At 36.6% G+C, this 144179-nt stretch overlaps 2 protein-coding genes and 1 non-coding gene across 3 annotated transcripts; all 3 read left to right on the top strand.

The window, feature by feature from the left end:
- Window positions 1-4221: 4221 nt before the first annotated feature.
- On the top strand, window positions 4222-4328 carry LOC121474408. The gene has a single exon (XR_005983397.1). It is a non-coding gene; the product is annotated as a U6 spliceosomal RNA (small nuclear RNA).
- Window positions 4329-29650: 25322 nt separating this feature from the next.
- LOC121474043 (splicing factor 3A subunit 2-like) lies at window positions 29651-30724 on the top strand. Its single transcript, XM_041726869.1, has one exon. It carries the CDS (start codon window positions 29651-29653, stop codon window positions 30722-30724), a length of 1074 nt encoding a protein of 357 aa, XP_041582803.1.
- A 21-nt stretch (window positions 30725-30745) lies between these two features.
- Window positions 30746-107893, top strand: GABRG1 (gamma-aminobutyric acid type A receptor subunit gamma1). The gene is made up of 9 exons (XM_041723894.1): window positions 30746-30927; window positions 45214-45362; window positions 63095-63162; window positions 82238-82458; window positions 83326-83408; window positions 86699-86836; window positions 86965-87117; window positions 92864-93075; window positions 103803-107893. Exons 1-9 carry the CDS (start codon window positions 30815-30817, stop codon window positions 104070-104072), a joined length of 1407 nt encoding a protein of 468 aa, XP_041579828.1. The 5' UTR covers window positions 30746-30814; the 3' UTR covers window positions 104073-107893.
- Window positions 107894-144179: the final 36286 nt, after the last annotated feature.

Genomic DNA, 144179 nt, shown 5'->3' with positions numbered 1-144179 from the left:
GGGCTCCCTGCAGGGAGCCTGCTTCTCCCTCTGCCTGGGTCTCTGCCTCTCTGTCTGTCTCTCATGAATAAATAAATAAAGTCTTAAAAAAAAAAGGAAAAGAATGAGAGAAAGAAAGGAAGGAAGGAAAAGAGGGAGAGAGAGAGAGAAAGGAGAATGTTTGCTTTTTGTCAGAGTAGACAACAAAGATGAAGTGGTAAGATTGCATTTGTTAGTGAGCAAATGGAGCCTCTGGGTTAACGAAACAATGGGTGATGTGGTTGTAACCTTAGGTACAAAAATAAAAATTGAAAAAGATGAGGAGAATTCATAAAATGTAAGAAACATAAACAGAATTTCAAGTCAAATTTTTGCCAGTGCGTGGGGAGCCAAAATTCACATTGGGGAGGAAGATGCCTTTCCCACTCTCTTGCACAAAGCTGGAGGCAGGGAACAGCAGGGTTAACTATTATAAAGTCCCAGATATCTTAGGAGCAGAAAAACAGTTTATTCTCTTCTCCAGGAATCTGGGAGGTCAGTAGAAAGAAGAGAGAAAATTCTCAGTTTACAAAGACTAACTACCCATTGCTTAACTCCTAGATGTTAAAAAGTAAGTTCTACAAATGATCACATACCCCCTTTCTGTTTCCAGATCACCTTAAGAAATAATACTTTCAGGGTAATTTCTTATAAAATATTTGATAGCAGAAAGAGCTAGTTTTGAGGCTTTTATAGAGATAACTAAAAAAAAAAATTTTTTTTTAAAAAGGCTAACTAAATGTAACCAAACAGTAAATGCTTCCAGAAAGGAATTATAAAGGAATTCTATCATTTTCCTTCTCCTGGCATTAACCAAGGACAAGGAGAGGATTCGACTCTGGTGAATCTTTGGGTTTGTCAGCTAAAGATCCAGATTCGGGGAAAACAAACGTGCTCCATTTTAGAGATGGTGCTCGGTCATGAAGGTGGAAGACTTGGAGTTCTGAGCCTTGAGGTTCTTGAGATCTGGCCCTTCTGAGCATGTGGAAGTCTAACTTTTGCCTCTGTGTCACCTCATCATGCCTGATTACATTTCTGTACCAAGCAGCAGTGCCCCCCTGTCCCCTGTCCTCCAATCCACCCAGTCCACAGGGTTCCTAAATTTTGGATTGCTAGTCTCATCGTTCAACCATAAAGACTCTTTCATGCCTGCACCCAATCTAGAGATGACGGCTTTGTGTCAAGCAACAGAGGTCTCTACTCAAGTGCCAAGTCTTGGAATGGAGGATTGATGGTGATCACTCAAATAACACTGCTCGCTGAGCTTCAGAACAACACGATTTTTTTTGCTTTCTTTTAGATGGAAAGAAGGGTGTGCTGCTCTGAAGGATCTCCACCTTTCCTATCATCATGGCTCATCTTCAATAAAATATATTAAAACCTAATAATAGTGTCAGCTGCGGGATTCATGTTTATGCCAATAATGTGTTAAAATCCCAAAGTAAATGGAGCTTTAAATAGTTACACTTGCCCTAAAAACATGGAGATAATCCAAGCCATCAAGAATACTGATCATCATAGCTGTATGAATAGTAGCTGGGAGGAGTTTGTTGAAGTTTCCATTCTTGCAAATGGTAGGTCAGCACTTAATAGAGTGTATGAAACACCGTATGGTGTGGAGAACACGGTCAGTGCCCCGATCCACCACGTTATTATTGCTCTTGGGACACAAATACCTGTATTTGGATCTTATTCTCTCAAATTCTCATTCTCTGTGTTCTCTCTTCCTCTCTCCCTCTCACATTTTTATAAACAGATCCTTGATGGAAAAACGTTTTTTTTTTTTTTTTTAATGCGGAGTATGTTTTTCAGTTGTGTGTGTATATATTTACATATGTATGCTATATGTTATAATTTTGTTTCATTTAATATACTATGTATGTGTCTATTTTTTATAATGTAAACACATTAGCAATTTTACGTGTTTTCAGAATTTTTATTTCTCAGCCTAAGCATCATAATTTCTGTGATCTTTCATGGGTCAATCCCAGGCACTGGTCTCACGTTAGTGGTTTGTTCTTTCTTTCTTTCTTTCTTTCTTTCTTTCTTTCTTTCTTTCTTTCTTTCTTTCTTCTTTCTTTCTCTTTCTTTTTGCAATTATTTTTCTTCATTTAAATTCAATTAGCCAACATAGCGTACATGCTTAGTTTCAGATGTAGTGAGCAATATATCCACAACAGCCAAACTGTGGAAAGAGCAGAGATGTCCATCGACGGATGAATGGATGTGATATATATATATATATATATATTCAGTGGAGTATTTCTCAGCCATCAGAAAGCAGGTTAGTGGTTCTTAGCCTCTAGATTGTCATTATCATGTTATCTCTCTTTGTGCTTGTACTTGCTCATCCTTAGCATTGGATCCTTCCCTTTGGTTTTAGGTCAATTTTTACTTCTGTTACACTAACGGGTCTGACATATTGACAAGATCTGTAAAAGGATGGCCATTTTCCCCTGTGTTCCATATAACCACTATTTATTTCAACTATATTAATTATACATAATACTTCCCTGAAACACGCAAGTGATTTTCTATTTAGAAAAAAAAAAGTGAATTTTGTTCACTCTATCATCTTTCTCTCTTTTTTTTTCCTCTTATGCTCAGCTTTAAGTTTGGCCTGATTTATTGTTCTGGGCATATTTAGCCCTTCCTCCACCCCACTGCCACTTCCGCCCGACTATCTCTCTGGTCAACACAGGTTGTCTGCCATTGCTTCTCTGTTTCTTAAAAATTTTTATAAAAAAAATTGCCCCTTATCCTTGATGCATGACATCTTGAAATAATTACCTGTAGCTTCCATGCTGGAACTATCTTACTAGAATTTCACCTGCAAAGAGTATTAACAAAGTTTCAAAAATTGTTGCCCATCTAAATTGTGAAACAGGATGTCTGCTATTGTTTTTAATTACATTGTCTACTTTTATCATTACCTTTCAATTTGAGAGTATTTCTATATATTTATAAACTAATTTTAGTAGTATTCACATTTTTATATTATAAAGATTTCCCATTCCAGAGTATAAAATATTCAAATTTATTCCAGTTGTCTTATATGTCCTTAAAGTGTCAGCAATGTCTTTATATGGACCCTACACATTTATAAATTTTATTCCTAGGTTTATTGTAAGTCTGTTGCTTTTTTTTCATTTAATTTCCTCTATGTTGCATAGAAAAGCTATCAATGTTTATGCATCATTATTTTGTCTGGTCACTTTAATACTTATGTATAATGTACTGATATATGCAATGAAATTTCTAGTTTATGAAGACAAAAGAGTGCTTGTTCTGGTAGATTTTACACATCAGGTTATAAGATGATTTAATGAGAGTTACAAATCTTCCTTTTCAATAGATATAATGTGTGTATGTCTTATCAAAATACCTCCAAGTTCCCTCAACTTCTCCGTGAATCTTACAGTTCTCTAAAAAACCAGAAAGTCAATTTAAAAAATACTTCTAGGATAGGACTGAATAATCATATCATTCTTATCTAGTCCTTGACCACAATTGAAAATGTATCTAATTTTACACCATTAAGTTTAAGTTTTTGATAGATTTCTGATAAATATTTTTTTATTAACTAAACAATTTACTTTTAAATCTAATGAATACTTTTTCAATATCAGATTAAATGGGATTTCTCAACTCTATTCAGGAAGGATAATTAGATTAACCTTCTTTTCATTCCTGCAATTAACCATATTGTCATAATACATGATTACTTTAATCATTTTGAGATTTTATGTCATCAACCATTTTAAAACATGGACTGTGATTGATAGCTTAATGTCTTTCATTATGCTTAAGAAGTAATTTAGATTTAAACACTGGTTTAACATTTTACATTGTAGCTAATGTTTATTGTATTCTATATCTATCTCTTTATTTAAATTGCTTTGTAAAAAGATCTGCCTTACATTTTCATGGAATTCTTTCAAAACTCTTTAAATGACAAACTGATGAACTAACAATTAATATTTGAAGAGTACTTTTTGACTGAAAATATGCTTCATCTTCCAAATTAAATTATTACTGGGAATATGGCTTTGAGTTGAAGATAAATTTCGTTCAGAAATTTAGACATTATTCTATTTCTAGTATGTAGTGTTGAATAAGAGAAATTTAATGCAAATTTTATTCTTATTCCTTTACAGCTAATATTTTCTTTCTCTCTTAAATCTCTTAAAAATCTTTCATCTTGTGCTCGCTTCGGCAGCACATATACTAAAATTGGAACGATACAGAGAAGATTAGCATGGCCCCTGCGCAAGGATGACACGCAAATTCGTGAAGCGTTCCATATTTTTTTTGAGAGATCGTTAATGCCCTTGAAGGGGTTTTGTGGGTGTGAAACAAATGGTGAGAATTTGAATTGGTCCCTCTTATTATAGTATTGAAATTAAGTCTACTTAATTTATCAAGTCATGTTCATGCCCTGATTTTATATACTTGTATCTATCAATAAACATTGTGATACTTGAAAAAAAAAAAAAATCTTTCATCTTAAGATTTCCATAATTTTACAAGTTTGTTAATAGGTCAGATTTAAAGGAAATCATGAAATAATGTTTCTCAGCATTTGATACATTCTTTGAATCTAAGGACTAGTTCTAAGGAAATTAACCCCTTAAAAATAAAAGAAGGGCAACAACAAACAAAATCAACAACAAAAGCAACCTACATTTCTCCTCTTCCATTTTCTTTATTCTCTTTTAAGGAAAGCACATTAGATAGGCCTCTATCACCTTCAGAGTAATGCTCTAGGTTCTGAAAGATTTCTTTGCTTTTTTCTTTCAGGTAATTCATTTTATTTTTAATCAAATCCATCCTTAAATATATCTTTATTTTTTTTCTATTTTTTTATTTTATTTTTTTATTTATTTATGATAGTCACAGAGAGAGAGAGAGAGAGGCAGAGACACAGGCAGAGGGAGAAGCAGGCTCCATGCACCGGGAGCCTGACGTGGGATTCGATCCCGGGTCTCCAGGATCGCGCCCTGGGCCAAAGGCAGGCGCCAAACCGCTGCGCCACCCAGGGATCCCTTAACTATATCTTTAAATTACAAGTGCACCATATTGTTTAATATTTTCTTCTTTAGCCCAGCTGCCTTTTTTTTCCCTGGATTTTTTTCCCCCAAAACTGCTCTGAGGGGCACCTGGGTAGCTTACTCTGTTAAGCTTCCAACTCTTGATTTTGACTCAGGTCGTGACCGCAGGGTGGTGAGATGAGGCCCTGCATCAGGCCCTTCACTCAGTGAGTCTGCTTGAGATTCTCTCTCTACCTCTCTCTCCACCTGCCCACCCACCCCTGGCTCATGAGCACATGTGGATTCTCTTTCTCTCTCTCTAAATAACTAACTAAATAAAAATCTTTTTTAAGGGGCAGCCCAGGTGGCTCAGCGGTTTAGCACTGCCTTCAGCCCAGGGCCTGATCCTGGAGACCCAGGATGGAGTCCCACGTCGGGCTCCCTGCATTGGGCCTGCTTCTCCCTCTGCTTGTGTCTCGGCCTCTCTCGCTCTCTCTCTGTGTCTCTCATGAATAAATAAATAAAATCTTAAAAAAAAATTGCTCTGAAAATTTCTAGTATTCAGGATTTTCTTTGACTCATTTTGTTTCTTCTGGGTTCAGTTATTTTGGTCACTCACTTTTGTCATTTACTTTGGGTCTATTAATTATCCTCAAAATTCTAGAAAATGTATTATGTTAAGGAAGGAAAATGTAGACTTATTTATATAGGTACTTAATGTAGGTTTCCATTCAGTTGGTATAGGTTGATTTCCCAAACAAGTCCCATCCCAGAATTGAGGCAGGGAGAAGGAGGTTGTCTTCATATTTTGTATGAGTAGGTAAAGTGTGACCTGGCAGGTTTCACTTAAGACTATAAGGGTGAAGCATAGAAAGTCTGGCTATGTGCCATTCTAATTGCCAAAATAAAGAGAATTTTATTCTTGAGATGTTGACTTTTTGAAGAGTCTCAAATTTCTAGGCTCTCATACTTTTCTCTTTTAGTTGCTTACTCTCATCTCTGTCAACACATACACTAATAACACTCGTTAGACAACCCTGATGTAATAAATATAACTTCGCATGAAGGTATATTATTCATTAAAGAGTAACTCTGAGAATTGACTGAAGAGTCCCTCTGGATCACTTCTTTCTTGATGCTAATTTTGGAATATCATGGAATTACAACCTTTGCAGTGGCTTTGTATTTTACACTGTGATGGGTTAGCTTCAATCTTGTCTCTTCACTATTATGATACTGAAGATATAGTATCCTAAATTTTTTTTTAATGCATGGCCTATTTATGGTGGGCATTTGTTTTCCAGGGCTATCAGGGGTTTTCAACAAAAAAAGACTTATGCCAATTCATGATATATAGACTTGGAGAAGACATATAAGCTTTCTTTTTTTTTTTTTTTCATATAAGCTTTCTTGATCCTCTGCTTTGATCCAATTTTTGAACCAAGTAATTTTGATTTATAAAATAATGCATAGCTTTAGCACTCGAAACTAGAATTTGGGGTAGATTGGCCTACTCAAAACACTATTCTCACCTTCTTCAAATGTGTTGAAACTATCTTTCCCAGTTTTCTAGGAGTTAGGACCTTGGATTTGATTTCAATTTTGCCAACCAGGTGAATTAGTGTGAGATTTGAATTTGCAAATGTGCTAAGTGGGGTAAGAGGTGTCCAGAAGATATCTATCTATCTATCTATCTATCTATCTATCTATCTATCTATCTAATTTTTGCTGGAGATTAGTGAAATGGCTCTGAATCCAACATTCTAGAGGGCAGTTCCTAATTGCTTGTTATAACTGCAAGCCAGTTGTTCTTGGAGCTTATAATTGCAGTGGTGGCTTTCTGATCTTACAATTTCCTGGTCATGTCAGAGGTTTAGGGAATTATTCCCAAGAGGCTTAGCCTGTGTCTGCTACCAAATTCCTTTCTGTTTAAGAACTTTATGAGTATTAAACAGTGTCAGACACAAGTTAAGCCATTAAAAACGCTTAGGTGTTAATTGAATTTTTGCTTTCTGCTTACTATATAGCTTCCATAAAAGCAAGGGCTGTGTTTAACTGAATCTTTTACTCTAACGTTCTCTTGCTGAATGTACAAGTTTAAAAAGATTGTATGAAACTTATTCAAAATAGTTAGGTTTAAGTTCTGCATCTGAAACATACAACAGAGATTTTATTCTATTTCCTTAGCAGTGAATAACTTCAGAAGAATGTTTATTTTCCATTTTCATAAAACTCAAATAGTACTTTTAAGTGTATTCATCAAGACATACTATTACTATAAAGAATAATAATAGAGAGGGACTACATATGTGTGATCACATTCAAGCCGAGATTACAAAGTAATTGTCAAGTAAAACACAACCTACACCATTTTTAAATAATGACAAACCTGTAGTAGCAATTTAAAAATCATTTTTCATTAATATGTTAAAGATATTTTTAGAGAAAATATTTACTATATAACTGTACACTCATTAAATTCATGAGTATGGCAATAAATTAATGAGATTAAGAAAATTGTCCTATAAAGTAGTTGAAGAGTAAACTGTGGAATTCAGAATGAACCGCACTTGAGAAAAGATCTTTAATATTAAATTAACTTTCTTGTTTTGTATACTTCTTTGGTAGCTACAAATCGGTTAGACATTTAAAAAGAAAGTATATTATAAGGAGTCACAAATTAGTTTAAAAATAAGTGAAGAAATATTTCATTTCTAACACCTTACTGATCATTTTGATGGTTTACCTAGGAAAGCCTGACACTCATCACAGAAAGACAGACATGCCAAGAACAGGGTATGGTGATGGTATGTATGTTAATTATAAAACTATTTTATTATGTTTTATATTAGTTTATTGAGGTTTTGTATTTATATTTTATTTATATTTAGCATGTTATACAATTTATTTTTATATTATATATTTATATTTTTTATTATTCACACGTTTTATAAACAATATTTTTTACCTACTCATTGCTTAACAATCATGTAGTAGAATGTAGTCTACTCTTTGAAATTCTCATTTAAGCGATTGATAAGGACTGTTGTTGTTGAATGGTACATGATAGGAACAAACAGTGATGAAAGAAGTAGGCAGGGCTCCATTACCTACACCCCTGCCAGTCCAATTCTACCTTTTTTGTGTATTGGGGTTTGTGGTAACTTTCTCTGAGAACAGGACTCTATAACTAAAAAACAAAACCAAAATATAAAATAAAAAGTAAACCAAATGTTTAAAAACAACTAATCTAGTTCAAGCTCTACAATGTCAGATAAAGGAACTTAAGCCGTAAAACACACTTAGATTAATGCCAAAATCACCCTCTAAGACCAATTCCTAATCTATGCTCCAATCCTCTTAATGCAATGACATATTTCTTCTCTTTATTTTAGTCTTTTTTCTATTCTACTTAATTCTTATTTCAATGAACCTATTATGCTCCTCCTGTAGTCCATACATATATTAAGCTCTAGAGACATGAAGATGGACAATACATGATTGCCCCCCCTCCAAAATCTGTTTATTTAGAAGACAAGCAGTAAATATAGATTTCTCAGAATGCACAAGTAAATGCTACTATGAGGGGCATCATACTCACATAAAATTAAAGCTTGTTATGGCAGAAATATTTGTGAAAGGATCTTCCTGATTTGGTTTGTTCTGGGAACCAAAATTTTAATTCTAACATTCAGAAAATATCCACACAGTTCATATATTTATATGAAACACTATTGAGGTGTTTTCATCTTTGTTTTAGCTCAGAAATTTTTAAGTTGACAAAAGAATTTATTAGGCATAACTGAGTCTACCTTCATTTATGAAAACCATATGGGATTTACTATAGTGTTATTATACACTATAGTGTATAATATTCCGAGTGAACTCGGAAGGAGAATGGTTTTTAAAATTGATTTCTATTTTCTCTGCAATAAGTAAACAGTAAATAACATTTACCCTTTTTTATAAAAAGAAAAAAAAAAAGCTGTCATCCAGTCTGTTGTTTTGTTTTTGTTTTTGTTTTCTGGCATTCCCCATGTTCTTCTCCACACCTTCCAGTCAATCCTAAAATCTTTATATTTCACTTCAAGACTGGTCACTAAAGTCTTTCCTCCCTGTCACTATAATGACGGATCTCTATCTCTGATCTGAATAATTGTGTCTCTTGAGTCTCCATTGAATCTTTTAGTTCCCAAAGGTATCAATGTTCTTCTATCTTCTAGCTAGAGATGGGCTGTGCGTTAAATCCCTTTGGCTGCAAGAGTTCCTCCGTTCAACATAAAACAAAGCTCCCATTTACACAGTGAATCACCATCAACAATGGCTTAGGACCTGACTTTTTAATCGTGTGCTAGTCAATGTCACATGTAATATATGAGGTGAAGCTCGGTGTGAGCTTAATTTATCAGAATTTGCTGCAGACTTCACTGGAAACTGTCCTACAAGGAAATATCATAACCATTACGGAACTCTTCTCTGCTTTGAGTTATATATAATACTAGCTTCAAATAGCTTTGAGATATTACCAAGCATATATTTTATTACCAGGCAGTGACTTAGAAATTCAGAGACCATGGCTCATGTTGCTTATATGAATGATTTTTATTTTCTAGTATTTCTCTGTAGTCACCTTTACTGCTTGTACTTCTACACCTGATAAATTATGCTCACCTCTGTAACATTGTGATTATTTAATCTTGTCTTTGAGTCAGCCTATGATCTCTTTAATGAGATGCTATAATAAAGACACTTGAGCTGATGTGGTGAGACTGATTTCTTCATTAGCAGATTCTGACATCTTGAATTTAATTTGCAATCATAAAGTACTGTCAAGGAACCCATGCATCTAATAAATTAGAGCAAACAAAGAAAACATTGAGAAGATTTTTTTTTGAGAAAATATCTTTAAATTTAAGTAAGAAACATAGTTTTAGTTATTTGGGGTATTCAAGTCCCAAGTTTCTCTGATGATTAAAGAAACCAATGCTTTTTTTTACCATTGGTATCTAATTTACAATTTCCTTCTTTGATGTTTTGCTGGCATCAAGTTACTTAAATGAAGCAAATATGCTCTTAGCTTTAAGCAGCTACTTAAAACCTTTTGAAGTATAGTAGAAAAACAGCAGGGTTCTGGAGTTAGGAAGATCTGAGATTTAAATACCAGCTCTGCCATTAAATAGCTGTGTCACCCTGGGCAAGTTATTTAGCTTCTCTGAGTTTCCTTTACTTTGTCTGCAAAATAAACATAATAATAATAAAGTGGAAGGTGTCTTCTGGAGATTAAATGAGATGAAAAATCTAGGTAAAGAGATTTAACACACATCCTACTAAAAAGTAATTGTTCCTTTAATAGCACCTGTGATTAATTTTATATATTGAGATAGTTTTTAATTTTAATAGATTATTTTGAGTATATGAATATTTTAGAATAATATCTAATTTCAACTAATTTTTATTTAAAATATTCTGGAAGCTTTCAATTAGTTTTTCTGGTACAGCTTTTGTTCTATGTCTCAATCTTCTTTCTCAGTCGTGGTATCTACTTCTTATCTTCAGATGAAAGATATTTGACTAGGAAGTCAAATCACCGAATGCTAAACCAGTATCCCAAAGTCCTGAGAACAGGACTTTATAACTAAAAACAAAAGAAACATACTGAGAAGATATGATAAACGATGCCATTTTTTATTACAATAAAGTGTTTTGTAAAACATTGTATACAATCTTTAAGCTGTGAGCTAATCTAAGAAAACAAACAAAATAAAACAACAAAATGAAGATGGAGATCTTATAGTTAATACTAAATATTAATGACCCTTCTAGGAAATTGAGAGAACACATGAGCCTTTGAGAATACCTCCAAGATAGGAACTTCAAGTCTCTGGAGTCAGTATTTTCATTTTCATTATTTTGAATCAAATGAAGTTGACTCTTGAACAGCATGGATTTGAATTGCATGGGTCCACTTATATGTGGATTTTTTTCAGTAAATACAGTACAATATCATAACATATTTTGTCTTCTTTATGATTCTCTTAACATTTTCTTAAGTTTATTTTGTTGCAAGAGTACAGTATATAATGCATATAACATGCAAAATATGTGTTAATTAACTACTTATGTTGTCAGTAACATCAGCTTCTAGTCAATAGTTGATTATTGGTATTTCATTTTTTGTGGAGTCAAAAGATCTACATGGATTTTTGACTTCACAAGGGTTGGTGGCCCTACCTCCCACATTTTCAAGAGTCAACTACAAATATTTTTTGGAATAAATTTTTGGAAACAGAATCTAATGGAATTTGTGTCTGTGTGTAAAACACATTGGTAAATCCTGCCACAAAGAAAACAAAGAGAAATAAAGAAAAATTAATGCAAATTGAATCATAAAATTAATCTCAAAACCCACAGCTATAAAACTTCTCAAGAAGTAATATGAGAAAACCTTTTTGACTTTTGATTAGGCAAAATGCTTTTAGACAGGACACACACAGCAGAAACCATAAAAGAAAACCAAACTGACAACTCCTCTTCATCAAACTTAAACATTTTGGGTCTTCAAAGAACTAAAAAAAAAAAATAAGTAAAAAGACAAACAAAGAACATGCTTGGAGAAAATATTCACAAATCGTATATAGGCACACCTCAGAGATATTGCAAGTTGGGTTCCATACCACCGCAATAAAGCAACTATCACAATAAAGTGAGTCGAATGAGTTTTTTGGTTTCCCGGTATATGTTTATACTATAGGGTAGTCTATTAAGTGTGCAATATCATCGTGTTTAAAAACACAATGTATATACCTTGATTTTAAAATGCTATCTTGCCAAAATACACTAATCATCATCTGAGCTTTCAGTGAGTTGTAACTTTTTTGCTGCTGGAGGGTCATGCCCCAGTGTTGATGGCTGCTGACATCACAGTGGTGATTGCTGTTGCTTAGGTGGCTGTGGCAATTTCTTAAAATAAGATAGAAATGGGGGGAAAATAGGACATCAAGGAAGGCTGTTATATCCAGTGGTTCTTTTGTGAATAATTTCTCTATAGCAGGCAATGCTGTTTGATAACACTTTACCTACAGTAGAACTTCTTTCAAAATTGGAATCCTCTCAAATCTTGTTACTTTTATCAACTAGTTTTATGTGATATTCTAATTGCTTCACTGTCCTTTTAACAGTCTTCACAGCATTTTCACCAGGAAAGAGAGAAACTGAAGCAGATGCTGTGCTGAGCACAGACCCTGATGCTGGCTCCATCTCAGGACCCTTGAGATCATGATCTGAGCCGAAATCAAGAGTTGAGTGCTTCATTGACTGAGCCACTCAGGCGCCACAGGAGTAGATTCCACCTTAAAAAAAAAATCACTTTCTTTGCTCATCCCTAAGAAGGAACTTCTCATCCATTAAAGTTTATCCACATCAGCTATAGCCTTAGAAAATATTTATTTCTTAAATGATAAGACTTTAAAGTTGAGATTACACTTTGAGCCATGGGATGCAGAATGGCTGTTGTGTTAGCAGGCACGAAAACAACATGCACCTTGTTGTACGTGTCCATCAGAGCTCCGGGGTGACTAGGTTCACTGTCAACAAGCAGGAATATATATATTTTTAGGGTATCGTTTTTAAGTAATCTCCACACCCAACTTGGGGCTTGACCTCACAACCCCCTGAGTCACATGCTCTATCAACTGAGCCATCCAGGCAACCTTGAGCAGTAATATTTGGAAAGAAAAAATTTTTTTTTTCCTGAGCCGTAGATCTCAACAGTGAGCTTAAAATATTCAGTAGACCATGTTGTAAACAGATGTGCTATCATCCAGGCTTTGTTGTTCCATTTACAGAGCACAAGATGAACAGACTTAGCATAATTCTTAAGGGCCCTAGAATTTTTGGAACAGTTAATGAGCCCTGGCTTTAACTTATAGTTACAGCTGCCTTAGGTCCCTAAGAGAAGAATCAGCCTATCCTTTGAATCTTTGAACCCAGCCATTGACTTTTCCTAACTCTGAAAGTTCTAGGTGGCATCTTCGCCCAACACAAGGCTATTTCATCTCTGTTGAAAAATCTGTTGTTCAGCGTAGCTACTTTCATGAACTATTTTAGCTAGATCTTCTGAACAACTTGCTGCAGCTTCTACATCAGCATTTGCTGCCCTACCTTGCACTTTTATGGTCTGGAGATGGCTTCTGAAACCTCAGGAACCAATATGAACTTGAACTTTTCTTCCGCAGCTTCCTCACCTCTCTCAGCCATCATAGAGTTGAGGAGTCAGGGCCACAGTCTAGATTAGCCTTTCGCTTCAGGGAATATTGTGGCTAGCGATCTTCTATTCAAACCACTCAAACTTTCTCTTTCTTATCATTCATGTATTCACTGGAATAGAACTTTTAATTTCCTTCAAGGATTTTTCCTTTTGCACGCACAACTTGGCTAACTGTTTGGCACAGGAGGCTTAGCTTCCCACCTATCTTGGCTTTCGACATGCCTTCTTCCCGAAGTTTAATCATTTGTAGCTTTTGCTTTAAAGTGAGAGACGTGTAGCTCTTTCTTTCGCATAAACACTTAGAGGCCATGGTAGGGTTATTGACTGGCCAATTATAATATTGCTGTGTCTCAGGGAACAGAGAGTCCCGAGGAGAAGAGAAAGGAAGGGGAATGGTTAGCTGGAGCAATCAGAACCCACACACCCACACATTTATCAATTAAATTTGCCATCTTATATGAGCATAGTAATGGGGCCTCAAAACAATTACAATGGTACATCACCACTGCGAACATAACAATAAAGAAAAAGTTTGAAATTTTGCAAACATTATCAAAATATGACAGAGAGGCATAAAGTGAACAAATGCTATTGAGAAAGTGGCACAAATGGACTGGCTTGATGTAGAGTTGCCGCAAAACTTTAATTTGTAAAAAAAAACCACAGTATCTATGAAGCACAATATGCCTATATCCATTAAAAGGCTTGTACGAACTCTCACATTATAAAAGAGATATAGATGGCAAACAAACACATTCAAGAAGTTCAGTGTCATTATTTATTGGGGAAATGCAAATGGGAACCTGAATGAGATTTCATCACACACATATTAGCACGGCTAAAAAAATGGCAATGCCTTGCCAACTGTTGATAAGGATGCAAAATCACCCATATACATTGCATTCAGGAAAGGAAAGCCATTTTGGAGAGCAATTTAGCACTTCATATATAACATATAAGATGCATATATTATGCATATAACATAATACTGATATAATAGGAAAATAATATAATAGAGATAATATAAATATTATAGAGTCATAATATAATATACAACCAGCAATCCCCTCCCAGGCATCTAGCTAAAAGAATGAAGATATATATCCAGAAAAAGACCTATATACAAATGTTTGTAGCAGCAACTATATGCCTGAAGAGAAATATGCATCACCTGGTGAATGACTACATAAATCTTGATACAGCCACACAATTATTGCTCAGCAATAAAGGAACATAATATTGATAACACTTCATAAAGCAAAATCTTAAATTTATTATGCAAAATAAAAGACACAGACCTACAAGATTGTACACTTTATGGTTCTGTTGATATTACATTCTGGAAAAGACAAAGTGTAGAGATAGAAATCAAGTCAATAATTCCATGGCGGAGCGTGACATGGACTAACTACAAAGGTGCGTGGGGAAACTTTGTGATAATGGAAATATTCTATATCTGTATAGCAGCAGGGGTTACGCCACTGTATACATTTACGAAAACCACCGAAATTCTCCCCCTAAACAGAAGATTGTACCTTTTGTAAATTACATTTCAATCAATAGCCATGTTTTAAGACAACTTGAATGATGTTCTTTAGGTTCATTTCCGCATCAAGGTTTTTCAAACCTTAATTCTATCATTCAGCATATTAGTAAACTTTCTCTCTTAGCTCATGTGTTTCACTGTCTTGCAAACAAAAGGCCTTTTAATCTCCCCTCAAGGTGACATTGATCAATTCAATCTATACTGTCCTTGTTTGGTTGACTAAACAGCTTTAAACCCGCAAAGACTACAGCTACCGGATGGATTGAAGTAATGAGGATTACAAAGACATCAAAATTATGACTTTCCACCCTATCCGCAGTGAGTTTTTGCAGTGCAGGCCACTGAACTATAGAAGAGGGTTGATGTTGATGAAATTATTTCCAAGTACCAATCTTTGTCTTGAATTCCTTTATGGGAAAAAACCCAAAACACCCAAAACTTCTATGGCTATTCCAAATCAACATGGATAAGTCTTTTTTTTTTTTTTTTTAAATTTTTTATTTATTTATGATAGTCACAGAGAGAGAGAGAGAGAGGCAGAGACACAGGCGGAGGGAGAAGCAGGCTCCATGCACCGGGAGCCTGATGTGGGATTCGATCCCGGGTCTCCAGGATCGCGCCCTGGGCCAAAGGCAGGCGCCAAACCGCTGCGCCACCCAGGGATCCCAACATGGATAAGTCTTACCCTCTGACTTTGTTTCTCGATCACACTGTATCCTTTTTATTCTAAGGGTATGTAAATTCATGGTAATTGCACTGCACATAAAATTTAAATGATAGTGGTAGTGGGCCTTGAGGAAAGACCAGCACACATGCAAATCAACAGCTATATGAGTACATTAGGGGAGTAACTCTTAACCTTTGAGGGATGGATATAAGGATCCCTGTAGGTAGCCACATATTTGCTGAATCAATGAGAATGAGATGGAACTTCTTTCCAGAAAAAAAAAAAAAAAGCATGTATATAATTTGTGTAAAAAGGAGTTCAAAGTCTGTCAATCCCATCCATTCTTTCATTATAAGGTCACCAAACCCTAAGAGAAGGATCACCATTATAATGACTATTTATAAATACTTGCTAAGTTCTCGGAACTGTTTTAACATTCTTAGGAAGCTGATAAATTTAGCAAAGCAGTAATTAGTATATTCAGTATATTTACTGAACAAATATGTATCGATTACATTTTGCCATCGTATAGGGTATTAGTGATTTATATGCAGATTCTCAGATCCTTTGCTTATGTATCTACTGAAAAGTTTCTTAAAAACTATAAATTTCAGGGATCCCTGGGTGGCGCAGCGGCTTAGCGCCTGCCTTTGGCCCAGGGCGCGATCCTGGAGACCCGGGATCAAATCCCACATCAGGCTCCCGGTGCATGGAGCCTGCTTCTCCCTCTGCCTGTGTCTCTGCCTCTCTCTCTCTCTCTGTGACTATCATAAATAAATAAAAATTAAAAAAAAAACCCTTTAAAAAAACTATAAATTTCAGAATTTCATCTACTGAAACTCTTAACTAGATTGTACAGGGTGGTGGAATTTCTATTTTTAAATGCTCCACTGGGTTCTCTGCTGAATAGGTAGGTTTGGAAATATGATTCAAAAATTAGTAAGTCCTGTGTTACTTTCCAATATTTATAAAGGCATGAGATTATCTAACATGTTCTTTAGGTTAAACTTCTTTTCAAAGAGAAAAAAACTGCTGGTGATAAATTTATTTCTAAAGACTGTGGCAGAAAATTCCATGCCTTCAAAACCATTTTAAACATTTTTTTCTGGGCAGAATAATTTATAGATGTCTTTAGCAATAAGGAAGAAACCATTATTAAGTGAAATATTGACTTTAGAGAACTAATAATGTAATAATAAAATAAAATGTAGTTTTTGGAGAATAACACACAGATGCTCATGATTTGTTTGATGGGAAAAATATCACAAATTCATACTATAAAGACCTCTAGGAATCAGCACTATTAATCAAATATTCAATATTGGGTAAATAAAATACCGTGCACATGCATTTTGTCATTTTTTCCTTCCTGTCTACTCTGCTTATAAAATATTTTAATATGCATTCATTCTATATTCATTGCCTCATAATCTGCTTCAGAGATTAACTGTCCATACTCCTGATCTATGTGACTACCCTGTATATCCTGACAAATATATTCCTCTTTTTACCCATGGAATCTGACACAATTTCCTTGATTAACTCTCAAGTCTTGTTTTGATCAACAAAAATGCGATATACAAAATTCCAAAGGGCTCAACTTGTACCAAATACTTGTACCATCTCTATTTCTTTTTTTTTATGATTTTATTTATTTATTCACGAGAGACACAGAGAGGCAGAGATGTTGAGCCACCCAGGCGTCCCACCGTCTCTATTTCTGATGACCAAGCTTTCCTCATATTAAACCTTACAAATCCTATTCTGTGCACCCAAGTCTGTAACTAGTCTTCAATTCTTGATTATATTTTTATAACTTAGATATTGTTCTCATTTTTATAGACTGACATACTGACTGACAGGTAATTCAAAAATCCACTCTTTTTCATTCAACAGTTACAGTGTGCCCACGATAGCCAGATATCAGGAACCCAAAGACAAAAAGCAGCGCCTCTGCCATAGAGAGTTTACCATTTAGTGACAAATGCCATAATATAAAATACAAACTGCTATAACTGGAATACAAATTCAGTGTAAAAGTACAGAAAAATAGGTGTAGATATCTGATGATGATTGCTGTGTCATGTGAGATCTGTCCATAAAGATTTTAATGTAAAAATACTCCAATACTGTGAATCAGCACATTAGACCTTATTCATTTTCAAATATTCTTGAAGACTTTGTAATTTGGACCTCTTTCAGATCACCTTTTACTTTTGCTAAAAATGAGTCAGTCTTCTGTAGAATTTTGTGGGTAGAACCAAAATGATTGTAGGTCATCAGGGATAGCAATTATGGAAGAAGTGAAACGATAGAAAGTGAAGAAAAACTGGAAACTGGGGTGTTTTTCACCACCTCCCATCCTGACAACTCAGCTTACTTGCAGAAGAAAATGGCATCCTTGGAAGGGTCCAATTTAATCAACCTCCTCCCAGGCAGCTAATTGATGTCTTTGGGGAATGGTACCATATTGGGAACTAAGTTTTAGTATCTGTTATTAAAGAGCTGTGATGTGGCACCTGGGTGGCTCGGTGGTTGAGTATCTGCCTTTGGCTCAGATCATGATCCTGGGGTCCTGGGATCGAGTCCTGCATCAGGTTCCCCACAGGGAGCCTTCTTCTCCCTCTGCCTGTGTCTCTGCCTCTCTCTTTGTATGTCTCTTACAATTAAATAAATAAAATATTTAAAGAAATAAAAAATAATAAATAAAAAATAAAAATCTGGGAAATTGTTTGGGCACCTGGGTGGCTCAGTTGGTCTGCCTTTGGCTCAGATCATGATCCCAGGATCCTGGGATCGATGGATCCCAACATCGGGCTCCCTGCTCAGTGGGGAGACTGCTTCTTCCTTCACCCCTCTCCTGCTCATGCTCACTCTCTCTCTCAAATAAATCCATAAGATCTTTTTTTTTTTTTTAAAGCTGGGAAATTGAAAGTCAAACTATATGTGTAGAGTCTATGTTGTTGATACTATGCGTAACATTCATCCCTCCTGCCATGTCCACTTCATGTAAGAGCACAGTCTGTAAGGACAAGGGCGGCTGGAGGAGGAGGCCAACTGGTAGTCATATAACACATCGTCTTGTCACATGATTACAAATATCTTATTCTGCTGAATCTACTCCTTGGAGAGCTCTCACAGGTGGATCAAAAAAAAATACCTAGGTATTCTGTGCTCATCCAGAGACATTTATCCATTATCTCTTTCCCTTTCTTCTTGTCACTATTCTCCCAATGTGTTCCTTCCAATCTCTGATCTTTAGTCACAACCTATTATTCAGTGTGGATCCTGCCTCTGACCATCTCTCATTGCAAGAAAAACAACAACAACAAAACAAACAAAACCCTCCTCTACGGAATAGATATGATACTCCCAAGGTCTGCCTACTGGGAGGACTTTTCTTCCCTACTTTATTTGGAGGCATCATGGAGTGAAACTGTAGAGCTGCACTACTTTGGGGTGGTTCTAGTCAATCCTACAGAGCCACTTACAAATTAAGCCTGATTCTTTTCCTTCCTCAGTTACTAGTCTAGGAAACTCCTAATGGGGTCCTAAGGATAATGACTGTGAGAGAGGATCAATGGAGCTGGAGAACAGGCCATAGGCATCAGAGTCATGTTCTCATGTGCCTTAACCTATCCTTCAGGCTTTGCTCAAGCCTAATCTCATGTGTCTTGCTTTCATTTGATGAGAGACTTCTGTCCATGCCCAACACCACCAACTCATGAAGGGTTGCTCAGGTTGTATAGTAATTTGGTGGCTCATGGAAAGTGTTCATTCTCTGCTACAGACCAGCAGCAATCCAGGATCTAGTTCTTAAAGGAAGATAGCAATCTGAAGAGAATGCCAGTGCTTTGCCCTAAAATCTTCAAAGTCTACTTTGTGACTCACCAATAGGAGTTTTCCCAGCAGTGCCATACGGTAGCACTGGCTGCTCCCATCATTTCAAACAACTACCCAAGTGGTAGAAGGGCTTATGAAATAATCTAAACTTGTTGCACAATCTTGCCTTTTCTAAGTCCTGATAAAAATAATTTAAAAAACCCTAATAAAGAATAGACTTTAAGGTCAGCAAATGGGTTGGAGGAATAAACCTGAATAAGGAACCTGTTGCCTCCAGAATCCAGACATTCTTAATAACAGAAAAGACCTAAAACAGCAAATTTCCTTTCACCCTCATGGGGAAATCTGAACATGTGCCCCTAGAAATTTCACCAGTGTGTAAGGCCCTAAATTTCTGTGGGATTCTTTACCATCTTTGGTTAGTGTATGTCCTATCAAAGTATTTAAAATAGTTCCTTCTTCTTTTTACAAGGTCCAATCACTATGGTGTTGTCAAAGTAATGGAACAGTATGATGCCTTCTATGATAGAAAAGCAACTGAAGTGCCTTTAGACTAGATGATATCCTCAGGACAGATATGGGAGTTAGCCCGAAGGTAACTCAGCAACGGTGCATTGCTGACCCTCTCAGCTTACATTCAACTTCTAACGGTTTTCACCAATAAAATATTTGTTACATACCGTGCACTAGGGGATCGTGGAAGCTCCAGCAATGAAAACACTTGATAGATATTTTATGATCCATCTGCCTTCAGCATAAGCCAACTAGACAAAGTGAATGTGTAGGTCATAAGAAGCACTACTCCTTCACCTTTTAAGTCGTGGTGTGGCAGAAATATGGTATTACATTTTGCTTATTATGTTGGTAGGTAAAGGTAGTTCTGTGGCTTTCATTCAGTCAAGGAACTACTCTGGGATCTGCCATTTGCTAAGTCTGTGCCTCACAACCATGCATTTTATAACTGGGATAAAATCACATGATGAGTTGAGGTGCACATAGGCCTGCTGTGGCAACCAACCCATACATCCAGTTACCTCTATATACATCTCCTATGGCTACTGGACTACAGGCACATTTGGGAGCTCCAGGAATTGCCATCAGTTAGAACCAGGGCTGTAGAGCCTCAGTCTGTATATTCAACGTCTACAATACGGAGTCACTCTGATAAATGCTGGCAGGGTTTCTTGGAGGAAGGAAGGCTAGGAAGTACATTTACAGAATAAATTTTTGTCTGTGTGGCCATAGCCTTTTTCAAAGGAATCCAATACCCCCTGGATTAAGAGACTCTGGATCCAGAAACTGTCTCAAGAGTAAAAATTGGTTGAGGGGCTTGGATTGTCTTGTAACAATTCAAATCCCATCTCTCTTCACCAGACCTAGTGTTTTTCTGACTATACAAATCAATGTGATTCCATAGACTAATCATCTGTTTTAGTTCTAAGGATACCATGATTAGTTGACTAACACCGAGGATCTCTGTAGGTCAAAATATGCTGAATACTGTGCTGTCTATAGTGTCCATTTCTGTAACCATGCCCACCTTAATTCTGGTTATTAAGTGCTGCCACTCAGCTCCTGCTATTCTGGGGTTTTATCATGCCAATTCAATATAGGGATTCCCTAGGATCCCATCATCCCCATTGGATTTTGGGAATCCAGGTTGATGGCACCATTTGCCACTGTCATCCCTGGCCTACAGGTAATAGTCATCCCAGAATTCTTCAAGGCTGCTGAAGCTTCCCTGAGGAATACATTAAGGTTAAGGAAGTGACCTTGGACAAATTTAAGTGCATAGATTAGAGTTGGTGAGTGGGACAAATCCAGGCTAACAACCATGTCTTCCTAAAACTTTGATACCTACTTTTCAGTATCACAAATGTTTTAACTTCATTATTTCTTACCTTTGGGTAAAGGTTTAATCAACCATTAAAGCAAACTCTTAGAAATATTCTTCACCTCTTGATTAAGCATATTGAATCCAAAATCTTTGCTTAGTACATATGCTCATTTAACACATTTTGACAACTCAGCATTATAATTCTTCCACCCTGATCCAACAGACTTAGAATTTATACTCAAAGGGCTCCCCAGATTTCTGTCAATCAAAATCATTCTTTTGGTGTGCATGGCACCTTGTCACACAGCTAAGAGGAGACTTGAAGACTATACATGGTTTCCCAGCATTTACCTGTAGTTGCTGTGTTCTTTGCTGGACCAAGGGCTACAGAGAGACAAAAGAAAGAGGAAATAAGCAAGGTGAAGGATCTCTGAACTTACAGGTGATAGCAAACTATATTATTCTTTAGCTGCTAGACAAACCACACAAACAGGCACATTATGGGCTATAAATTGCATGTTAAGGGAGTTAGGTATTGGATATGGCCCACTCAAAGATGCCCTGGGGCTACTATTTCAATGCCAGTCCTGCCAGCAAGGCACTTTTAAAATAAAATATATTAGACTATATGAGTAATTGATATAATAAAGCTCCATCAAGACCTTTTAGGCTTTTCATTAAATGTCAGGCTTTGATGAATCTCCAAGTGCTGGACCTTTTTCCTGTAAGTGTCTCATATCCTAAACAGAACTATAGTCCTTTGAAACATGGCTGCTTGAGGGTCATTCTTCAAAACTCTTTCCCACCTTTGACATTTTTATGGGCTGGTTCTTTAAAATAAAATATGAAAGGTTTTCACAATAATGATGCTCTAGTATGTAGTCACTAAAATAACAGTGTTGGTTAACCTGAGAGGAGAAAGGTATCTAGACAGACGTAGAGATGATTTCCTTTAAAGCTGAGATCGTGACTTATTTGGTCATCTAAAAAACAATATTACATAGCAGGTCAAAACATGGGCTATGGAATCTGAATCCCCAGATTCAAATCCCAGCTCTACACTTACTTGTAGTGTGATATGGGAAAGTAAATCTCTGCTCTTCAGTTTCACCATCTGTAAAATAAAGGAGTTATAATAGTAACTGTCTCCCAGGATTGTGGTGGGCTTTCTGTAAGTTAAGATATCTAAATAAATTAAGATCTCCAATGTTTAGAAAACTGTAGGACTATGTCATTGTTGGCTCTTGATATTATGTACCTCTTTGTCACACCTTCTTTAATTACTGTGATTTTATACTGATCATCAAAATATAATAATATCAACAACTAATACTTCTACATCATTTAATGGTTTACAAAGAATAATATTAAAGCTATTTTTTATCTTCATATCCGTTTTGGCAGGAGTAATTGTCATCTCTATTTTCTAATTGAGAAACCTGAGGTTACGGAGATAATTGAGAGATGTCATGGCTTGTTAAAATCACAAAAATAATTAGTGTAGACAGGCTTTACATTTATGTGACCTAATTCTACATTCCATCTTTTTCCAAATATAACTTAATTAGATGATTCATGATGCTTACGAGGGTTTCCTTATGTAATTCCAACTTCCTTGTTCTTGTAGTTTATTCCCTCATTCATTTATTCATTCAGGCAATGGCTATGATGGGGCAATATATCAGACACTGGGGATGGTGTGCAAAAAGAAGAAAATATACAATCTTTTGTTATCAAGAAGCGACAGCCTACATAAGAGACAAAAATTAAAGAAATGCCTATGAAAAATATGTTTAAGAATGAATACACATATAATTTATATTATGGAGAGCTCATTGAAATGCTAGCTTTATGAGAGCATGAAACTGTTCAGTTATGGTATCTTTAGTCTATAGAAGAAGGCTTGAAACTCTAGTGCTTAGTGACTATTTCTTAAATAAATCAGTGAACTATAAAATACAGCAAGTGGAACGAAGGAAGGAAAAGTACTGAGGAAGGAAAGGAAAGTACTAAGGGAAAGAAAAGAAAGGAAGGTACTCAGTGCTATTGGATGGCACAATGGAGGATTTAATTTAAATTGGGGATCTGGGCTTAATTGAAAATGTGCCAGTTAAGCTGAGACTGAAAAGAGGACAATAGCCAGATGAAAGGTGAAGGATGAATGACGTGATCCAGGTATGGGGAAATCACCTGCAAAGCCCATAGGTATCAATGAGTCATAACAATGAAGAAACTGAAGGAGGGTCATTCTGCCTGGAACATATTGAAGGAAGGAAAAGAGGTGCTAAGATGGAGGAGGGGAGAGAGGGAAGGGCCAGCGGTTAAAGGGTCTCAAAGACCATAATAATAACATCATAGTTTTGTCCTACAATAGGAAACCACTGAATGGTTTGCACAGGATGTAGTCAATTTTCCACTTGTTAAAAGACTATCTGGTAGTTATATCAAAAATAAATCAGATGTAGATATGGTTGGAAATGGAGGGTGTTGTAGTAGTCCAAGTAAAAGAGGATGGCTGCTTGGATTAATTGGCAGTAGAAATAGAAAGAAGTTGGAGAATTATAATAACAGGAGCAATAATGAAGGTGAACTGAGCACTTCATATGTGCCAGGCACTGTCCTAAGAGTTTTATATAAATTGACTAATTTAATCTTTACAGCATTCATATGGGAATTAGGGTATCAAAAAGTAAGTAAGCTTCTTCTTGTTTGTTAAAAGATTTTATTCATTTATTCATGAAAGACAGAGAGAGAGAGAGAGAGGCAGAGACACAGGCAGAGGGAGAAACAAGCTCCATGCAGGGAGCCCGATGTGGGACTCGATCCCGGGTCTCCAGGATCATGCCCTGGGCCGAAGGCAGGAGCTAAACCGCTGAGCCACCCAGGGATCCCCAAGCTTCTTATTTTTATACAATTAGTAGCAGACAATCTTAAGTTTGAACAAGGGCTGTCTTATTTATGAGACTGCAGTCACTGCAATCTATTTACACTGATACTAGAGATAAGATCTGGGAATACTGAAGAGTTCATGATAGATTAGATGACATGTATATCTAGAAAAACTGTGAGGTTTCTGGTTTGTCTAAGCTGGTATTAGTTGGACATATGTGTCTGAAGCCTGATAGAAACTCCAGACTTGCAATGTGATATGAAAGCATATATTTCCTTTTCTTTTTTTTAATTTTTAAAAGATTATTTATTTATTTATTTATTTATTTATTTGGGAAGGGGGCAGAGGGACAGGGAGAGAGAGCATCTTAAGCAGACTCCTCGTTGAGCACAAAGCCGGATAGGGGGCTCAATCTCACAACCCCGAGATGATGACCTGCGCTGAAATCAAGAGTCAGATGCTTAACCATCTTGAGAAATAGATGAGGTTGCCTAGCGTGAGAGTGTGATGCAAAAAGAAGTTGAAATGATATTTGAGCCGTGGCACATTGTTGGGGCCAGATAGAACAAACATGTAAAGAAGCTTAAAATGAATTAGCTAAAGGTGCATGAGAAAAACTAAGGAAGTATGGTATCATGACATGTAGGAGTGTTTTGAGAGAGAGGAAATGGTCAACTGGACCAAATGCAGATGAAAAGATTATACAAGGTGACCAGGCGAAAGTCTACTGGATTTAGCAACCTAGAGGCGTTGGTGTCATGGGGACAGAAACCAGACCATAGAATCTGGTGAGTGATGAATGGTGCAGAAAGTAGGGAAGGATGGGTACTGATGAGAGTAAGTGGGAAGCATGGAAGACAGAGTGGGGAATGAGGTTCATATGGTGTATATGCATATTTTAATGTTACACATGAACATATTTACATGTTGGATAATATGGAAGAAACAAGAGAAAGTAGAGATAACCAGCAGCAGAAAACCCTATTAATAAATTACAATACAGAACCAAGCAAAACAGTGGGATGGATTTAGGATCAGAAGGCATGGATCCTTTACCGTCTGCCACCAAGAGCAGCTTCTGGACTCCCCCTCTTGGCTGTGTTCTGGAGGCCACATAAAGGACTCAGGAGGTTGAACAGATTGACAAAGAGGGAGTCTGTGCCTTCAGCCTTGAAATCTCCCTGTGCTGGCCCTCTCTTCTGTTTAAATAATAATTTGATTACATAAATGAGTTAGTTAATTTCGATCATGTTGACCTGTAAACAGGAAAATTAATTAATTCCCATGGTCCCATGGGAAGGAATAAGTTAGACAACAAAAATCTAGATTTTGTCTACTTAGAGATGGATACTCGAGACTTATTCTGTTGAAGAGGGACCCCTTCATGGGATATAAAAAGATTAAAGCCATTAATGTGCTTATTTATTTGATTATATATTGAAACATATTTATTCTGCAGATATTTAATGAGCATCTATTACTCACTAGCCACTGCTTTGGACAAAGGGGTGATGAAAGTAACTGAAATCTCTGCCTTCGTGGTGCTAAACTCTAGGGAGAGAAAGGTAAATACACACATGCTATTATAATATTAAGTATACCCGTAATATGAGGTCTGATAAGCACTATGGCTCTTTAGTATATGATTTAAAGACACAAAGCCAACAGCGTGGGTTGGTTTGAGAGAGAGAGTTTCCAAAAGCGGTGATATAGTCTATGCTGCAAATATGAAGTGGTCGCTTCAAGGAGACAGAGAGGACTGTACGCAGCTATAATTTGGAACTGTTAAGTATAATGTGTGGTGACAGCAGGCTTTAACTGTCATGGCATGTCACCAGCAGTCTAGTGTGGAGGGAATAATCAATAAGGGTTTGGGGGGAAAACGAGCCCTAAACTGAGCCAGGAAGAAGAGAGTAGGCTCATGAAGAAGAGAAGAGGCCTCCTTGCGGAAGGGGAGCATCTGACAAGACGAACAAGTGTGATACTGAGCGGTAAGTTTAGGAACCTGTAGTAGTTTGTGGCCATCTGACGGAAGTGGGAAGTGCACTGGGACAACAAGTGTCCCCTGGCTCTGGAGAAGCCAGGCCTCATGATAATGTTGAGGGTGTGAGCAGCAGTGTCCCCCGTCCTCTCCATTCTCCCTTTTAGACTGTACCTACTAGAAAGAACTGCTTGGTGCCGGGTACTATACTCAGGGCTGGAGTAAATAAATTAGATTTGAAACCTACTTTCTTAAAAAAAAAAAAAAGATTTTATTTGATTTGAGAGAGAGAGAGAGCAAGGGGGAGGAGCAGAGGGAGAGGGAGAAGCTGGACGTGGGAGTCCTGAAGCCCAGGATCATGACCTGAGCTGAAGGCAGGAGCTTAACCGACTGAGCCCCCCAGGTGCCCTGAAACCTCGTTTCAGTGCATTAGCAGTAATGGAACTTTTTGAGTAATTTCTGATACACATGTACTGTTTTAAGTGATCTCCATGTATTAATAATCCATTTAATCCTTTGAGACAACTCTATGAGCTAAATAGAATTCTCCTCTCCTTTTTATAAGTGAAGAAACAGAGGGACAAAATTGTAAGTCTTGTTCCCCGTTGTAACCTTAATACCAGGCACAGCGTCCGACATCAGAATTTCTCAATACATATTTTTATTTTTATTTTTATTTTTATTTTTATTTTATTTATTTTATGTTTTTTCAAGATTTTATTTATTCATTCATGAGAGACACAGAGGGGGGGTAGACACAAGCAGAGAGAGAGACAGGCTCCGTGTGGGCCCGATTTGGGACTTGATCCTGGGACTCCGTGATCACACCCTGAACCAAGGTAGACGCTCAACTGCTGAGCCACCGAGGCGTCCCTCAATACATATTTTTAATGAATAAATTAATAATGGCCAGATGGATCATGTCGAAACCCTGCTTTGCTGGGACCAGGGTTGCACTGTCTCCCTCTGTATATTGTGAGATGATTACAGGACAATGGTTCTCAAGCTTTCTGATGCATGATTATTTCCAGAGGTTCTTGCTAAAAGTCTTAATTCATCAGGTCTGGAGAGAAGCTCAGGAATCTACATTTTAAAGGGATCTGAAAACCTGTATTCTAAGGTGATACCTGAACAAATTCTGGAAAACAGAAGTTTGCTGTGCACAATGAGTTGATAGTCATGGCAGCTAGGTACAAGATGAGTGGATGGTAGTGGCTCAGCCTATCAGAGGAAGGAGGAGGGGAATGGTGACTTCCAGGGCAGTGCAAGGAAATCGTCAGCTGGGGTGGGATGTGGTTTCCTAACTGTTCCAGTCAGCTGGGGTGGGATGTGGTTTCCTAACTGTTCCATCCATATCGCAGGGCTTCTCAGCTTCAGGATTAGTGACAATTTGAACTTTATACTTCTTGGTTGTAGGACAGCCTTCTTTTGAATTTTAGGATGAGTAGCAGCAACTCTGGACTGCACTCCTAGATGCCAATACCTTGCCCCCCACCCCAACAAGTCATGGCAACTGAAAATATCTGTGGATACCGATAATTGTCTCATGGGGTCAAATGCCTCCAGTTGGAAACGACCGTCACGGTGGACCACAGAGAGCTTTCTCCAGTCCCTTACATCGATTTCAGGCCCGCTAATGTGGAATCATGCGTGACACCTGGTCTGTTTTCTCTTGAGTGTTACTCTGTGAGACACTGTGTTTTGTTTGATGAGTAGAGTATACCCACTTGGCCTTTTCCAGGACTCACAATATGTGTCCACCACCTGCCCCCCGCCCCAATCTGGTTTATTAAATCAAATGAGACAGACTATCAGGGTCAAGGCCTGGCTGCATGGCTGATATCCAAAATAATTATTCCTTTCTTCGGGTTCCGGAGGGCTCAGATCCCCTTTACTCAGTTTACAGGGAATCATAATGAACTATGACAGCAGAATAGGAACAGTTTTCCAGAAGACATATAATATAAAAAGGAAAAACAGTCAAAGAGAAATAGTGTAATAAGATTGCTTGAAAGAAAAGAGTGAGCTAAGTTTGAAATATTTCAGCAAAAAAATTGTCAAAAATCTAGAGTTTGGAAAATCCAGGAAATTCCCCAGGCTGGAAATGACTCCATAGGAGTCATTTATCTTCTATAGGAGTAAAGGGGCAACATGTAATTACTCAAGGGCATATCCTTCACCTTTCCTCTCCATCAGTTTCTCTTAACTCTTCTCCAGCATCTTTCACTTACTTATGAGAACAATAAGGATGAAACCTTGTTAAGCATTTTTGATGGAAGAACGGTCGATTACCATTGCATAACCCTATGCGGTATCATATTCCCATTCCCATATACCGAAGTCTCGACTAACCGTAGCAGGATGCACGGAGTAAGCAGGCAGATAGTTGCTCTTCACTTCGTACGTGGAGTGAATTAATTCCTCGTTCACTGGCTAATCAGATGGGCGAATCAGTGTGGGCACCCAAGGGAATGTTAAAGAGCTTCCCAAAGCACATTCTTAATTAAAGCAGAAAGAGGATGTATCTTGCAAGAAGTTTCTGTGGCCAAGTTCAGCAAGGGTGGTGCCTGTGTTCTCCTCTAGGACTTTGATGGATTCTTGCCTCACGTTGAGATCTATCATCCGTGTTGAGTTGGTGGGAATGTGAACTGGTGCAGCCACCCTGGAAAACTGTGTGTGTGGGGGTGGTCCTCAAAGAGTTCAAAATAGAGCTGCCCTAGACCCAGCAATTGCACTGCTGGGGATTTACCCCAAAGATACAGATGCAGGGAAACGCCGGGACACCTGCACCCCAATGTTCATAGCAGCAATGTCCACAACAGCCAAACTGTGGAAGGAGCCTCGGTGTCCATCGACAGATGATGGATAGAGACGCTGTGGTCTGTGTACAGTGGGATATTCCTCAGCCATCAGAAAGGACCATCCCCACCCTTTGCTTCCAGGTGGATGGACCTGGAGGGTACTAGGCTGAGTGAAGTAAGTCAGTTGGAGAAGGACAAGCATTAAATGGTCTCATTCATTCGGGGAATGAATAAAATAGTGAATAGTGAATTTGTATATTCGGGGAATATAAAAAATAGTGAAAGGGAATAGAAGAAAGGTATTCAGACTTATGTTGACATCCACTTTCAGCTCCATTTGTCTGCCTCCTGATCCGTCACCGCGACACCTGGGTCCTGTGAGGCGAGTGCCAGCAGCTCCAGGCTCCGCTCGGTGGAAGAGGGTCGGGGCCAGGGGGAGAAGAGACGCACGGAGGTCAGGACTGTTTGCGGAGGAGGCGGAGGAGGTGATGGAGAAGCCTCCGGAGGCCCCGGCCCCTGGCGCCCCCGGATTCGCGGGGAGACGGGCACCTGGGGCAGCCCCGCCCCCCATCCGGCTCCGGTCCAGGTGGGTTGGGGGGGACGGGAGGCAGCCCAAGCCCCCCAAGTCCAGGTGGCCCTGGGGAGCAGAGCCTGGGCGGCACCCCCGACCCCGGGGCGATCCCCGCTCCCGCCGCGGTCCCCGCCGCCCGAGGGAGGCTTCTGGTTGCCATGGCAACTGCGCGCCGCGGAGCCGCTCAAGTTAGGGGGGGGATGCCCGGGGAGGGGGCGCTGGCTCCCGCGGCCCCGAGGACCCTCGTAACCCCGGAGTCTTGTCCGTGGCCCTGGAAGGCTCCCGAGCATCACCTGGCGCCCGGGGCGGGGGGGGGCTCCCCGGCCGCGCTCGCTCTCTCGCTCCCTCCAGTCCGACGGACGGACGCACCGACGGCCTCCCGGGCTCCCTGCGCGCGCACCGCGGAGAGGGAAGGCCGCGGCTCACGCAAACTAGCGGAACCCTCGGGCGCCCGGGGACCTCGGTCGGGCGCCGTCTGCGCGCCGCGGGCCGGGCCGGGGAGGCGGACCCGGAGTCGGAAGGCGGGGACGGGGGGGGGAGGGGAGGGGGAGGAGGGGGGAGGGGAGGAGGGAGCCGCTCGCACGCCGCGGCGAGGACGCTGCCGGGGACCCGGGGCGGTCTGCCTGCGGAGCCGCCGGGCCCCTACCCCGCGGGGCGGGGCCGCTACAGGAGACCCCGCCCCCCTGCGCTCCGGGCCGCCCCGCCCGCACCCCCGGAGGAGCCCGCCTGCACCCGCCTGCACCCGCCTGCACCCGCCTGCACCCGCCTGCACCCCGCCCGCATCCTCCCGGAGGAGCCCGCCTGCACCCGCCTGCACCCGCCTGCACCCGCCGGGAGGAGCCCGCCTGCACCCGCCTGCACCCACCCGGAGGAGCCGGTCCGCACCCCTCCGGCACCCTCCCAGAGAAGCCCGCACCCCACCTGCACCCCGCCCAGAGGAGCCCGCACCCCTCCCGCATCCTCCCGGAGGAGTCCACCTGCACCCGGCCCGCACCCCTCCAGCACTCGCCGGGAGGAGCCCGCCCGCACCCGCCCGCACCCCGCCCAGAGGAGCCCGCACCCCTCCTGCACCCGCCGGGAGGAGCCCGCCCGCACCCGCCCGCACCCTCCCGGAGGAGCCCACTTGCACCCGCCCGCACCCCGCCCGCACCCTCCCGGGGGAGCCCGCCCGCACCCGCCCGCACCCTCCCGGGGGAGCCCGCCCGCACCCGCCCGCACCCTCCTGGAGGAGCCGGTCCGCGCCCCGCCCGCACCCTCCGCACCCCGCGGGCTGACTGGCGGGCACCTGGCCGGGGCCCCTCCCGCCGCCGCTGCTCCCGCGGCTGCCCAGGTGCGAGGCGGGTCGGCGGAGAACCCGGCGGACGATGCCCCCGATGGGTCCCTGGAAAGCTCCCCCCTGCTCCCCTTCCCTCCTGGGGAGTCAGAGTAGAGTCGTGAGGCTGCTCTTCTTGCTCCTGACCCTGCATCTGGGCAACTGGTGAGTGGGTTCCTTACAGCTCTGCTTTGCGAGCAGCCCCTTTGCCCCCTCGTTTCTTTTTCTTTGAAAAAACAAAAAAAAATCGTTCTAAGTTAAGGCTTTTGCTTTGCTGGGGCACATCCTCTGATTTCCTGATAGAATGAAAGAGCCTGTGGGCGACAGCAACAGGCCCGCTCACTTTGGGATTTGTTTTATTTTGTTTAGTCTTGTGTGACTTGACACACTGGGAACCAGTAAAGCTTCAATTCCTGGGGGGGGAGGGGGGGTAAGGAATGATTTTGCTACTAAATGTAGTGAATAAATGTCATTGATGAACTTTCTGGATAATTCTGCATTTTAAAGAGAAAGTTATTTTAGAAACTTGTTACACAACATGATAGGTATGATGCTTTCCTATAAACTAATATTGCTTTTTCCCGTATCCTTTTTTTTTTTCTTTTCATTTTCTATTCTGGAAAAAAACAAAGTTACATATGGAGAGAGATTATAAATATGGCTTAAAAATCAAGTTTGAGAGTGTGCCATATTTAAGTTAGAGATAACCATGTATGTTTTATTGAGCTATCTGAATAATTTTTATTTTAATTGGTTGTCTACGGGGAAGTAAAACATTGTATGGATATGAATGTATGTGTGTGTGTGTGTGTGAGAGAGAGAGAGAGAGAGACAGAGAGAGACAGAGAAAGAGAGAGAGAGAGTGACAAAGAGAGAGACATTAGCAACCTTAAGCCTCCAACTCAACAGGAATAAGATTTGGGCTCCTTGGGATGTAGTATCTTCCAATAAAACTTTGAAATCATTCTGGCAGAAAAATAAAAAGCCCAGCTATTGCACCTGCATATAGGAGTAGTGGCTGAATGGAGTGAAAATATATTAAGACACAGACACTTTTAAGGTCACGCTATTCATATCATGTAACTGTGTTTCATATAATGCACATTTAACATTATATTCTTATGTGAGCCTGTTTAGGACTCAAGAGTAAAATGCAATCACTGTGCAAATGGAAACATGACTTTATAACCATTTGCATCATGACTAAAATAAATTATTTTGATGATTAATTTTACTATATGAGAGTGAATGTCTTTGTCCATTACCAGATGAGAACAACTAAAAAAAAAAAAAAAAAAAAAAAAGAACAACTATACTTTCTCTCCAAAAACAGAGAATGGATTAAGCTCCACTAAGCAATATCGGACTTGCCAGGAAATGTTTGACACACAGTGCTTTTTTTCTTTTTTTTTAAATATTACAGTTTTAGTTTATATACCCTTTCCCCTTAGAAACTTGAATTTGTTCTGCATGGGCACAAACATACTATCGACTAATTATTTCTTAGATGTAAGTTGTGTCATAATGGCTTTATTTCTTTGAATATATTGTAAAAGCATAGACGATATTTGGGAGACCATGTATCAGTGTTTTCATGCATCTTTATAATATTACAAGTGAATCTGTTCTCATAAGTAAAAACAGATTTACCCAGTGGTTTTCAGAAATAACAACCTGTATGCTCCTTTGCCATTATAAGTGCAAGTTTCCCTTGGAAACTAATAGGCAAGCTGATTACTGAAATATCAAAAAAAATAATAAATAAATAAAATCTTTGTTTAGTTTTAATGCATATCTTTTGTATTTGAACATATTTACATTATTATCTAATAATTGGCTCCAGCACTCTCTTCAAGCTGCTCAGAGTTAAAGAGTTATGTAGTATAGTTGACAGAGATGGGTTCTGGAAGTCTGGAGACGAGATCTGTATCAAGAGTCCTCAGCTTCTTTGAACAGTTTCTTCATCTAAGGAATGGACGGTAGTAAGAGATCATTTATTTCCACAATTTTCACATTCCATATGTTTAATATTTGAACCAAACATAAAACAGCTAAATATAGTTGCACTATTGGCTTTTCTTTGCAGTTTTCAAGAGTGAAATTCTAATTGGAATTCCATGTACTTTTTTTTTTTTTATCATATATAAGAGTGAGTGACAGGGAAATGTTATGCATTTAAAATAGACAAATAATTCATTTTATTGTAATAGTATAGATAATGTGGATTATTCCGGCCAATCAATAAAATAAGGTTAAAAAATAAAGCTGTATGTTGCCATTATAATTAGCTGTCAGGGCCTCCATAATGAGTTTATGTCTTCACTTGGAAGTAGCTACAGTTGTGGTGAAGTTTTCACCCCCTTACTATTCAGTCGGAGATAATTGGTATCAACATGTGTAAACCTTTTACATTCATATTTCCTTCTCCCTCTCTCCTTCTTTTGAGGGACCTTTCTTTTGAAACTAGTCACAACTGGTTCTGTTTATAAGAATTTAGTTGTCTTCTGCTGGTTTCTAAAATAAATCCTCAAAGTCATCTCTTTGGGAATTTACCGAACTGGAAGTTGTTATTTCTTATATTTAGCCAGAGACAATTTCTGTTTCCTCATTAGTTTCCATCAAATGCATACAGTAGAGACACTATTGATTTTTATATTGCTGAACTATGAAAGCCTATCCTATTGTTGTAACTAAAAGCTGTAGTCATGGTTCCTGTGTTTCGTTCTCTGTGAGGCTCTATGGCATCTTGACAAATTGGTTAAAATCCCTTAAGCTCGATTTGACTTATTTATAATGTGGAAAAAATCTGATTATAATCAGATTTTTAAGTAGAGTTGAAAAAGTGCTTGGAGGTATTAGTTGTTCTAAAAAGTAATTTGCGATACGCTTTGACTAAGAAGTTACATTTTGACAGAGCCCAAGGAAAATAACTTGTTTTGTTTTTTTCAAACAATTTCATGAGTCAGTAATCATACAATTTAGCAGTAGGTTGTCCAATTGAAAATATTCAAACACATTTGCTTTATAGAGTATATTATTCCCAAGTAATTTCAGTAATGTATTTTGTGGAGGTGGTAGTAAATTATTTTTCTTTAGGCATTTAGATTTTTGACTTAATTTTCTAATACAATACCGATGCAAACTTGAGGACAAAATTATTGAGTAATGATGTTCCATGATAATAAAATATTCAAAGAAGGGGCTGAGAGACAAAATGCTTTTGAAGCTACCATGCAAATACTGTAATAGATAAATCCCCTGTATACAGTCTTTTAGGCATATCCTCCTTCTATTTTGTTCCATTTTATATTATGAGACATGCTTTTGCCTAAGCAACAAAAGGAAATGTCTGACTTTTCGTTCAATCATTAAATAGGCTAATCTAATACTTTATAGTTATATAAAGGTGATTAAATTTTATCTAAGAAAATATTAATGAAGGCAGAGTTCCAAAAGAGAAGAGACAAGGGAGAGTGGGGGGTGGGGAAGCTCTTGAGATAGTATCAAAATATGATAAATAACTGCCACAAGGGAAAGAGGAAAGGTGGGCATAAATTAAATGTACGGGCCTCAGGAGAATAATTCACATATACACATGGTACCGATTGAGAATCCTGGACTTGGCCATTCGAATGTAAATTCTAGCTTTAGCTCCACCATTTCCCACTAGGGTGATTTCAGGAAAATCTTTGAAGCAGAGAGTCCTCATTTGTGAAAATGGAAATGGCATTCTCCTTTCCAGCTTGTTTCAAGACCAAGAGAGAAAATTTGTGCAAAGTACATAGAACTTAAAATTTTAACTGAGAAGATATAACAACAGATATTCGGAGAATTACAGTGATTCTAGTATTATTTATGCCGGGGGAAGTTGTCTCAAGTGCAGTAAAATCCTTGAACCCTTATGCATTATTAGGTTTGTTTTGGATTCCGGAGGGATCATTCATTCTTTTATCCAACAAACACTCCTGAATGCCTGTTCATGTGCTATACAGAGTGCAACACGCTGGGTTTACAGTGGCGAATAGTCTAGACAAGAGTACTACTACCTGCATGCAGTTTATACTCCGTGCTAAGGCCTAGATTTATGGTATTAATCAAATCAAAATATCTTGTAGTCACAATAAGGAAACAGACATTTAGAACTCCAAGGATGAACAGAAGAGTCTGCTGTTGGAAGAGATCTCAATCAAGGCAGGAGAATTAGAGAGCTGTGAGATTTCCCATCAGCAATAACCAGAAGACCATGGGGGAAATGTCTCCAAAATTCTAACGACAAACATTCAGGCTAGAATGTTATACTTAGCCAAATCACCAATCAAGTATGAAGAGAGAATAATGGTTAGATATTGTTCTTCTCCCCATTTTGCAGATGGGAACACTGGGGCACAGCCATTTTTAGGAACTCGCTAAACATCTTGCTGGTAAGTGCTGGATCCAAGACTGAAGCCCACGTGTTCTAGGCCCCGGAGCCTGCCTTCCTAACCACCACACTTCTCAGATTACAAATGCAATATAAGTCAAAGCAGTGAACATGACTATGGATGAATGGGGAAAAAAGAAAAAGAGGGATGGAAGCAATGAGGAAAAGAAAGGACAGACAATGCAACTGATAGAAGCACAGCAGGTATAAAAATCTCCTGGGTACCTATCACATAATCTGGAATATTCTGTGCAGCGCTAGATTAATTATTTTAGGAAAAACTTAAACAAAGTAGAGCCCTTGATCTGGAAAAAAACCACCATAGGATAAAGAGTTAAAAGCAAGATTCTGGAATTGAAATACTTTTTTTTTTTTTTTTGGAGGACTCAGATAGCAACTTATTTTTAAGGATGCTATATAAAATCATGGCTGAATGTATTACGCGTAGGTATAGCAGGCAAATCATAACCGAGTAGTGAAAGCTGCGTGAAGGGAGATTATTTTTCCACACAAAAGGCCTCTAACAAAATAATGGATGCCTTATCACTAGACTTCTTCAAGCAGAAGCTTGTTAGAGTTCTTGTACTCTGTGGGAGGCAGATGAAATTTATGTCTCTTTCTATTTTTAAATATCTCAGAATCTAATTCTATCTGCCCTGAAATAGTTTAACCAACTGAAGCCTCATGTTTCAGGAAATAGTCTTAGCTATTAATTCACTCAGTAAACATTTATTGAACATTAGCATCCATTCAACAAATATTTACTCGGTGCCTACTGTGTGTTAAGCAGAAGTTCTAGCAACTGGAGATGCAGTGTTCAGATGGAATCTTTGCCCTAATAGTGCTTCTATCCTGTATGTAGGGCATGTATGTAACAGAATATAGGCTAGATGCCCAGAGGCCAGAGGCCCTGTCCTCCGTGACCCCGAACTCTAATAGTTTATGTTGACAATAAAATGCTATATTTGTTATTCAGAACTCTAGATGACCTGTGATGTGGACATCAAGGAAGCTGGCATCAATTGCAACTCAACGTTCTCAGCTGTCGTGGGTATAAGTTTGGGTCAGTATGAGTGAAGAAGAGACATTACTAGTCGGTGGCCCGTGGTAGGGTGTCAGAGTTTAGTAGGCCTGTTGAAATTGAAAAATGGATTCCCGTGCCTTCTGGGAGATCCTTTCCTTTGGTCATCTAACGTGGGCCATTAAAATAGAAACATCCTGTCATAACCTGTATCATTCAGTTGAAGAGTGGACCTCTGAACTGCAGGAATCCTTTTCTCCCGGACACAATGTACTTGGAGATTTAAAATTTCTCCTTATTTTTAGACAGATGCATGGAGAACAAATGCATTTGAGTTACCCAGGAGTGAAGATTGTTGCTAGGCATGAAGGACAGAGAAGTAAAGTTGCGCCCCACCCTCCACCCTAACCTGCAGCTACACAGGCATATCAGAAAGTCTGTGCTTAGAATATAGTTAGCTTAATAAAAATAGTTTACTATTGGTGTGATCGGGGTGTGATTTGGCTTTCCAAGTAGTTTCAAGACTGCTAGAATCAAGGGTTATGGACAAGTTATTTGATATTTGAGTAGATCTCTAGGACTTACTTGTGGTCCCATAATTTGTCAATTGCTTAAATATAGGGACACCTCTCACCTCTCAGTCACCCTAGATATATAGATAATTATTGCAATAATCTTCCAACACATGAGAAAGTGTGTTTTGAGTAAAGATCATCTTTTTTCACAAAATCCCCATATTGACTAGAACAAAGTAACCATATTGGCTAGATTAAATTTAAGTGTTACTCAGACCTGTATGTTCTGTAAACTAATTTGTGGCTCCGTACAGGTGGTTTATGAGTGTATGTTTGTGTCTGTCATTTCCTTAGTAACAGTTCTTTCTGAAAAATGTGTAAGCTGTCACACCTGGAATGACTAGAAAGCTAATCTTGCTGTTCCTGTTCTATGCATTGGTAGTCTCTCCTTTTTAAGTGAATGGGTCTGAGGGGATCCTTATGTCAATGGAAATATTTTAATCTCTCATTTTGTGATCCCATGACTTGGGAAAAAAAGATATTATTTTCTGCATTCAGAAGAACTAATTGCCATTTCTTTTTTCCATCCAATTGTAGGATCTTTTAATATGTTTTCTTATTTAATAAGCCTCCACTTTGTAAAATTCTTAGCAGACTTAATAGAACTTATCTGATGCATCAGAGCATCAAAGTCTTAGAGAATGTGAACGTCATGAAGAATTATATTGTTTCTGAAGGACTGATTTATATTGTCAAGATCTATATATAAAAATTGGAACAATAGGGAATTTGGTGTTTATTTTAATATACTTTCAACTCAATGGTTATTTTTTAATAGACTTGATGGAAAGTATGGTTTATTTTCCCTCCTCTAAAAAATGTTTTCTTTTTATTCTGGCAGGAAAAATTTCATCTAACAGTTCTCTCCATAATTTGGTATCAACTCCCATATTGATGAATTTAACCTCTTACTATTCTATTTAGTTATTTAGTTGTGATGAATTTAACCTCTTACATCTGAACTATGGGATTCTGATTAAAATTTCATTAAATTTATAAGCTAATTTGGGGATAATATGTTAACAATGTTGTTTTATAGCCAAAATGCTTACTTTGCCTTTACTTTTTTTGTGTTTTTATATTATTCAGTATTTTTTTCACATAAGACTTATACCTTCCCTATTACATTTCTTCTTAATAATTTTATGAGTCATACCATTGTGAAAAAATATTCTATTCATTTTTATTTATGAGAGGCTAGTGCAGGTATCAGAAAGCTACTTTGTTTTTTTGTTTTGTTTTGTTTTGTTTTGTTTGTGTTTTTTTGTTTTGTTTTTTAAATTAATTTTACATTAGGCTAGCTACAATAATAAATTTTCCTATTAAGGCCAATAGCTCTAGTTTTTAGTTGTTTATTTTCTTGATTCACCGTAATTCTATATGCAAATAACAAGATGACTTCCAATATAGCTCTAATATTCTTTCCATTTGTTCACCGAATATTTTTATTGGACACCTACTAGGTGTTAGGCATTGAGCTATGTGCCAACGATACCACATTAAAAACCTTAACTTTTGCTTTCAAGGAGCTTAGAGAGGTCGTAAATAAATAAGGTAGTTAATTAAGATGCAATGTGATCGATTTTAAGGGGGAGTTAAGCCCTGGACATTTTGGAAACACATAGTAGAACACACTTACTTAGCATTCCAGGCTAAGCTCCTTTCTCTTTCCTCGTATTTCCTAAGTATTCTTCTCTGTGTGTTAAGTGATAGAGCCCATATTCCATTGTGCTAAAAAAATAAATAATCATAGAATTGAGTGGGCTATCATTTCACTTCTCTAAAATGCTGAAAGTTCAGATCTGTAACCCTGTCATGCTTTTATTTCTTTTCCTTCCCTACTAACTTTTACGAATAATAAAGATGACTCAGAGCTACAATTGTAGAAAGGAGCTCTGCACAAGAGAATTTAGCAGCTAGAATATAAAGGAAAATAGGAAAGCAGGAGAATTTGCTTTTTTATCTTTTACTTTTTCTTTTTCTCTTGATTTCAGATCTAAAATCAATAGCTGTATCTACTCTTTAAAAGCTAGCTCCTGTAGGTTTTGGTGTTAGGACATCTTCTACTCAAACATTAGAATGGGTATGTTTCTTTCGTGGAACATGTCACTCGACTTATGCTCTAGAAACATATCTGATGTTTATAAGGAAACACTAATCTGTCATGAGCAGCAGATCACAGATGAGGCCTGGCTTTGGAGTTGCATCTCCATTATCGAAACAGATTAATGGAAGAGTTTTCCCCAAGTGTCAGAACCAGGACATTTGCAGTCACCTTTATATGAACTATATACATGGTGACTATATAATTTATCATCCAAATTAGGCCATTTTGTGAGTGAAAGAGGATGCTATTATTATTCTAGGCCAACGGGTGTAAACCAAAGCCATCCTGGACAAACCCTGATGAATATTTAGCTTTTTTATGAAAGACAGTTTATATTAATTGACTGACTTGCTATAGCCCTATATTATTTTTCTCCAGCTACAAAAATGAATTCTCTTTATAATTGTATGGTATAACATACCTTGTTTTACCTAGCCCGTCTTAGTTATTATTAGTTCAAAACTTTTTCTCGTTTTATTAAGAACAGAAATTACACTCATCAAAGTACTTTTTCACATACAATCACTTATTATATAAAGAGATTTATTTGCATAATATATCAAAATAGCCTAGATAAAAAGAGACAAACCAATGCTGATGTAGGTGACTCAAAAATTTTCTTTAGTAAATAATTAGCTCTGTCAATTAAAAAATGTGAGCAACAGAGCCATGGAGAAGCAGATGCTGAGATGAGATTAGACATGTAAGAGATTTTTGAGAGAAATGCCTGCGTGAGATAAATGGGAAGAAGTAGAAGTAGGCTGGGAGGGGCCTCAGATAATATTAGAGGTCTGACACTTGTGAAAGTCGGTGGGGGTTGGGGTTTGGGGGAGAAGTTTGCGTCAGAAGAGTCTCAGACTGTACTACTAACAAAATTTTTAATAAAGTTTTGGCCGGGTCGGTGAGAGCTGCCCTTTAGAGGAGTCCCTAATCCTGCAGGAATGGGTCTGTACCAGGATTGCCACTGTGTTCAGTTATTGCTGAAAGTTGCCCACGTGAAAGTGTGGGTCTGGTGCAGATGCAGGTCTGGTCCGGGGGTGGGGGGTGGGGGGGCTCTGGCAGCTGGGGTCAGTCAACTACGTTCTTCCCAGGGAAGAACTGAGTAGCAAATTTTCAGGGCTGCCACTGGTGTTTTCTTGGCAGAGCACAAAGTTCTGCTTCTCTCTACAATTGGCTCTGTTTAATGATTTAATTTTATGATTAGAAATTGATTTCAAAACACTATCTGATTTATAGGAAAAGCCGGTTCATTTTTAGGTAGGCATTAATGACAAATTACCTCCTTTTCAATGTATTTAAAATTACAAAATTCTACAGAAAGACTGTAGCAGACTGCTAATAAACAAACAAAATTTAATTTTCTACAGCTCCACGAGGGTTGCATACTTAGTGTACTCATAATGCCGCCTTCCCATGAAATCTTCAGCCATTTTGATACATAAGTCTTGATAAAAACAAATTGTTATATGTTATTTTTCCTATAACATTAAAATAGGATGATGATTTTCTATTTTTTAATAGACTATTCACAAAATCAATCAAATGGCTACATCCGTTAACATCATAGGGTTATATAATTAATTACTTATACTCTTAGTGTTTAAGATTTGTGCTGTCATAGACAATAGTGTGATAAACATCTTTGGGTATGATGGTTTTCTATACCATTTGTTTAAGTAGTTTTCTCCTTTATTAGAAAACAAAGAGAGGGGCACCCGGGTGGCTCAGTTGGTGAAGCGTCTGCCTTCAGCTCATGTCATGATCCCAGGACCTGGGATCAAGTCCCACATCAGGCTCCCTGCCCAGCGGGGAGTCTGCTTCTCCCTCTTCTTGTCTCTTCCCCAGCTTGTATGTTCTGTTGTTCTCTTTCTCTCTCTCAAATAAATAAAGAAATCTTTAGAAAAAAAAAATAGATCATCTAGATTAGGAATACAACTTTGTATTTTCAGATGGTAGTACCTGATATTTCCTCTATAAAAAATTAAAGCATTGGACATGGAAGTTTAGCACACGTTAGAAAGTCTTTTTTATCAGAGAATGTGTGTGTGATTCCCTGAAATGATTATTCTAGCCTTTTGGAATTCGAGGATGGAGCCTAGCATCCTATCCATGCACAGTCCAAAGGTACTAATTGCCTACCATAACTGTTGCCACATTCTTATGAATTAGAAAACTCACAGCCCAACCACCCTGGATTTTTTAATAAAGATAAAATGAGATGATCCAATGGAAACTTCTAAAAAAATTTTTAAAAAAGAGAGACAGAAAACAATCTTCAAATTAAGTTAATCTTCCTGGTTCTATTATTTAATAGGGTGCATCCTGGAAATTCTATAAATCTATTTTTTTTCTCATCTGTAAAGCAGGAATATTAATATTTATTTCACAGGATTACTCTGGATCAAATGACATAAAATGTGGAAAGAACCTAGCGCAGAATTCCTGAAACATGGTGAGAACTTAATAGTGCACTATAGGCACTCAGTGGTTGATAATAACAATAAAAACATTAATCTTTAAAATAACAGCTACTAAAAGTTTATATTCAGGGGTCTAAATATATTTCCATTAATTATAAAACTATACTTATTCAACTTATTTCAAAGAAGTGCTGAGCCGGAGTCAAGAAAGTCTCCGTGTTCCCTGAGAAAATCATATTTCTTTCCCCAAAAATGAATGGTCACTCAAAGTATATAAACAGCACAAAAATCATTCAGCCTCTGAAGGATATGGAGACATCAGATAAACCATGTGAACTATTTTTAAAATTGTGACAAGTACTTTTTAATCACCAAAATAATAACCACTAAGATCTTAATATAATTAATGAATATTCTGAAAGTAATTTAGAAAGCTTGGAGGGAAGATGTAGAAAAATTAATTATAATGAAATTTCCTTTCTATTATTGCCAAAAATGAGGACAGTTAGGTTTGTGGTGGCGCTGAGATTCTCACATTACCTCTGAGCTAGCTGGGAAAAGGGGGACCTTACATCACTATGAGCATGTGCTTTTGGATTATCAGGATGTTGCTACTGTTAAAAAAATAGGAAAAAAAAAAAAGCTTATTATTTTTTTTCTGGAAACTTCCATTTGACTATAATCATCTTTTAAAGAAAGATCAACTGCTTATATGTGCAGTGGCCTGCCTCTAACCACCAGGTGTTTCATTCTATAAAACTGGAATATAAAGCTAAATGGACGCTCTAAAATCTGGGTTGTTGCCTATGGGTTAGCAATTCTAATTAGATAAGCTAACTTTCCTGGAGGACACGCCAGCAAGGATTCTTAATACTTCAGTATTTTTGGCGCCTTAGTTTATGAATGAATGGGTGTGTATGTGTATATTTTATTGAGAGGAAATAAGAAATTATCTTAAAGAAATCATATGACCGTACTTCAGTACTTTAGTAGTATATACTTTTTGAAGTTAAACACGGCAACACGATTAATGTAAATAAGCTCTTCATTAAAGACCTGTTAACTAAATGTACCATAGGGGTTCACATGAGAATTTAAGTTGTGTACTGTGTAGTGAGCTACCCCCAAATCTCAATGACTTACAAGACCAAATGTTTCTTTCTCTATCAGGCTACATGGCCATGATGGACATGGCCCTGTCCGTGTTGTCTTCACTCTGAGAGTGAAGTAATGGTGTAGCCCCTGGGTTTGGCTGGTCTTTGGGCAGAAGGACAAGAGAGATATGGTGAACTGTGCGCTGACATGAGATCTTCTTCTTGGTGGTGATGCGTGTCACATCTGCTCCATTAGCCAAAGCGAATCACAGGAATCACACAGGGCCACATCCGAGTTCAGTAGAACAGGGACCCATCATGCTCCTGCAAGGAAGGAGCATTTCGGGTCATGTGACCAAATTAGACATCAATGGAGTGAAAAGTATAATTCTGACAAGAAGGAGAGAAGAAATATTGAGAATAAAAGCCCGGACCATTATCTGTTGATAATAACTATCAATAGAATTGCTCCTGAGAAGAAATGAGGTAGAAGGTATTTTAAAGGTGATGTTTTAATTTATAATGCTAATTTGTACTCATTAAGGATAAAGAGGGTGGATGTTGACTAAGCTATGGTAATAATTTTGCTATATATATATATATATATATATCTCAAATCATTCTGTTGTACACGTTACATTTATGCTATAATATGTCAATTATATCTCAATAAAACTGGAAAATATTTTACAGATTGATTCATTTATTTGAGAGAGAGAAAGAGAGAGCACATGACTGCATGCAAGTGGAGGGAGGGGCAGAGGGAGAGGAAGAAAATCCATAAGCAGACTCCCCCGCTGAGCCGGGAGCGTGATGCAGGGCTCTGTCTCAGGACCCGGAGATCATGAGCTGAGCCAAAATCAAGAGTCGGCTGCTTAACTGACTGAGACACCCAGGGGCCCCTGAAAAAATATTTTAAAAAGGAGAAAAGGGTGAGGGCTGCAGTAGCTAAGATGTTTTAGGCCCAAAGCAAAAGAGATCTAAATGGATAGTGTAGAAAAATCAACTAAAGATATTGAATTACATTTGCATATTTACTGCTAGAGGGAACCCTGTCTCTGAAACATATGGAAATAACTGATGTACTTTTGGATTTGCCTGATTTCACCAACGTAAGTGTTTTAGTTTTTGGACCCTTTTTCACTGGAGGACTGAGTAGAGTAACACCTGGATGTTAGTCCAGGATATTCACACTCATTTGCCGATGGCCTTCTTTAAGAGTAACAAGGAGAAGTTTGTTACTTTTGATGAACTGTAGGTGAACATCTATTTTGCTGCATTTTCTAATTTTTTTTTTAATTTTTTATTTATTTATGATAGTCACAGAGAGAGAGAGAGAGAGAGAGAGGCAGAGACACAGGCGGAGGGAGAAGCAGGCTCCATGCACTGGGAGCCTGATGTGGGATTCGATCCCGGGTCTCCAGGATCGCGCCCTGGGCCAAAGGCAGGTGCCAAACCGCTGCGCCACCCAGGGATCCCTTTTGCTGCATTTTCTACCACAGTGCAGAGTTAAGCTGAATCCATATACTTGCTAAACCCGGGGGTATAATGAGAAGCATTAAGTGGAGAGTTAGGACTTGATTTTCAGTTTTGCTAATAAGTGAGTTTGTGCATTGGCTAATTCCCTACCGTCTCCAAGTTTTCTCATTTGCAAAATAGAGGTGATGGTGTTACTTGATTTTTAAAGTCTCACTTCTATTCATAAAACTTGATAGTCATGCCCCTCTCTGTATATGTGGCAGGTGAGCAACCCATTCGTTTTTATTTTTTTTTATTTAAAAAAATTTTTTTTTAAATTTTATTTATTTATGATAGGCACACAGTGAGAGAGAGAGAAGCAGAGACATAGGCAGAGGGAGAAGCAGGCTCCATGCACCGGGAGCCCGACGTGGGATTCGATCCCGGGTCTCCAGGATCGCGCCCCGGGCCAAAGGCAGGCGCCAAACCGCTGCGCCACCCAGGGATCCCACCCATTCGTTTTTTAATTTTTTTTTTAAATTTAAATTCAATTTGCCACCATATAGTATAGCCCCCAGTGCTCATCCCATCACGCGCTGTCCTCAGTGCCCATCACCCAGTTACCCCATCCGCCTTCACCTCCACTTCTGCAACCCTTTTTTTGTTTCCCAGAGTCAGGAGGCTCTCATGGTTTGTCTCCCTCTCTAATTTTCCCCATTCCATTCCCCTCCTTTACCTTATAATCCCTTTCACTATTTCTTATATTCTACATATGAGTTGAGCAACCCATTCATGATTTGATGACAAGACAATCTCTGACAAAGTTCTTGGAATATGATGCCTGGGTTCTTCTGAATTGGAAGGAAGAAGTGTAGATGTGTTCAATACTTTTTCCTTTATTCTTCTTGTCTACACATGCATTTTTAAATATCTCACTAGTTCTTACAACTTTTCCTGTATTTATTTACCTTTTAATTTTGTATTTTTGGGTGTGGTGGTTTAGAGTCACCCCACACAGTTGTGCAGATCGTGTACTGCACACATCTCGACCTCCATTCACATTTTTGGTGCCTAATTCCAATAGCCTTTAAGGACAACTGTGGTGGCCAAGATTCAATTTATTTCTTCAATATTATGTGTTACATTTGCTGTACTGCATTCCTAATTTTTGAGTATTATTATATCAAGATGATTCATGTGAAGAAAGCATGAGCCTTACTGAATGTAAAATGTCATTAATGCTTTTTCTCCTCTTACTACTTCCCAACAAAATGATAAGAATTACGATAAACTTCAGCTGTGTTTTTCAATACAGAATTTGGTTGAACTTTCTATCAATTTTTTTTAATTATTTAGTGTTGATAAAGTGGATGACGAAGATGATGAGGATTTAACAGTGAACAAAACTTGGGTCTTGGCACCAAAGATTCATGAAGGAGATATAACACAAATTCTCAACTCTTTGCTTCAAGGCTATGACAACAAACTTCGCCCAGATATAGGAGGTAAGTTTGAGTTATCTGTTTGGGGTTTCAGTGACTATGAAAATCTTATTTACTAATGTCATTTTAATCATATAGCTCATATTCCTTGAGTGTCTGATGTATGTCAGAGACAGCTAGTTTTGATGATTATTAGTTAAATTGGCCCTTGTTGTTAAATTGGCACTGGTCATAGTCTGATGTGGGAGGAAAGGCATATCATATAAATACTTTATATTTTTTTTATGTAATCATTTTGTAGCTGTTACAATAAAAGATTCAACAGCAAAGTTTTGTAAAATGGCTTGAAAAGCTGAGAGGAAAAAAAAAAGAGGAAAAAAAAAAAAAAAAAAAAGAAAAGCTGAGAGGTATTCCATAAAAGAGAATATTTGAAAGCTAAAGTAGGGTTCTAATTTTGTGCCAGCGCAGCACTGTTTTAATTAATTATAAGCCGGTTATAGTAGAGGTAATTCTACTTGTTTTTCTCGGTGCTTTGTATTTATGTATAATTTTTATAATAATTAACTTCTAAGTCACCCCCCATGACTTATTAAAAACAAACAAAAATTATAACCAGTCAACATTACTTTTTTCCAGTCAACATTTTCACTGAAATTGCTTTAAGTCTATGGTCAATATGGGGAAATTGAAATCATTGCCATATTGAATTTTTGCTATACTAAATTCATGAACATCATGTATTTCTCTATTTATATATATTTTTATTGTTTTCTGTGAAGAAGAGTTGAATATATTTTGCTCAATTTAATTTTATATATTTGGAATTTTTGTTGCCAATGTAAATGGATTTTTAAAAATTTATTTTCTAATTTTATATTAGCAGTATACAGAAGGAATAGTTACTTTGAATATTTATTTTGCCTACAGAAGCCTTGTGAAATTTATCAATTTGGCTTTGTCAATTTTCTCGGTTGAAAATTTTCTTCTTTTTAATTTTTTTGAAGATTTATTTATTTGAGAGAGAGAGAGAGAGACAGAGAGAAAGAGCGAGTGAGTGTACAAGGGGAGGGGCAAAGGGAGGGAGAGAGAGAGAAAATCCACAAGCAGCCTACCCCTGAGCATGGGAGCCAGGGCAAGGTGGGGGTGGTGGGGTTCAATCCCAGTACCCTTAGATCATGACTTGAGTGGAAACCAAGAGTTGGCCAGCCACTAACTAACTGAGCTTGCCCACAGGGCCCCCTAAATTTTCTTAAATTTAATTGTTTTACAACATTTGGTTTATTATGTTAATCTGATTTCCTCATATGCAATTTGGTGTTTTCTAAGACTGTTTTAATTATTTAATTTTAAGGTAAAACTTAGACTTCATAAAATAGTATCCATACGTGGAATTTCCATAAACCCTTTAACCTTAATGTTAACATTTTACATAACCATAGAAAACCTTACCTAAATCAAGAAAATAATAGTGATAGAATGCTAGTAACAAATCTACAAACCTTATTCAAATCATGGCCGGTGCCTCACTAATGTCTTTCCATCTGTTTCAGAACTCCAACCAAGATCATACATTGCATTTTGTTCGCATGTCTCCTTATTTTCCTCCAATTCAACGTAATTTCTATTTTCCTGTTTGTTCTATCAACTTGACAACTTTAAAGAGTACCGGGCAGTGGAATGTCTGTGTGTTTGTCTGGTATTTTCATTATTCCACTGAGTTCACACATTTTTGCGAAGAGTAACACAGTAGGGATGTTGTGCCCTTTCTGTGCGTTTTATCGGGAGGAACATGATGTTAGTATATCTCTTTGCTGGTGCTGTTAATTTTAATCACTTGGTTTAGTGTGGTTTCTTTTAGGTTTCTCCACTGTAAAGTTATTATTTTTCCCCTCCTGGATTAATACACGTGTTTTGAGGAGATACTGTCAGGGCGACAAACTATGCAAACATTTCTTAGCACATGTTTGTTTGTTGAGCTAGCATCCAGCAATTCTTCTCTGTAGCAGCATTCCTGTGCTGTTTGCCAAAAGGTGACTCATTCGACACATATTAATTGTAATCCTGCTCTAAGGAAGAGCAATAACTTACCTCCATTTATTTATCTACTCATTTATCCTCAGTGCAGACTTACACATATGTTTATTTTGTAGCTTATAACCCATTACTATCATTATTTATTTTGTTGTTCAAAATAAATTTGGCACTGGGGCTTCCTATATTTTGGCTTCTGGGTCCTTCCCTACGTCCCCATCATTTTCTGATCACATCCTTACAAAAAGTAAGATATTCCAGACTCTTCTTGATCCGAAACAATAAAATTCACCATTTCTCCAAGGTATTTAGACTTCAAGATCGGGGCACTGGGTATATTCATTAATATTGGGTGTTATTGCTTCTTAACCGTTTCAGTGAGCAGAAGTAGAAAACATACGTTATATAAACACACAGGCATCTAGAGTTTAATATCCCTTTTTAAATGTATCATAAACCATGAGTTCATACTGATAGTTCTGCTTCCAAACTAAACACAATGTAGTTCGTTCCATTTCCTCCTTCCTTATTTGTCATTTCTTTTTTTCTAACAGTCAGGTACCTGGCTCTGATTCACCCATAGTATGTTTTCTTATTTTTTAAAAAAATTGCAGCAAATACAAAATGTAGTTCTAAAACTTTAACATCATTTGTCTATGAAAACAAATTAACTAGAATAAAATACTGAAGTACAGTTATCTTCATCTTTAGCCTTACAGAATATAATTCAAATAATATTCAACAAAGTTACTTAGGTTCTTATCTTTCCTATTCTCTTCAATGGCTATTTTATTTATTTTAATACTGTTTGCCTCAAGTATTACTGATTATATTCCACTTTAAATGGAATCATCCATGTCTGCTTTTAGTACTTGCATTGTTTTATTTGTTTATATTTGATTCCTTAGACCACTTGGAGTTTATTGTATAGTATGAAGTATGAATCTCATTTTTCTCTTTACCAAATGGCTTTTCTGTTGGCTCATCATCGTTTCTGAAAGAAATCAATCTTTACTTCTGTTATTTGAGACACCCACTTTCTCATATATTACATTTTCTTGTGAACTTTGGTTATTTCTGATCTTTCTGTTCCATTCTGTCATCTGTTTTTTATTTATTTGTCACCACACTATAGTAATAGTAGAGATTCAATAAATAGTACATTGAGGCTGAAACATTTTGTGTTAATGTCTTGTAAGGTGAGTTCCACCTCATATTTTCATTTTGTTTTGTTTTTCCTTTCAGTTTTTCTGGCTACTTTTGCTGTTTCTTTCTTTTTCTTTTGTTTTGTTTTGTTTTTGTTTTGTATTTTGAGAGGGATAGAGGGGATCAGAGGGGTAGACAGAGGGGTAGACAGACGGAGAGAGAGAATTTTAAGCAGGTTTCCCACCTAGGGCCAAGCTCCAGGTGGAGCTCCATCTCAAGACCCTGAGATCATAACCTGAGCCAAAATCAAGAGCTGGATGCTTAACCAAAAGAGCCATCCAGGTGCCCTATTTTTGCATTTTAAAATACAATATATGGGCTTTATTATCAATAAATTTAGCCCGGTAAAAAACCCCTGCAAAACTTGTTTGTGTGTTTATTGGGATTATGTTAAATTTGTAAATTAACTTTGGGAGAACTAACATCTTCATAACACTGTGTCATCTAATAGGGGAACATTGGCTGTCTTTCCTATTCTTTATACTTATTTTATTATTTTTATTTTTTAAAGATTTTATTTTATTTATTCATGAGGGATACACAGAGAGAGAGGCAGGCACACAGGCAGAGAGAGAAGCAGGCTCCCTGCAGGGAGCCCCATGTGGGACTCGTTCCCAGGACTCCAGGATCACACCCTGGGCCGAAGGCAGGTGCTCAACCGCTGAGCCACCTGGGCATCCCTCTTCATATTTATTTTATAGTTTTCAGAAATATTTTAAAGATTTCCTCGTACAGATTTTTCGTTGTTTTAAAATTGAGTCCTAAGTATTTAATTTTTTCCCAGTTGTAAAGGGTATTTTTTCAACTATAATGTCCTCGACTGCTATTGGGTTTGTGTGTCAATGTTAATGATTTATGAATGCTTATATTATATCCTCCTACCCTCCTGCTGCTTACTGACTTTTTTTTTTTAGGGTTAAGCATTGTCTGACTTTTCAATATATACTATCCTATCATATATACAAACCTATTTTTTTCTTTACCAATTCACATGCAACTAATTGATATCTCTTATCTAATAGCATTCACTAATATCTCTAGTGTAATAGTGAGCAATAGTAGAAATTGTAACTTTGCCTTTTTCTAGATCTTGTTAGAAATGACTAATATTTTGGCATATAAAGATTCACATTAAGAAATTATCCCTCGGGGGGAAAAAAATAAATTATCCCTCAATTTTCTTGATTTTATTGTTGAATCAGGAATTGGAATTGAAATTTGTCAAAGGCTTTTTTAGCATTTCTGGAATTATGTTTTTTCCTCTGTAGATCCATTAATATGGTGTATAATATTAATTGAAACCATTTGCACCCTGAAATGAAGCCCCCTTGGCCATGATATAGTATATACTTAGTGAGATGTTGGATTCTATTTGCTAGTGTACTATTTAGTATTTTGCATTGGTATTCATGAATGATATTCATGTTTCACCTTATAGTTGAGACGTGTCTTCATCTTTTTTAGATATCCTTTTTATATTTGTTTCGTGATAGGGAGCTTTTCTTTATTCTCAAAGGTCTAGCAATTTATTTATTTATTTTTTTAAATTTATTTATTTATTTATTTATGATAGTCACAGAGAGAGAGATGGGCAGAGACACAGGGAGAGGGAGAAGCAGGCTCCATGCACCGGGAGCCTGACGTGGGACTCGATCCCGGGTCTCCAGGATCGCGCCCTGGGCCAAAGGCAGGCGCCAAACCGCTGCGCCACCCAGGGACCCCCAGTTCTAGCAATTTATAGAGCTTTAGTGACAACTGGCTTTTGAGATTTGATTGAATTCCATTGTAAAACCATCCAGGTCTCCCGTTTTGGGAATAATCACCTTGTTTTCCTATAGAAATTGGTCTTTTCATACTTTATATTCTGTCAGGATCAATTTTGTTGTTCTGTGTTTCTTTAAGAAAAAAATGTCCTTTTATCTTTGTTTTCAAATTTATTTGCAAAGAAGTTTTCAAAGTAGTCTCTTAAGATTTAAAAAAATGTCTCCCGTTTCAAACTTTACTTCTGCTTTTGTAATTTCTTACTTTATATTTTATATAATTACCCCCCTTTTTGGACAAGAAAATTGAAATAGTGTTTTCCTCTAATTTGCTAATGTCCGCCAAAGCCCAGGATCCATGAGTTCTATAGTTTTTGTATTAATTTCCTCAAAATTTCTACCTTGTCTTTATTACAGCCTTCATTGTATTTAATTTCATTTTACTTTTTCTTGTATTTCTAGTTTTTGAGCTGGGAATTTAATGATTTCTTTTCACTCTAAGTTTTTGGCCTGTTACTGACCGTGTTTCCTTGCTTCTTTTGTAGATTTTGCCTTATAAAAGTAGCTGCTTTGTTATTTGGTTTGTAAGTATTTTGTGTAATATCTTCATAATGACTTGTGGCTTTAAACATTAAAAAAGAGATCTTATTTGTCACATTTAGGGGCCCCTGGGGGGCTCAGTGGTTGAGCATCTGCCTTTGGCTTAGGTCATGACCCCAGGGTCCCAGGATCAGTCCCACATTGGGCTCTTCCTACAGGGAGCCTGCTCCTCCCTCTGCCTGTGTCTCTGCCCCTCTCTGTGTGTCTCTCATGAATAAATAAATACAATCTCAAAAAAAAAAGTAAAGCTTTTTGGCTTAAATTATGCTTCACCGAAAGTATGATTTCCTGTTGCTTCTATTATTTACATTTGTCTGGTATCTTTTTGCCTTCCCCATTAATTTTTGCCTTTGTGAATCACTTCATTTTATCTGGCCTCCTGTATGCAGCATATCATTAGGTCTTGCTTTGTGAGCTAAAATGAAAAGATCTTTTTCTTTTAATAGCAAATTAATTCTGCTTCATTTATGCGTATGACTGATGGGTTTGTTCTCAACACTTCCGTAATATTTTAGTTATATTTGCCATGTTTCTGTGTGAGATGTGGGTTATTTGCACTTTAACTGATAATACTTTTGGTTTAGTATTTTGGAAATTTTATGTTTTTGTTCTGGTTCGCCTTTGTATTTTTAACTTCCCTCATAGCATTAGTCCCTGTTTTTATTTTTATTTTTTTTTAACCTTTTGCTCCTGATTATCAGCTGTCACTGGTATCCTTGAAATCTCATCTACTATGCATAGAACAGTGAGCTTTTTCTATTTTCCTCTCCTTTGCCCTATGATTTTTAGTCCACCTATTTTTTGCTTTGCAAGAATTATAAGTTTTAAATTGGTTTCAGGCTCTTGTTTCAATCATTAGTGTTTAATCTGTCTTGACACATGGTAAAATACTTACCATCAGTATTTTTTTCTGAAGTTTTACCAGTCCTGTCTTACACTAGTAGCTTTTTCAAGTTTTTATATGTTGAAAACTTTTTTCCATTGACTTGATGCTTAAACAGATTGGCTGCATATGGCTTAGGCTTTCTTTCACTGTTTTCTATTTATCAGGCTATTTCCAAGTTGCTAGCTTTGTGTATCATTTCAGAGAAATCTGATGCTGAACCAATTCTTTTGGCCTCATAATTTATTTCATCTTTTCTTTTTTTTCCTGGAGGCCTTTTGAATTTTTCTTTCTTTCAGTTGAACATTCATACTAGGAATTATCTTACAGTTGTTCCTTTTGAGTAACTTTTCTTCTAGATAACCAATGTCCTTTAAGTCCTTTCTTTCTTTCTTTCTTTCTTTCTTTCTTTCTTTCTTTCTTTCTTTCTTTCTTCTTTCTTTCTTTCTTTTCTTTCTTCTTTCTTTTTCTTTCTTCTTTCTTTCTTTCTTCTTCTTTCTTTCTTCTTTCTTTCTTTCTTTCTTTCTTTCTTCTTTCTTTCTTCTTTCTTTCTTCTTTCTTTCTTTCTTCTTTCTTTCTTTCTTTCTTTCTTCTTTCTTTCTTTCTTTCTTTCTTTCTTCTTTCTTTCTTTCTTTCTTTCTTCCTTCCTCCCTCCCTCCCTTCCTTCCTTCCTTCCTTCCTTCCTTCCTTCCTTCCTTCCTTTTCTTTCTTTCTTTCTTTCTTTCTTTCTTTCTTTCTTTCTTTCTTTCTTTCTTTCTTCTTTCTTTCTTTCTTTCTTTTTCTTTCTTTCTTCTTTCTCTTTCTTCCCACTCTAGCATTGAATATTGGTTCTCTCCATTGTTTTAGGTTTCTTTCACATGGGTTTCAGTTACACCTATGCTAATCAATCATCCTCTGCCTGCCTTCTAATTGTCACTTTTTCTCTGAATTCTCTTTATCTCACTTATATTTTCTTGAATTTTTCCCTGCCTATTATTTTTTTAGTGTAATAATTCTTGATCACCCCATAATTTTGTCTTTCCCTTCTATTTCTTTTTTAAGTTCAATCAATTCTTTGGTCATTTCTTCCTGCTTGTTCTTTTCATGCGTGTGATGAGGGGAAGACAGTTCTTTACTTATTTTCTGAATTTCTGATTCAAGAGTTTTTTGCTTATCTTTAAATGGTTGAATACATTTGACTGTTTATTGTCTTACAACTTTTTTTTTTTGGTTAGTATTTTTTGAAGAGATTTTCCCTATTAATTTTTCCTAGGTTTTGATTTCTTATTTCTGCAACAGGTTTGTATGGATCTCTTCCTTTTTTTCCTACTATGTTTCTAGTTTGTGTTAAGATTCCTAATTCATTGATGTTCCTTTAGGTCCTTATAGCAAAGCTAAATAATTTAAATGAATTTGCACTGTAGGTGGTGCATATTTGTTTAATGCTAGGGGAGGGATTGTATGATTTACAATTCATTAGTTCTCTTTTTTGTAGGAACATGAAATTCCCCCCTTTGCTTCTCTTCCTGCTCATCACTCAATTTTTAAAGCCTACTTCTTTTTTCCTTTCTTGACATTTTTCCCCAGCCCAAAACTACTTATTTTGGAGACTGCTCTTTCACATCACATATACTGGTAGATCCCTTTCCTGTTGGTTCTTGTTCCTGTCATTGGACACATTTTAAAATATTTGAGATTAATTGCACCCTTATTCTCTCTAGTTGTCTTTTTATATCTACTTTTGGTAACTTACTCTCTTCTCCTGTTTATCTTAGTCTGCTTTCCTTACCACAAATTATTGCATTAGAACAGAGATGAGAAAGAGCTTGAGAGATTTTTTTTTTTTTTTAACCAGGACTTGGTGGTTTTTGGTTTTATCTTTTACAGTTGTTTTAGAATTTGAGCATTCTTTGTCTTCAAGTTATGCTGAGGCCACAGTTTTTGTGCACTTGTATTTTCCCTTTTTGTTACTCTATTTATTTTTGGAGGAAATATTAGAATAGGAAGACATAAGAGATTAATACAAATTTTCTCTAAACTTTGCTTTCGCCTTTCAGTTTATTCCTTTATAATTACTTCTTGGTAATAATGCTTAGTTTAAAAAACTGAATTGTGTTCTGGATATATTTTTGTTACTATTACCTAACTTAATTCCATTTTTCTCCAAGAACACTTGATTTTAGCCAAAAGACCGAGAAGCGATTTTCTCCAAGAACTATTCTCATCAAGTTTATTATTCTTGTTGCTCAAATAATCTATATATCACTTTTTTGTGGGTTTTTAAAATTGTTTTTGTATTAAAAACTATCTAACTGAAACCATTAATTTTTGTATTTCTCTTAAGTTCACTCCGTTTTTGCTTTACGCATAATGAAATTATTTTAGGTATATACAAATTTAGGGTTTTTATGACATTTTATTGAACAGAAGTTTTATATTTGGATTTCATTTCCTTTATTATTAAGTATGACAATCTTTTTTTTAAAGTAAAGTGGTTAGTGCAGATAAATTTAAGATAATTATTGTATATATTATTTTAAATCTACTGCTTGTATATTTGTTTTGTTTTTCTAATCTGCTTAATCTGCTCTACACAGATTTTATTTTTCCTCTATTCTTTCCCTCATTTGATTCATCACATAGTTATAGTTTTATTTTCTCTTTATCTTATCTTACTACGTATAAAATTATTTATCATTTTTAGTGATTAAAATATATATTCTTACTTTATTGGATTTAATTATAAGCCAATAACTTTATCAAGCACACAATTCAAGGACATTTCAGGCCATTTACCACAGAAACTCTAGTACTTTTTAGATATTATATCCATGTATTTTTATTCTGTATTTTGAAATACCAAAATTATTTTATTTTGAAGATATTTAATTACTTATTTTGAGCGAGAGAGCACAATCGGCGGGGGGGGGGGGGGGGGGGCTGCAGAAGAAGAGGGAGAGGGAGAGGAAGAAGCAGGCTTCCCACGGGGTGCTCATGACCTGAGCTGAAGGCAGATGCTTAACCAAGGGAGCCACTCAGGCACCTCATGAATTCCGAAATTAAAGTGTTTAAAAGCAATTAACATTTACCAAGAAATGACTCCATGTGTTCTTCTTCCTTTCTTCATATTTGCTTTCGTTTAGGAAAATACTTCTTGCAGTATTTCTCTTGGTGTAAGTCTCAAAGCAAAAAATTAATTCAGTTTTTATTGAAAATAGTTTTGTTTTACCTTCATTGGAATGGTATTTTCAATGAATGTTAAATCCAGGATAGTTGCTGTTTCCTTTCCAAACTTTATAAGCCTTCACTCCATTTTCTTCTTGATGTTTTTCTTCTTGAAAAACACTTTTCAACAACAATGTTCCTGTTTTAAAAATAAACTATTTTTTTTTGTCTCTCTAGGTTTTCTTTGTCTTTGGTTTTCTGCAGTTTTATATAAGGTGTTTTTGGTATTTCAGAGTTGGCAGGACTTCTTGAATCTATTTGTTGGAATCTTTGATTGTTTTTGGAAAGTTCTTGGCCAATATTTCTTCTATCTTAATTTCTCTGTGAATCCGATTGCCGATGTTTGCCATTTTCTCTACATCCAGTATGTCTCATATCTATACACTTTTATACAATTTTCATTGTTTCTTTCTGTGTTTCATTCTATTTTTTATTATTGACACCTTTTATAATTATAATTCTTACTAGTAGTAAGAATTCTTAATAATTTTTACTTGTAGTATTTGCATCTGACTTTTAATGTATTTTAAGAATTTTATCAAATTTGCATTATTTTAATCTATTTTCTTATACTTATTAACTGTAATTATTTTAAAGCCTGATAATCACACAATCTTGATCACTTGGGTGACTTTTTAAAAATTTTATTTTTTTAAAAAAAGATTTTATTTATTTATTTGAGAGAGAAGCAGAGAAAGCATGAGGGAAGTGAAGGGCAGAGAGAGAAGCAGATTCCCCGCTGAGCAGGAAGCCTGATATGGGGCTCGATCCCAGGACCCTGGGATCATGAGCTGAGATGAAGGAAGACGCTAAACCGACTGAGCCACCCAGTCACCCCCAAAATTTCTTTTTCATTTTATCTCTTAGTTTAAGGTGATTTGCCTCTGTTTCATTTATTGTATGTTAATTTTTTTTTATTGAATGCTGGTAGAGTGTATTAAAAATAATGGAAATTTAGATGATGTTATTTCTTTCCAGAGAGGATTTTAATTCAGTTTTGGTAGTCAAGTAAGGAAAATCTCCTTCATTTGGCCCAAAGTGGTATATTTCTTCTTGTGAAACTTTGTTTTTTCAGGACATAACTATTTGAAGTCTCTCACTGACAGCCTGAGGTTTATACTAGAGATCCCTTTCCTTCATGGCCCCAGAGATGGTGGAAATAGCTGAAATCCTTATTATGTCAGATAGTTAGCAGCTGATTTATACTTGGTTTCTTAGCATCACACTGTACACATGTACAATTTAGGAATTAATAAATACCTTGAGGGGAAATTACATGTAGAATGTCTGATTAAATTCTCTGTTGTTCATTTTAATGTAGGGAAGTCTTGACTGTCTTGACAGCCCTTAACTCCAGTTTTTCCCAATGAGACAGATGCAAATTCTAAGACACTGTCCTTTTTCAATCACCATTTCTATGCAGTAATACAGCAAATGCACCAAACAGGAAAAGTGGCCAGAATAACGCAGAGCTTACAAATACTCCATTTACATTCTTTCCAGGAAATTGTTGCATTCAATCTTGATTTTGCTAGCTGCTGTGTGATTCTTCCAATAATTTTAAAAAATTTTATATAAATCATACAGTCATGTTTATTGAGATGGGTAATTTGTTACCATTACTTATAAGAAGCAGAAATCTGTACTTCCATTTTACTCATCATACTTCACATTAGTTGATACTCAGTTTTCTTCTTATAAATAAGTTCCCTGAAAGTAGATATCACCATATCCCTAAAACAATGCCTGAAGCATAAACTTAAGATTTCATTTACTGTTTGCTGAATGAATATTTGCTGAATGAAAGCCAGTGTGTATAATCTTTTTTATTCCGTGTGTAGGTTCTACTTCATCAATTTAGCATTTAAGGTACATTATTTCAGAGCAAGATATGGACCTTCAAAATCCATGTACACCTGTGACATCATCATTTTGTTTAATAATGTAAATTAAATATGCCCTAAGAACCATGCTAATCATACCACGCATATTAGCAATTTATCTGACACCTCAGAGTATGCATAATCAATGTCTTACTTGTTGAGGTGATCTTTGCAGACATTCCTTTCTGTCCAAAATTTCATTAGTGTCTTCAGTCTTCACTAATGCTATGAAAATTTACACACAATCAACTTACTGAGGACTTCTAAACTTAATGGCAAATTAACATTAAAAGGTTGCATAATTCTAGAAAGTTTTCAAGAATTGAGAAACTTTCTCAATTACTCTATGTTGAATCTTCTTTTTTTCATTTCTTAACATCTTTTTGGGTAGACTCTATGGCTTTCCAGGCAGTTTTAGTGATTCAAATAGCTTGATCTAATATAAGAATTAATATCTGAACCAACTAGGGGTGGTAGAAGGGGAAGTGGGCGGGGGGTGGGGGTGACTGGGTGATGGGCACTGAGGGGGGCACTTGATGGGATGAGCACTGGGTGTTATTCTATATGTTGGCAAATTGAACACCAATAAAAATAAATTTATAAAAAAATTAATATCTGAACAGAATTAATGCTATCACTCTCCTAGGACATGGAGTAGACAAGTTCCACTATAGAGGGACTTGGTGGGGTGAGGAAGGGAGGTGTGATCTGCTCTTCTATTCCATCTGTTTAACTCTTCTAGGTTCCTCATGATAGGAACATGCAGGAGATACGAAGAGATGGTCTTTGTGTTCATTTAATTAGGTGCCTTTGAAACCTTTGTCTTACTAGTTTTCACTTCATTTCCAACACACATCAACTGGCCCTTGATATACTTTGAGAGGCAGTTGTATAAATAACAATTTTTATGGGTAGGAGGGTGGGATTAGTTTTTGTTGTTTGTTCCTAGGCAGCATTTTATACTGTTTACTTACTTGACATGGAAAATCTAGATGGTTCTATCTTCCACCCACCTTAGCTCCTTTCATCTACAAGATACATGCTGCCAGTGTACCACTTTCTTAGGTTAAAAAAACAAACAAACAAAAACAACAACAACAACAACAAAAACAAACAAAACTAGTGAGATCCTTCTAGCCTGTCGATTTACTTTGATTTGAATTATATCTACAAGAAATTAAAATATTCAAGACACACTACTAAAGTGTAGGTAGGCAGATGCTCCACTGCTTCTCTTTCTTTAGATTCTATCATTTTCTTCTAGCTTCCCTTCCCCCAGATCAGATATAGGAGCAGGAACAGGTTGCTGAATCTGCTGCCTAAAGAGATGTTTAACTATAGAATGAGAGCCCCATCTTCCATTTTCCGAAGAAGACATTTGCAATGCTTAAAAATATATATACTTAATTAAATATATGTATAACTTAAGTTATATTATATTAAAATAAATAATTAAATATACATTAAAATGTCATATATATGTGTATTGAGTTCTTGAAATTGGTTATTGGCTACTGAATACTTGAAATATAGTTAGTATGGCTAAGAGAATACATTTTAATTTTAAATAAATTAATTTTTATTTAAATTTAAGTAGGCATATGTATCATGCATAGTAGCATTTTGTCTGTTCATCTCAGAGCATATGTAATAAATGACTTAATTGTTGAAGTGCTTTTTGTAGGCATTTTTTTTCTAACCAAAGTTTGCGTTAGTATCGTTTCTGGCTTCTGTGTTGGTATCTATTGGCTAAAGTATTAGACTGTACTTAAGAACTTATTTATCCATAGGTACTTTTTCATCCGTATTTATCCAAATATCTACATATCCATATGTAAACCTGCAGAAGGAGATGGTGATTGTTAGTTGACATTTCTTTGTTAGGAAAGCCTGGAAAGAAGTATTTGGATCCAAATGTGATATCTTTGGGTTAAGAACCCCTCCTGTCCATTCTAGGGCAAGAAAAACCTATTAGTTATGGTTCCTTCAAGGTCTGTGTATTATAATGGTAATATCTAAGTCAGTGGAGCTATTTTTTAATGCCTATTTTATTACAACAGAAAAGACTATTAAACATATGTTCTGGGATTAAACATTTTAAATGGCCTGAGTTATTTTTTTAAAAAATATTTTATTTACTTATTTGACACACACAGAGAGAGAGAGAGAGAGAGAGAGAGCACAGGCAAGTGGAGTGGCAGGCAGAAGGAGAGGGAGAAGCAGACCCCCTGCTGAGCAGCGAGCCAGGTGAAGGTCAATCCCAGGACATGGGCTGTTTTGGGATTCCGAGATGTGATCCCAAGTGTCAGCCAAATGCAGACACTTAACTGACTGAGCCAGTTAGGCATCCCAACCTGAGTTAATTTTTAATTAAACTTAATTAACTAATTAATCTGAATTAATATACAAAAGTGACTCAGAAGCTACATAATCTGCTAAAGATATTTTAGAGTAATTTGAACGTCATCTAAGAGAGCATGGTTGAAAACAAGAAGAAATTTTTTTTTAATTGTGTTTTATTTTATATCTTCTGATTAAAAACTGATTACCCATTTCTACAGTTGACTGCCTTCAGTTTTGCCATAGCCACGTGGAAGCTGAGTATGGAAACTTCATTGATCTCACTGCTTTCTTCTTTTTAAATTCTCTTTTTTTCTTTTTTTTTTTTTTTTTTTTGCTTCCTCTTACTCTTCTCTTCATTTTCTTTAGGTTGCTTGGAATGTCCATTCTTTCTTATATTTACTCCCACTGAGAGTTTATCTTATATTCTGCTGAGATACTTAAAGCAAAGTATTTAGAATCACAGTGCAGAAAGAGGCCTTGCAGAAATAATCCAGTATCCTCTCCACCTGCATTTCATCTATCAAAGATGTAATTTGCTCTGGTAGTACACTTTTTCCATCATTGTTATACTGTCTATAAAAAAAGGTGATCTTTCATCTCCAAGTATGTTGAAGAATTAAACATAATCTGTGCCCACTTCTGAAGGTCACTTAATGAGACTGGAATGACAATTTGCTTCTGGTTTCTTTTTAAATTTTTGAATGGAAATCTGATGTTTCCTTTTTTTAAATATCACTAAAATCTTGCAATTGAACAAACTTTATGCTGAGAAAATCATAGAGCTAAGAAAGTATACTTACTCTACCAAGAAGCCTATATTATAAGTGATTTCACACACAAGTATCGTTCAGAGTATGAATCAGTAAAGGTGGCAATGAGTCTTTATTAAAGAACGATGACAGTTTTCTGTTGTATTCCTCTTTACAGTCTATTTTGAAGCATATAATCTCTAGCTGGAGTCTTAAAATTAATCTGAAATATTTTCGTTCACTTTCAGAATTATTTTTCCTCATGTTTTGGGGCTGAAGTTTAAAGAACTAGATGAAATAGCAGCAGCCTAAAGTTATAAAATAGGGAATATAATAACTAAGAAAATGCTCATGGTTTGCAAATATATATTTATGGAGTTATTTATTGGATATTTTTATCAATAGCCATGTTCTACACTGTACTCACTAATGTGATTCTTTTGGCCTATCTCAAATGAACTTGGTTTCTGTTGCTCACGAAATATTTCAGTGTGGCTCACACCCTTATATTAAGAGTTAATGCTTTTCTAGTATATAATTGTTTCATGATTGGTTAAGGAAGTATTAATATCAAGAAACCAGGAGAGGGACGTCTGGGTGGCTCAGTGGTTGAACGTCTGCCTTCGGCTTAGGGCGTGACCCCGGGGTCCTGGGATCGAGTCCTTCATAGAGCTCCCCGCAGGGAGTCTGCTTGTCCCTCTTCCTGTGTCTCTACCTCTCTGCATCTCTCATGAATAAATAAATAAAATATTTAAAAAAAGAAACCAGGAGAGATCACTTATATCTAAAACTTTTATAGCATAAATGTGAAAAGTATTTCCTATTAAAAAATGCCCCCAAGAATCATTTATTTTTCGCCCTTACTATCATACAATAAAGATGTTCAGTGTTTGTTGATTTATCAGATGAACTGAAAAAAAATCTAATTAAATAAGTCTAGTACGTTCCACTTAATTGCTTATAACTAGCAATAAATATACTTACAAATGGAACTAAGAAACCTAATGTTTTTTTATTAATTGGCTTTCATAAAATCTATTCTATAAATCTAGCAAAAACTAGCTTAATTATATGATATTTATTGGCTTCAATTCATAGTCAGAAATAAATGGCAAACACTTAAACCAAATCATCTCCGAAGTCATCAGCCTAAGTTAAATTATAAAGCCTTCTATAAATCATATGACTTGCTTTTATTTAAGAAATCTAATTGTTGGCTAGCAGATTGAATTACATTGTCATGTATCATTTAGGTCTAGAGACCAGAACTTCTGCATACTAAACTATTTTTGACAAATCTCATTTATTTTTCTAGCTAAGAAACTATATATACCATGTAATAAAATCTTTACTTGAGGAAAACCAAACTATGTAAATGTTACCATGTTTTCCCAAGTGTAGTTTGTTTTTTAATTGCAAGGGGAAAAATTAAATATTGTTTTGAAATTATATAAGCACTATTTTTCAAAATGCCTCCAGTTTTCCATTGAAGTCTTGCTAGCATGGGCAATCTGCCAGGTTGGATGGTTTCAGGACAGGGGACTTGGGACTGGATAGAGACTGACAGCCAGGCTCAGCTATGGTTAGAGAGGGAGATGTGTCCTGCTAGTCAAACATTGTGTCTGAATTTTAACAATGATAAATATTAGGCCAGAAACGGGAAATTAGATAAAAATTTAAAAGGAGACCTGGGTAAATATTACTAAACATGTCACTTTAGTATTGAAGCTTCCAATCCACAAGGAGGTTTTTCTGCTTTATTTTGTTTGCTCCATCTATCTCTATATCAATCTCGTGAGATATATGATAGGCTTTCTTCTTGATTTTCTTCTTGTCTATTTTGTGAACCCTTTACGTTCACTCCTCAACAAGTATTTGCTAAATCAATAAATGAACCCTTTTATATGATATTTGGTGAGACGGGGGGAATGAAAGAAACTACGTGAAAATATTTTTCATAGCAAACAAAAAATCACAATCCAATATGGAAGTATTGCTGTTATTCGTTAATCACGTCACTGGATAAACATTTAAAAGGCTGACCTGCACTGTACCTTTTGATGGACTATAAAATACTGATACACAGTATATACCGTTTAAGACTAACTGGGAAGACAAAACTGGTTGTGTACAAAACACAATAGATGAAATCCATAGTGAAATCTATATAATATACTCTGTGAAATTGAGATAAAAATACACCTAACTCTGGAGCCAACATGCACAACCTAAAGGAATGCTGTTAACAAGGGAGAAAGAGGTAAGAACAAATATTTATGAGGCTCCTCGTAAGAATCAGACCTGAATGTAGACGCTTTACAGATTTTCTCCTTTAATCCTCACAATCATGCTTCAAGCCCCATTTTCTGCTGGAACATGCTTCTACTGGCTCACAGTAGCTGCTTATTAAATACCATCCCAACTCTACATTCAGTGACTTCACATCTGAATCCTGAAATCAGCCACTGTGGGGATATTTACCGATGGATATCAGCAAAAGTTACAAATCAGGGCTTCCCCCACCCCCAGCCATGGGAACAAGGCTGTTCAACAGTTACTAGCACACTACTGATAACACATTAAGTAGGATCGCTTAATATTTAGGTTCTAATATCCATTCAAATTCTATCAAAATTCAGAGAGCAAATTAGCAATTTTATTGAATTAACTTCTTAATTTTAATGAAAGATTTAGATGTTTGTAACATTTTTAGGTTGTACATTAAAATGTTTTTAGGAGTGTCTGGGTGACTTGGTTAAGCATCTGACTCTGGTCATGATCTCAGGATCCTGGAATTGAGCCCTGTGTCAGGCTCCATGCTCAGTGCAGAGTCTGTTTCTCCTTCTCCCTCTGCCCTTCCCCCTGCTTATGCTCTCTCTCCCTCTAAAATAAAAGAAAATTTTAAAAATCTTAAAAAAAATGTTTCAGTTAAAAATGTTAATTTTTACAAATATGATTGATTTATAAACTGGAAAGATGTGTTTTTGTTATCGGTGCTTTTTCATTTCCTAATGAGAAATATTTTATTCTTTAGATGCTAAATGTTATTATTTATGAAGATTTATTTAAAGCTAAGACTGATTTAACACAACCTCTGATCTGATCTTTGACCATTCTTTGTGTTGATATTTTACAGTGAGGCCCACGGTAATTGAAACTGATGTTTACGTAAACAGCATTGGACCAGTTGATCCCATAAATATGGTGAGTAAAGAATATTAAAAATAATTGAATGCCATAGGGTTCTTGAGTATATCTCTCAATAATAATAAAATGGATATGTGATGAATTCTGATAGCTCATCCTGAGAGAGTTCAGGGCAACTGTGAAATGACTGTGTGCCAGCTTCAGGCCCTAGAACTAAATAATATCTCATATCTAAGAACGTGTAGCCTCTTAGTCCAATGTGCTGTGCTTGGTGGGAACTATGATAGGGGATGAAAAATTATCACTTGATCCATCGAGAGTAGATCCCTGGAGAAATCTAGAAAAAGATCACCAGAAGGACTGAGGAGAAAATAGAGAAGAAAAGTGGACTTATTGGTGGGGTGGGCGGGGCTGGGGGCATGTACGGAGTCATGGAGAAACACAACAACCTGAAAAGATCCGGGGAACTTCCCATAGTTTGATAACACTGGCACATAAAGTGCAAGTAAGGAAGTGAGGCTGACAGAAAGGTTACGTCCTTATTCTCAGCCGTAATAGGAAGCTGTGTGTTGTACGGATTGAATCCCCTTGGATCAGAGAAATAAATGACTGGAAGCTTTTCATCAGTTGGGCACCATAGGTGGATGTATATTTTTAATAGATCACTCTTCCAACAGTGTAGAAGATGGACAAGACCAGTAAAGAGGGTTAGAGACACCAGTTAAGAGGTTGCTGTAGTCTGAGCAATAGGTCTTCTATTCTGAGGTGATCCAGAATTCATATTCTGAGGTACTGGGGTTTAGGGCTTCAACATAGGAATTTTAGGGGGACACTATTCAGCCCATAACACCGTCTAAAGATAATTTTCAGAACTTTGCTGATTTTTTCTCTCTTCATTTATTCATTAGCACAACAGTCAGATCACCCTTTATTATAGACGCTTTTTTTTTTTTTTTAATCTGACTGAATAGCCCTCATGCCTAACAATTGCCTGTGTCTGCTGATTCCGGCAGTATTACTGTCAGCCTCAGCCTCTCTCTTACTTGATATGATGTTCACATGATTGTCATTAAGTTTCACAGCTGCCTGCATTGACTACTGTACTGACAGCTTTTTGGCCACACCATAACTGACATCTTTGTCTCCTTATTGCAAATGAATATGAATTGGCCCTGGAAATAAGTTGAACGAGAGAATCTGAAATGAGGAGCTCTCAGGAGACAGAGCTGTAGCAGATATTTGTCAGAAATTAGCTAAACTTCTTAGAGATGGGTACAACAATCTTAAAGTGAAGAGAAGAAAAAAAGAGTAAATATCAGACCTTAAGGAACACATACATTTAAGGATCTGAAAGATGATGCTGAAGTAGTAAAAGAATCAGCAAGGTTGGTAAGAAAATGGAGGTAAAATAGTAGCAAAGAAACCAAGGAAAAAGTTCCAACACATTTTTGAGTATTGGCTCAGCCCTAATTGAATTCCTAAACAAATAGCTGATTTCTGTAAAGATAAAGCATTCTATCTACCTGTGGGTATTAATTTACCATTATGCAAATATGAGACTCTATAAAGTAATATATTACTAAAATGCTAATTTTCTCCTTAGGAGAATCTTACAATGTTTAGTTTCTAATTAACCAATGCTTAAAGAAGATAAGCCCATTAGAGCTTATGGATGTCTCCATTTTCTGAATTGTATAGTTTGTCGTGGGCTCTTGTTTTTAATTTGAATGAATTCATTAAAAAAACGTGGTCATTAAAATAAAGAGAACTAGGATTCAAGGCTGTATTAGTATTCCAGAGATACTTTGATGAGAATGGCTACTGAGAGGTTTCTATGATCATCTCCCTGCATAAAAGTTTCATGGTATTAAAGATTTAGTTTTCCCGGTAGGGCAAACTACACACTCATAACCTCAGACAGTGATAGTTTTTTTTTTTTTTAAAGCTAATGGAATGAAATTGCTATTAAAACTGGTGATACTAAAGCACATACAAGAAAAAAAGACATAGAATATTTGATAATGTTTATTAAAAGAGAATCATTGTCATAGTGAGGATTAATAAGAAACAGTTTACATAAAAGACTATTTTAACTAAACAATGCAGGAAAATTAGAATTCTGTTTTCATAAAATGAACAAAATTGCTTTGAATATGAGTGTAATCAAGCAAGCAGACTTGAATGTAATTAAGCAACCAAGAGGATAAATTACCCCCACCCCCAACTATTCATACAATTCAAGTTACTGGTAAGAAACAAAATTAACTTATTAGTTTAATGGCTTTATTTTTTTTAATTAGCTAAAATTTTACTTCATGCAAAATTGTTATTTCTTTATAAAATTGGCTTCATAAGATAATATTTCTTTAGGTTGCTGATAAGACCTAATACAGCACTATTCTATGATGAGATATGTTTTTCCTTACTTATTTTCAGGGTTAGGTTAATGACTTCAATCTTGATGTCACTAGCAAAAAATAGGATATTCAATAATTGAACATTGAATGCATGAACAATTTAGTCAATAAATAGATTAATTCCATAGTTTACATTTTGAGAATTTAAATTCAAAACGAGTAACAGGATACACTAATGAAAACTGAATAAGAATAAAACTTGGATGAAAGCTGTTCAACTGATGGAAATTTTGAGTGATGTATGACACTGAGCAATGTATAGAATCACTGATTCATTATATTGTACACCTGAAACTAATATAACACTGTATCAAAAAAAAAAACACTGTATCTTAACTATACTCAAATTAAAAATTTTTTCAAATTAAAATTTTTAAAAAGTTAATAAAAAACAATTTTAAAAGAACAAAAAAAAATACCATTGGAGAAATTACATGATTCTCCTCTTTTGGGTAAATGTCTTAGGATAATAAAACAGTAGCAGCTTACCCTCTGACAAGCTAATACAACATTTAAAGGGCATCGCAATTCTCCAAATCAAGTCAAAATCAATAGGAGTTTGAGGGAATCCAAGATGATATTATGGGGAACAGGAGACTAAACACAAGGGCGATGCGGGGGCACCTGTGTGGCTCAATTGGTTAAGAGTCTGACTTCTGCTCTGGTCATAATCTTGGGGTCTTGGGATGGAGCCGCAAGGACATCTCCCTGCTAAGCAGGAAGTCTGCTTGCCCCTTTCTCTCTGCCCTTTCCCCCACTCCCGCTGGTGCTTACTCTCTTCTTCCGTCCCTCCCTCTCTCAAATAAATAAACAAAAATCCTTATATATAAAACTCACACAAGGGGAGTAAGTATAGAAACAATGATAGATGGGGATCCCTGGGTGGCACAGTGGTTTAGTGTCTGCCTTTGGCCCAGGGGGCAATCCTGGAGACCCAGGATCGAATCCCACGTCAGGTTCCCTATATGGAGCCTGCTTCTCCCTCTGCCTGTGTCTCTGCGTCTCTCTCTCTCTCTCTGTGTGACTATCATGAATAAATAAATAAAATCTTTAAAAAAAAAAGAAACAATGATAGATGCAAATTCCTGGTGTAACTTGGAAGGAAAAGCCAAGCAGGCACTGCATGACTGGTGGAAATGGTTTGGGCAATTGGGTAGGTACTCACTATGACCTCCCTGGAAGAGACACTGACCTTCATTACCACAGACCCCTCCCATGTCTTCATCTTTGGCAAGTGCAGCCCCCTGGCAACTCTGCCCCCCTGGCAACTTTTTCTTTGGCCTGGCCCCCATGGTGAGCGATATAGACCCGAAGCCCTTCACGGCCATCTTGTATGACAATGGGCCTGGCTACAGGGTGGTAGGCCATGAGGAAGAGAATGTCTCCATGGTGGACTATGCTCACAACAATTGCTAGATGCAGTCTCCTGTGCTTCTGTACCATGAGACCTCTGACAGGGCAGACGTAGCAGTTTTTGCCAAGGGTCCCATGGCACACCTGCTGCACGGCATCCAGAGCAGAACTACATTGCCCCATGCGATGGCTTACGTGGCCTACAGTAGTGCCAACCATGACCACTGTGGTTTGGCCAGCTCGGCAGCTTTTGCTCACATGCCTACCTGCAGAGGAGAACAAGTCCTCCCCTGCAGGATGGGAGTCTGCTCACTCACTCATTCCAGGGCTGCCCAGGGCTCCCAAGAAGTACACTCCTTGGCCTGGCCTTCCAGCCCCAGCCTGGAGAGCCAGACACTGTCCAGCGCCCAACATGCATACCCACTCCTCCCTAAAGTGACACTCCTATTTTTTTTCAAGGACAAAAATTATTTTTCTCTTTTTGGGGTTGGTTAAAAGGGAACGGAAAACATTTAAATGAAACTTTCGCCAAAAATACCTTTCTGAATATTTCTGGTAACAAAAAGAAGAGAAAGAAAATTACAGGTATGATTTGGACATGAGTTTACTTATAGAAACTGGTATCATACAGTCCAATATTAAGAGATTACCGTTAGGAGCACATGGAAAGCACGAGCCCAGAGAGAGAGAACAAACTCAATGACATGGGTGGATCTAGAGGGTGTTATGCTAAGCAAAGTAAGTCACTCAGAGAAAGATAAATACCACATGATTTCACTTACATGTGGAATTTAAGAAACAAAACAAATGAGCAGAAGGGAAAAAGAGAGAGAGAGGCAAACCAAAAAACAGACCTTTAGCTAGAGAGAAGCAACTGCTGGTTACCAGCGGGGCAGGGGAGGAAGGATGGGTGATGCATGTGATGGGCACCAGGCTGAATCACTCATTGTACACTTGCAGCGAATATCTGCTGTGTGTTAACTAACTGTAATTTAACTAGAAACTTAAAAAAGAAGAATGAGGTCCCAGTTCGCGTCTGTATGAACTTAACTTTATATCATTCTAGCTGCCAGAGTAACACATCACACCGTCCTAGAGTAGAGCCGAAGCTGAATAATTCTTCCTGCATCCAATTGTGATTGGTCTTGGTGATGGAGACAGGACAGAGGAATCAGGGCGCCAGTTAGGAGGAACACAACTCAGAAAGTACCTGGGGCACCAGCTGGGCTGGACTCCAAAATGACTACTGGCTGGGGATGACTTCAAGGGGGTCAGCGGGACACAAACCATTAAGTAAACTTGGCAAAAACCAGGCTGCATTCTTTCCAGCCAGGATAGACCCATTTAAAAATACTGCCCCCTTTCAGACTCCTTTTACCAGAAAAGGAAAATCCAAATGTTCCCTACACAGGTAAAACAAGACAAAACTCTTAAACAAAAGTATATATGGGGCTACAGGAGTCATAAACAGGATTCATTATGGAATGAAAAGTAGGGATTTTCCCAGCAATCAAATTTTGTTCCACTCATTTAAGTGGATCGGCCAGGTATCAAATATGGCGGAAGGTTGGGGGTGGGGTGGGGTGGGGTGGGGTGGGGGTGGTGGGAGCATAGTTAATAGTCTGCATGAAAATGATGAGAGCTGACTTTTAAGTCTTTTTATACTTTTATCTTATCAGACTCATTTTTGATAATAAACTCCCCAGACATATGTGTTTAAATATTCTAAATATATTGAGAAAGCTGGTGCCCATACAGAGATTTTTCTTCAAGAATTTCTTAACACTGCAAGGAACACATTTCTTCAGTATTTCATGCAATTGGTGCAAATGTTCAACTGGTTTCTCTCTCTCTGTCATTCTCTTTCATTTTTTGTCCCTGCTGCTTCTAGATTCAAGGAGGCAATGCCCTAGGCATAGCTTGTACATATCAAAGAAACCTAATTTATTCCTTTTACTATATTAACAAGAATTAGTCACTTCTTGCCAAGTACGTTAAGTTGAGGAATTACGAAACAGCAAAATCATGGAAACAAGGGAGATATATATACTTACATACTTTTGTATCTGGATAATTGACCTGAATATGCTAATGGAGGGAAAGACAAAGGGTTTTTGTTGTCTTGGCTGTGACTAATTAAAGTACTTGAAGAAATGCATTTATACTTAACAATTTTAAGTTTACTTGTTTGGTTTGTACAATATTTTAAGGCTTGTTTCCATGGATTTAATTTTTTAAATTTCTGCATACTATGTTAATTTTTTTGGCATTAGATTCTCTAAAATCTACTTCTTTTCACAAGCTTCATCTTTAAAGCAACATAAAATTTAGGTACTTTTTGACTCAACACTAGCAGAGATAAAATTAAATGAGTGTTATTTTCATCTCTAGCTTCTTTGATCCTGTATGCCCATTTGCCCCATGAATAGGAAGGTAAAGCTCTAAGATTGGGAAATTAAATTAACTTCTAAATCTCCCAAACTTATTAAAATAATTTTATTATTTCTTGATGTAAACAAATACACTTTAATTTTTATTTTGTGGTTTTGTTTGTCTTATATTTATTTACAGCCTGTATTGTGACAGTTGGTGCATTGGCTGCTAAATTATAAAAGATATGACCTTCTTTCTTCAGAGAAGCATGAAACCTAATGGGGAGGATGGCTAAAAAAATGCAAATCAGACTAAAACAGAAGGGGAAGTGCCAGGAAGATTGCCACGTGTGAACTCATACGCATTTTAGGTTATAAATGGTGACCCTCTGCTTTTTTTCCTTAAAGAAAATCATAAAATATGGGTTTTTCTTCTTAGGAAAGAAATACATGTCAAATATGGGAAAATTAGAAATTCCATTTAGGCCAAAGGAAAAAAATTTAGATTACCATTATCTAGTGGTCACCACTGTTACTATCATTTTAATATCTTTATGTGTATGTAGTTTTACCAAATGCTATAATATTATACATATTGTTTTATAACTTTGTGTCTTTCCACTTATTATATCATGACTGTTATTACACTTAATTACTTTTTAAAGTATCATTAAATGTCGCATGATATTAGGGGACGCATTTGCACCATGATATATTAACAATTCATTACTTAACAATTGGAACGTTTCAAATATGTTCTGATGAAACATAATGTTATCAAAATCCTTTTGCCATGAATAATTATTTCCTTAGGATATGAGGATAAATAAATACCTCTGAGATCTCTGATACATCTTGGTCAGATTTTGGAGGTGTCTATTTTGAATTCCTTTCTAATGATAGGCCTCAAGGTTGGGAGCCCTGGGTTAGTTACAGTTTGAGTCTTTATGAATTAGTAAATGTAGAATGTTGTAGAAGGGGCCCATGTGGCTTGGCAGTTCTGGCCTCAGGGTAGGCTTAGAAGGAAAGGCGTGGCCAAGTGAGGGTCTAGATGGTTTGTTTCCACTCGTCACTTCCATACATGTGATTAAAAGCTGGTTTTAGCCTTGCTTTCTTCCCAGGGGCTCCAAGTCACTCCAATTTGTTGAAATTGATTCAAACATACCTCTTGATTCCTCCTTTTTGCCCCTTTGTTTGAAATTAAATTACCTGGGTTATATGGTACCTCCCAAGGGTGTTCAATCCTGAACCCAAAGTTAATAGGCAACTACTTTAATTGTTCTGCATCTCAATATAAAATTCATTTATAGGAGGAAAGTGGAGAGTGCTAATGGAGTGTTAATGCTTTGCTAATGATATAAAAATGTAACAAAACAATAAATGTCCAACATAATGCAGTTTTGCACACGTGGTGGTACTTCCACATGGCCCAAGGTAACTTCAAGGGGTTAATACTTCATCATTTTAGAAGAATACATTCGAAAATCTTGTAGAGGTACATATTTTAGTTGAATGTTAAAAACCAAACTTCTCTTAAGTACACACATATGCTCAAGTTCTCATAAGCTAATCAATAAAGGAAGGTTGTATTCTTTCTTTTGTTTTCTTATTTTCTTTTCCTGTTTTTTTGTTTGTTTTTTGATTTTTGATTCTTTTCTTTCTTTTCTTTTTTTTTTTTTTTTTGCTATGCATAAAACTAGTGCATATAGGATATAAATGCATTGAGGAAGGGATAGAATGTTGTGGAAAATTTCCAAGCCTTTATAACCAAAACTACATATCAGAAAGTAACATTTTTGGAAAAATCCAAATTTTTAGCTATCACTCTAGGAGATTCTGATTCAGTAATCCATGACAGGGACCTGGAATCAGAATTTTAAAACGCTCTTCAGAGACTTCTAATCAACCGAGTTTGGCAGCCATTTCCTGAAGCCACTTTCAACCATCAATTTAGCAGAAATTAAGTGGGATTCAATGAATGTAACAAGAACACCTGTAGCTCAGAAGTATTTTTATGAGGGAAAGTCATTGAAAGACATCATCTCCATTTTACTCTTTCTCCTTGTTTATGTTTAAAATACTTTTAAATGTTTTATTTTCTAACATTTTATAACATTCTCATGATCAACGATGTTCTCATGATCATCGGGCTTTAGAGCTCAGGATGATCATAATATTGATCTTGCCTGGTGTCCTCATTTTTCCAGTGAGAGAGAATAAATGAGTTGGTCAGCATTTTATTCTAGAAAGTCACAGATCTGGAACTATGGTATGATTTCCTGATTCCATCCAACCAGTATTCTTTTACTACATCACAACTTCTCACTACAGTACACTCTTTCAATGTATCAGTATTCATTTTGTTGATTATCTGACATGTATTTAAAATTGTGCATATAATTAAAAAACAATGCCTTATCCCTTATTCAGTGTGTTATTTTTATATATTTTTTTAGTGGAAAGGATTTTAATGAAATACTAAAGTTTTAGATCTTAGATTGACAGTGAATCTGAACTCACATCAATTGCTCTGTGATTTAATTAAAATGTGACATTTGATGCTTTGCTATTATGGAAATTATGACAAATTTCTATAATGGAAATTCTGCAAATTGTGTGCTAAGCCTTGGATTTTCTCATAAGAACACTCAGCTTTGCAATATGCACAATTATATGCAAACTCCTGAGGTAAACATTGGAAGTCTGTGCTTCTAAAGCAGTACAAACAATGCCATTCTAGCAGCATACTGTCAATGTCAGAAAATTCATTTTCTGCATTAAGAATATGGACAATGGAAAGAGTCTATAAAGCAGTAACTAATATAAACAATTTAAAACATGAGACATGTGGATTCTCTCTAAATATATCCCTTCCAAATATGTGTTCCATCTTGCTTAGATTGGAAGACTAATTCTAATAGCAAGAAATATCTTTTTTCCGCTTCACTGAGGTACATTTGACAAATAAAAATTGCATATATTGTGTAATATTGGTGTTTTGATATACATACACCTTGTGAATGATCACCATAATTGAGCTACCTAACATATCCGTGACCTCACATAGTTACCTTTGTTTTCTTTTTCTGTGTATGTGTTTGTGGTGAGAGCATTTAAGATCTATCCTCTAAACAAATTTCAAGTGTACAAATAGTGAGGAATATATTTTTAATACAGTGCAGCTGCAGATGCAGGAATACTTGTCACATTCAGACCACGGAGTAAAGACTCTGGCTATCCAGCACTGAACCAATCAATGGCAAATGTTGCACATGCACATGGAACACGGATGGTTCTTTGGTGATAGGGCTGTTGCAGAGAATTCCTTACCTTGCTTTTGATAGTAGCCTGAAGGTTATTTCTTTCCACATGTCATGCTGTGTATTTATAGATTCCCCATTTAGAGTATAACCTCTCACACATTGCAGAGGTAGCAGTATTTGACCTCTCTTTATATGACTCTAGATTATAGACCTGTAACTATCAGCCTAGTTTAGATCATAGACCCATGTAACTGTGAACTAAGCCATGAATTTGTGAGATTTTGACCTAAGTCTTGAAGATTAATTCAAATGCATTATAAACATCAGGGACTAAAATATGTGTATAGTCCATTTATTCCATAAACAGCTCTGTATCGTCTTTTATATGCCAGATGCTATTTTTAAGAGTTGAGGTTACAAGTCTGATTTTGCTTTTTGTTTTATTCATTTGCTTTTTCTTTCTTTCTTTCTTTGTTTTTTTTTTGTTTTGTTTTGTTTTGTTTGTTTTTTTTTAGATTCCACATATAAGGGAAATCATATGGTATTTGGCTTTTTTCTGTCTGGCTTATTTCACTTAGAGTACCTTCTAGGTCCATCCATATTGTCACAAATGGCAAGACTTCATCCTATTTATGGCTGAGTAACATTCCATAGTGTGTGTGCGTGTTTGTGTGTGTGTGTGTGTGTGTGTGTGTGTGTATCTCACACACTCTTTATCCATTCATCTATCAGTGGATCAGTGGATACTTGAGCTGCTTGGCTATTATAAATAATGCTGCAATAAACATAGGGGTGCATATATCTTTTCAAATTATTGTTTTGGTTTCTTTTTTTTTTTTGATAAATACTCAGTAGTGAAATTATTGGATCGTGCTGTAATTCTATTTTTAGTTTTTTGAGAAAGCTCTATACTATTTCTATAATGGCTATACCAATTTACATTCCCACCAATAGTGCATAAGGCTTGCCAGATAGGAGGGATCTAGAGATTGGGCAAAATGGGTAAAGGGGAGTGGGAGATATTGTCTTTCAGTTGTGCAATCAATAAGACATAGGAATAAAAGGTACAGTTCAAGGAATATTGTCAATGGTATTTTAATATCATTGAATGGTGACAGAAGGTAGCTATGCTTGTGGTGAGCAGAGTGTAAGACATAGAGTTGTTGAATCACTATGTTATATGCTTGAAACTAATGTAACATGTGTGTCAATTATACTCAAATAAAAAATAAAAAATAAAAGAAGAATGCATGCTAAAAAGAAAAAGAGTTCCGGTTATAGGATTGAGTAATCAAATTCCCCTGGCCCTCATGGAGCTTACACACAGGTGAAGAGGCACTATAAAATAAGTAAACATATAACATATGAAGTGGTAATAATGAAATAAAGAGAAGTGAGGCAAAGCACTTGATAGAAAGGGTCAGGATGGTGGTGACGTTTTAGTGCATGTAGTAGCCAAAGGAAGCATCACTTATTAGGTGACATTTGAATAGAAATCAACAGTGATAAAGGAGAAAGTCATGCAGGTACCTAGGGAGTGTTTTCCCAGAAGGAATAGCAGGAGAAGTTTCCTAGATCAGAATGTGCCTGGAACAGCAAGGAGAATAGTAGTGTTTGTAGTAAAGTTAAGAAGAGTTAAAAGAGGTTAGAAAAGTTGGTGTAATTAGGGTTTGGATCATCTGGAGCCCTTAATATGCTGAAAGGATACTGTTTTGTTATGTTTTTTATGTTTGTTTTTTTGTCTGAATGAATATGGGATCAGAGGAGTGGTATGATATGACTGCATATTTTCAGTGAGACCATTATCCTTCTGAGTGAAGAACAAACTGTAGGAGGTCAATCGTGGAAGCAGGGAAACTAGTTACAAGTAATTGCAATAATCAGGGAAAAAGTTGGTGAAACAAATGAGAATTTATCAGATTCTGTAAATAATTTGAAAATGGTGATGCCAAGGTATTTTGAAGACCAGATGTGAAATTTTAGAGAAAAAGAGGAATCAAGAATGACTCTCAGATTTTTTTCACCGGAAACTTGGAATGATAAAATTGTCATTTAATGAGATGGAGAAGAGATATTTTTTTTGAAGCATATTGAAGTTCAAGAGTTCTATTTGAAATTGTAAGGTTGAGGTGTTAGCTATCCAAATGAAAACAGTAAGGAGGGAAATACACATGCATGTTGGGATTGCAGGAGAAGTGTTTGCACTTGGAATATAGCTTTTGCATTCTTCCGGCTATATACATGATACTTAGTTATGAGATTGGATGAGATCATCTTGGAGGTGAAGAGAAGGGAACTGAGTGTTATCAGACTGGAGCACTGCATTACTTAGGCATGTGAAAGATGCTGGGGAGCTAGCAAAGGGGACCGACACGGAGTGGCCGCTGAGGTGGGAGAAAAACAAGACTCAACTGGTGTCCCCAGTTTTGAGTGGGTCAAATGTTTCATGAACAAAAACTGATTAACCGACTCAAATTCTGCAAATGAGCTAATATGAATATTTATAGCTTTCCAGAAGCTAGAGAATTTTTATGACTTAGAATCTTGGAATTGGAACTGGCTGTCTCTATACATGAAGAAACTCCCTCAAAAAATAAAACCATGTCTATAAAATGTTCATATCTTCCAGAAGAGGCATTGCATGGCTGTGTCTTATAATCTCTGTAAATTGGAATGTTTGCCAAGGCCCTGTTACCCCCTTTATAAAATGATATGGTCTCTTTCCTTCATTATTATGACCATAATAATACAGAATACTTACTATGTGTAAAATCATTGTTTGAAGCAATTACATTAAATATTAGCAAGAGCCTTATGTACTAGACTCTGTATTACGTAGATTCAAGAGGAGGAAGTGAGGCATAAAGAGGTGGGAAATTTACTGAAGGCCAACTGAAAATTGTTATATTCAGAATTCAAGGCCCCGAAGTCTTCCCAGTGGTAGTATTCATCTCCAGTTACTACACTAAACTGACCCCCCTCTAAGTGCAGTCGCACCTCATGGACTCAGGTTAGTCTAACTCTCCATACTGGGAAGAACTTGGGTTTCTCTTGACTATGTCAGGAGCCTCACTCTGTGCTTGATGCAGTGCTGTAGTGACTCTGGAATGCCTTTCTTTTGCCTTCTAGATTGCTTTTGTTTCTTGCTTCAGCTCCCTGTGTTGCAGGTGCCACACACTCCATGTGCATATCTGTTCCTCTTTTATACCCACCTCAGAAAAGTAGGGCGACAGTAAATATCCTTTGAATGCCTGTACAATGGGAAATTTCCTAGAATTTTTTCAAGAAATTGTCCTTCCATGTGATATTTAGGATCAGTTGAACATGATCTTGGTGAAACGTCTCAGGACATGCATAACTGTGGAAGGTTAAGTTCACAACTTTATAAATGTTTAGAGGATCTTACTGTTAAAATTTCAAGATCTGAAGTAATGACTTTCTCATGGTAGACTGATAGAGATACTGCGATGTCTAAGACTTTTCTCATCCTAGCAGTAGACGTCCAGGAAGAGGATGGTCTACACCTCTTATTCCCCTATGAATGGTACAGGAAATAGGCAATATTGTATGTTTGATCTCATGCAGTAATCATAAGGCAGGTAATATTTTGGAATTTACTTTGCAAATAAGCATATGCCTTTCTTTGGGAGTCCTCCGGTTGAAAAATAGAATTCCAAATTTGATTACCTTTATGCAATACCAAAATTGAATCCGAAAGCTTCTTAACAAGGGGATATCGGTATGGGAAAAAAATGGTAATCTATATGTTCTGGAGTATATTTGGTGTTTGAAAGGACTAGTAAATCTTGTATTTTATCCGTCTGCATGGATTCTGAATCCACTGACAAATATACATAGAAAACAGGCAAACTTTTCTAATTAGTAATTGAAATGGGGATGTAGAATAGGGTTAGGAATGTGGGACTCATGGATTTGCCAGCACTTCCTATGCACCTTCCCCAAAACAGCTTTCCATGAAGACTTTGAGAAAGTTTATTCAGATAAAGTTCAGAGTTCAGAGAATGAGAAAGAGACAGGAAATTATTAAGAAATGATATATTACATTTAGCCAATTGAGAACTATGGAACAGATAGAGTGAGCAGGACATGGGACCAAATGAAGAGTGTAGATTTACATAAAAACATCAGCTGGAGAAATATGATTCTTCTTCCTACAAAAATTAGTCATTTAATTCATTTAGCAAATACACCCCTGTATAATTTTTGCTAAGGCTTCCTGAATCGATGAATGGCCATTCCTACTGTTACAGCTCTGCAGTGAAAGGTCTATTTTGTGTGTCTACTTGGCTGAGCTATGGTACCCAGGTATTTGTCTAGATGTTGCTGTGAATATATTTTTTTTTAGATGTGAGATTAGTAGACTTTGGGTAAATCAGTTCACCTTTTATACTGTGGATGGGCTTCATTCAATCAGACAAGGCTTTACAAGAAAAGACTGAGGTCCCTCGAGGAAGAGATTTTGCCACTTGACTGGCCTCGTACTCAAGACTGAAGAAGCATCAGCTCTTCTCTGGCTCTTCAGTCTGCTGGCTTGCCCTGCAAGTTTTTGCCTTTGAAGTCCCCACAATTTCCTGTGTCAACACCTTAAGATAAATCTATTCTGTCTCTCTGTCTGTCTATCCATCCATCCACCCACCCACCCATCCATCCATCCACCCATCCACCCATCTGCTCATTTACCCATCCATCCATCTTATGACCTGTTTCTCTAGAGAACCTTGACTAAAATAGATTTTCACAGAGCAAATTTTCGGTTGCTTATTACATACTTCCAGAATCTACCTTCTCCAGTATATTATAAACTTTTTAAGGACTGGGACTTTTAAAATTTGTATTCTTTGTAGTGTTTAGCTGTCTGTGATTATATAAAGCTTGATGTTTTACTCTTTGAAATTGTAAATTGAATATTATAGAATAAATACCTAGTAGGAAATGTCTGATTAAGTATGATGCATAAAATTAACACATTAAGTAATAGGACTTTTGGTTCAGAATATTCAGTTCAGCAGTACATGGGGTGGAGCTGGGTCTAGGTCCCAGAGTCAGTTACTGGTAATTGGTAATTTTAGATAATTGTTGTCAAAAACTCTTCCACGTGCAGAATTTTCTGTATATCTGAGGAATGCACATACTCTGATGGACAGAAAATACATGACTTTTTTCTGTTATATATGACTTACATTCTTTTTTTCCTATTATGCCCTGCATTTTACTACTTGTTTACTTCTTCCCCGCTTTTATTATTTGAATTTCACATATCTGAATTTCATATATCCTTCTGGGTTCAGGTTAAATACAACTTCTGTCATAAAGTCTTCCTTAAGTTTACCTACCTGAAAATAACGTTGACTATTTCCATGTCTTTTTAACTGTACCTTTCCCAAGTTTTATTAATGTCCAGTTTTTATTTTATGTTAGTTTATTCATAACAGGAAGGATCCATTTTCATCTTCGTCAACCCAGAACAACATAGAAGTAACTTAAACACTGAAAAATATTTGTTAAAAAGTTAAATGATGCATGCACGCTTAGAGACCTAAAAGTAAGAGGCCAAAAAAGTTTGGTAACTGAACCCAAGATTAATGTCTACTTCTTAAATATCTTAGTGTATTTCTGGATGACTTTAATGATTTATCCTGACATATCCTCTCTGTTCCTTATCTCTTTTTCTATTTTTCAAATAGAATAACACCAAGTTTTTACTTAACCCTATTATGATAGTAACAAGAATGGGTGCTTTTATAATAACTGTGCAAGGTGGAGCAGCTACCTCTGAACTTCTACCACGAGAGCTATCTGTACTGGGGGTTAGCTGAGCCTGTACCCTTTCTCTGCACGACCATAACCTTAGTATCTCATGTCCTGTCAAGCATTCTGTGGCCCAGCGTGCTAGTTGGCCATGGGAATAGCTAGTTTAGGGAGAGATTAATGGCAGGGTGTGAGGGCCTGATCTGGATCAAAGTTCATGATGAAATGATGCACCTACATTAATTACTTAGGTCTGCATTTTGGATGAAGTTTCTTCCATTAGCAGAAAGAGGATAATATTGAATTAACTAGTTCTTTTAAGCGTGAGACACAGTCCATCATTGCTTGTCTGACCATGTAGTAAAAAGACTATGGGACGCACACTTCCATCAGCTACATTTTGATTAGATTGAGTTAGAAATCAAGATGACTCACTTCTTCACCTTCATTCACTAATGCTCCTTTCTCAGCCAACTTGCAAGAAAACAAAGTGAGTGTCACGATGAACACTGAATCTCAAATGTTAAATGCACCGGTCCTTATTTCAAAATGCTTATTCTAAAAGCTATTGTACTTGTTGTCCTGAGTGAATGGACATTCCTTCTCATGTTTCTTTTGCTTGTTTTTCATGCAGATAATGCTAACCTCTAAATAAGAACATGAAGAACGATAACACAGTTTGATCATTTTCTGGAAGTTATACTAACAACATGAGTAAATGAAATTGGATTTTTCGATTACATATAAAATAGCACAAACTTTAATGACCCTCTTATCTCAGTGAAGCACTTATTAAGGATTAGCAATTTAAAAGAGCATGGAAGTATTAACATCTGCAAAACATTTAGGAAGATCGGATTATCAAGACACATGCTATGTATCTTTCTCTTCTTGGTCCTAGATTGAGGGAATAATTGTGAGTAGAAAATGTTCCCATTTCCCCCCAAGACTCTGCCTAGAGAGTTTACTCTTTAGAAATCATGATTCTTTCAATGGAGGTTAGCGATTGTATGAACAGGTATTCCAGAGAAGATCCTGTCAGCTGCTAAGCAGGATTCACAGCTGCTGGCTACATCCCATCCCCATACATGTTAGTTCTCTCTCAAGGCCTCCCTTTGTTACCCTATTAGTTATGAATATGTCAGCCCAGTATACCTATCCGGTAGCATGATGTTCTTTACCAACCAACATTGGATCTTTGCCGAGCCAGAATCCTGGCAGGTGTGTAAGCCTTATCCTTTATCGTAAGCAGTTTCTACAGTTTGAGGCCATACAGAGGTACAGAGCATTTTTGCCACATAATGTTATTAAATACTCTCTTTAGGATCCACCGTAGAATGAGTATGAACCTTCCTTCTATTTGCATTTACTATTAAAACCAGAAACCATGTCATCAACACAGGTTGCACTGTTAGACTCTGAATGGTTAATTGTGTTGGTTGAAGAGGTTGTTTAGATAAATCATAATTTATTACAAAGAAAAGACATCTGCCTGAGAAGTTGGAGGTCAGAATAGGGGTTAAAGATAACTATTATAAAAGCTGTCTGATGATTTTCCACAAGATTCAGGGAGGGTCCACTGGCCCCACCTAAATGCATGTCCACTCCATTAATATCACTTAATAAGATGATGAAGCATCTAAAGAAAAAATACACTTCAATATTATGTATTATGACATGTGTTTTGCATTATGGCTCAGCTTGAATTATGAACAAACAATACGTCAGCAAGTTTGTGGCTATCGAATGTATAGAGCTTACCTGGTTGCAAAAGTACCTTCAGCCTGTGTTCCATGGCACAGTTTGATTCCGTACCATTCCATACTAAGTTGGAAAAAATAAATTTTAGTCATCTCTCTCTCTCTCTCTCTCTCTCTCTCTCTCTCTCATCTTGGCAACCTCATGGCAGTCAAGACTATGTCAGGAGAGGATCATGGTGCAAGTGTTTGTGTGCTTAAGGACTTCATGTCTTCACATCCATGCAAAACACACAGTAGATGCTAAATATATTGGTAGATTATCGAATGATCACATATTACAATATGGACCAATTATTCATAGTGACTTATCTATATTTCTTAACCCCTTTATAAAGCATATGTCATATGCAACTGCATAATGTCTAGGCCTTTGTTGGATTTTAAATAATTGCTAATATGTTTGTGCTTTTCCCGAATTGCAACACTGTTCACCCAAAATAGGTAAGATGATGGTGTTAAAGGGTACAAACTTGTAATAAGTATTTTCTAGGGATCCCTGGGTGGCGCAGTGGTTTGGCGCTTGCCTTTGGCCCAGGGCGCGATCCTGGAGACCCGGGATCGAATCCCACATCAGGCTCCCGGTGCATGGAGCCTGCTTCTCCCTCTGCCTATGTCTCTGCCTCTCTCTCTGTCTCTCTGTGACTATCATAAATAAATAAAAATTAAAAAAAAGTATTTTCTGCTTGTAAGCAGCAAATAAGCCATAGAAATCTAATGTACAGTATGAGTATAGACAATAATGTACCATCATTTATGTAATGTAAATATTGCTACAGTGCCAATCATATTATGGTTTATAAATGTATCAAAGTAACTTTATGTATGTTGTATGCCGTACACCTTAAAATTACATAATTTATTCAATAAATAAAAGGTAAAAAAAATACAAAATACCTAAAAGAAGGCTTTCCTTCCTAATCCATATTCCTTCTCTATTTCCTCTATATACTAGCCGTGAAACTAGGATTTGATACAACTTTCCTATGAACAAGTTGACTTTAGTCTGTTTATTTATTATTCTCCTTACCTTTTTTTTTCAGATCTTCATTCATTTCTCAAACTCACAATTACACTTCTGTTTCTTAAACTAATCCATCTAGGTAAATTGGCCAATTGCTGGCACTCTATCAGGCGTGAGCAACCAATATTTCCCACCACAAGTAACTCACATAATACCGCATATTTTTCAATTTACTCTTTTCTTTTTCTTTTAATATGAAAGTTTTACACACACATGCCTATGATCACCTTCCTCAATAGCATTGACAATTACTACATTCTTCTTCATTAATTTTTATTAAATCAATCTTAATGCCTATACTATGGCAGGCATTTTTTTAGGATACAATCACTTCCTTTAGGGTTCTCTCTCAACCATGCAATGCTTGCTGATAACGGGCCCAGCCTGTGCTCTCATATTTGCACCCATCGGACTCCACTAGGACTACCATTATATGAGGTGGTTGTGGATGTGGATTTGGGATTCAGCCTGTGGTGGCTCAGTCTCCTTATCAACTGCCTAATTACCTCTGTGATGGGGGAGAATTATTTTACTTCTGCATTGCTTAGGACATGTGACTTAAAAATAAAGATTGTAGCAGTAATATTCACACGGTTGCAGTAAGGATTTAATGACAGGATACATGCAAAACTCAACATACTGCTTGGCATGTTACATGCACTTCATGGGGGATGTGCATGTGTGTGATTGCTTCAAAACATTTGAAAACAGTGGGGCTAAGTAATTGTAATTAATATTTTGGACAAAAGACATAATATAAGGCTCTTCAGATAACTTGATGAGTATTTGCATCTTGATTTTGTGCTTGTTTGTGATTTTTTTAACTTCAGCTCTGAATAAATATCACAAAAATTGTTAACATTAAGATACTTTGCTTTTATATTGAATGACTATATCCTATGTATTATAAAATCTTGAGTAAAATATACAGAACAATTATAAAGCCACACTGGGAAGCAGTTACTACTAGAATTTTTGGGTTTTATTTTGTATGACATAGGTAACCATTTAAAGAAGAAGGTTAAGATAATGGCATACTCTTTTTAATTTGAGAAGACCGAGTTTGGTGCTATTTACTTACAGAAACTTTATAATGTAAAAATTTAAACATCTGAAGAAAACACCTAAAATAGTGACTTTACTATTATAGGTTGTTACCTTTCTTTTTATTTTTCAGGAATACACAATAGATATAATTTTTGCCCAAACCTGGTTTGACAGTCGTTTAAAATTCAACAGTACCATGAAAGTGCTTATGCTTAACAGTAATATGGTAGGAAAAATTTGGATTCCTGACACTTTCTTCCGAAACTCAAGAAAATCTGATGCACATTGGATAACAACTCCTAACCGTCTGCTTCGAATTTGGAATGATGGACGAGTTCTATATACTCTAAGGTAATACTATTTTTTAAAAGGTAGGTGCTCTAATTTATTTTCCGTACTAATACTTGATCAACTTACAAATTTTCTTTCTTCAGTTTTACAAAGGCAGAAATATGGAGTTCCTTTCATCCACTTAGATCTAAAATGGTGGAATATTTTGGAAGCTTTTTTTTTTTTTTTTTTAAGCTCAGAGTAACTAGTGTATGAAAGGGACTAAATGCAAAGAAGAAAAACCTCTTGATAGCTCCCTCCTCTGAAACATAAGAGGATGTGATGTGAGCATTATGTTTTCTAACCTATAAACCTATGATGCAAATGGTTGACTGAGATTTTCTCTAGGAGCCTGTCCTGCTCTAAAATTTTCAATAATGTAGTAAAACATCCTCAAGAAAGCATTAAACAAAGGTTGATGTATATGATATTCAAGTTTATTTAATTCATTGTCTTGGACATTAAATCTTAACATATCTTATTAAGAATCATCCTTCATGAAAAGAAGTTCATGAAAATTTAAGAGAAAACAATCACTGTGCTTAACCGTGTATATTGTTAATTCTATGCGTGTGCAATGTCTGTTGTGGTCTTGAAGTATAAACTTCTTACCGTGAAAAGAAATTAAACTGAAATGTACAGGATGGTAGCTTATTTGGCTGGAGAGGAGAATATTAGAATATTACAGTATTCTATTAGAATATTACAATATTGTAAATATTATGATATTACCACTTTTAAAACTTTGAGAGGTTGCAATTATTATTATTTTCTAATAGATCACAGTCCATTATGGTAGGCCAAAATCATTCCTAAAAATTAGACAAGGGATTTTTAATGATTGAGATTATATTTTATTATTTAATATTTATTTTTTCATTTAAACAGATTAACAATTAATGCAGAATGTTATCTTCAGCTTCATAACTTTCCTATGGATGAACATTCCTGTCCACTGGAATTTTCAAGCTGTAAGTAACAAAATATGTGATAATTTCATAGAATTTTAGCCTCAGACTCTGTTTATTTAAAAATGTAAAGTAAAATGAGATAAAATATGATTTATATAATTTTAATAAGTGTGGATTATGTTTATGTCTCAGATAAAATAATTACAAATGATATATTTGTTTCTTGCTTTTAAATTAAAATTGACAATAAATGCATATAGTAAATGTATATTTTTAATTATATCATTCCTACAAATTTTGGCTTAATCCAAGTGCCTTTTTCCTATTTTGATTAAGTAAAGTAGTCCTGAAGATAGGTTTCTGTTCAAATGTTTTAACAGTGCCATGAATAAAATATTGCTTCAAATTTTGTTCATCTCCCTGAGGCAAGGTTTAACTTTATTACACTGGGTTTTAAAATATGTTTCAAAGATTGGTTTGGTGAATAATATTTACTACATGAATAGCAAATCTTTGAGAAGACTTTAATGAGTTGGAAAAGCCAAGGTAGAAATAAGCTTATTTTATTCAAAAGAAAGACTGAAACATAGAGAAATGATTAAAGCTAAATATTTTGAATATAAAAAGTATTTTGTTTCAAGAAAATAATTATTACCTTTCTATATGAATATCAATTTAATTCATATTTACTAACATTTTCACATAGATTTTTATAAAAATGTTTTTCTAGATAACAGATAATAGAGCAAGTCTTAAGAAAACATGTAAAATGAGTTTTAAAAATGTTTTTGCCTATATCCACAAATTGTCTAATGCTATTTTTTTCTATTGAAATTTGAGTATTTTAGATATCAAATTCTAAAGTCTATTCATTGTAAATTTTATGTATTCACAAGTATCCTGCTTCTTCACTTACAAAATCCCCAAATATCTCTTGTTGCTTTTATTGATGATTTTCTTGACTTTTCTTACTGATTTTTATCTCATTAAAATGTCCTTTCAAATTTATAATTTATCTACTGCTTTAATTTTCTAACATTAACTTTTCAATGAATAAAACACCCAAATCATAACAAGGACTTGATTAATCCAAGCACTCAATGAATAGTTGATATGCAAATATTTGAAAATGTAGCTATTATTGTACTTGCCTCTAGACACTGACTTAATTCTTTGTGTGAGAATTAAGAGAATTTATCTCTTTGGCTTTGATTGTCCTTGGTATAAATTGATAATCTATCCCTGTGAAAGCAATTGGTTATTACTGACATAAACATAATAATCATAGCTAACTTTTTTAAAGGTATTTACATGGATCCAGCAGGGAATTAAGGTTTCTATACCTGATATTTCACAACAAATATATCCAAAGATTTCAATATATCCCCTTTTTAAAAGTCAATATCATGAAATTTAGAGTAGTTAAGTAATAAGCTCACTATTTTTATTTGTGCCCACACTCCTATGTACTATGATTATATTGCATTGATAATAATTTAAAAAATACAAAATATGGAAAAGTAGGATGATTAGAGCCCTATAGAAGAGAAAAGGAGACATGAAAAAAAAAGAGAGAAGAGATGCTTAAATAGGTTAGTGGAGAGATAGCAGCTATTTCATTGAATGGCTGATGAGGACATCCTGGTACAAAATGATATGTTTTGGAAATTTTAAAAGTTATTGGTAAATTCTGTTCCTATAATGTGGTAGACCAATTCTTCCATTGAAAATAATTTAAGACATCATGTTATTAAAAATCTTCTCATAAACATGTGAGCGAAATCACTAGGAAGGAAGTGAAGCATAAAAAATGAAGTTAGAAAGGAGGTTTATAGTCTGTTTTAACCTGAGGACGTTTGCCAAACAAGATAAATTTGAGCTTTGACTTTGACAGCTTTGTGGATTATGTTCTAATAGAACATAATTTCCACATACAGCTGGGTTACAAAGGCTGGACGCTTAGGATAAGATGAAGAAGCACCCCCCATGCCCATACATGCACACACACACACACACACACACACACACACAAACAACCACTAAAGTCTAAAAGAAAAGTTGCCTCTGCAATCAGCATACCAGGATGAAATAACTCCTTGAGAGGATATAATTACAACCCTACCTTCACATGAATTTGCAGCTTAAATTTCCTTCACTTGATTACTCTGAAAAGCCCTTGCTCCATCCTAAGTAACTTCCAAGATGAAAAAAAAAATTTTCAACACAAATAACTAACAAAGATGTAGTATTCAGAATATATAACTATTCAGACCAAAAGAGAGAGAGAGAGCGAGAGAGAGAGAAAGGGAGAGAGGGAGGGAATCCAATTAAAGAATAGGTGATGAACAAAGCAGTTTTCCAAAGGAGAAATCTAAGAATCTAATAAATATATAAAAAAGTTACTACGTTTCATTTGTAATCAGGAATATGCGAAATAAAATACACTTACATACCAGTAAAAATAGACTGTCCACGTCAAGTTAAATGAGAATATGGATCCAAGTATACTTTCACACTCTGGCTGGCAAGAGAATTTATTGGTATACTTTGAATTTATTGGTATACTCTTTATGAAATAAGATTGGCCCTGTCTCATAAAGTAGAAATTACACGCAATCCACGACCTCAGCTACCCCATACTTAGGTATATATCCCAGAGAAACCTGCATATATGTATTTTGCAAGGCATGTATTGTCATGTTACTAGTAGCAATGTTATGATAGCTGACAAAAAATGTTATAGGTGTCTACAACAGTAAAATGGATACATTTCAGCACGTCTTTACAATGGAACAAATTTACTAAAGCTACATACATTAGCATGAATTACTATTGCAAATGTCATAGCGAAAGAAGTAAAATATTTTATTTTATAATGTATATTACATTACATATTATATTATTAATATAATATATATAATAAGATATTAGTAATGTATCTAGTATGGCAACAATCAAGTAAAATTCAAAAAGAACCTAAATTTTGCTATATGTTTCAGAAATGCATATCAGAAAATCTATAACAAAAACAGAAGATTATCGTAGAAATCAAGTTAGTGGTTACCTCTGGTTATGAGAGCGTATACTAGATTGGGGTGGACACCAGCATGATTTTATTTTTTTATTTAAGTCCAGTTTCAAGGATTATCATTATTTAATCACTATGGGATTGACTTTATGCATTTTTATATAGTGTATACACATATTTTATGTTATATTTCCTGTGTTCGATATATCCTATAACACAACAATGCATTTCAAAGAACTTGTCTTTGAATAATGTTGGTATTGAAACAGTAACAGATTTAGATCTTGCTAATCTATATATTTTTATTTTAACTTTTACCTAGATGGGTACCCTAAAAATGAAATTGAGTATAAGTGGAAAAAACCTTCTGTTGAAGTGGCTGATCCTAAATACTGGAGATTATATCAGTTTGCATTTGTAGGGTTACGGAACTCGACTGAAATTTCTCACACAATCTCTGGTAAGAAGGAAACAAACACCAATCAGTGAATGATGCTAGCACCAGATGACTTTGTATTTAAATTTATAAGTTGGAATCTGTACTTCTATAAATTTAATAGCAAAAATAAAACTTTTTTTTTCTTCCAGGAGATTATATTATCATGACAATTTTTTTTGACCTGAGCAGACGAATGGGATATTTCACTATTCAAACCTACATCCCATGTATTTTGACAGTTGTACTTTCTTGGGTGTCTTTTTGGATCAATAAAGATGCTGTACCTGCAAGAACATCACTTGGTATGATATGAATATTATGCTATAATGTCATGAGACTGTTGAAATAATGTGAAGAAAGTTTAGAGTTGAACATATTAGAATACTCTTTTACATTATGAACAAGTAAAATTTTAAAAATATTCTAGTGCAACATGTTGAAATGAGTATATGAAAAACAAGTAAGAAATAGAATCACAAAGAATTTAAAACTTCAGAATTTTTTAAGAATATTTCCTGCTAATGGATTTCAAAGAGAAAAAACATAAATACTCAGCAAGAATTAATAAGCAAAAACACACACAATACCTGAATCTCAATTTGGTCTATATTTTTAATCACTTCTCATCAAGGTTTTATATTATTTTTTAGCTGAATCACTGATAGCCAGCTTTTATTGACCGATGTGTGTTTAGAAGGCTTTGAAAGCCCCTGTTCTTACAATGGTGCTAATCAACAGTGAACTTTTAAGAAGGGCAAGTCACTGAAAGGGACAAGACACTTCTGGGCTTCTGTAATCTATAGAATGTGTAATTAGTCTGAATATTTTGAGAGTTGCCTGTACAATAGCACTGATTAAAAGGGCAATTTGTAATTCATACTTGAAAAAATAGACTTTTGGTTTCTTTCTTTAGGAATCAATTGCAATAGTCAAAATCATATAAGAACATATGTCTAATTACTGTACATTTGTTTAAAAGAAAATAACGTCCATTTATGTATTGATATACAAAGACAACTTATTGATCAATTCCATTCGCAAGAGCAGTGCAAGATATGAAGCACACTACTGATAATTGTATCTTTAAAAATAAAAAGTAGGCACAATCTGTTTTCAACAATGAGGTTTTCATGTGGTTTCTATGATAGCTGGTGAATAATTCCATGTAATAAAATTCAGTAAAATGCAAATCACATAAAAGTGGCAAGATAAAGCCTGAGGCACCCCGCTCTGTACTTGAAACTGCAGTCCCCATGAGAGTATAAAGAGAAGCGTAGATATAGCCAGTGAATAAAATGTACTAACACCTGAGTTTTGTTTCCTATTTAAACTATTATTATTATTATTTCATGTTATTTTATGATCTGAAGTAAATAAATTATTTCAGATTTTTGTATCCTACCATGAGTATGACTTAAATATTCTATTCTGTTTTTAAACATTATTCTCATATTTCTTCCCAAAGAAAATCTGAATGGATTATTTCTCCCATTCTATTTGTATGAAGCCAAAAGCCATGCCTTAGTGTCATGAAAGGAAATAGCCAATTGTGAAATTGTGTTGTTACGTGAATTCATATTTTTTAATATTAGCATACCAACTATAAAGATAAGCCATAGCCATATCTAACTTGAAGAATATCTTTTATATTAATTGTGGGCCATATGTATTTGGAGCTCAAGATATTTTTTAAACAAGTATATGCACATAAACACACACACACATACACACACATATATATACACATTAGATAAGAACATAAGCAGCTCTTTATGTGGCTCTCAAATTTACAGTCCCTAAAAGAATCTAAAACTAACCAGTTGAGAGCTGACATGGCAATGGGATTGGGATATTAGGTAGGGAATGCAATAAGCATTGAAAGCATAAAGAATGCTAATATACAAATAAAATGTTTTATAACTAAGCTTTCAAACCTAAAATAAAATGAAAATACAGTGAAGAATAAATTTGGAACCTAAAACACAATTCAAATAAATTATTTCATTTTCAAAAAAAACCCATATGCATCCATCCATCCATCCATATATGTCATTGAAGGGCAATTTCCTGAGCTTATTTATTCCACATTGTGTTCTAGCAAACATCTACTAAATGTTTTTTTATGAACTAAGCAGTGTTCTAAGTGCTTTGGTGTTAACAGTAGCTATAAAATCCTTATGTTCCTGGCATTTATGTTTTGGTGGGGTGTAATGTACAGATAATGTACAAATATAAAGAGTATATAACATCGGTGAGAAATAAAGGCTATGAAGAGAGAGCAAAAGAAATGATAAGAGAATGACAGAGGGTGTAGGTAGATAGGATGTTTGGTATTTTGTCCTGTGGACTCGGGCTTCGCCTCTAAGAGGGGTAGCAGAGACCCAGTGAAGCATGGGAGCTAGGCTGGTGGATATCTGGTAGAAAGGCAGGCCAGGCATGGAGAACCACCAGGTCCTAAGGGGGGGCGGGGGGGATCATCCTCTCCATCATTCTTGAAGGTCAGAAAAAAGCCTTTATTATGGCTAGAACTGACTGAGAAGTGATGGAAAATGAGATTGGAGATGTGGCTAGTAGTCAGATCATGTAGGTTTTGGTGAGTCATTTTATGGGCTTTCGATTTTATTCTTCATGTGATGTAGAAGATTTTGCTGCAGCCATTGATATTGAACTCCAAACACACATGGTCTTTTTTTGTAAATTGGGATATAAGTATGGAAGCCAGGATTATGTTAGGAAATTTCCCTTTGCCTGAGTACAGCAATGTTGGGATTTAATAAGTTACCGGGAGGAAAATGTGTAAAGTGAGGAAGATGAAAGATCTGTTTATTCATGGAAATCATTTAGCACTTGCCATACACCTAGCCTTTACAGTTTTGGCTTAAAAATAATTGTAATTTTTAAGCCAAAGTAATTTGGCTTAAAAATAATTCCTGAGCAAAAAACTGTCAGGGATAATAGGAGAAAAAAAGAAATCTGTCATCATCTTTGAATATTTTATTTTATTTTTTTAAAGATTTATTTATTTATTTATTTATTTATGATAGACATAGAGAGAGAGAGAGAGAGAGAGAGAGAGAGAGGCAGAGACACAGGAGGAGGGAGAAGCAGGCTCCATGCCGGGAGCCCTACGTGGGACTCGATCCTGGGACTCAGGCAGGCGCTAAACCGCTGAGCCACCCAGGGATCCCCCATCTTCGGATATTTTAATGTCATTTCTCACTCATTGATAGAACAAGTGCATGAAAGAAAACCAATGAAGATCTAGAAAATCCAAATGAAATTATCAACTACTTGGCTTGATTGCTATTTTAGAGGACTACACCTAACTACAAGATGCGCTGTATTTTCAAGTACATATGGAGCATTAACACAGATCTCAATAAAATTCAAAAGACCAAAATTTTCTAGAGTATATTTTCTGACCAAAATGGAAATGAATTATGAATAAATAGAAATAGGGGCACCTGGGTGGCTCAGTCGGGTAAATGTCTAACTCTTGATTTTTGGCTCAGGTCATAATCTCAGGACTGTGGGACCCAGCCCCATACCGGGCTCCATGTGGGGCCTGCTCGGGACTTTCTCTCTGCCTCTCCCTCAGTCTCTCTCTCTCTCCCTCCCGCTTTCTAAAAAAAAATTTTTTTAAATAATTAATATAAATAATATAGGTAATAATATCTTCACCTATTTGGAAATTTTAAAATGACCTTTTAGATAACCCTTGGGTCAAAAATGGAAATTAGAAAATATTTCAAACTGAATTTTAATTAGAATTTAACATATAAATATTTATGAGATGCAACTCTAAAGCATTGCTTAGAGGGGAAATTAGAGCTTTATGATGCTACTATTAGAAAGAAGGAGATAAAATAAATATTTTAAGTACCTACCTTAAGAGCTAATAAGTAAAGTAAATACCTTATGTATAAATTTATTATAAGTACTAAGCAAGATATTACTGTGTCAGTTTTTTAGTTGAAAGGCACAGAGGAGTTAAGAAACTCCTGAAGGTCACAGAGCAAACAGAAGAGTCAGAATTTGAACTTAAATTTGCCATCATGACTCCCAATCTATCATACCTCTGTCATCTTTACTTTTTTTTTTTTCAATCCTGTGATGATAAAAGTAAAAAAGATGGGTGTTTAAGAGGAATTATCAGGGCATGTGTCAAAAGAAATATTTCTTTTTTTTTTTTTAAAGATTTTTATTTATTTATTCACGAGAGACACAGGGAGAGAGAGAGAGGCAGAGACACAGGCAGAGGGAGATGCAGGCTCCCTGTAGGGAACCTGATGTGGGACTCAATCCTGGGACTCCAGGATCACGCCCTGGGCCAAAGGCGACACTAAACCCCTGAGCCCCCCAGGCTGCCCAAGAAATATTTCTTACTATTTCAAAGAGATCCTTTTTTTTCATCACAGATGTTGCCACTATATAAGTAATTGGCCAAATTAAAAAGAATTTGGCATTATAGTAAGCACTCTTTGGAGAGTATGCAGTTCCACTCATGGGGCCATATCTGGTGGACACAGAATAAGAATTATAGCAGCGTATGTAAGGAGGGATATGGCACGTACAGCGGTGAGTTCGGGGTTCAGCAGTGGTGAGAACCACAACAAAGCCAAGACTAAAGAGAAAGAGACACACCCAGAGATGCATACACAGGGCTGAGGCCCAGGGAGAAAAAATAAATAAAAAATGAAAATACCCAATTTTATATGCTGAATTCTTTAAAATCTGAAGGTTTTCTCTGTGCCTAAGTATTCTATGGGCATATTCTTGCCCATAATTTTTTGCTTAAACTTTGAGATGAAAAAAAAATTAACTTGAATTCAAGTTATTATATAAGAAAAACACTTGTACTAGTTTGGATCCACTTTAACCGTGTGTGGCATAAAACACACTGAAAATCACTGTAGCTTCAGTTAGGTAGGAGAGTATTTGCTCTTCATGTGAGAAGCCCAGGGGTTGCAGTCTGAGGGGCTCGGGCTCCCACTAGTTTCCTGCTGTGTGGTGGATGACCTTGATCCTCACGATTATCTAAGGTGCTAAGGTGGCTCTTGGTGCTCTGGCCATTGGATTCCAGCAGAAAGCTACAAGGAAGAGGGAAAGATGGGCATTTTCTGTCTCTCTGATGCCATCTCTTATTTTTATTGAGATACACTTGACACTACCTTAGTACTACGAGTAGAGCATAATGATTCAATGTTTGTGTATCTTGTGAAATGTTCACCACCGTTCAGTCGAGTTAATAAACGTCATCATGGAATTTATTTTCTTGTGATGAGAACTTGGAAGATCTACTCTCAGTGACTTAAATATACAGCACAGTCTTCATGACCATAATCACCATGCTTTTTGCATTACATCCTCATGAGTTGTTGATTTTACAATTGGAAATTTGAAACCTTTTAAAAGATTTTTATCATTTAACAGAGAGAGAGAGAGAGAGACAGAGAGAGAGAGAGAGAGAGAGCAGGTGAGGCAGGAGGCAGAGGGAGAGGGAGAAGCAGGCTCCTGGCTGAGCAAAGAGCCAGCCTTGGGGCTGGGATCATGACCCAATCCTAAGGCCAAGGCTTAACCGAGACACCCAGGCACCCCTGGAATTTGAAACTTTGGACTCCCTTTTTGCCTTTTTCCTGCCATTTGTTGGACCCGGTTTCCACCCGTGACTTACTTCTCCTTGGCTAGATCTCAGCCTGTGTCCAGTCCACACATAGTTGAGAGAAGGTGGCCAAGTTCACGCAGCATCACGCCAGCTAAAAATCGGAGGGTCTGTGGCTGGAGGAATGGAAGGATGGGCGTGGGGAGTCAGTTATTTGTAGCTCACAGATTTAGACGATTAGAACTCATTATGGACACAAAGAGACCATTGAACAGAATGTAGCTATGGTTACCAGTCATTTTTTTTTCTTTTTTCCTGTAAATCATGACTAATCATATCCTTTTGTTTCCACTATTTCTTCCTGCTCCCAACCTTGCCAAACCAGGTGAAATAATAAAAATGGGATGCTATTTTTTTTATATATGTTTTCCCCTCTCCCCCCACAGGTATCACTACAGTTCTGACCATGACCACCCTGAGCACAATCGCCAGGAAGTCATTACCTAAGGTCTCCTACGTGACTGCGATGGATCTTTTTGTGTCCGTCTGTTTCATTTTTGTCTTTGCAGCCTTGATGGAATATGGCACCTTGCATTACTTTACCAGCAACAAAAAGGGAAAGACCACTAGAAACAGAAAGCTAAAGAATAAAAGCTCGGTATGTTAAAAATCTCTATTTTTATAAACAGCAACTCACTATTAGAGATACGGTTTTGAATACTCATGTTATGCCTGCTTAGACGGACAGAGAGTCTTGAGGCTCTCTAACAAAGCCTAAATCACGTGAAGGTGAAACCGGAGGTTTCAGTGACTGTGAGGTCTTTGCCCACCAGGAAAAGGAGGTTAATAGTTCCCCTTAGAAAAGACCCTTGGCTCCCCCTTGTAAAGAGTGGTTTCTTATGCTGGGAATTTTCCTCAAGTGGTAGATTCTTTGTGCCTAAAAAATAATTTAAGATATCTCCTTGATTCTATTTTGGGGGGTGGTTAGGATTTGGGCTCTCACAACAGGTGGCCCACAAAATCACTTCATTTTTAGAGACGAAGAATCCTCTTTAATGTTAGTGTTCAGCCGTGTTTGAAAGTCATAGCTGTCGAGTGTTTTGGGTTTGTGTATATTTGTGTGCTCTCACTCCCCCCATCCTTCTCATATATCTACCTCAACATACGGAACATTAAATTCATATATTAGAACTGGTTCTGTTAATTCTAAGATACTTAAGTGTTGGACAGTCAATTATAACCTCTTAGCATAATGGCAATTATAACAACCGTAAAGAATATCCAACAGTCACTGAGTATGCCAAGTATTTGACATGAATGATTTCATTTATACTCCTATGCGAACAAGTTCAGGAATGTGCACAAGGATAGCTGTAGGAAGTGAAAAATCCAAGACTCATATCCAGGCCTTTTTATATGCCAGAGCTGAAGCTTGTAATCGTTCCTTTATATTTCCTGTTCTCATAGGACTCAGAAAAGCAAACATGTGTTTCTCCAATATTGACCCAAAGGGCACTTTATTGCTGATTCCAGTAAAGATTTTCAAAGCAGATTTGTTCCCAAATATCTAAATAAATGAAAACTGTGTACAATAGCTCTGCTTGAGTGGCAAGCTTGTAAGCCTACCATAGAGGGTATAGAATGGGGCGTGGAGTTTCCCATATTAGCTCCTAACTTAATAAGTTCTAGGATGCAGTGCTTTTCTTCCCTCCTCCCACCTTTCATTAATTTCTTTCTACAACTTTGACATATTTTTAAATTATATTTTACTTTTCATGTTATATTCCAAGGACCAAACCCTACGTGTATTTGCCTTCCCACAGTATTCCAAGAGAGCAGAGCCCATTGCTGGCAGTACACATTGGATAACTCACACCGCAGAGTTAGCCTGTGACTTTCTCAATTTGACTTATTTGAGCTTATGCATAGGACACAGTGTAGCCTCTGAACGGAGAAACCATCAGAGGTCAATGTTGTCAACATTAATATCCATTTGCTAAATTTTTAGGTAAAGAAGAATGCAGGTTTTCGACTAATTTTCCTTGAATCAAATCCATGTATCCTCTCCGGATTTCCCACTTCATTATTTACTCATCCACAGCCATGTTCAATTATTACTTTGAAAATTCTACTTCTGGAAATTGTGAATAAAATCAGGAAATGTACAATCTCACATAGATTCTCTAATTTCATTCTAAGAACGTATGATGTATGTACTATTATTATATTATCAAAGACACTCAACCAAGTGGCTACTCTGGGACTATAGCTAATCAGTTTGGCTGCCACATTTACTCAGGAAGCTTAAGCACTGGAGTGCAAACTTTAAAATCATGATGTTTTTAAATATTTCATTCACTAAATATTTAAGGACACCCATATCCTAGGCAACGTTCTAGAATAGCTATTTAAGAATAATATATAGGCTATTTAAAATATTTATCAAGCCAAGGAAGCAAAATCATAAAAATTAACAAAAATATGGAATAAAAATCAACTAAGATCTTTGAAACACTAAACTTTGAAAGGTAAATTGGTATAGATAACTGACTACCTGGGCACATAAAATATTTTCTTTCAGGCCCAAATCAAGTCTTATAGTTTTTCCTTTCTGTTCAGTTATGTGATGTATGAGCTCTTTTAATACTAAATGACATTTTGATTGAAAAACTGGGATCAGTAATCAAATCTGACTCCCCGCTTGGTTCAGTGTTCAGCCATCTGGTCTTGCTAATCAAGTGAATCAGAATGCACTTTTATGAAGAATGAACAGCTCTGCTTGTTGCCTCAAGTGCTCTACTTAATGGTTTGGTGGAGTCTGCTTTTTCTTCTACCAGCCAACACAATCAATCGCACAACCTAGACCCAGAAATCTTGTTTTTTTTTTTTTTTTAAGATTTTATTTATTTATTCATGAAAGACACAGAAAAAAGCAGAGACACAGGCAGAGGGAGAAGCAGGCTCCCCGCAGGGAGCCCGATATGGGACTCGATCCCGGGACCCCGGGGTCATGACACGACCTGAGCCAAAGGCAGACGCTCAACGCCTGAGCCACCCGGGTGCCCTAGACCCAGAAATCTTGTAGGGTCTTTGCCTTTACACCTTTTCAAATGTTTCCTTATTGTTATTGTTCTTCTTCCTCTTCCTCCTCTTTCTTCCCTCACTTTCCTTCCCTCCTCCGCCTCCTTCTTCATCCTCTTCTCCTCCTTCTCCTTCTCTCTTTCTCTTCCTTCCATTACACACTTTCTTCCATAAGCTCACAATTCTGAGTAGTTTAAAATCTAGCGTTTCTTCCTTTGGTTCTCTAGACTACTTAGGATAATAGTCGGGTCAGAATCGAAGACCTTAACTAGAGTCACTCAAAGATCCACACATCTGTTACAAAGCAAAACCCAAATCCCCTTCTTTAGGTTTGACTGCTTAACTAATATCCCAGAGTATTCCAATTTGTTTTAAAAAGAGATCATGTTTGGACACAATAGACTTTTAGCTTGCTTTACTGAATCATCTTAAAAAATATAAATTAATAAAAATGCTTCTTACTTTACATGTGATATATTAGGCCCTTTCTCTCCCTCTCTCTCTGTCTCCTCCCTTCCTTTCTTCCTTCAATCCTCCTTTCCTTTGATCTTTTTTTCCATATCTTTCCTCCTTCTTTATTTTTTTATTGTGAATATCAATGACATTTTAATTTGGCCCGTATTTCCATCCCATCTCATACATATTATTGTGCTTTTATTTATACTCATCAAAAATATGATTTGGGGTATGTTTATGTCAATATTTTTTTAAAAATCAAAGTTAAGAATGTTGCATGGAATTAAGACTCTTTGAGACAGATAAAGGTCATAGAAATGTAACTGTGGTAAGTCACTTATTATTAACTAAAGAGCAGTTCACGTTGAAACGAGAATATTCCTCTGATAGATGATTAGGAATCTCAGAAAACCATGTTATACATACCTACATTAGGGTCCCGTCTTACCCATTTGAGGACAGACTAACTTCTTCATAATCTGGTTAAAATGTACAATGTTGGAAGTTTATTTCACCAAACATAGACAAGGCACTTTGGAGAGAAAAAAAAAAAAAAAACAATAGAATGTATTCTTTGCTTTCATTATCTTTAAATCTAGTTATAAAAAATAGTGAAAGGGAATATAAAGGAAGGGAGAAGAAATGTTGGGAAATATCAGGAAGGGAGACAGAACATAAAGACTCCTAACTCGGGGAAACGAACTAGGGGTGGTGGAAGGGGGGAGGAGGGCGGGTGTTGGAGGGGAATGGGTGACGGGCACTGAGGTGGAACTTGACGGGATGAGCACTGGGTGTTTTTCTGTATGTTGGTAAATTGAACACCAATAAAAATTAATTAAAAAAAAAAGAGATAGGCTATTGATGCATGCAATGTCATGGATAAATTTCATGATAACTACGCTGAGTGAAAGGACATAGACCAAAAAAAAAAAAAAAAAGAATATGTACTCTATAATTTCTAAAAAAAAAAAAAAATATTTACTATACATAAAGAACAATATAGATTAAAAATCAAAACTAAACAAAGACACCTGAGGAGAATTAGCTCAAGTAAATGACCAGTTTCAAATACTTTTTCTGAAGCAGAATATTTTCTATAATAAATATGAATTTTTAAAAAACATTTTTTCTTTTTTCTTTTTTAAAAAAGATTTATTTATCTGAGAAAGAGAGAGAGAGAAAGCACAGTGAGGGACGGGCAGGGGAGAGAATCCTCAAGCAGACTCCCTGCTGAGTGCGGAGCCCAACGTGGGGCTCAAACTCAGGACCCTGAGATCATGACCTGAGCAGAAACCAAGAGCTGGATGCTTAACCTCCTGAGCCACCCAGATGCCCCAATAAAAAACATTTTTAAAGGAGATATTTGTATTGAAATAAAGATAGGTACCACAAAGCCTGAGCTTTGCACTGAGGACGTCGTAAGACACTATGTGGTTCAGTCTGTGAAACATTGGCTTACGCACAAAACACCAAGAAGAAGCTATGTCCATGTGAGCCACAGTGGAGTGAGGGTGGCTTCCTTTCGTTTCAAGTGTAGATAATTCGTTCAAAAAGCTGGAAACTTATTCCTCCCAAGGGGATTTGACAGAGAAAAATCACTGAAGTAGTTCTTTGAGGAATAAGTTGCAAATTTCAGGAGAACAAATTAGAAAGGCGTTTAAGAGAAAGAACCAGGTGAGCCAAATTGAGTCTTACCTATGAGAGTAAAATGTAGGTTGTTTTGTGTTCCAAGCTGTATTGCCCAATGCAGTAGCCATTAACTGTATATGGCTGGGTTGATTTTCATTAATTAAAATGAACTAAAATTTAAAGTTCAGTGTCTTAGTACCATTAGTCACATGTCAAGCGCTCAATAGCTGCATGTGACTAGTGACTTCCGTATTGGACTGTGCAGAGATAGAACGTCTTTATCACCACAGAAAGTTGGATTGGACAGTGCTGATCCAGAAAATACGAATTTTAGGAAAGAAAATAACCTGGGTTGAGGTTAGAAAAGTGGTTTCTGGCCAAGTTGTAGAGTCTCCAGTATTATGATTAAAAAAAAAAAAGTACATTGTGTACTGTCTGCAATGTTAAGCCACGTTTGTAAAAAGCAAGGTAACATATTCATTTGTATGTTTCTAAAGAATAATTAGAAACAGCACAGAATATACATTTGGCTGGCAAAACGGACAGGGAGATAAATTTGGAAAACACTGCAATAGTTCAAAAAGTAATACATTGCTGAGAGCAGGAACCAGGGTATTTTGTTTTGCCCATGGTCCCCAACCTGCAGCCCCTTCTCTGCAAAGAAAGGATCTTGCTTTCAATTAGTTCATATCTATATGGATAAACATTTGTCTAGCTTTCAGGATCCTGAAATAATGAAAATCTGTATCAATACGCAGTTTTATAAATTATAACTCTTCTTTCCTGTAATGGTTTTTGGGAAAGCTTCCAAGAGTGCTCATTTGGTATCGATGGGATGTGAAATACAAGGTTATTTAAATAACTGTAAAGAGCCAGTGGATATGCGATGTTTTCAACAGAGAGAATAGCCACTTAATTTCACGTGTGGCAGTTGTCATCACTGCTCCTCTAGAGGGGGATAAGTACCGCCAACAAGGGCTCTTTGTTTTTGTTTTTGTTTTTGTTTTTTTTTTTGACCTTGATTTCCAAATAACACTCCTTGATATTTCTCTTCCTACTAAAACCATCATAGATGGGTACAGCTGAAAAGGACCAGATTAATCACAAAAAAATCTCATTCAGAATGTCAATTTTAATAGTAATATATATACACGGTTGAAACACATGAGCAAATCATGCAATGCAAAATGTAAAAGAATAAATTATTTGCCCTGAACCCTTGGCTCACAGTCTTCAGAATTAGCCACATTTTAACCATTTTTTCTCATCTTTTCCTCTGATGATCATTTCCGTTATATCTCTGATTCTTAAAGCACCAAATTTCAAAATAGTTATAGCTCTTTAGTATAAAGGGGGAAAATACAGCTATCCCACTGTCTCCTTATTCTTTCCTACAATATTTTATCTTACCTTTAATAAATATTGGCTAATTTTTGAATGTTAAGTAATACACTTAAATATCTACTTTAAATTCATTATTATCACTAATTACAATGCCAATCTGATTATTATTTCTTTGTCAGGAAATCTTTTTGTTTTCTTATCTGAATATGTTCATCCTCATCTCTTTCTGCGTGGTATTAACATTTCTTAAGGATCGATACACTTTTTGTTTTTTGACCTTATTCATTTTCTCATTGCTTAATATTCCTATCTTTCATTTCTGAGAATGTTCTTGATTCTTTATTTCAATTTATTCCTGTTTTCTCCTAAAAATTCTTATTAGATGGATTTTAGACCTCTTTGGTTAACTATCCACATAATCCAGATTTTCTTTTTATCGTAACTTTTTATTGAGGTATTTTTTGTCTATATATTGTGGGTAACTTCCTCAAGATTTTATTTGACAGTGCTTTAGGATTTTTTTTTTTTTAATTTGCAACAACTTCTTGAATTTCTGAGAGTTCTTATTTTCTATTTTCCCACCTGTTTTCCTTAAGTGGACACAATATCTCTTCAAGTATTTCCAAGTGAACCAATTCAAAAGTTTAATATTCCTTTATTTTTCCAGAATGATTAGAATCAGTAATTCCAGCTGGCCACCTTCATGTTTTTCTTTTGTACTGTTAGTTTACTTTGAAAGTTCTTGGTGATTTTTCTCCAATAGGCCCTGCAAGCTTGGCCTGTAACTGTAGAGTGTGCAACCATTGGGTTTCACTTTTATGTGTGCGGACGGGGAGGATGATATCTTATTGCTTCTAAACATACACACATACACTCTAAGTGATGATGAAGGTATCACTAGGACCTTCCAATATCACCTTCGGGAGCCCTAGCCTCCCGGAGTGGCATGAGTTTATCTATTTATTTGTTTTTGTTTTGTTTTGTTTTGTTTTGTTTTTTAGCAGTTACAGAGTTCTGAACTGGAGCAGACACCAGCCTGTGCTTCTCTACTTCTCTAACAAGCACAGAGGAGCAGTGATTCAGGGAGCTGTAGCTACTCAGGAGATGGACATTTAAGTAATGCCATGTCTTCCATCCTGCTTATCTTTCCCATTTGTCCTCCACTAGAGTGCCCCTGAAGTGTCTTGGGTGGGAGTGATGGTTCCCGCTCTCTCGTTTCCATTTTCTGAGCCTCTTCTGAAATGTGGTTTCCTTTGGTCTACTTTATCTTTTGGCCCCTTTTCACCTGTTTTTTGTCTTTCAAAAACTTAGCACAGATTCTGACATGCTGATTGGCTGCTCAGCATCACCAAGATCCACCTCATGTCTGCTTTAACACTGATGTGCTTGTAGTTTTTGAAATCCTGACTTATACTTAAATGGGATTTTATAAAGGTGGAGTGGAGAAAACCTGTGCTCAGGCTTGTATTCTCAAATGCAAAGTTTTAAATGGGAAGTTAATAACAGTAATATTCGTCGGTATTTCATAAATATCAATAACATGACCTAATGATGCTTGATATTCACATTACTAATATTTAATAACATTAGTGATATTAGTATATGATGCAAATAATAATCATAATGTCACCCCTAAATATAATTTGTACAGAAATGTTTTATTTACTACTTAATATTTACTTGGCATTAGTGTATTGAAATATAGTGTATATTGAAATATATATATATTTTTTAAGATTTTATTTATTTATTCATCAGAGACAGAGAGAGAGAGAGAGGCATAGACACAGGCAGAGGGAGAAGCAGGCTCCGTGGAGGGAGCCTGACGTGGGCTTTGAACCTGGGTCTCCAGGATCACACCCCAGGCTGAAGGAAGTGCTAAACCGCTGAGCCACCAGGGCTGCCCCTTGAAATATATTTTGTATACTTAATTCTATTATTAGTATATAAATAATGTAGGGGAACCTGGGTGGCTCCGTTAGTCGAGCATCTGACTCTTGGTTTCTGTTCAAGTCATGATCTTAGGGTCATGAGACTGAGCCCATGATGGGCCCCATGCTGGGTAGGGAGTCTGCTTGAGATTTTCTCACTGTCTGCCTCGGCGCCTACCCCACCAAATACTAAATAAATAAACTTTTAATATGTAAATAATGTATAACCAGACAGATGTGTCATTAATAATGAGAAGGGGATCAATTTCTCATATTGTTAAGTTCAGCTGTATTCTCAATGACTTTTTCAAATAATGACAAAACGGTGTATTCTCAAAATGATATCATTTAAAGTAAAAGAAAATTCTATTCAGTTGTGTAGTTTCTTTTTCTATTAAACTGATTTTTTTCAATGTTTGCTATTTTTGAGGGCCATGGGAGTTTTTCTTGAGGAATTATAAGATGAGTAACATAGTTGCACTTCAGGTAAATAAGGTTTGGAATGTGTATATTCTTCTGATTAATCTTTTAGTGGTTTCCAGGTCACTCTCTATGTGTCAAAATATTTTATTTTATTGCTACCATGTCAACTCTTGGCATATTTTTCTCAGCACCTATAAAGTCTATTTCTATTCACATCCATCATTCATTAGAGTGTAGCGTCTTTCACTTTACGAACTTGTGGTGTTTTGAAGGGGGCAGCGAGAAACTGGAACATTGTCAATTTAAAGGGTCACTGTGATAGAAGCTCTCCATGATTTTGACCACCAGGGATAAGTCCAGTTTTAAAATGAACCACTTGCAGTTTTTCTCACTTTTGGGCACTTTAATATTTAATCATCCCTCTCATGCACAATTGATATCTTCCAACAAACATACTGTCTTCCTATTTATGTCAGAGCTCAGTGATATATGGATCCCATTTTGTGCCATATAACCTTGAAATTGCCAACTAGCAAACTTGTATTTTACTCCCTTTTCACTCTGATTAGCATTTGAACATGTGCTATTTAAGTACTAAGTGACAAGGAAATGAATACCAATTTGCCTCATTTTGTACATAATTTTACTGCTCCACTAAAATTTCAGAGTCTAGTCAAGTATCCCCAAGTGTCAAGCTCAAAAGATATGTCATTAACATTTAATAATATACTGCTTCTGCTTTTTATGATACATCCAGGCAAGTGGAGTCATGAATTTATTTGTGTTTAGGGCATTGCTCCTTATCTTCAGGCTGCACATTTTGTTTCTAATGTTATGACTTGTGTGATGCATTTATCTTTTTAAAATATCATCAAATATGATTATTTGCTACTTTTTACATCTACTGAATTTTAATATGTAGTGGTTTAGACTCTACATTTCCTTCAAAATAAAATGGATTTGAATATATGTCCAAATTTTTAAAAAAATTCTCTTTTGTGTTTAATTTTTAAAATCTTTTCCATACAATATTTAACTTTCATAGCTTTGAAATGTATCTATTTCAAGATGTAGGATGAAAAACTGTTGCAAACATTTTCATTAGGAAGAATTTAAGATCAGGTTAAAATAATTTTTATAATCTCAGCATTATATTTAGTGTTTATATGATAAAGCCACCAAGTATAAAAAGTTGTAAAATTCACATTTTTAAGATAACCCCTAAAATATGCAGGAATTGTGAAGGAAGAGTTAATAAAACTGCAGTCCTCATTAATGTTTTAATTGCCATTTTATTCAAGAGTTCGTTAAGGTTCTTTTTTCCAGTAGCACATTTTTATGAGGCCCAGATCATTGTTATTACTGCTTTTTTTAGCATGTATTTTATACTAAAGTGTGGTATTTCTTCTTCAGGCATCAACACTAGCAATGACAATGACAAAACCAACAACAATAAGATTACCTTTGTTGAACACTTGCTATATTTCAAATGTTTTGCTTTGTGCTTTATATGCATCGTCTCATTTAATTATCAAATGAATATCTGTATTATTGTATGTATTTTTTCTATACAGGAGACACAGAGATAGAAACACGAGCACTAACATTTCCTGTTCCAGGTGACCTAACTCTCCTGGGCAGAGCTGGAATTTCTGTCCAGGCCTGTCTGACTTCAAAGTGATTGCTTTAGTGTTTCATGGTATCCTAGATTTGCTTGATATTTAAATATTTTTTAAAAATATTTTTATTATATAATATTATTCAGAACCTGGTATCATAAAAAGTTAATTTGATATGTCTCCCAAATAATCCTGGTAATAGTAACTTTTATAAATGGGCAAGATGGAGCACTCATCATTTAAATAATCCATGAAATTTACTCAACACAGCCATCACAAAAATTATTAATTCCTTCTATGAGGATAGCTATAATGGTAGAATGAGTCAAATTTTGGACACGGTTGTTTTCAAACCCGACTTTTTAACTCCTGCATATTTTCTCTCCCAAACAGGATGCCTTCGCCACTGCTAGAAACCCAACCCATGCCTTTTTTAATTCATTCACAGCTCCTGAAAGCTTTTCTGCATTATCAAATTGTCTTGTTTGCTATTTGTTCTCATTATCACTAAAATAAATAAATTATATGATATAATAATAGCAAACAGATACTGACAGCATTGTAAATGTTTTAGTGTAAAATAGAGAAATACAGGGTTTATTTTTATTTTAGAATTAGATGCATGGTTAAGAATATTTTGGTGGGCCGATTTTCTAAAGCTATAAAATATATTGCATATTGGAAGGGGTTTTTTCTGCACGGTCCTTGGAATGTAAAATAATATGTTGTACGAAGTAAATTATAATCTAAAAATGCATTAGGATTGAACACCGCTTTGATTTCTGTAAACTAAGATTATTTTTATTGCCTATCAGTCTTTTAGAGTTCGCCTTAAGGGGACAAATTGATATTGCTCTTCAGTATTTTTTTTTTCTCAAAAACTCATTTATTATTTTACTCAGATGTCCCCTGGACTCCATCCTGGATCCACTCTGATTCCAATGAATAGCATTTCTCTGCCACATGGAGAAGAGGATTATGGGTATCAGTGTTTGGAGGGCAAGGATTGCGCCAGCTTCTTCTGTTGCTTTGAAGACTGCAGAACAGGATCATGGAGGGAAGGGAGGATACACATCCGCATTGCTAAAATTGACTCCTATTCTCGAATATTTTTCCCAACAGCTTTTGCCCTGTTCAATCTGGTGTATTGGGTTGGCTATCTTTACTTGTAAGTTCTATGTGCCAGGCCAAAATTGTAAGAAGTTTAACTAAATCCAATATAATCTCTTGCACTTCAGTAACGTGAAGTTTAAATTCAAAATGCAGAGAAACCACTGGTTAAAATGTAAAACCACTGTAACTGCTCTATGGCTTCATAGGTAAATAAAGCAGCAGCTTTCATGTTAATTTACTTACATGTATGTCAAAGGGGTTAGTTGCAAAATTCAATAGAGTAAAATAGTACATATATTTTTATTTGAATCTTATTTATTTTACTAGTATCCCATTGAGATTTTGAATTCATAAGCTCCATGGTTCATATTTGAAAGATGGAATACTTTAATAACTTTAATAATATTTTATTTAGCTATAATATCATTGTTTGTAATGGTAGCCTAATCTCATGCCTAATGTTTATGTAGTAAGTTTTTGCTTAGAAAATATAATTATTTTGATTTTTTTTCTTACACTTCATCTGTATGCTCTGTTTGGAAGAGCTAGTTAAAACCATGAAGCCATGATTTCCTGGCATTTATATCCAGATGCTTTCACTCTCAAGAACAAATTAAATTACAAGAAAAGGCCAATTTTCACCTTATTAAAAGGCCAGTTTTTATCTGTATTTGAATCAACACTATTTCCTGACACCAATATTAAATAGAGCTGTAGTTACATTTAGTTTCGACGATTTACAAACTCGGATGGAAACCACCATAGTCATTTCTTTTAAATTCAAGGTGAAAAAATAAAGTTACATTTAACCATTTTATTCTCTGCCTCACAGCATTTATGAAGTATGAAGAAGTTCACACTGAAATGTTTAGATCTACTAACACTGAAATTAAATACAGAAAGAATTGATTTTTTATGTTCTACAAAAGTATTACGTTCCCTAAATTTTCAAAAACATTGAAGAACAACAGTGCTCGTATTTACTTATTGTGGATAAAGAATTATCTAGCAAATTGAGTAAAAGTTCATATTAGGGATACGGTCTTAAATATGTACTACCAATAATTGCCAGACTAAAAATATCCTAGAAATATAGTTTTAGGTGCGTGTCATATATTATCTTTTCTGGCTCCTACATTTGGACTCTTGTCAGATTTACATCTTTGTTATAAATTGTTATGATGTTCTCTTTTACAAAAAATGAGAGCAAGCTCAAGAATCATGTTAAAAGTGGAATTCTGTTGGAGGCACCTCTAAGGAACATGATTGCTGGAGCCTTCTAAAGTCTTAGAGTTAGGAGCAGAGAAAGCCTCACTGTAGTATAAGGCCTGCTGGTTAACAGTTTCCCAAATGCTTCTTTCATTAAGAGTAGAGTTAACTCCAGGCTTTAATCACTACATTCCTGTAAATAGTTTGGCATCTCCATTGTTTATAAGAACTCCACATTCATTCACTACCACCTAATTTTTTGGCAGATCCCCAAAGTGATCTTGGAGATAACCTTTAAAAACTGTTTTCATTGCCAGAGCAAGTATGAGGATACAGAGTTTTGTGATCAAAGCTTATATCCTAATGGTATATGGAAGGAGCTAGCGCCTGTGCATTTGACACTAGTTTTTAACAGTAATTCCCCCCACATGGTTAGTGAATATATGAGTGGGGCTCTGGCATGGTTATAGTTATTGCTTTAGAATAACTAGGGTTTTTTTTTAATCTAAGTACATTTCATCGTGTATTCCTCAGCTAAATCAGAATTTTTTAAAAAAATTTTGACTCTAAACCTCTGAAAAAAATGTAAGCATGAATTAAGTGATAATGCCCAAATATCCACCGACGCTACCTTTTTTGAATGGAGAGCCAAATTAAACTTTGGCCGTGTATATATTCACTTACAAATTATTCATGCATTCACTTTTATAGCTGAGTTACTGATGGATATTCTTAATGTGAACACTCATTTATGGGTAAATGGAAAATGAAGTTCCATGAAGAATAAACACCACTAAAATGTATTATGGCTATTTCCATGTTCTAAGCTATAACCTGTCAATTTCATGAAGGCAATTTTAATTCTGGGATTCTTCAACTCTATCAGAGCATGACTGTATTTTAAAATACTTTAAAATGCTTAATATAAATAGCTTTGATTTTTCTCGTTGGTGTTCCATTAACTTGGCTTTAAATGTTGGCAATATTCACAAGTGGAAATAAAATTAATAAAAATATGAAAGACACTTTACTATATACACTCATTGTATAGATCATGGAAACAAGCACTTTGTTTTCAAAGCCAGTGGCATTTTGAGCAGTTTTGTTTAAATATGTAGCAAAAGAGAGGTGTACAAATCATAATATTTCTAAAAATGAGAACAAAAAGGTAAAGATGCAGTTAGATTCTGTTTACAAGAAAACAAGTCAAACTTATTTTCAAAGGAAATGCAGTCTAATTTCTGACCCCTTCTTCTTTCAAGAAGTTTTATCATCTTTAGAAACAATTTTCTGAGAAATCCTCCTCTTCTTGCAGAGTTACGTCTGAATTTATTGGGGTCACTGGAATTTGCACTTCCTAGCTGCTTTAAATGATTTTAACACTAACATAGATCAGAGAAGTGGATATAGAGGATAGAAAGGATAAATGGAGCAGAAGGATTTAGAATCATTTGGAAAACATTAATTTATATAAACCCACTCTCTGAATATGTGACAAGTTCTGACAAGGAAAATTGTGATTAGTACAATTTTATTCTCTTGAATTTACAATTGCATGATAATATTTTATTCTTGAATTGCATAGGAAAACTTACACTCACTTGAAATTAATTCCTGAAATGCCAAATAGTTTCTGGGGGGAAAAAAAGACAGGAGGGAAGAAAGAGGGAAGAAAGAAAGAAAGAAAAGAACTTAGACTCCCTGAGAATTTGGTAAGGAAAGGGCAAAATTTGTCAGTAAATCTAAAGTTTTAATGTCAATAGAAATCAGACAATTTATTTGATTTTTTTAAAGTTAAAGACATAGATTTCATTAAGGAGTTGTCAAAACGGATCATCTATAGGTCAAAACACAGTAAATGTTTGTAATAATATAGACAATCACCAGGTTGTTTTTTCCTTTAGCATATTCCCATATCTGACATCAATATACAGTCATAGAATATGCTAGTTTTGCTTAAATAGCAAGGCCAATATTGAGGGCGGCATGCTTGCCAATGATCGAGGATCAAAAAGAATGATTTATAGTAGTCTCACATCAAGGGACCATAATTGTAAAATGTGAAATTGTATTCCAAGTTAATATGCTGTAACAAAATGCATCTTGTACTTTGTTTACACAAGAGGAGATTTAGATAGGATCACTTGCTCAAGTAAAATTTAGGTTAATAACCAATAAGTGAATAAGCACCTAATAAATGAATAAGTACATATGTAGGATTATCAAACTTCTATACCAGGGCCCATTTTCACTTGTAAAATTTCCTGTAGCAAGATACCAGATTCTCAATTATTTTTATTCATCTTACTTAGCACTGGAATTGAAGTGATTCAATGGAAGATTTAATGACTTAACATTTGTCCCACCACAAACATTTTTGAAAATCAGCTACTTTTTCTTTACACCATCAAATTCACTTTACTTCTCAGTGTCTTGCCGTATGAAGTCCAGACGTACTTGGTCTCATGTTTCTGTTGGTCATCATTGTTTTTCACTGTTACAAATCCCTTGACATGCCACTGTAAAGTCATAGAAACCATTACCAAATCATTGTCAAAAACATTCCAGATAGGGACGCCTGGGTGGCACAGTTGGTTTAAGCAACCTACTCTTGGTTTCAGCACAGGTTGGGATCTTGGAGTCATGTGATCAAGCCCTGCATGTGCATTCATGCTCAGGGTGGAGTCTGCTTGGAATTCTCTCTGTCTCCCTCTGCTTCTCTCTAAAAGTGGATAAAGAAATCTTAAAAAATAAAAGATTTCAAATGGAGTCTCCAAACACTATCAACCATACTGCTCTAGGAAAGATAAGGTCAGTTCCGCCTTTTTTGTCTTTGCATTTTGGTAGTGACATGATCTAGTGCAAAATATTCATGCAGCACTTTCCATAGATAAGATACAAGAGGGAATATACAAAGATGAACTCTCAAGAAACGATAGTCTGAGCATCAGTTATACAATTTAAGGGAGGGAGGATAACTCTGGCAAAGGTTCTACAGCTGGGATCTCGAGAATTCAGTATATGTCGCTACGTGAGGTTAACTAGGGATCACACTTCCGGTTGAGTAAACAGCTTGCATGAAGAAACAGAAGCATGGGCACAAATAAAAGTTCCATTTTATTTGAAAATTGAGATGCATATAGAGATAATTAAAGATGAGACAAAGATAGGTCCAGTCCTGTGGCAAAGAGGCAAGAATACAAACCTCAGGGGACTGGGTGATACTCTAAATCCATGGAGAGTTCACAAAGATACTTAAGTAGAAAAGAGCCATTATTGATACTGTGGAAAGTTCCTTGTATTGGTGTGTGCTGTTCAGAGTAAGAAAAGCCGAAGCCTGTTAGGAAGCAACTGTACAACAGGAGGTGAGGGAGGAGGAAGGTTAAACTGCAGTGATAGTTGAGTGGGGGAGAGCAAGAGCCAGCCACCTGAACTAGAAGGGAAAATGGAGATGAAGCTGAGATGGACAGACAGCATTAACTGAGTGACATGGTTTGGTGTGCGCGGGGCACCAGGGCTCCTGTACTGAGTGGTACAGACGTGTGTGCAAATAGACTCTAACCCAGTGTAAGGAAGTTGTGGATGCATTACGGCCTGGCTTGCTGTTACTCTGAACATTTTAATCAAATGCTTATTTTTTTTTATGTTGATCTGTGTTTCTCCCACATTAGGGATAAGGGCAAAGAATAATCTCCTGAAATACAAATCATAAAGGATTCTGTCTAGATTATTAGTATTATTAATTATTATTATTTAAATCTATTTCCCATTGTAAGGGTTTTCTCTTCAAATACTTCTCTTTCTTTCTGAGGGAAAAACATGTATTTGAGCAAAGAAAGGAGGTAAACCGGCAATAGAAAGAGGCTGAGATAGGACGAGATAAATCCAAGGAGTTGTATTCTCACTTTCTGAAATATTTGTCTCAAAATAAATACGTAGATTTTTATTGTTGGACAATGAAATGTACGTGGGCCGTAAATAGTTGGACTCTGTGAATGGATAAGATAAGCCCGTGATAACTGTAATGCAGTTGAGCACAAAGGAGTAAATAACAGACTTTAAAGACATGGCTGACCTAAATGGAAATAGTTTGGGTCTCGATAAATCACTGTAATAACAGCTATTTGCATCCATTAAGTGTATCCGGTCATGTCGTATAATAAAGTTTCATGGCTTGTGATTGTGACGACGTCTGATGTCTGCTTCTGCCTTATTTTGGAGAGCATTTTGTGAGCCTGTGGCAAAAGTATTCAACTTTTCAAAGTGTTCTGTACTTTCATGATTCTGAGTGCAAAATAAAGTCAGTAACTTGTCATGAAAAAAGGGTGTTACGTTCTCTTAAAATGTGTTTTTAAAAATCGTTTGTTGTTTTATGATATATAATCATGACTTTAGCACTGAAGTTAATTTCTGATCAATGCTGTCCCACATTTTTCCAAGTAAGATAATAAACGTAAGGCTTTCTCTCTCTGATAGATCTGAAAATGAACTGAACCATAAAAAGGTAGGTAAGGATAGTTCATCATTATGCGTGACTTTCACTACAAAGACTATGAATTTCTGGATTATCCTAACGACCTGTGATTTCATCCTGATATGAAGCACCAGGTACCCTTTCCCAAGTGAGCCAATGAGAGCACTGGATATTTGCCTGGATTGGCACCCGGGCCGTTCCAAATACTCTGTGTTATGAAAAATATCTTAATTCATTTGAGGAAATAGTGATGGAAAATTAAAAGCCAGAAAAATCAGCAAAGAAGGCATTTTCTGCCTCACCCTTGCAGTTGTCTGTTCTCTGCCACCATGGCACGGTACTTTATTTATGGGTTTTCCTTCAGGTCCCATGCTGTTTCTATGAAATACTGAGGAAGATGGAGGAGGATTGAATGTTTACTGAGCACCTGCCATTGTCTGGGACTTCAAGCATCCTATGTTAAAAAAGTAGTGCTCAGAGCCAAGAGCTCTATTTAACAGATAGGAAAACCAAGGCTCAGTATATTAGATTCATTTTCCAAGCTCATATGCCTGTTATCTGAAATTAAATTTAGAGACCTTTATCTTTCAATTACAGGGAACTATCCTCCTGACAAAATGATCACATCCTACCACTAGAACAGGTTTCCTTCACAGAACAGACATTGAGACCTAAAATACAACCAACTCAGTTCTGCTTAAAGCATAAAAATATTATTTGGTAAGAGCGTGATCTTCACCAGCTCATTTGTTTTTCCAAAGTGGACTTCAGTTCACCTGAGATGTTTTAAATAGATACCAAAAGCCTTCTGAAAAATTCTCCTGCTGTCCAATCAAATATAATAACAGACTGTTGTCTTTCTAGAAAAGGAATTGGCAAACTGTGGCTACAGCACCAGTGATTGGAACACAGCCATTCCCATTCAGGTATCTATTGTCTACAGTTTCTTTTGCACTCCAATCACGCCATTGGGTAGATGCAACAGAAATTAAGTGGCCCAGAAAACCTAAATATGTTTCCCTGGTACTTTACAGAGAAGGTTTGCCAACCTGTATTTTGAAATAACTTTACTGTGGCATTTAAAAAGGTACCACATTTTTAAAAATTCATTTTCTTATTTTTTTTATTTTAATTTTTTAAGGGATTTTATTTATTTATTTGAGAGAGAGAGAGCAAGGAAGCATGGGGATAGAGGCACAGAGGGAGAAGGAGAAATAGACTCCCCTTTGAGTGGGGAGCTGGATATAGGGGCTCAATCCCAGGACCCTGAGGTCATGACCTCAGCCAAACATATATGCTTAACCTACTGAGCCACCCAGGTGTCTCTTTTTTATTTTGATTAAAAAAAAAAAAAAACCCGATCTTAGTTAAAAAGAGTCTTATGTGAACTAATAAACTTAATTGCTCTCCACTGCACTTTATAGTTTCAGTTCCTCTTAAAGAGACATTAATCAAGGCTATGTTCTCTTGTTTAGAATTTGTAAAGAAAAATATATATTGTAAATCTGTTTTATAATAAAAATACATGCTTCTTTATAATTATTTCAATGTTATTTGAAGTAGACAAAGTAGATTAATCTAGAGAGAAGATTGCTGTTGCTACTAAAATTGACACAAGATGCTTTAAGTAAAAGAAAAGTGATAAATGCAAGTACTAATTTTAATATTTTCCCCCTGGAGAGTTGCAACATGAAGTATGTTTCCTCATTAAAATTGTTTGTGTCAAAATAAAGTCTTGCTTTTGACTTTTTTCACAGTACTAAAATCTAAGCAGCCCTTTCTGAATAATTTCACTGGAATAAATATTTAATTTACTGTGCACATTACTCATGTGCTTTCCCTCTGCATTTCAGGATGTGAACTTCAATTATTAAAATTTACATTTCAAATGGTCACCAAAAGTAGTTCGTTAAAAATTGCACACTCCGAGTCAGAGGAAAGCTTCTTGTAGGACAATACTATATAAGAAGTAACTTTAGTAATGACATACTCAACATTTAGCATAAATAAAATTTCTAATTATTGATTCAATATTGATACTACTAAAATGTTCTATATTCAAACTAAGATTTAGATTTTTATTTTTTTATTTTTTTTTAAAGATTTTATTTATTTATTCATGAGAGACAATGAGAGAGAGAGAGAGAGACACAGGCAGAGGGAGAAGCAGGCTCCATGCAGGGAGCCCGACGTGGGACTTGATCCCGGATCCCCAGGATCACGCCCTGAGCCGAAGGCAGACGCTCAACCGCTGAGCCACCCAGGTGTCCCAAGATTTAGATTTTTAATTATTTTTAGCTTCTAATCTTCAAATTATTGTGCTAATATTTTAATTCTTCTTCCCGACTTGTCTTTTTAAAAGATTACACACTTAATAAATTTTTGGAAACCTCACTTCGCATTAATATAAATAATTAATATTAGCATATTGTTTCACTACACAAGTATCTTTGTATTAACCGTCTCAGCTGGCCATTAGCAAAGTCTTTGGGAAATAAGGGAGCAATAGCAAGCGCTCCATTTGGCAAACAAGACAACAGTGAACCAGACAGTGTGGGAGACCATAGTGAACATCACACATCAAGCTCAAGTCTTCTTATGAATTCTGTGTTTTTAATATAAACTCTGGATTTTAAGGCACGTTATAAATCTATTCAAATCCTTTGTACAGTATGCAAAATCCCTCCCACCTTCCCTACCTCTGTCTCCCTTTTTTAAGAAAATATAGTTTCACCTCAATGTTTTTGATGTGTTTTTTAGTCATGGTCCCAGAAAAAGAATGATGGGCTATTTGAATTGTGTAATTTGAGAACACAAATTCTGAAATTGTGTTGAGAAGGATTCAACAAAAGGACACTGAAAGTATGGATATGAGTTAGAAAAGCCCCCAAAGCAACCTCTAGAATCCTGAAACTAATTACGGAAGGAGTAGCGGATGCTCAGGGACCCAGGGGAAGAGAATAGGCAGGAAGCTAGAAAGAAAGAGCTGGAGGCTAAAGGACATTTGACTGGCACTGTGACCTTCAGCTGAAGGACACTGGCAACTCCTGGCAACTCTGCTGGAGGAAGCCTGTAGAATAAATACCCCACTGACATCTCTTCCCTTCTTCCCTCTGATTTTCTGCTAGTGCTCATCATTTGCAACCCCTACTGAAAGCCAGAGGTCAGGGGGGACTTTGATCTAATCCTTGCGGCCAGTTTTCTGGGACACAGAACAGAGGGCAGAAGGCTAGAGGGATTTGGAGGGGAAATGGAACATACCCAGGATAAAGTTTGAGGATTGTACTGGGAGATCCAGAATTAATTATAATTAATGCACCTTATGGTCATATTTATTTTCTCTCTACCTGGAAAATAAGAGTTAGAAGCAACCCAGGCCATTCTGAGGTCTTTACTTCCCACTGCAGGATCAATAGCCAAGACTGGGCCAAGACATCTTGGCAAGCTTGACTCATGCATCAAGGAAGCTTCTCTGTCTCTCCAGCTCCATTTTTTCCCTGATATTGGCAGGTAGAAGTTTTGGCACATTGGTGCAGTAAATTTCTAAGTATATATTTGCCTAAGAGCCAAGGACTACTTTGCTAGTTTAAAAAAAATGACATTTCTTGCCAAAGTTTCTGTTAATATTAGTGATTTTCTTTTTCTTTATCTTCATTGTACAATCTTTTTTCTTGACGGTTTGAATAAAGGAAGAGAAGCTGGACCAAGAAAAACAAGGTCAGAATCTACTTAGCTCTTCCTTTCTTGCTAACATTACAATGAATATGACATACTTTCTGAGTTAGATAATTGTTATAAAGCAGAATAAAATAGTGAACACCGAGCATTTACCATGCGTCCAGAATTATTTACAAAAATTCAACCGTGAATGAGGGTGCAACTTTAAAATGTATCAATAGTATTTGTTGGCGTCGGAATTGAGCATTTATGATTCAACATGAATACATCATAGTTCAATTCTAATTTAACTGCCTTTGACAAATAATTAATATAGGAGATTGCAGGTGACACACTGAATAACTATGGTGGGACCAAGAACCATGTTTTTCTATGAGCACTTGTGGACAGAATGGCTTCTGAGAATGAAATACGAGTGGGTGATGATAACAAGATATATAACAATAAGAAAAGTAATTAGAGCCAGCACATACTATTCACTTGATATGGTCCTGAGAGCTTTATTCAGAATAACTAGTGTAATTGGGGCACCTGTGGGGGGTTTCAGTGTTTGAATGTCTGCTTTTGGCACAGGTCATGATCTGGGGGTCCTGGGATCGAATCCCACATTGGGCTCCCTGCATGGAGCCTGCTTCTCCCTCTACCTGTGTCTCTGCCTCCCTCTGTGTGTCTCTCATGAATAAATAAATAAAATCTTAAAAAAAATAACTAGTCTAATACTTACAATATCCTATGAAGTAGCCAGTATTATTTTCTCCAATTTATATAAAGGGAAGCTGAGGCACAGGGTAGTTGAGATACTTGCCCAAGAACACAGAGCAAATGAATGGTACAACTAGGATTAAACCCAGGCATGCCAGCCTGGAGCCTGTCCTCTACATCACACTACAAAACTTCCTCTCTGGGCATCTCGGCTCCACACACCCAGCCTAAATCCTCAAGTATTAATATCAATGGATTTCTTCTGTAGTAACTGACGTTGAAGGATAGGATCAGCAGGACACACATGTCTGGGATAGGATTAAAAGCAGAAGATTTCATTAAGGGTCTAACAATATGAAGAAACAAGATTACTTGCATAGGTCTATATAACTGGAGTCAAAGGCCACAGGTTAATTGTTCTAAAGTAAAACTACAAAGATGTAGGGGTAGATAAAAAGAGCAATCTCAAATGAAATTTACAGATTTAAGGTCTTGAATTATTTTATCAATTAAAATTACTTCTATAATGATCCAGCAGCACTATCTATATCCAAAAGAATTGAAAGCAGGATCTTGGATGGATTATTTGCACACTCGTGTTCAATGCAGCATTATTCACAATAGCTAAAAAGTGGGAGTAACCCAATGATCATGGATAGATAATTGGATAAGAAAATGTAGTAGGGATGCCTGGGTGGCTCAGGGTTGAGCATCTGCCTTTGGCCCAGGGCATGATCCCGGGGTCCCGGGATCGAGTCCCACATCAGGCTCCCTGCATGGAGCCTGCTTCTCCCTCTGCCTGTGTCTCTGCCTCTCTCACATGTCTTACATAAATAAATAAATTCTTGAATGAAAGAAAGAAGGAAAGAAGAAAGAAAGAAAGAAAGAAAGAAAGAAAGAAAGAAAGAGAAAAAAGAAAGAAGGAAAGAAAGAAAGAAAGAAAGAAAGAAAGAAAGAAAGAAAGAAAGAAGAAAGAAAGAAAGAAAGAAAAAAAGAAAGGAAGGAAGGAAGGAAGGAAGGAAGGAAGGAAGGAAGGAAGGAAGGAAGAAAATGTAGTATATACATACAATGGAATATTATTCCGCTTTTAAAAAGAAGTAAATTATGTGACATGCTGCATTGTAGATGGAACTTGAGGACAATGCTAAGTGAAATAAACCAGTCACTAGAAGATTAAACTGTAGATTCCATTAATTTTTAAAAGATTTTATTTATTTATCTATTTCTTTCTTTCTTTCTTTCTTTCTTTCTTTCTTTCTTTCTTTCTTTCTTTCTTTCTTTCAGACACAGAGAAAGAGAGAGAGGCAGAGACACAGGCAGAGGGAGAAGCAGGCTCCATGCAGGGAGCCGGACATGGGACTCGATCCTGGGACTCCAGGATCACACCCTGGGTTGAAGGCAGACGCCCAACCACTGAGCCACCCAGATGTCCTTGTAGATTCCATTGAGATGATCAAATTCACAATAAACAGAAAATTGAATGGTAGGTGTCATGGGATGGGGGAATTGGGGAGCTGTTCAATGGGTAGAGAGTTTCAGGTTTGCAACCTGGAAAAGTTCCAGACATCTATTGCAAAATAATTCTAAATATAATGAACACAACTGAACTTTTCACTTAAAATGCTTAAACAGGGACACCTGGATGGCTAGGTTGGTTAAGTGTCTGTTGACGGTCCAGGTCATGATTCCGGGGTCCTGGGATCCAGCTCCACGTGGGGCTCCCTGCTTGGCACGGAGCCTGCTTTGCCCTCTCCCTCTGCCCCTCCCCCTTGGGCTCTCTTGCTTTCTCTTTCTCTGTCAAATAAATAAATAAAATATTTTTTAAAATGCTTAAACTGATAAATTTTATATTCTGTGTTTTTTTTTTACCGCAATTAAATATATAGCTACAGTAGATAGGTAGATGATAGATTGGTAGATGATAAATTATTTCTCAAATCTTCAAACTAAATGGGTGGCATCTGAAAGAACCATTATATTTAGGAAAATTGCAACCGTTGTTGTGTTGCAACAATAAATGCGAAATGGCTTTGAAAGTAGGTAGAATTGGAGCCAAATCTTCGCCCTCTCGTATGTTTGTGTGATCGAGGACATATTTCTTAAACTTGTAAATCTTACCGTCTTGTTTTAACTGATTGCATAAAGATAACTTTTATAGAAACTTTTGGCATGTTTCAGATGATCCAAAATTATTAACATCTGCTCTGATGACTATTTGAGGGTGAAGAGTTATGAAAGGAGATTGATTTCTTGAAATAGTGACTTTCTGATCCAGGGTGGTGATAGGAAGCAGGGTTGTACAGCAGTTGAAAATGTGACTCGGAATTTAGATGCCCTGTTTGTAACCCAGGTCTGTTAGTTACTGGGTTACTGGCCCCAGGGGCAAAAAGAAGAAAATAAGTATTTGTCTCTTCATACTTTTTTTTATGATTTAAAGGTGACTGTGTGACCCAATTCCCATTAATTAGATGTAAGAAAGTACCTGAGTCAGTCTTCCAGCAAACTTTCCTTTTTGTTAAGAATTATATGAGGCTGGCATGTACATTCAGTCCTGAGGTCTGCTGGCTTTTGGCCTTTCCCTTCTGCCTCCCTCGAATTTAGACACAAGACCAAGAGGTGTCCAAGCTGACGAATAGAAAGAACTGGGATAAGACCACTGCTGAGTTGCCAAGTAAGCCTTACGCTGCTTGTCCCAGGATTTCTTGTCTTTATGAGTTAAAAAATAGGCCTCCACTTTTAAAGACACTGTACAAGCATGTTGCAAGCATTAAAAAGAAGCAAAGCACTTAACACAGGGACTTGCCTGCAGCAAGTTATTATTGACAGACGTGTGCTGGATTGAATATGCATCTCATGACCCTTCTGTTTCATATTCTATGCCGCAAAATATATTCCAGAAGAATGCATGAGTATCAATCTCCCTGGAAGCCATAATTCAATATTTTTATCACTTTCTTAACTTCTGCCAATAAATACATAATTATAAAAGGCCAATTGTATTTGGGTTTCTACGGTTTTCTACAGGGATGGTGTCCAATACATCCTGACTGATTAGCTGAATGGTAAGGAAGGTAGACGTTCAAGAATGCCTGTGAATATATTGTAAGAACTTTCAAAGGGTTTGCAAAAAAAATCGTTTTTGGTTAGGATTTCACTGTTGCATTACAACAACAAAAAAAAACTGGATGTGCATCTGGTTTAGACTGTTTTGATGAGCTTAAAATATCTTGGGGGGAGTAGCTGTGTATACCATATGCTGAAGCCTTACTTCATTGATTAGTTTATTGAGCCGTGCTGACTTCCTAGTATAAAGCTGATTCATTTTGTGATTCATCATATGAAAGCTAATAAGTTGAAATGCTTCTTTGACTATTCTGAAAAATGTGTTTCCTAATGGTCTTTAAATGGGGTGGTTTTCAACCATGACCTGCTTTCCTTAAACTATCAGGATGAAAATTAAAATAACATTTAAACTAAGATGGAACATGCAATGAAGTAATGTTGTAGCTGGCTCTTTGCAAGTACTATATAAAGCAAATTATACTTCTAGAGTTCCATTATTTACCGTATCAGTTGCGCAGTAGATTGTGTTTTCCGAAAATGGTTGCGACGACGTTGCCCAATGCTCATGTTCTTTTTACAATGTGATTCTGACCTTCCTCCAATTAAGAGGTAGGACTTTTGTTATCTCTTTATAATTTGGAGAGGTTTGTTACTCTAGTGGAAGTAATGATACAAGCATTTCAATGTTATAGATCATTTAAAAAAAACCCTTTTACCCAGCTCTCTTGGGATACTTGGTCCTACAACGTAGCTAGTATGCTGTGAGGAAGCCTAAAATAACCCACACAGGGAAATCACAGGGAGAGATGATATATAGGTATTCTTAGCCATTAGACCAACAAAGGTCCCAGCTGATGGTTTGATAAAACTGCTCAGCGGGTCAGTGAAGATGTCCCCAGATGAATTCCTGTCCTCAGGCATTGAATCGCCTCTAGTCATTTAATCTTCTTGCCTGAGGCCCCAGACTTGGTGAAGTCAGGATAAATCATCCCCATTGTGCCATATCTGAATTCTTAATCTACAAAAACAGAGGATATTAACAGGAGTGTTTCATGCAGTAGGTTTTGAGGTATTTTAGGCAGTAATAGTAGCTACTGCAGTGTTTCTTCTTAGAAATGAGATGGAACCTAGGATTCTTTAGTGATAGTAACGCTGTCACCTATATATTTATTCTATATCATCTCGTTGATTCTGTATAAATGTGAGCCTCATGAATGCAGGGATATATATTTATCTCTTAATTCAAATGCCTTCTAGGCCAGGTGGATTATCATAGACAATTTCTGAAGCAGCCTACCAAGACTGGTGTTGGTAGATAGAATAGCAAACTGGAAAGCATATGTCCTAAGTAAGGTGTTTAAATGACATTTGTCATTTATATTCTGAGAAAACACGTACCTACTACATACTGCACATTACATACCTATTGTTTCTACCTTCACGATTTATTTCTCTCTTGCTCCACCGTGAGCTCATAAACATGATCTTCATTATATCTCCTGAACTCGTAAATTGGCTCCATACTCTTATTTCCCCTTCCCCTTCCACGCTTATTCATTTTAATCTAATCTCCATACAGTTTGAGGTTGGTTGGTTGGTTGGTTGGTTTGTTAATTCAAATTCATTAAGTTACTCATTTACCAGAAAGCCCTATAACATTTGGCCTTGCCAAGATCTACAAGATTGTCTAGTATCATTTCAAAGATCTTGGGGTGTTAATAACCAAGAACTTTGGCATATTTTATTATTTCTGCTGAGACTATTCTTTACCATACAATTTGCTTTGTTGGCCCTTTCTTATATTTTACATCTAAGCCTAACTGTAATCTAAAGAAGGCATCCTCTGACTACTCTATAAATGTGGCACCCCACAATTATTCTCTGTTTTCTGTATCTGACTGATATGACTCCCATTTACTCACTTTAAAGCACTTATTATAAGCACCTTATTATAAGCAGTAACTTTTATAAATATGTACACAAATATTGATGTATTGATTAATTAATTATCTATTTTCTATGTCGTAAACTTTCGAAAGTCAGGGGCCAAACAGTTGCCACGTAAGAAGAAATGAAGAACTATTATTTGAAAAAAGATATTGAAATAATGTTTCAAAGACAGGAGGAAACTATAATTATACCCTAATTGTAATACAAGTATGTGAAAATTTTATTTTAAAAAATATAGAATGCAAGACATATTCAATCAAGCAAATGGATAGTATTTAATGCTATCATCAAGTAGAAAAAAATAGAAATTCAAATAATATAACAAATGCAAGAAAAACAAAGAAAAGAGGAGAATAACAGACAAAATTATGAATTGATAAACATGACCCAAATTGAATGGATTAACACATGCAGGCAATTAAAAAGTAAAGAAGGAAAATCACTGATAAATGAGAATAAAAAAAGATGAATCATGTAATCAATGGTGGAAATGTAAGCAAGATAAAACATCAGAGAGAGAAAGGCTTGTGACATCTTAGAATACTTTGTATAATTACAGAATAGAAACAAGGCAACAAGAACTCCCCAAGATTGGCATAGAGGTATTATCACAATAACAAGGAGGAAAGGCCAGAGAAGTATCACAAGGAATTATTTTACATTTCATGGAATACACTAGAAATAAATTTTTTTGATTTCTCAATTTGACTTTTCTGCAAAATTTATTTAAAATCTGGAAAAAAAGAAGAGGCTCTAAGAAAACTGTAGTCCTGTTGCATAGGTATTGATAATACATTTTATATAAAATACTAGCAAATGAAATTCAGCAACCATAATTCCATCATGGACAGAATATTACTGGATACATATCATTAAGATAGTCTGAAGTGATAATCTAAGAAAGTTGTGGTCACCAATACAGAAATACTAGAAGACATAGATTAAATATATTATGATACATTTTTTATATATTCTTATTATAGATATGTGTGCACATGTTATATACATATATTAAATTTCATTTAATTTCTACAGTTTCCCTATGTTATTTTTAAAGTGAGGTTGTGAAGAAACACCTGGATGGGATAATCGGGTAAGCATCCAACTCTTGATTTCAGCTCAAGTCATGATCTCAAGGGTTCTGAGATCGAGCCCTGCATCAGGCTCCTCCCTTAGCAGGGAGTTTGTGGGAGATTCTTTCTCTCCTTCTCTCATATGTAAGTAAATAAATAAATAAAATCTCTAAAAAGTAATAATAAATAAATAAAATATCTAAAAAGTAAATAAATAAAATCTCTAAAAAAATAAAGAAAATGAGATAGTGAAGGTTTGTTTTGACACTAGAATTATTATCTGTTCAGGTCATGTTGTTGGTAAATGGCAGAGTAAGACTTGAAGTTAGTTTAGCCTAATTACAGTGTGGGTTTCCTTCTTTCACAGTTTGATATAGAGAAAAATAAAAGAAGTATGGTTACATCTATAGAAAGCAAAATCAGTTAACAATCAAGGCACAGAAACATTAGGAATGGTGGCTCTCAATGTGAAATATTAATAAACATCATGTATATTATTTTGCCAAATGATATTGTTTTACAACAATATTTTGTTTCCAAGCTACTGAAATACCACAAATACAAACCTATTCTCATTTCAAAAATACATGAATAGGTAATAAAAGTAAAGTGAAAGTAATAAAGTGAAGCCAAATTGCCCTCAGGATTGATGAGAGCACCTATTAATGAAATAAGACTTTTAAGAGCTACAAAAATACGAAGTAAAAAACTTAAAATTTTCTGGTAAATTACCAAAAAATGGAAATAATCAGCCTATTTGTGATAATCACAAAGCGCTCGAGGGATCTTTGTTATTGTTTTAATGCCTATTCAGATTGATTGGAATCTAAATAAGATTTCTTTCACAATGGCTTTCAGTGGTCACAAACTACATCAAACAAACAAACAAAAACCCTGGATTCAGCTTTCTTCTTCTGCTTTCAACAACTTTTCCATGAATCACTTCTAATTTTCAATTCTACTAAATATAGAAAATCTTCACTAAATATTCAACATTGAATTTCGATGGACATTTACCCAAGAGTATATAGACAACTTCCAGGTTTGAAAATGTTTTCTCTTATGTTTGTTCGTTGGATGGAACTCTGACTATATTTCTAATGATAGTCATTTGACATGTATTACACCTAGGGCTTTCATATACACTGGGCAAAAATGTGCAATTAGAGTCAAACAGACCACTATCTTTCTACAATTATCCAATCACATTAAATAAGCCACTTGAGTGTTCCCTTTAGCAGTTTCAGAACAATTAGATACAGTCCAAGTGTTTTGAATCTCATCTTGAACATCTGAATCAAAAGTCCTTCCAATATATGAAAAACCATCTGTTACTCATTTCTTCCAGACACAGCATGGTATCTATTAATCTTGAAAATTAGTGTAGAAACACTTAGAGTCATAAGACCTAACATTAGAACTTAAGAACCATCAAGCAATTTCAAATACAGTTGTTATTGAGGATAACGAGACAACCTCATCTCATCAGACAGTCCATAATTTTTATTCCTATTACTGGTTCCAAACTACAGGAATATTTTATCTTAATGTGACCTTTTTGAAATAATGTGTGTGCCACGGTAGGGTGGCGCATGCAAATGTATGGTGGGATGGTTGGGTTCTCCAAGAAGGAGAAAGCCCTGATGGTGTAAAGTATGCGAGATATTTATTTGGGGGTGTTGCCAGAGGAATTATCATTACCATCTCTACCTGGCATGATTTTTTTTAAATGTGACTTGAATGTAATGTAGTTAAATGGCATATTTCTATATCTAAATTATCAGGTTGTTTTTTTAAGATAACAACTTTTTAATGTGTAAATGATACCTACAACACCTTCTTGAGTAAATGCATCTCATCCCTAGGCAGTGTTTTATGCTGTTCCTTTCAATTCAACAACAGAGAAGAGATCTTATCTCTGGAAGTCCTCTGTTAAACACTCAAATACCTCTTCAAAATGGTGGAAGGTTTTCAGGGACTCGTCACTACCTCCCTTCCACTGGCATGGATATGTCTATCTGAACTGTAATACCTACTTGCTTTTCACATGATGCACTGTTTATAAGGCACCTTACAGGGAACTTTATTTCATTGGATCTTCAAATGTTAAGAGTAGTTAAAGACTATTACTAGCCCTACTGCACAGTTAAGAAAACAAGAGCTAGTTATTTCTGAAAGTTAGAGAAGTAGTCACTAAGGCCAAAGATTGGAGCCCATTTTAAGGCTTATTCCATAATTCTTTCTGTTGTAACACCATTCCCTTCTGATTAGTGACCCTGTACTTTGGCCAGCCCAGATAATCTAGCCCCGTGGGATGCGAGAAAGGAGACAGAGGGTCCTGTCTGGAAGAAGGGACTGGGCCCCCAAGAGTAAATATTCTTTGAATAAAGGACCATCTGAGATCATTCTGCCCGCTGCGCAGCAAAGAAGCAAAACGGAGAAGAGCTGAAGGCATTGAGAAGTGGAAAAGGAAGACTGCAAACTTCCCCAGGCGCGGTCCACCTACTGCCACAGAGAAGATCCAATACATTTCACCACGAAATCCTACAAACCTAATATTGTAATAAAAATACTGCACGGTTGAGTAGTCACAATACATGTCATTTTAAACTATACCAACTAATTTGATTCCTGAAATAAAGTAATGTTTTGACATTTAATTTTAGAACTAAGAAAATTGGAATTCAGAGAGGTTTGGTGACTTTGATAGAACTCCTCAGCTAGCAAGTTCCAGAGTTGAAAACAGAAGCAGCTTTTTGCACCATCCCCATTTAGTTTTCTCTATATATATTTCAGTGAACTGTGCTTGTCATGTGAAAGACATTTTGGTCCTTTGAGTCCTAATGACAACAATAAAAATAGATTTAAGAATAATATTTAAGTAATATTATAATTCCTATGAAACATGAAGTACTGAGTAAAAGCTAAGTAATATTAATAGACACCTTTCACTTTTCATAGTGATAGATAAGTAATCTTTTGCCACATATCTAGAATCAAAATGGAATTGGCTTTGACTGAATTTTAGCATTTTGTCTTTTTAAGAGAGCCTTAGAAGATATGTTCCATTATGACAGATTTTCATGTAGATTAAATCTTGCCTATCAATTATAGTACTAAACAAGAAATAAAAATAAGTTTGAGAAAATTGATTAATTATAGTTGCACTCAAGTAATTCATATAAAACCAAGTTGGTGGGTTCCCATTAATTCACTGGAGGTGTGACTCACACTGCTGGTGAAAGAGCATAGTGAGTAAAATATGATTTCTTTATTAATTTTTTTGTCAAGGCATTAGTGGGAACATGAAAGTCCAGAGTAGTATTTGCCTAGAAAAACAACACTTAATAGGATTTCTGGAATAATTTCCTGAACATCAAGAAATGTTGAAATCATAATACATCTCAAAGGTAGAAAAATAGCGTGATATAAATTTAATCTACACAATGTTAGTAAAATATATTGAATTTGTTCTGATAAAATAATGTAAACAGATGATTGACACTCTCAAGAGCTCAGCTGAACTGAGAAAGAGAATAGAGCCACCAGTACTGGAGTAGTCCTTTCAAGCAACAAACCAAAAAAAAAAAAAAAAAAAAAAAAGAGATGTTAAGCCTTTAATTACTTATTGCTATAATTTAAACAAGTGTCTGGTGTCTGAAACTGGAAAAAGTGTTACCCCCCATTGCATTTCTGCACTCCAAACAGCACACCAGTCCGGTGTCAGGTGAATGGACAAACACGTAAGGGTTGGGTTGGCTCACTGTTGAGGAAGCCCTGAACAAAAGACATGGGCAGTTTTATGGACTTTGGGGCTGGGAGGAAACCGAAGAGAGAGATTAGAAGTGGAAAAGTAGTGGGTTGGCCTGAGTAAAAGTGCTACTAGGTTTTCTTCCTCCTTCCCCTATAAGGAGGCCTCAGCAGAGGCACTGGAGGGCCTCTGCCCAAGACCTCAAGATATAGACAAGGAAAGAAGGTCCTAGAGATAGGCATGCAAATATGAGATGAGCATGACCAGCCAGTGGGCCCTGAACTCTTGACTTCAACTCCCCCCCAGAAGCTGCGATGTGGTGGCTGTGCCCCAAATCTGGTATAGGGACCGCAGCTTTCCACATAAGGCCTGCCACATAAAGCCTTTGAAATTGCCTGTGGTTGGGCCTGGAAACATTACACATAGGTTTGGACACAGAAGCCAGACTCCTCACCCATATTTCTCTCTTTCTCTCTATGGAGGCAAGATATATTCCATTTCTGTCTAATTCTAAAATAAAATAAAATAAAATAAAATAAAATAAAATAAAATAAAATAAAATAAAATAAATAAAATAAAATATAAAATAAATGACAATTCATAATGAGTGCAAACAACAAATGATTCTTTTATTTTTAAGACATATCTATTTTTCAATTGTTGCAAGTATGGGGCTTGGTAGATCTGATGAAGGGACTTTAATCTTGTGTTCTGTTTTTAGAGTATAGGAATTTGTACTTAGATCTTATTTTCCTTACTACGTCACTCACTTCCTGAGGGATTTCATACAGGAAACACTGCTTAAACGCTGATGGCTCCCCAGTTCATATCTCATCCTTGAACTCTGTACTCAGCTATCAAATTATCATCTTTCAAGCTTGGCTCTCCAACAGACCTCATAATCTTGCCCCAAGTTCTTGATTTCCATCTCCTTAAACGTGCTCTTCCTGTAGTCTTCTCATTGCTAATAAAAGAGAACTGCATCCTTCCAGTTAGTTGCTCAAGCTAAATACCTTGGGTTTGTGCCTGACCAGATTTTAACTTGAGCGCAAATCTTGTTGGTTCTTCTTAAAGACTTGTCAAGTCTATGGTTACTTCTAGTACTTCTGAAGCTCTCTCCACAGTGACAAGTCACCATCACATCTTGCCTGGATTGAATATACTCTTTGTTTGCCTCCTCTACTATTCTCCACCCCACAGTCAGAGTGAGCCCTTTAAAATGTAAGTAAATCAAATCATTGTAGTCTCTGCTTGAAATGTTTTAATGGCTTCCCATCTCTTTCAAGTAAAAATCCAAAATTCCTAAAATGGGTTATGAGGTTACATGGATTGACCTGGTAATACCTCCCAGACTTTATCTACTTCTACTCCCTTCGTCATTCTTCCCAGCTCAGCTGCACTAGGTCCCTTGCTATCTGCTCAAATACAACATACACACTCCAGGCCACACTTCGTACTTGTTTTTTTCTGCTTAAAAAGTCCCCCTTCTGACATCTTCATGATTAGCCTCCTCATGTTCTTCAGGTCTCTGTTCAAATATCACCTGATCAAAGAGGTCTTCCCTAACCCATATAACAGCCTCTCTTTCCCCTCCCCACTGCAGTTGATTATGCCTCACTCTGCTTGACTTTTTTCCATGACTTTTGGTGACAACTGTGGAGTAAATCAAATGATAATTCCCTGATTTTTTTCTCTAAATATTCTATTAAAGTGTTACCAAGGTTACATATATATATATTTTTTTACACATAGGATTTTTAATGGGTAAAACTATTGTGTTACAAACCAGAACTGGTGTTCCACAAATCCTTTCAAAGGTATGTTCTTTCAGTACTCATTTTAATGAAGGTGAAGCCCTTTCTAATATTCTTAACAAGTCAATCTATGGGGCTAGAGTTTACCATTATGTAAAAAAATATATATATATATCATAGGGGAAAAAGTAATTTGTGAGATATTGTGTTCAATCGAAACAAACTCAAACATTGTCATTCATTTTGCCATTCATTTAATCATTTATATAGTCAGAAAACTTTTACTTTGTTCCCTCTAGATATATCAGGATCTAGGTTAGCCACCTATATGCCAAGAAAAATAAAGCATAGCTCCTGCCCTTGTCTTCTTTCAGAATGTGAAATGTTCAATCTAATCATAATTGTGATCTAATAAAAAATGCAGGCCCTGATAAACTATCCTTTTGTGTCAACACCATTTAGAATGACTTCCTATTTTATGATTTTTGTAGAGGTTGATTGTCTTTAACCAATTTTCCAAAGATTCTGATTCTTCAGCAATTCAGATAGCATTTCTTAATTCCACATCAGTGAAAATTTGATATTAACATTTATGTCTCCCTTGCAAGAAATTGCTTTGGGGCCATTTAAAAGAAGACCAATTTGTTCCTGCAGTCTCTTGCCAAGCTAATTGACATAATTTTCTTCTACCTACATCTTTTGCAAGATGGATACATTCATATTTCAAGAAACTAAACTTACACAGTATCTGCTGTAATTCTTAAATCATGAAGAACAGAGCAGAGCTACTTACACTTATTTATTTATTTTTCCCAAGGAGGACTAAATTTATATCCAGAAGACTTTGAATATGCATATACTAATAGAAAATGTTTGTGTTTTCTTCAATAGCCAGATTTTCCATTCTTCAAAGCAGTGATGAGTTTTAACAATGATTGTCACATGGTATTGGTTATTATGATCCACAAGAATATGAAGTTAGAAGTAAGAACATCTAGGTTAGATTTTTTTTTTTATAATACATGTTCTAGTTATAGTCATAGAGATCTATTTTTAAATACCTTGATGTCTGACTTCCCAAGTCCAGGGAAGAAAAAGATCTAGTAAATCAAAGAATGATCTAGCAATTTTAATAAACTATCCATACCGAAATGAGGGGTTTTTTTTTTTCCTACTTGTCAGTTTATGACTGTAGCATAGAAAGATATCTCAAATTAGATTTTTAAGTAGTGATGAAACAGATGTTCATTATGACAGGATACCTGCCTACACCAACATTTGAATTATATAAAAAAATTACCAAGTGACTTTCTGTTTCTATAACTAACTTTTATCTTTTAATCTCAAGTCAAAATCATGTCCTTGGGGCTCCCAGGTGGCTCAGTCGTTAAGCGTCTGTCTTCAGCTCAGATCATGATCCCATGGTCCTGGGATCAAGCCCTGCATCCGGCTCCCTGCTCAGGAAGTTGCCTGCTTCTCTCTCTTTCTCTGCTGTTCCCCCTGCTTGTTCTTTCTCTCTCAAGTAAATAAATAAAATATTAACGAACAACAACAACAGAAAATTATCTCCTAAGCCCATGGTGCATATTTGCACCTTCCCAGAAACTAAGAAGGAAACAAGAGATATAAAAAAGAATAAAACAATGCCCCTTAATCATAAACATTTACAATTTTGTTAGTTATTATGATCAAGTCAGAGGACATGTCATTAATTACTTTAGAATGTGAAAATTATTATGATGCTTTTAGTTAGTATTATAAAAATATGTTCAACTTGGGAAGAGTGATCGATAAATTTAGAAAGCTGTTAAACTTTTTCTTATAAGATTAATATTATTTTTGATAGGTTTCCTTATTGCTTCCTTACTGTTTCCTTAATTTTTAACAACTTAACAAATATAACAATTTTTTTAATGTAGAGAAAAGGTACTATACATCAGGTGGTTAGCAAGGAAATATCTAAACAAAATAACTATAGAGAAATAAAAATAGAATCTATATGTAAAATACTCAATCTCATACTTTACTGTTAGTAAACATTAAAAAAACAAAAATTTGTATCAAAAACAAGAATTGAGAAAGAACATGTAGTATATCAGAATTCATCAAGAAAAGAGTTAATGATTCTTAAGATTAGAGACAGACGTGGAGAGTAAACGATTTGATTTAGGTAATTGGTCAAAATATTGCTAAGAATTCTAAGTTTCACCATGAAATTCAGAATAGTTTTGGAAAAAAAAGAAAGTCATCAGCATTGCATCCAGACTTTTATGTACCTTTTCCATAAGACCTCATTCTTTTATATTTGTGTGGACTACACTTGGCCACCATCGCTCATATCGCTTTCACTTGCAAAGAATTAAGCCAAAGGTAATGTAGAAAAACACTGTATGAAAAATCATCCTGTCCTGCCCTGAATGCATTTTTTTCCCCTTGGAGAGAGAGAGAGAGAGAGAGAGATTGAGAATGAGTCGGGGAGGGAGGCGAAGGGGAGAGAGAATCTTAAGCTCCATGCCCATCAGGGGACCTGATGCCAGCTGGAGTTCGCTACCCTGGGATCATGACCTGACCCAAAATCCAGAGTCAGACACTAACTGACTGAGCCTCCCAGGCACCCCGTGAATTTATTCTTACTATATTGGTTGCACAATAGTGATTGTTCTGACTGCATCATTCTTTTGGCAATGATTAGTTGGCATTCTACTATAAAAAGCTTTCCCTTCTTTCTGAATTTATTTGTTTGGTAGGTCTTTAGTGTTAATATGTGATTCATGAATTCTTTTGTGCTTGTTGTGGCCTTTGTTTTCATTGACCAAATCTCATTTATTTTCACAGCATCCTTGGGTAGTGGCAAACTAATCATTTAGAAAACTATAAAGGAGTGAGTCACTTACTCAAAATATTTTGCATACAGTATATAATATAAATGGAATTCTTCTCAATTATTTTTAATTTTATAAGAAAATATTCCTTGTGTAACTTGAGTTATATCTGATCCCTTAGCAGTACAGGAATTAGGGATGCCAAGCCCCCCGTCCACCCATGAAGTAAAAAATTTTCATAAGACTTTTGACTCCCCAAAACCTTACCTACTACTAGCCTACTGTCGACCTGAAGCTTTGCTAATAGCAAATTGAATTAACCCATCGTTTGTATGTTATATGTGTTGCTACAAGAAAGTAAGCTGGGGAAAAAATATTATTAAGAAAATCATACAAAGAGAAAATATACTACAATGACAAAAATTATTCCTTTATGCTGATAGTGCCAAGGAAATATAGTAATAAGGTTTTTCTTTTCCCCATTCTGTATTTATTTGTCTTTTCTTGCAACTCTGGCTCCCAACAATAGCAATGCTTTTACTCATTTGCTCAGTCCTACAATACACGTGACATAATTCTTATTTCTATACTCTGTCTTCTCTCTCTTTTTTTTTTTAAGTAGGCTCCATGCCCAACATGGGATTTGAACTCATGACCCTGAGGTCAAGAGTCACATGCTCTACAGACTGAGCCAGCCAGGCATCCTGTCCCACTTCTGTATTATGAAAGGATACAGAAGCAATGGAATTACAGTCACAGTGAGAATGCCTCCGAGCTTGCTGTCTAAACAAGTACTGTACTATATTTGTATTTTTAAAAATCTGTGCATAAGTGCACTGTCCAGTTCAAAGGTTCAAGGGTAAACTATATGTGTGTGTGTATTTTATATATATATATATATGTGTATATATATGTATAATGTATATATATATAACGTATATATAGCTTGTCCTGCTGTACATCTCTGCACTTTGCAATACTTTAAAAAAATACTCATTGTATTTTAATCCATAGCAGTCATTATTTATTTTGAAAATTTACTTTCCTGGCTTTGGTCAGTGGGAAATTTGTCAAGTTGGTTCTTGTGTCATTTGTGCAAGAAACCCTTATTTTTGGGTGATTGCATACTTTCTGGATCAGTAAGATATTCCGGAATCATCATGTAATCAGCCATTACTCTAAGGACTCCTGTTTCGCTTTCAATGAGGAATGGTATTTACTAGACAAGCTGGGAGGTGTGCTCACTGTGACTACTTCCATTGCTACTATATCTTTTCAGAATATAGAAATAGGAATCCAACCATGTTGTATTATTACAGGACCGAGCAAAAGAGCAAATACGATGGTATTGTTGGGAGCTGAGATTCTTACTATGGAAGAAAAGGCAAATACAGAACGGAGAAAGAAAAAAAAATCTTACTCTATTGGGTTGGCATTATTGCATAAAGTGATTTTTTTTTTGTCACTTGAATGAATTTTATTTCTCTCAAGAAGCCTTTAGCTTTTGAACTCATTTCGGTTTTCTCAACTAATGGACTGTTCTTTTCATTTCCATTCCCATTGACACGAATTCAACTTCCGCAAGTGTTTTGAACAGAACACTATTCCCACAAGATGCTTAAAAGTTGAATAAAGATTTTATAGTCATTAAGTTTGGAAAACACTGTGTTCTCTATCTCCTTTCGTGAGATGGCTAATGCCTAACAGCATTTTAAACTCCTAAGAAATCCATCAGTAGAGGAACCTTGTCTAATCAGGTTCCCTAAACTATTTGATCACAGAATCCTTTTCCCCTTTTGAAAATGGAAAATCTAATCAGACGAGCATTATACAGAAAACATTTTAAGAACGCTCTTCTAGATCACTTCTACAGAAAGAGTTTCCCCAGTTTGTCAATGGGGGGTCCTTAGGCAGCAGTAACAAAGCGAGAGGAAACATACTATTTTCACACGTGCGATCACAAGGACAAGGAGTTCACAAGGAGTCTGTATTGCCTTGAGAAAGGAGACATCCAAGAATAGATTTTTCGGGCAAGACCCAAAGGCAAATTTATCCAGAGTGTGCTGCTGAGGCTCTTTACCACCGCTGGATTACAGCTTTTGGTGAGATGGTTCAGAATGCGTTAGGCGGTCCTAGTCAGTGACTTAATGATCATTAATACAATGCCTCTTTTTAACACCAAATCCAGGAAACAGATAAATTGAGCCTCCTCAGTCCTCCAGAACTTGCCTTTTCTTACGCAACAGCAATGATTTAAGAGTAAGAAGACTTGCAATTACAATACGAGAAATGTTACCCTGGGTATGAGAGCTCCATTCACTGCACATCTACCCCTGGTGTTGAAAAATTTATGTCAGCCTTGAGTGAATACGGAGTAGTTGGGATTGTAGAAATTGAAGTTTATTTATGTGATACAATTTTTTGCTAAAGACTATACTCACAGTTATTTTATACGAATTAAAACTCAAAGAAATTCTTTGCACACCCTAAATAGACATGTCATTTCTTTTGGTAGAAATAATGCATCAGTTCAAGCCACTATTTCTTAAAACTGCATAACAATTTTAATAAATGAGAGAATTCACGATGTAGATGATCTAGCTTCTTTTGCTCTTTCTCTCCTGGTTTTATATAAAGAAATTGGAAACCTGCGAAAGATGCATAAATTATTTTTTCAAATTTCTCTCAAGCCTCAATAAGCACCAAAGCCCTAAAGTTAAGATATCTTAATGAAATTCACTGACGGATGTGTTTTTGCAAGATTTTTATACTGCCTTTATCTAATATAGGTGACACTCGCTCTTCAGTTCAAAACCAAATTTTTTATTCACTCTGCAGATGCTCACTCAGTCCTATTTCCTGGATACAATTGCAGAGGTTTAGAATACAAAAATGAAGAATACATGGGTCCTGCCATCAAGATGCTTACAGTATAAAAAGAAGAGAGGCATGTAATGAGATACAGACGATCCCTAAAAAAAATAATGAATGAAAAAAATATAATGAACGAAGCTTTATGTGATGTAGGGAATAAATAGATCAATACTACCTCTAGTATCTATAAACACTAATGGTTTTCTGAATTAATTTTCATCAAGAACTTCGCCTTAACCACCAGGCTAAAATTCTGTGAAGATAGGGGCAAGAATAACATTCAGGAAAAAACACTAATGTGTGAATTGGAAAATTCCAGGAACAGAAATACCATTTTATTTTCTTATATTAAATTCAGAATGATGGCAAAGAGGATGCCCCTGTGGCAACAGAAGGAAGGAGCCTCATTCAGCTGCATGACTCAGCACGTAGCATCCTTTCTCTATGTATTCAGTCCTGGTTCAGAAGAGGGTTAGAAGGCAGAGGATGACGTGGCCTTCCAACGCGGCTGGTAGAGCAGAAGATGAAGCTGTTGGATTATACGATTCTTTTTGTTTTTTGTTTTGTAGCTGTAACCATTTTTATTTTTATTTATTTATTTTTATAAATTTATTTTTTACATCCCATCCAGTGCCCCCCTCAGTGCCTGTCACCCCCACCCCCCACCCTCCTCCCCTTCCACCACCCCTAGTTTGTTTCCCAGAGTTAGGAGTCTTCTATGTTCTGTCTCCCTTTCTGATATTTCCCACCCATTTTTTCTCCTTTCCCCTTTATTCCCTTTCACTATTTTTTATATTCCCCAAATGAATGAGACCATATAATGTTTGTCCTTCTCTGATTGACTTATTTCACTCAGCATAATACCTTCCAGTTCCATCCATGTCGAAGCAATTGGTGGGTATTTGTCATTTCTAATGGCTGAGGAATATTCCATTGTGTACATAGACCACATCTTTCTTATCTATTCTTAAAGGGCCTTTGAAGGGTAAGGTTTTATATAGCTGGTCATAACACCGCTCAGGAGGACTAGGGCAAAATGCAGAGGAGACACCTCAGAGCAGGAGGTGGGCCAGGCGATGACCAGACTGAAGCAATTCTGACAACCAGGTGGAAAGAAAAGCGTATGGGGCCCCTGGTGGGAAAGGTCCTAAGTGATGGGGAGGTCAGCGACAGAACTGGGGGGTACTGGGTAAGAACGGGAAGGCTAGGCGAGGACTCTCACCCGGTTCTTCATTCCTACGATGCATGGCAAGAACCTGGTTAGTCTTCCCGGAATTATTAAAGCTGGCTCTGATTTTCCATGTGGGGACACGGAAAAGCCATACTCCTACATTAACGTGTCCACTCCTTGTTGCCTGCAAGTGCACGGAGTGGGGACTTGGACAACCATCCGGGAGAGAGAGAGCACCCTCTCAGGACAGGCTAACAGGCCTCTTTTTGCTTGGATGAAAGGTTACCTGGGCTAAGGGGAGGACATTCCCCAAATCAGAATGAATGTACTTGGGTGTGACATTGGTGCATGAACTGGAAGAGGCGGGTTTCATGTGGTTTGGGGCTTCCTGATAAAAACTTCACACTGTTCTAGTTTGTCCATCTCCCCTAGGAATCTTCACAAATGAGCTTGTGTGAAGCAGCTCCCAGCAGACATCCCACTTTATTAGCTTTCCTCTCTCTTGTGGCTGCTTTTTCTCTTTCTTTCAAACACAGCCTCGTCCCTCGCAGCTGGGTGGGAAGTCCAATTTCCCCCGCACGGCTCCCTGACCGCCCCTGGTGGGGGTGAGATGCTCCTTTCATTGCAGTGCATGAGCTGACCACTCCGGGGTGATTTTTTTCCATTGGAAAGCTAACGGGAGTCCATCCACTCCAACATTTCTATTTGCTGGAGGGTGAATCTGAGGTTCAAGGAGCTTACATGAAATTGGCTTCTCTGCTTCTGTGACCCTAGTGACCTGAAACTGTCACCATGGCTTTTTTTTTTTTTTTTAGCATCACAATCTCTTTATTATGATTTCCACTGTGCCCAGCCTCTGGGAGCATCAGCTCCTTCAGGAGTGAGGGCTGAGCCATGGGGAGGAGCATGCAGCTGTACTGGTGGGAAGACAGGGCTTGGGGATGTTCCCCTCGGCTTACTGTCAATTACCTTGTCCACTCCAACAGCCTTTGAAGTGCATCATCGTCTCTAGATTTGCCTTTTTCAACCCACTCTCCACGCTGATAAATGAGTGATCATTCCAAAATACGTTCTTCACAGTCATGTCATCCAATCTCTAGGCTTTACCATCGCCTTAAAATAACCTTAATCCCATTACAAGTCTGTGACTCATCTGACCCCTTCTGATTTTCTGCTTGAACTCCTATCATCTCTCCTCAAGGGCTATTATGCACCTGTTCTGACCTCAGCATGCTCTTGCGCGCCTCTGGGCTTTGGAAGTGCTGCCCTCCTGCTCTCAAGGGGCGTCCAGCTTCCCCTTCAATCTGACTCCTACATATTAGAGGTCAGAACTTGAATGTCGCTGATGTCTCCCGCCTGCTGCCGTAGGTCCCTGCACACGCCCACCCCCTTCCCAGACACCACGTAGCAACTAGGATATTTTTATTTTTATTTTTAAAATATTTTTAAAGACGTATCTTTATCTGCTAGACTACCAGCTCCATTGGGGCCGGGTTTTTATCTGTCTCGGCTAATCACCATAAGCTCTGCAAGTAGTACAGGGTCTAGCACAGAAAAGACTCATGATAACTGCTTATAAAGGAAAGTCAGTACTGGAAACTAAGATTTTTCTTTTTCAGTCTAATGTTCTTTTCACTACTCCATATATTTTAATCTCATTTGAATCACCTTTAATTCCACAATAAGCTTGCGTCCCAGCTTTAGGGACTACCTCTTCGGAGCACTGTGGTTGCTGCTTAGAGGCTTGCCTACTATTTCTCTCCAGTGACACCTGATTTTTGACTTTGTTCCTCTTCTTCTTCTTCAATCTAGTGAAATCTTCTTCATAGATCACCACTTCTATGAAGCCTTCCCTGACTCCCCAGGTTGACATGCTTATGCATCCACTATACTTCCATTGCACTTGCACATACTTCCATGGTGGTATTTCCTACACATAGCTGGCACATACTTCCGCAATGACATTTTCTATATTTTTTATATGCTTGTCACTCTAAAAAAAAAAAAAAAAACTTCAACATTTATGTATTTTGGATTATGATTTACTTTTTAATGTCAATATTTATCACATGATCTGATGCTAGATACACTCATTGAATACTTGTTGAATAAATAACAAAGGTGCTATAATACTTTACTTGTTCCTTGTCCCTTTAATTCTTACACCCACATAGTAGAGTGAGACATATACATACTATAAGGATACCCCAGGGTTCCAGGTTTACCATTTATGCTCAGTTTCCTGAGGCCACTCATCTTACTTTTCTGAATTTCAACTTCATGATTAATAAAATGAGTTAAAAATAAATGATCAGATAAATACATGAGGCTCAAAATTAAGATCTTTATAGGGAATCCATAATGACCATTATGAAAATACAAAAGAAATGTTTAACCAGTGACATGATATTCTGTTGTTATTATTAGAAACATACAGATTAAAAGTGAGATCTGAAGGAGAAGCTGAGACGGTATGTAGTAGGAGAAGCCCTGGTCATGGAGAAAGGCAAGAGTGCAGCACACAAAGATATGCACCAGAAGGACACCTCCTTAAAGCCACTGGCTGGGAAAATGAGTGGGGATGATTTTCATGAATTTTTGCAAACCCCAGAGACTGGGGTTTTAGAAGTCCATGGGTTTGACTGGGATGGAGAGCTGAGGGCGCTGCCCTACTCCTGGACAGAAAGCACGGGAGCAGTGCCTGGGCAGATGGCGAGATGTGAGGATTGTCTAAGGCCCACAGATCTTGAAGCACATCTGTGAGAGGTGGCATTGCCTCTTTGGGGACAAAGGAGCTGGCTGGCACTGTTTCCCTCCCTCACCCCTCAGCGTAGGCACCCAGACACCTGCTGAAAGTGGCTAACCTGGACCCTGGCTACTTAGCCTGCTTTGCTCCAGGTCCCACGCTCTGCCCTCTGGAGTGACTGCTCTTCGGGGTCAAACCTGCATCGGTCCCAGCACAATGAGACCCTCCCCAGAGAATGAGCACAGGTCCCCACCACAATAGGTCCCCAAAGTTTGGAGCTTTAAAAGTCTGCTGGCTTGGCTGGCATGATCCCAAAGTGCACTGCGCTGCTCCAGGCAGGCAAGCAACCTGGAGGTAGACAGAGTGAAAGCAGTGATCTGATAAAGGCCTAGGAGGCATGAGGAAAAATTATTTACTTTTTTTGGGAGAGCTTTCCTGAGGGCAGCAAGCACAGACTCCCCTGCCCAGGGACACAGGAGCTGCTGGCACCATTTCTCTCCCCCACCCCCAGCATAAACCAAGTTACTAAAGAGCACAGCACCAACAGGGGCACCTAATCTTCTTACATCAAGCCCAGCTCCCCCTCCCCCCAACTCCCCCAGGCTCTGCTGGTCCTGTTTCTCTTGGGCAAGTGTAGCTAAGGACCAGGACAAAGGGCTCCTTCCCCTGAAAACCAGCAGAAAACCCGTATGAACCATGTTTACTGACCATAGAGTTCTGCAAAGCTTCAGTTCTATTGGAAATAGAATCAGGTCTCATTTAACCAGTAGACCAGAGCACTTTAGTTAGAACTCAGCATACTCTGGCTAAAGTCCAAAACTGCCTATTGCAAGGAAGGAGAACCTCTCCAGAGGACTGACCCGAGGCACGGAGCAGCCAAAACACAGCAGCAGAGTGCACACAGCACATCAAGGATATTTCCTGAAGCACCAGGCCCTGAACATTACATGACCTCTTCTTCATAAAGCCATTACTCTCAGGAGCAAAAGCCGTAACAGGATTTCCTAGCACACAGAAGAAGACAGAGACCTAAACAAAATGCCAAGATGGAGGAATTTATCTCAAAAGAAATAACAAGAAAAGGTCATGGCCAGGGATCTAATTGAAAAAGATATAAGAAATTCCGTCTGTTGCAGAATTTAAAGAAATAATCATAAGGTTACTCACTGGGCTTGAGAAAAGCATGGAAGACTTCAGGAAGACCCTTACCTCAGAGATAAAAGAGCTACAAAACAATCAGTCAGAAATGAAAAATGCCATAGCTAAGATTTGAAACTGGCTGGATGTAATGACCACAAAAATAGAAACAGCCCAGGAATGAATAAGTGATATAGAAGATAGAATTATGGAAAATATGAAGTTGAACAAAAGAAATAAAGAAAAATTGTGGATCTTGAGAGTAGACTTAGGAAACTCAGTGACTCCATGAAGTGTAATATCATTCCTATCATAGGAGTCCCAGAAGAAGATGAGAGAAAAAAGGGGGCAGAAGGTTTATTTGAGGAAATAATAACTAAAAACTTTACCTAATCTGGGGAAGGAACAGACATTCATACCCAGGAGGCACAGGGTACTCCCATCAAAGTCAGCAAAAGCAGGCCAACACCACGACATATTGTACTTAAATTTGAAAATATAGTGGTAAGGAAAAAATCCTAAAAGCAAAAGAAGTCCCTAACTTACGGGAGAAGACCCATAAGACCAGCAGCAGATATCTCCATAGAAACCTGTTTTGTTTCTCAGACAAACAAAAACTGAGGGAGTTCATGACCACTAAACTAGCCCTGCAAGAAATATTAAATGGGACCCTTTGGGTGGGAAGGAAAGACCAGAGTGACAAAGACTAGAAAGGAACAGAGAAAACCTCCAGAAACAATGACAAAACACGTAATACATACCTATGAATACATATATACCTATCAATAATTGCTTTGAATGTAAGTGGGCTCAATGCTCCAATCAAAAGACAGACAGAACCAGATGCATAAAATAAAACAAGATCCATCTATATGCTGCCTACAGGAGACTCATTATAGACACAAAGACACTTGTAGATTGAAAGTGAGGAAATGGAGCATATTTACCATGCTAACGGACTTCAAAAGAAAGTTGGGGTAGCAATTCTTATATCAACCAAATTAGATTTTTTATTTATTTTATTATTTTTTTATTTTTAGTTTTTTAAATTTTTTTTTTTTAGATTTTAAACCAAAGACTGTAGCAAGAGATGAAGATGGGCCCTATATCATAATAAAAGGTTCTATCCAACAAGAATATCTAACAACTATAAATACTTTTGCCCCTAACTTGGGAGCACCCAAATATATAAAACAATAAAAAACATAAAGGAACTCATCGAATAATACAATAATGGTAGGAGACTTCACCACCCCACTTGCATCAGTGGTCAGATCATCTAAGCAGAAAATCAACAAGGAAACACTGGCTTTGAATGACACACTGGACCAGATGGACTTAATAGATATATTCAGAACATTTCATCATAAAGCAGCAGAATACAGATTCTTTTCAAGTGCACATGGGACATTCTCCAGAATAGATTAAATACTAGGTCACAAATCAGGCCACCACAAGTACAAAAAGATCGAGATCATACCATGCATCTTTTCTGATCACAACGCTATGAAACTTGAAGTCATCACAAGAAAAACTTTGGAGAGACCACAAATACACGGAGGTTAAAGAACATCCTACTAAATAATAAACGGGTCAACCAGAAAATTATAGAAGAAATTTTAAAAATACATGGAAACAAATGGAAATGAAAACACAATGGCTCAAAACCTTTGGGATACAGAAAGAGTGGTCATAAGAGGGAAATATACAGCAATACAGATCTGCTTCAAGAAACAAGAAAAATCTCAAATAAGCAACCTAACCATACAACTAAAGCAACCAGAAAATGAACAACAACAACAAAAAACCCTAAGGACACCTGAGTGGCTCAGTGGTTGAGTGTCTGCCTTCAGCTCAAGGCATGATCCTGGGATCCTAGGGTTGAGTCCAGCGCTGGGCTTCCCTGCCAGGAGCCTTCTTCTCCCTCTGCCTATGTCTCTGCCTCTCTCTGTGTGTTTCTCATGAATAAATAAGTAAAATCTTTAAAAACAACAAGAAACAAAACAAAAAACCTAAAGCCAGCAGAAGAAGGAAATAATAAAGATTAGAGCAGAAATAAGTGATATGGAAAATAAAACAAAAAACAAAAAAGCAAAACAAAACAGTAAAACAGGTCAATGAAACCAGGAACTGGTTCTTTGAAAAAAATTCATAAAAAGGGTAAACCTCTAGCCAGACTTATCAAAAAGGAAAGAAAAAGTAAATAAAATCACAAATGAGAAAGGAGAATTAACTGCTAACTCCATAGAAATATAAATAATTATAAGAAATTGTATGAAAATTATAAGAAATTATATGAAAGATTATATGTCAACAAGTTGGACAATCTGGAAAAAAAAAGAATAATTCCTAGAAACATATAAACTACCAAAACTGAAACAAGAAGAAATAGAAAACTTGAACAAACTGATTACAAGCAAAGAAATTGAATCAGTAATCAAATATCCCAGAAAACAAATAAACAAACAAACAAAAAATGTCTCAGCAAACAAACAAACAAAAATGTCCCAGCAAACAAAAGTCCTGCGCCAGATGGTTTCACAGAGGAAGTCTATGAAACATTTAAAGAAAAGTTAATAGCTGTTCTTCTCAAACTATTCCAAAAAATAGGAGTAGAAGGAAAACTTCCAAAGTCACTCAATAAGGTCAGTATTACCTTGATTCTAAAACCAGAATCCACTAAACAACAAAACTACTGGCCAATATCCCTGATGAACATGGATGCAAAATTTCTCAACAAAATACTAGCAAATTGAATCTAAGAGTGTCTTCAAAGAATCATTCACCAGAATCAAGTGAGATATATTCCTGGGTGGTTTGATATTTGCAGATCGATCAATGGAATCACCACTTGAATAAAAAAAGGATAAAAACCATATAAATCTTTCAATAGAACCAGGAAGAGCATTTGATCAAGTACAACATCTATCCAGGATAAAAAAAAACAACAACAAAAAAAAAAACAAACAACAATAACAAAAAAAAACAAAAACAAAAACAAAAAACCTCAACAAAGTAAGTTTAGAGGGAACATGCCTCAACATAATAAAAGACATACTCGAAAAACCCACAGCTAATATTATTCTCAATGGGGAAAGACTGAGAGCTTCTCCTGTGTGGTCAGGAACAGGACGTGGACATTCACTCTCACCCCTGTTGTTTAGCATAGTCCTGGGAGTCCCAGCCTCAGCAACCAGACAACAAAAAGCATAAAATTGCATCTAAATTGCAAGAAAAAAGTCAAATTGTCACTATTAGCTGATGACGGGATACTCCCTATAGAACATCTGAGAAACTCCACCAAAAAATTGCTAGAACTCATACCCCAATGCAGTCAAGTCACAGGATACAAAATCAACCTACAGAAATCTGTTGCTTTTTTTTTTTTTTTAAAGAGCAAAGGAGGTCATGAGCCAGGAGGGGGTGGATGTGAAGAAGGAGGGGGCGACAGAGAATCTTACCTGGAATGCTGGGCATGGAGCTTGACACAGAGCTCCATTTTATGACCCTGAGATGGTGGTCATCCTGTCTCAAGATCCAAGAAAAAAAAAAAAAAGTGATTTATTTGCAAAAAAATTAAAAAGGAGACTTTTTATCTTACAATTTGCTACCATTCTTGATGTTAGTCTGAAAACTGTTAATTTTCTTTCTTTCTTTTTTTTTTTTTCTTAGTATTAAACTATGTGGTTCCTCCAGTTTGGATTGTTACATGTTGATTCATAACAAATAATATTTAAATTCCAAATTCTGAACTCTACTAGTCCCAGATGTCCACATAAAATTGCTAAGAATTAACATACCTGATGTCTGTATACAATTGCTAAGAATTCACATACCTGCAATCACTTAAAAGACTGTAGCAAAGCAAGAATTTTCTTCAGATTTGGGGAACATGGAATAAAGAACCTCTTCTAAATTCACCACGCACTGCAACTTGATATACAGCTCTGGCTTTGGCAAAGTGAAGCTGTACCTGCCCAAAACGACCTCCTGAAATCTTGTTTGACTTTTATTTTCTCAGGAGTGGAATTCAAAAATAACTATGTATTTTTTTGGAAATATCATTATTCATAAATATTGGATTTACTATTTCATAGAGGTTCTCTGACTTCCCATGAGTTGCCTGAGAAATCATTTGCAATCTTGAGATAGGAAGTACTATGTGCACGTCAAACAATTTGATTTATTAGATAATATTGTGGCAGAGTAATTTACAGTGCACATTAAACAAACAAGCGAGTGCATAAAATAAACCTTCCAGCTTGAATTTTTGTACATGAAACAGAAGCTATATAACTAACGTCAATGGAAGAGATACTACCTACGGCTCTCTAACTGAGAAGGAAAATAACCACAAATCCCTCCTGGTCACTGCAAAGTCTGACCTTGGTTTTGAATAAAAAAGACAAACTGCACTAAGCAATTCAATATGGGAAAGCATCTGTCATGTTATTTTTCTCCAGAGTGTGATGAGATGGGCATCGGGCTTCACGACCAGTGGCCACGTCCAGGGGACGTCAGGAGAATTTGTTATGAGATTTCGGCCCTAAAGCCCTGGTTAGTGGGGCGCCTGGGTGGCCCAGTCGGCGAAGTGACCAACTGACTCTTAGCTTTGGCTCATGTCACTGTCTCAGGATCCAGAGTTCAAGCCCCATGAGTTCAGGCCTCATTCAGCAGGGAGGCTGCTTGAGATTCTCAATCTCTCTCTCTCTCTCTCTTTCTCTCCTCCCCCAAGCCCCTTAAAATCAATCATCAATCAATCAATCAATCTCCAAAGCCCTCGTTAGTGTCTTCATAGATGGAATGAAGGGCTTAGATTGGCTAACTTCAAGGAAAACCCGCAGGAAATGGTAATTGTTCCTCTCTCTACTATTGTCAATAATGTAATTCCCGGATGCACACAATCAGCACACATTGCACTTGCTTCCATATTAACATTTTAATATGAAATTGCGCTGATTATTTTCTCTTACATATCAGGTGGCACCATAGGGTATATTGGTCCCACATATAAGATGTACTGAGCACTCAGTAGGGACCAGATTTCATTCTCTACGGCAATCCTCAGTGAAAGGAGACGCTAATATCTACTTGGAGAGAAATTAAGACAGGCCCATAAACACTTTTTGTTGATCTCAAAACATAATATTTCAACTTTAAAACTCATAATCACCGCTGTATTTATTTTCATCATCACTATCATTCCATAATTAGTCATTGAAACATATTGAGGGCACATCTGATAAATGTAATTAGTAAACCAGATCTCTGCAGGGAGGAAATTGCAAGACCCTGTTCTAAATTCTTAATAAATATGAAGAATAAGAGGAGACAAAGGGACTGTTAATGATGACATATTTTATGCAGGGCAAAACAACATTTTATTATCATATGTTGTTGAAGTGACTTAAAGGAAAGAATCTGAAGTTTTATGTCCTTCAAATACTAAGGACAAGAATCCTTCTCACCAGGACAAACATTATATGGTCTCATTCATTTGGGGAATATAAAAAATAGTGAAAGGGAAAAAAGGGGAAAAGAGAGAAAATGAGTGGGAAATATCAGAGAAGGAGACAGAACATGAGAGACTCCTAACTCTGGGTAAGGAATAAGGGGTGGTGGAAAGGGAGGTGGATGGGGGGTGGGGGTCACTGTGTGACGGGCCCTGAGGGGGCACTTGATGGGATGAGCACTGGCAAATTGAACTCCAATAAAAAAATAAAAAACAAAACAAAACAAAACAAAACAAAACAAACAAACAAACAAAAAGAATCCTTCTCACCAGGGAAGGGGGGGAGGACTCTGCTTAGGGTAGTTACAACTCAAGAGGTAAACATATTCATCGTCATATGTTCTGGTTTCATTAACTGAGTTCTGTTGGGGCTGCTAATCTTTGATAATCGAGAAGCAAACAGCAAGCACATTTACCCAGGTAGCTGATCACGTTCCCCCATGGACACCCAGTCACAGGTGGACATGGGAATCAGGCAGGAGGAGGCGGGAAGTGGCTTGGGGTGGATATGGCCAAGACTTGAGACCTGAGCAGAGAAGGCCCCAGAATAGGGCACCAAGAAACCAAGAAACGTGGGATGGGTGAACTTTGGTCTGACTGACACCCACTAAGTGTCTGGGCTCCTGGTGTGGCAGGTGCACCCATGCCTCCTGGGCATCTCTAAGCCCGAACGAGGCGGTAAGTCTCCCCGAGGTCATAGGGACTAGCATCTTCTCAGCCGTGGGGAACCTGGCGAGGAGGGTGTTAGCAAGTTGTGATGGCCCAGGACGAAATGCGTGCAGGAGGACACTGCACCAGCCAGAGAGCACTGAGAGCCCCACTGGGAACCCCTGTGCGTGAGCCCCATCAACAGGCCCGACAATCTAAGCATCAGGTGTCCAGGTACTGGCTTAAGTAAAGCTTAAATAAAGCCATTCAAAAATACTACTTGCTTACACTCCTGCAGGGCACACTCCATTTCCCTTTCCCTTTCCACACGCCAAAAAGCAATAACTTGTACAATCAGCAGTTGTGCATGTATGGATCACTGTGCTAAGGCTGAGGAACATCGGATTTTGATTGTCTTTATCCGGTTTCCTTTAGGTTTTAGGGTATCGGTCTCCAGATACATGAGCAAATGTACGTCCCGTTGAGGACCTGTGCGAAAATAGTACTCTAACTAACTGTGAGAAGTTGTCCTGAAAAAGCCTGGATACAGCCCAAGTCATTAAAATAGCAGAGTAGTTCTATTTAGGTCTCAGTTAAGAATAGTTTAGTTCGTCATGCCCTTCCATTCATGGGGCTCGATCATCATCCATCTTTACAAGTTGCCTCTTATATTATATATTATATTTTATTTATTTGCTGCATTTTATTGTATACTCACCCTACCCTTAGAGTCTCATGTTCCTATATCATCAGGGAAATGCATAGATCTTTTGAAAAGCAGGCCGTATGGTTGGGTGTATATACATGTTTTAAAAACCTCTTAAAGCAAATAATAAAGGTTTAAGGGGCGACTGGGGGGCTCAGTGGTTGAGCGTCTGCCTTGGGCTCAGGGCATGACCCCAAGGTCCTGGGATCGAGTCCCGCGTCGGGCTCCCTGCATGGAGCCTGCTTCTCCCTCTGCCTGTGTCTCTGCCTCTCTCTGTGTCTCTCTCATGAATAAACATATAAAATCTTTAAAAAAAATTTAAAAAGTTTTAAGAATTATTCAGTTCTTGAAGGGCATTTTCATATACTGACTTATTCAATTCTTCCGACGATTTTATTGTATAAATATCATCATTTTTTTTCTATCAGTTACAGATAAGGAAACAGGAACAGAGCTAGCAAGAGTTCCTCGGGCTCATCCAGTTAACAAGAAGTTGTACCCCGGTACTGTGGCTCCGGCCTCTGGAAGTCTCAGCCTGCCTCCGTGAATGCTGCCCCTGTCGTATGTTGCATTGTGCTGTAGACCTACTTTCCATATCTTGATTTTCCACTTGACATCACATTTTTATGATCTGTCCACAAGGGAGTAAAAATGTCATTCATGGCTTCCAACCACGACTGCTGCATACCCTTCTAGAGCACGTATTTACTACATTTTATTCAACTTCTTGTTAGAGACACCCGGATTAGTTCCAACTCTCTGCTTCTACGAACAATACAGCAAACATTCTGCAAAATTCTCTCTTTCGAGGCCCGCTTGTATATTTGGATGTGGAGTGGGATCGCTGGGTCATAGGACCTATGCATGTTAAATTTCACCACGTCCTACTAAAGTTA

Source organism: Vulpes lagopus, chromosome 12 (assembly GCF_018345385.1).
Source record: "Vulpes lagopus strain Blue_001 chromosome 12, ASM1834538v1, whole genome shotgun sequence".
Lineage (NCBI taxonomy): Eukaryota > Metazoa > Chordata > Mammalia > Carnivora > Canidae > Vulpes > Vulpes lagopus.
Note: the sequence above shows the minus strand (reverse complement) of the source record. Positions and strands in the feature narration are given on the sequence as shown.

Excerpts from the sequence above, each read along its gene's own strand:
- LOC121474043 (XM_041726869.1), top strand. The coding sequence starts at position 29,651 with ATGCCCGGGGAGGGGGCGCTGGCTCCCGCGGCCCCGAGGACCCTCGTA.
- GABRG1 (XM_041723894.1), top strand. The coding sequence starts at position 30,815 with ATGCCCCCGATGGGTCCCTGGAAAGCTCCCCCCTGCTCCCCTTCCCTC. Across the intron at positions 87,118-92,863 it reads ACCTGCAAGAACATCACTTG|GTATCACTACAGTTCTGACC; the intron begins GTATGATATGAA and ends CTCCCCCCACAG. Across the intron at positions 93,076-103,802 it reads AGCTAAAGAATAAAAGCTCG|ATGTCCCCTGGACTCCATCC; the intron begins GTATGTTAAAAA and ends TATTTTACTCAG.